At 41.6% G+C, this 129,213-nt stretch overlaps 3 protein-coding genes across 4 annotated transcripts; 1 reads left to right on the top strand and 2 right to left on the bottom strand.

The window, feature by feature from the left end:
- Positions 1 to 7,870: 7,870 nt before the first annotated feature.
- GCM2 (glial cells missing transcription factor 2) lies at positions 7,871 to 12,646 on the bottom strand. Its single transcript, XM_030943900.1, has 5 exons — positions 12,605 to 12,646; positions 11,077 to 11,329; positions 10,575 to 10,687; positions 9,008 to 9,133; positions 7,871 to 8,752 (listed from the first exon to the last, which is right to left on the bottom strand). Exons 1-5 carry the CDS (start codon positions 12,644 to 12,646, stop codon positions 7,871 to 7,873), a joined length of 1,416 nt encoding a protein of 471 aa, XP_030799760.1.
- A 32,393-nt stretch (positions 12,647 to 45,039) lies between these two features.
- Positions 45,040 to 96,182, bottom strand: ELOVL2 (ELOVL fatty acid elongase 2). Of its 2 annotated transcripts, none has more exons than XM_030943484.1 (8): positions 88,251 to 89,554; positions 71,901 to 71,964; positions 66,128 to 66,315; positions 53,952 to 54,029; positions 53,222 to 53,393; positions 51,071 to 51,195; positions 48,750 to 48,884; positions 45,040 to 48,106 (listed from the first exon to the last, which is right to left on the bottom strand). In XM_030943484.1, the coding sequence occupies exons 2-8, from the start codon at positions 71,914 to 71,916 to the stop codon at positions 47,978 to 47,980; spliced, it is 843 nt and encodes a 280-aa protein (XP_030799344.1). In that variant the 5' UTR covers positions 71,917 to 71,964; positions 88,251 to 89,554; the 3' UTR covers positions 45,040 to 47,977. The 2 variants fall into 2 exon arrangements, with proteins under 2 accessions (XP_030799344.1, XP_030799343.1); XM_030943483.1 differs by lacking the exon at positions 88,251 to 89,554 and adding an exon at positions 96,071 to 96,182 and having other exon boundaries at positions 45,043 to 48,106.
- An 8,520-nt stretch (positions 96,183 to 104,702) lies between these two features.
- SMIM13 (small integral membrane protein 13) lies at positions 104,703 to 117,387 on the top strand. Its single transcript, XM_030943648.1, has 2 exons — positions 104,703 to 104,884; positions 113,982 to 117,387. Exons 1-2 carry the CDS (start codon positions 104,809 to 104,811, stop codon positions 114,173 to 114,175), a joined length of 270 nt encoding a protein of 89 aa, XP_030799508.1. The 5' UTR covers positions 104,703 to 104,808; the 3' UTR covers positions 114,176 to 117,387.
- Positions 117,388 to 129,213: the final 11,826 nt, after the last annotated feature.

Here is a 129,213-nt window from a genome sequence, read left to right as displayed (position 1 = left end):
CTGGAGCGAGTGCAGAGGTGGATGCTCAGTGATGCTCAGGGGGCTGGAGCACCTCTCCTGTGAACCCAGGCTGAGAGAGCTGGGACTGTCAGCCTGGAGAAGAGAAGGCTCCAGGCTGACCTTAGAGCAGCCTTCTACTACCTAAAGGGAGTGTGACGGTGTTCACAGGGGTCTTAGGATGAGGGAAGAGATGTAGATCTGACTCCATGTTACAGAAGGCTTGATTTATTATCTTATGTGATATATTACATTAAAACTATACTAAAAGAATAGAAGAAAAGGTTTCATCAGAAGGCTAGCTAAGCTAAGAATAGAATCAGAAAGAATGATAACAAAGGTTTGTGTCTCGGACAGAGAGTCTGAGCCAGCTGACTGTGATTGGCCATTAATTACAAACAAACCAACGCGAGCCAATCACGGATCCGCCTGTTGCATTCCACAGCAGCAGATAACCATTGTTTACATTTTGTTCCTGAGGCCTCTCAGCTTCTCAGGAGGAAAAATCCTAAGGAAAGGATTTTTCATGAAAAGATGTCTGCAACAAGGGAGCTTTCAGGAGAGATGGATAGAGTCTATTTACAAGAGCATGGACAAAGGGAAACGGCTTCAAATGGAAAGATATTAGATAATAGAGGAAAAAATCTTTTCTGTGATGCTGGTTAGGCACTGGATATGTTGCCCAAGGAAGTTGTAGATGCCCCATCCCTGGAGGTGTTCAAAGCCAGGCTGAATGGGACTCTGAGCATCCTGGTCTAGTGGAAGGTGTCCCTGCCCATGACAAGGGAGTTGGAACTAGATGATCTTCAAGGTGCCCTCCCAATCCACACCATTCTAGAATCTTATGAAATAAAGCTACAAGCTAAGCCACAGTGTACTTAGGATTTGTACAGAAATTCCCACCTGTATTACTCACAGCTGTAGTGAAACCTGAGGCGTTTCTTTCCCCCTAGCATTTTTAAAAAGTATTTATTGTAAGCAATTTATTAAAATGCAAGTTGCTAATACTAATGCAAGGGAGAAACTTTGAGTGCTCTATACATTCTAAAACATATGTATTTATATTACAAAAATAATAATGAACTTTCTCCTTGGTCCTTTGTATTCTTACATTTCTCCAGAGTGTACAGAAGGCACAATTAATAAAAATGGCATATTTAGTGTCTGATGCAGAGGTACTTTTGGCAGGGAAGTCTCATTTTAGGCTTCAATTCTCAACATTCGCTTGAGCTTCCTGTATTTTAATGTTTTTGAGAGTGATGGGCAAGAAAAAGAGGAGATAATTTCAACACAATAACTACTAGAAGCACTATGGATGGAAAGGCAGAAAATTGTTTTAGAAATTCAGATTCCTATCTGCTTCACCATGCTGGCAGCTCAGGCTTGCTGAGCAAAAATGGGGATCTGTCTTCTTTTTACCTTTTTTTTCTCTCCCCTCCCTCTTCCTCATTAATTGGCATCGTAACTTTGTGATGATTTAAGAACTGTTGACAGATTAATTGATTCTACCTCAAGTCAACTGGGTGGAACGTGGGGCTATGGGAATTGGTTTTCTGGAATTCAAAGGATTTGGCCACTTGCACATAGCTTGCTGAAATGAAAGTACAAGAAAACAACATTATATTTTCTGAAACAAAATATGCCTGTTTCCTTTACTGAAATAAAACATCAGAGGTGACTGCCAGGTAAAATAAAGTTCAAAGGTGAGACTTGTACATGAGAAGGAAGAAAGTACCATAACCCACACAGCAGAATTCAGGCAGAGATTCAGCAGGACCTGACTGTACCTAGCAAAGAATTTAACCATGCATTAACCTCTAAGAATATGTTTGATCACTACTACATGGATACGTCCCTACCTTAAATATGTGAAAACACCTCTCCACTGTCAGTGGAAATGATGCAGCCATTAACCTGTGATTTCCCCTCCCTGCCCTTGTGTCCTTTCCTCTCTTGACAGCTTAGCCATGTTCCATGACTGTGCTTTCCCAGGGATGGGCTCCGTCCTCTTCCTCTGGTGCTGCCACTCAGTTTCGTAAGAATGGTTTGGGCTGGAATGAACCTTAAAAATCATCTAGTTCCAACCTCCCTGCCATGGTCAGGGACACCTTCCACTAGACCAGAAGTCTCAGAGCCTGATCCAAACCTGGCCTTGAACACTTCCAGGGCATCCATAGCTTTTCTAGGCAACTTGTTCCAGTGTCTCACCACCCTCACAGTAAAGAATTTCTGCCTAATATCTAATCTAAACCCACGCTGTCTCAGTGTACAGCCATTCCCCCTTGTCCTATCCCTACATGCCCATGTAAAAAATCCTTCTCCAGCTCTCTTGCAGGCCCCCCTTAGGTACTGGAAGGATGCTACAAGGTCAGCCCAGAACCCTTTTTTCTCCAGGCTGAACAACCCCAGCTCCCTCAGCCTGTCTTCATGGGAAGGGTGCTCCAGCCCTCTGAGCATTTTTGTGGCTGCCTCTGGGCCTGCTACAACAGTTCCTTGACCATCTTATATTGGGGGGCCCAGAGCTGGATGCAGCACTGCAGGTGGGTTGTCACCAGAGCAGGGCAGAGGGGCAGAGTCACCTCTCCCAGCCTGCTGCTTTGGATGCAACCCGGGATATATTTGTCTTTCTGGGCTGCAGGCATGCACTGCTGGGTCATGCTGAGCAACCAACAAGTCCTTCTCCTCAGGGTTGCTCTCAGTCCACTTATTCCCCCAGCCTGTATTTGTCCTTCCAACCCACATGCAAGACCTTGCAGTTGGCCTTGTTGAACTCCATGGGGTTTGCACAGTCCCACCTCTCCAGCCTGTCCAGGTCCCTCTGGATGCCATCCCTTCCCTCCAGTGTGCTGACTGCATCCCAAAGCTTGGTGTCAGCAGCAGCCATGCTGAGAGTATATTCAATCCCACTGTCCACATTGCTGAACAAGGTGAAAATGCTCTTGAAAATGCCTGTGGGGCATTTCCAGTCTAATTACAGCCACTTGTAAGAGATCTGGCATAAGCAAGGGGTTGATGTTTAAATAATTTCTGTATTAGTTTTGCACAAGAGAAACATTAAAGTCCAAATTCTGTTACCAGGGCCTCCTGTCTGTCAGTTGTCGGTACTTTTTGTAATGGTCCCCAACATTTCACACATATGAAGGCAGAAAAGCTGTAGACAGGACTTGCCAGTGTTTGAGCCAGGCTGCAACATGGTGTGGAGTTGCAGTACAAGCACTGCAAGCCAGTCACTTAACACTTCACTTTGTCATAAAGACAGGAGAGAGATGCTGTCCTGTGCTCTTGCTATGAACCAGGAAGCTGAAGGAAAGGCAACAGGATGGAACAAAGAGACCCAGGATGTTTATGAACCCTGCTAAAGGACCTCTGAGAACATCCTTATGCACCTGCTTCTCTGCTTATTTTACAAAACAACACATGCAGACCCACTGAGTAATTTTCTGTTGAAAGGACCTCCTTTGGTTGTGGTCCTTGAAGGTGTTGATGCTATGCTCAGGTGCCAGCCAAAATACCTGGAACTGCCTTCTCCCAAACACCATCACAAGTACCAGCACGCATGTTGAAGCTTATAGGGATTGTGTAAATTTCATTTTTCTGCTTGTTTGAATAAGGTTGAGCCAAACTAGCAATGTTTCCCTGTGATACTTACTTGCACCTGTGTCATCCCACTGATCTTTGTGTTTCATGTGGACTTTTGCAAGCCTGGAGAGATGCTGTGCTGAAATGCACTCTCCATTTTGCACAATCTCAGGTGTATCACTACATAAACACTATGTGGTTCACCTTCCCTTTGCTCATGAGTGACAACCAGGCACCTAACTTTAGGCAGGTAGAGCACTATGGGCAGTAATCCAGGCATGGATAACCATTATACAGCACTCTCATTATTTCTCAGGCAGAGGGATTTTAACCAGCATGGATTTTTTCACTCTGTGTTTTTGGAGGAACCATTCCAGCACTAAATGCTTCAGTTCTCCCCTTTTTGTCTGCATGCGGCTTCTACTGATAAGAGTGGGAATGACATGAACTTTCCTAAATGCATCTCTAGAGCTGCACTGTGCATCCTGCTAAATGATGACTCTCAGGAAACACGCTCTACTTTCGTGAAAGCTGTCTCAGTTGTTTTAGACAGCTTTCCCACAAAAAGATACTAAGAAAAACCCCTCAATCTAGAAGAAATCCCAGAAAATCCCCAGGAAGGAAGAAGTCTCAAATCATATTCAACTCTGTTACACTGCTGGTTTCCACTGATGCAACTCAAAAAAAGCTTGTCTCTGCCCTTAAGGTGATAGTTTGTACCTCCAAATGAAGAGATCAACTACTTCAGGCTCAATAAGCCCAAAACAGCCAAGTTCCTGCATGCCTTGTTTGCAGCATTTAGCACATTTGGAAAGCCCAGAGATAACCTGGTTCCAGGAGAGGAGCAAGCGGATTGCTCAGACTCTCACAGGAGTTCTTTAGCAGGACTGGGTGGATACAGGTGGTCATGGAGCAGGACAGTATGCCAGGCTCTGTCTGCCCTCCATCAGGTGTGACCATGAAGTGATGCCCACAGGTATTTGCATCTGTCAGGTGTGTGACACATGCTTGCATTTTGTGGGTACATGAGTGAAAAATATTGTCACAGGACCTCTTCTCTCTGGGTGGTATTCATTAAACGCTTGGGCTTTTACATTTGCCATTCTGGGGCTGCTGTTTTGGTACAAAGGGCATCCTCAGCACAGGGACAGGTGGTGCTTTACTTCAGTAGGGCCCTTGTAACCCATTTGAAGCCAGAGCCACAGGAGGCTGAGATTTGAAAGCACCTTCTCCTCCTCTCCCTCTGTGGCTGTGCCATAACAACTGGAGTTCGTCAGACAAAGATGCCTGTCAGAGTAGAGGGTACAGGCTGGTAAAGGGCTTCTCTCAGGTGCTCAATGCAGGACCAGAAACCACACTTGAAAGGGACAATTAATGGAAGAGAAGGTGCTCACTCAGGGACCATCTTTCTTCAGGATGCTGCTTTGCCTGAGGAACATGCTTTTAAAGTCAATGCTGCAGCTGTATAAACCTACAATGAGGCTTTCAATTTCAGCTTTTTCATTTCTTTCTTTTGTTACAGAAGCTCCCCTTGCCTTTACATTTATATATTTTGAAGAGAAAAACTGTCTACAGCTCTAGACTTTTTCCATCTGATTTTTCAATCTGTAAAAGGTAACATACAGCTTATCTCATCCCAGACACTTGTACATGAGAGGAGTCAAGGTGAAGAAAGACTGCAATAACCTTTAGAGCAGTTTTATTTGTTGTACTGCTCAGATGATGCAGCAAGGTAATCACCACCATAGCTTTCCACTGTGCTTAAACAGCTGTCATGTTTATTATAAATAAATCCACACACTAAAAGTAGCATCTAAACACAACTGGCTGCATTTTCTTTACTGGTGTACAAAGTTCTGCTTTAAAAGCTATGTTTAATTGCATAGCATAACAATTTAAGCATACAACTACAATGACAAGTTTAATACCAGTAATGTAAGCAGCATGCAACCCCCAAGCTTGTCTGTTTTAATAGCTAGTAGTATTTTAATAACTTGTGCTTGAGTTGTGGTTGGCTAACTCCTCTAAAATCACTATAAAATAGACCAATTTACAGCTTTAATATTTTCCGTGATTTTCCCATCTGCAGTGAATCTTTCCAGCTATTTTGTTTTGCCTTATTCCCCTCTTATACTTTTTCCCCCCTTTAAACTTACAGGGCTATAAGCCTTGATTATTATTCTACATGTCAAATGCCTCAATATGATTTGGCATACAGCTGAGAAATCCCAGTTCTGTAAACAGGCATAGTGTTATATACTCATAAACTCTAAAATTTTGCATCAGTCTTTCTGGGTAATAACTCACAAACCACCTTTTTTTTAAAAAAGTATGTGGGCTAATTATCAAATTGATGTTGTTCACCTGAATCTCTTCTTACCAGTAATTTAAAATACTGGGAAAGAATTACCCTAAGAGTTTAACAAAAGCTAAGGGAGATACACAGAAAGCACACTAGAGCTAAAAGACAAAGTAAGCTTGCTGCAGGTGAATTAATTTAGTCTTTTTGTGAATTCCATCTTTGTCTGGCTTGAGTTTTTAAAATGCTGAACAATCCACTGCTGAAACAGGATGCTATTAACTAAATTCCTGTGGGGCTCAGTTTCACATCTCAGACTGAATATGCTTATAAAAACATGGTTTTCATAAAAACATAAAAAGAAAGAAAATATACTCCATCAGAAATAACTATTTTTAAATAACTGTTTAACTGTTCTTTGAAAATACAATTTGTTTACCAGTTTAATGATAGCTTCAGTGCATGGAACCTTATAATTCTAACTAGCCGGCTGCTCACATTACTTTACATGGTGCCTTGCTTTTAACTGTGATTTCACATTTATTGAAAGACTACAGCAGTATCCTGCTTCTCAAAACACATTTAAATGCAAAAATATACATAAGACAGAGGTAAAAAAAAGTGTTCAAAAAGTTAAAGATACTTGGTAACTCAATAACAATAGTACCAAAAGGATTTTTTTCACCCTGATCAATCCTGTGTCTACTTAGCTCCCTTGCTTGGCACACACTTTTTGGGTGAGGGTTCTATTCCCCAGTACTAGGCAGCTTTCAAAATATCTTTAGTTTTAAACCAGCACTGCTCTGGTTTTTCTTCTTTCCAGATTAAAGAAGAATTAGTTGTTTTAGGCATGAATTTGGGAATGCATTTCTTTACAATTTCATTGATTAGCTCAGTTTGGAGATTTTGTTTTGTAACCTCTCTCTTGGCTGATTGTTTAATTTCCAAAGTAGTGCTGTCATGGGGAGCTATGTTTACAGAGAGAAAAGTCCCTTGGGAGAGGGAAAAAGACCTGATGGAGATGGAGTGCAGAGAGGCAGCCAGGAAAGGTTTATTCAACACTGACCTGTACTAAGCAGCTGGGATGTTGCATTCCTAGACAGGACCAGTTGTATCCATGGGTAAAGAGAATTCTGCACCAATAACCAATTGGCCTGACCAGCTTTCCAGGCCCCTTTAAACAAAAACCATTTTCAATGTAAATGGTTTTCAGGACAACATAAGTTAACTCTGGCAACCATGTGATGTTAAGCAGGCTTGGTGGGGGTTGCCTGAGCCTTCCTGCTTCCAGGCTGAGTGTTACAGGACATCAGTTCCTGGTATGGCTGCGCTGGGTTGTCCTTCTTACATAGAAAGGCTGGGTAGTCTCTACTCTTGATACAGGGGATCAAAAATCAACACAAATTTAGCAAGTTTCATTTCCCAGGTTTCAGGTTTTTCATTTCTCATATCAGAGAAACTTAGCTGATCTTTCCATTCATCAAAAGGATCATGGCAGGTGAATGAACCGTTCAGGTGAATTATTCTGCAAATTGTCTTGCTTTCATATTTCTGTTATTTCTTTCTTTCCCTGCCATTTCCTTCAGTTGACTATAATCTATAGCCACCTTCCTTCAATTTTTTTCCATTACCTCATTAGTCTTTTCTTTCTTACAGATGGAGCATTTTCTCTCAAAGCTTGAGGCAGGAGTTGTAGCTGTAAGTGGATTGGACTTGCTGTCAGAGGAGGCTGTTGACTTCCAGAGGAGCTGTGCCTCCATATTGCCTTCTCCCAGGTATCTTTTGGGCTCCTTGTGTCATTTTAGAGATTGTGTGGGGTTTCTTTGAAATTAGATGCAAAATATAATTCACTCAGCACACAGCTCCAGAAAGGTGCTTTTGGGAAAAACCTGTCTTGATGTTTTGCTTCCTTATATCTTCTCAAATCCCAAACCACTTGGCTTAGCACTCACATGGTCAGCACAATAACTTATTCTCCCATCTGCAGGTATTTAGTCAATATTCAGCACTCTCAAATCTTAGGGCCTGGCCTTCATGCTCAGCAAAGCTGTTCCCGAGAGGGAGCCCATACCGATAGCTCTCCATGCCCTCGGCTGGTTTGGATTTTGTGGGGATGGAGTCATGCTGGTAGAGCAATGCTGACTTTATCATCCCAAAGTCCTCCTGAATCTTCATCCCTGAATAGACAGCACCTGAGATGTTTTCTGCCACGTGGGTGTAGCTCTGGATGTTTTTCACGTCGCAGAGGTTGTCGCTGTACTTCAGCGCGGGTGGCTTGTAGGCCTGGTAGGACACCTTGGTGGTGGTGGTGATGACCGTCTGCAGTGGCGGGGCCATGGGAGCGGGGCTGGGACTGTACCTGCAGGGATAGTCCCCACTGCAGTAAGGGTGGGGAGCCCCTGTTGCCATCTGCCCGTAGTCACTCCGGTCTCCACTGCCAGTTTTCCCCCACGCTGGTTTCAGTCCATAATGTCTGCCAGGGTTATCAAAGCTCTTATCATGGGTGGTCACAGTGTTGTAGTGAGACCCATTCAGACTGAGGGGGTCTGCATCAATGGCAGGACTGGGCAGATCTTTGTAAAATGTTGGGTAAGGACTTGAGCTTATAAAGGTAGGAACTCCAAACTCGTAACTGCATGGCATGGGCATGTAGATCCTCGGATTTGGGCATTTAGGGTATGGTGATAGCTGGTCCTCTTGGAAGCTGGTTGAGTCGTAAGGTGCCTTGTAGAGGTCTGCGTTCTGCAGCGAAGGGTAAGACTGAGCTGGAAATGAAAAATTGGTGTCTGTGAAGATACCAGCTCTTTCTGGGCCATCCATGCAGTGAAAATTCTGTAGGTTATTGGTGCAACCACTGCTGTCAGGGTACCTTCCTGCCTGACAAGGAGAAGTAGATCTTTAAGATACAGGAATCAATACTACCCACACACATATGTCTCAATACTTGTGCTGTTGCTAGTTTCAGCCCCAAATTAACAGATGTTACTTTGTTATTAGCACATGTTAATAGGATGATGTAAAGCTTTGTTTTGCCCTGGGATCCCTAGTATGTGCTTATCACATCTTTTTAATTCACAAAAATAAAGTCTTCATTTATGTCACCTTTTTATTTCACTAATGACTTTGACTTACCTCTGAATTTAGAGATCTCTTTTTCTGGGAGTGGTGATAAGAGGACATTTGCTTCTTAATTGCACTTCTTCTTGCCTCTGCCTCCAGTTTGCTCTCTGGCCGGGGGTGGTCATGGACTCCTTTAGCCTAAATTAGGATTAACTGAGAATTAGATGTGAACCTGGGAGGGGGTAAGATTAGAGAAAATGGTCTAAGTATCAGGAGGGGTAGTCACAGCATGGTCTGTGGTTTGGCACAAGAAAAAAGGAAGAAACTAAACAAGGACAAATTCATTGTGAAAATAAACAAATACAATAAATAATGATTTGGATGTAGGTAGAAGGAAAAAGGGAGGGAGAAGTCAGGAAGGACTGCAGAGTGGATAAAGGAGCAGAAGTGACAGTTTGTGACATTCAGGAGTAGATAATTAGAACCAAGGGGGAAAAAAATTAGTTTGGTTGGTTTTCTGCAGTCCAGTATCTCAGTTCTGCCTTATAAGCACATCTATAAATAGTATAAATAGGCATTAAAGAGGTTTCATGCCACAAGATGAAAAATATTCTCTTAAGCAATACCCTTCTTGACCAGGACTGAAAATTATATCCTGGAAAACCGTCTGAAGATGCTCTGCTATTGAAACATATGTGGGTATGCAGATCTACATAACCAATGTTACATTGGCATATGATGATGTAATGGACACTACATTTCCTCACTCATTTGTCTGAACAGAGCTACCTACATACAGTCCCTAAAACTAAGTAGGAAGCTAAAAATTCCTTTTAAAACACCATCATTTCTCAAGCAGAAATTAACTTCTAAACAAGGATTTATCAAGTTTTTGATAGTAAAGTCTTCCAGTTCTGCATGTCTGTAAGAGAAAATTTGAATAAGAACAATATAGGAAAGAATCTGGGAATATGGCCAGTTTTCTTCCATTTACTGACTAGAGAACAGAATTCACTGCCATGTGAGTCAGGGGAAAAAATTATCCAGGAGAAAATGTAATCTCATGGAACAGAAACTTTTTGTTTCAACTTTGTTCCAATGTTGCTAGAAAAGAAAAATCAAGATGAAATTTCAAATTTCGGCTAAGATTCTTCTTTTTTTTCTGTCAAGATTTTAAATTCTTCAAAATTCAAAGCCTAGTTTCGCAGAAGTAGAATTTTTATGTTTCAACTCATGTAAATTAAGTAGGACTTTTTTTCCTATTTATTTTAGTAGCAAATAAATATTTGGAAATAACACTGGAGAGATCTAGTTGTCATATGCATCAGGGTGCAAGACTACCTTTTTGTTCATATTTGTGTTCTGTAAAGAGGAGAATTTTACCCATCAGTGACATTGTAGTTAAAATTGAATATTACCAACCTTTTAAGTACTGCTTTCAAAGAGAGAGCCAAGAGTTATTGTTTTATTTGTTCTTATCATGTTCATTCTAAAGAGAAATTCAGTCATGGACTAAACCTCTGTCATGCTCATCATGGTCTGTGTTACATAAAAAGAGGGGGGGGGAGGAGGAAGAAATCTCTCTCTTTACAGGTATTTTTTTATATAGTGTGCATAAATACATACAGCTGCTTTCTACCTGGAAAAATATTGCTTTTCCATCAAGCCTCCAGAAGTTTGTGACCGGATAGCCACTGTGTCCTCGGCAAGGGATCAGCTCCAGTGCAGAGTTGCAGTTGGGGCAGGCTTTCTCTGTGAACAGACACAAACTACTGAAGAGATTGCTTAAGGACAAGAATGCTGCTTGAGAATAAACAGAGCTAATGAGCAGTATGATCAGACTTTTCCAAAATTCAGATTAACATGCATTGTTCAAGGAAATGCAACATAGACTACCAAGCATTGCTAAGTGGGATGAACTAGAGCTGCCCACTAGATGTACACGATAATAATTTAAAGGATTTAAATCCATATCCCCTTAAATATTTGCAGACAGACATTGATGAAATTTGGAACTAATCAGTCATTGCAATTGTGCCTTAGTCTGCACGCAAGTAAGAGTGACTCCAGCTTGGAAATCAAGCCCGGATGAAAGAAACGGGGTCCCTCGGGCATCGCGGCTCCCTCTGGGTGCCTCTCACTTTGCTGCTTCTGCCGAGCCTTGTCGCATATGGCGGGGCGGAGCTGCAGCCTGGCCCCGCCGGGCAGGGCGCAGCTCCGGGCGCACACCACCACGCCCAGGCAGGACTTCTTGAGGATCTGGCAGTTGTGGTTGTTGGTGTTGCGCATGGCCCAGCCGCTGAGGTGCCGCTGCGCGTTCTTCTCCTCGCTCGAGTAGATGAGCCGCACGTAACCATCGGGCCACTCCTGGAAAGCGTCGAAGTGCTTGGGCTCCTGCAGCAGGGCAGGTGGGGTGGCAGGGCAAAGCAGCAAAGACGAGAGCAAGAGAATGTTATTAGTATATTACAACCTGATATTTTGCCTTGTTGTAAGACACATTACAGAGGAAAAAAAGCTTTTTCTATCACCAGCCGAGCAGCAGAAAAAGATATATTGAAATAATAGCTTGTTCAGAGGTGCTCTCTAAAAGGGCTAGGGCAGTATGAGATTCCATGTCTGAAAAGAAAGTCAGGATCCTTTCCTCTTTTGCATCATGACCCGTTGTAGCATGGTCTGCTGACACATATGCCTTTTACAGGGATGGTACCAGCCATAAGACATCAGCCGTACTCCCAGAATTTACTGACCAGTGTACTATCAGTGTGCCCAGATAGGACACAAGCCACCCTGATCATGACTGCTATTAAGTTCTCCTTGTCGTGGGACAATGCAGCTGCAGGCAGGAAACAAGAAGTTTTAGCTATGGAATGGCTTTCTAAAGTGCATCTAATATGATTTGAATAAGGCTTTTCCCAAAAAATAGAGATAAAATGATTTGTCATTGCAAATGTACTTCCAATGTATGTATAGAGGCACAAACAAAGAAGATTTCAGTTTGGGATTTCACAGCCTTCTAGAGTTCATTATGAAAATATAATTACCAGAGCTATGAATAAAGATTTTCAACTGCAATTATTTACAATGCAATACATATTTAACACATGTATGTACTACATGTGGGAGCAATCCCAGCAAACAGAAGGAAACTACCAGCATATACAGCATTAAGACATTCATTAAGACATAACAGCATGGGCTCTTAAATAAACTCTAAGTAAACTTAAATAAACTCTAAGATGAAAATAGTTGCAAATAAAAAAATGCATTTGAAACTCACAACTGGACAAAAATGGAGTGCTCATTGGCATTAAAGTGTTCCATCAATAAACCAAAGAAATAATTAGATAACTTGGGTAATAGTAGTAAACAGTCAGTTCAAGGTCCAATTCAATGTTTCTTGAACGAGGAGGAGGAGGCAGAACGAAACTGTCCAAATGGAGCCGCAGGTTGTTCTAGGAGCTCATACCCAGCTAGGTAAAGCTGTGCATCAAATCTATACTTTTATTATAAGTGACTTTATAAAGACTACAAAACAACACAAAGTGAAAAGAGAAGTAAAACAGACGTAAAACAAAGCTTTGCTTAGAGCGAAGTTCGTTCTGCTGTTCCCCAGCTCCGGGTTAGATCTGGATGGAAACTTTCCCTGGTACCTCCCCACCCACCCGGTACCTGCGGCAGCTTGGGGTCGTTGATGTCCCAGGTGAGCTTCATGGCAGACAGTGGCCGTGCGTGGCGGCTCCCGGTTTTTTATGCCATCGGGGCGTCGCCGAGGTGTGGGCGGAACAGCAGCACCATCACCGAACCCCACCGCGGCCCTGGGTGGGGTAGGAGCTGCGCTCCCTCTCCACGCCACAGGCGGGTTTCGCTACCCTCATCTGGAGGTGTGTGACGGGGCATAGATGCAGGGGTTGTGCACGAATCCACCCCCCAGCACTGGGGGCCGTGACCTCGGCAAATTTGAGCTGAGTTTGGAAGTCTGACCTGGCAGCCGCGGGGCTCTGCCGCTCTCTCCCGCGGGTGGCCGGGGTGATGGGGAGGGGGGACCCGTCGCTGCCCCACCGGGATGGTCCTGATCTTGGATTTTGAGCGTGGCTTGGAGCTGCCCGCCGCTTGTAAAGCCACCGGAGGGAGGCAAAGATGCTGGATAATCTGCTGTTTGGACATAAACGAAATCAGCGTTACTTGGCAGGTTCCCCCTTCGCCCTGTGCTCTATAGCACCTGGTTTAAAAAGCAAAGTTGGTGTTGGCGGCATTGTATTGATAGGCTCATTTTAACTTATTGAACATTTACAGTTTTTTGTTACCTTTTTATTTTCGAAAGAAACGGCTGATGGGGTCTGAAGTTTGGAGGTTTTTGTTTGGTTGGTTTGGTTTTCGTGAGCTTGTTTTTCTTTTTATTGGTTTTGTGGTTTGATTTTTTTTTTTTTGGTTGATTTTTTGGGGGTTTGGGGCGGGGGGGAAATTACGGGAAGGAAGGAGGGAGATTGATTTTTGGTGTGAAAAACAGAAAGAAAAAAACAATCCACAACAGCATAGAGCCCGAGCCGTTGAACCCCGAGCGCTGCAATCACCCTTTAAATGATCCCACCTGCTCGCAATTATTTTTCTCAGTCGCTTCTATCCTCTCTGGTCCAAAATTTACTGATCCTAACCCTCAGCTGAGCACGATAAAGCCCACTCGGCAGCAGCACACGCCGGCTGCGTCATCCTTCGGTCGATAGCAGCCCCCAGAGAGGCTCTGAGCTCCCCCTTTGCACCGCTGGGTTCGGCCGGGGCTCTGTCCGTGCTCCGGCGCCGGTGTGCGAGGGGACGGTCCCGGGTGCCGCGCAGCTGCGGCTTTTTTGGGCGGCTGCGAACCGGGCTGCTTGTCCTCCTTTTTTCCCCCCACTGCTGGGGCATAGAGTGGGGGCTTGCTGAGGAAAGGAGAGTGCTCGGAGCTGTGGGAAAGGCTGGCGAGGGTCACCCTCCACCCTGAGCGCGGGTGCGCCCAGCAGCAGCAGCGGGTCCCGGCCGTGGGGCGTGAAGCAGTCCCCGCGCCATGGCCCAGGTGAGCGGAGAGGGGACACGAAGAGGGGACACCCCGCGCTCCCTCCGGGGGACACCCGCGGCACTGCCCGAGGCCGCCAGAAACCTCGGGTTGGGAGGTGTGGGGGGATTTTGCAGCTTAGGTAATAATGAAGGAAAACCAGCGTTTTGGAAGCGAGGGGTTGAGTGAGTGCTCTTCAGCTTTGGGGTGGAAAAGTTGTTTGGGTTTGTTTTGGTTGGTTGGGTTTTCTTTTTTGGGGGGGACAGAGAAAGGGGATTTTTTTCCTGTATTTTTATCTTCCTTTTATTTTTATAGGAAGAAAGAAGTGAAGAACGAAATAGAGATGTGAGTGGCAATATGGCAGACAGAGCAGAAGACTACGTAAGGATCTTTTAAATGCATCTTTATCTTCCAAATTGTTATTTATATATTTAAAGGTGCATTTCTTAAATGGATATAAGATACTTTTAGTAATTTTAGTAAAATGGGAAGTGCAGTAGTTCTCCTAATCTTTTCTTTAGTGAGGGAAGAAATTATTGTAATAGTTGGGGGGCTTACAAACTGGCTATACTAAATTGCCTCTTTCCTTACTTGGTATCTTTTATGATTATTCAGTTTCAAGGGCTTTGTCTCTTTTGGACATTAAGACTGATGTTTCACTTCAGATGTAGTAGTAAAATGAAAGTAGAGAAACAAACAATGTAAAACAAATAAACAGAAACTTGCAACTTTTAAAATAGCATTGCAAGCATTTAATCATAATTAGTGCTGCTCCAATTTCAATGCCTGCTTATTTTACTCAGTAATTGTTTTCTTCCCTTCCCTCTACAGCTCGAATCATTGCTCATTGATGCCTTTAAAGGGAAGGGGTTTCAAAAAATAGACGAACTGCTTCAAGAGAAGGAAGTAGAACTTCCCCAGAAGTACAGTGAATCTCTCTTTAACCAGCTGGACAAAGCACTGAGAAAGGCAAGTACCATAAATAATCTCAACTCTTCTAACAGCCAACTCAGAGGGTAGCAGGCTAGTGATGCATGGCATTCTGTGTTTCTGTAGGAGCTGGACAAGAATGAATTCAAGAATGTTTCATTGCTGCTGAAATGTATTCAGCTCTACCTTAAAAATGATCTTCAAGAAGGGAAGAGCTTGTTTATTGAGCAAGGACTGGTAGCAAAGATGAGTATAATCCTGCATGCAATTTACTAATGTGATTTAAGGTTGTTTGCATCAGTAAAAGAACTCCGAGGAAGTGAAAACTAGAGGATGGCTTGTTGGCCACACAGAAACAAAATATTTTTAAATAGATTTTAAAATATATTTAATATATTTTTAAAGTATATATAACAAACTGAGTGGGGAAAAAACTATTTACTGTCTTATTGCTTTTGATGTAGCAGCCAATTTTATGGCTCCACGTATTACGTGATTTAAAGGGTTGGGTTGTTTGGGGTTTTTTAAGGTGATAGAAGGAGAGCATTAATTTCTATAAGTCCCATTAGTGAAATTATATAGACTTTCTAAATGAATTTTAAATGCTCCAGCAAAATACATTTTACTAAAATACAATTTTAGTAATAGAATTGATGAGTACTTTGTGCTTTTATGTTTTTAAAAACTGAGATATTCTTTATGAAGGTCCCTCTCTAGTTATGTAGCAAACCTGATGCATTTAATCTGGAATTGTGTTTTATCTTCTGGCACTATATTGATTTCAGCTGGTAATAGTTATAGTAGCAGAAAGGCAATAGTGCTGAAGATGAGTAACACCTGGATCTAACACAGGTGCTAGGAAACAGCTAACACGTGCTCTCTGTTAGCAAAGAGCTAACTGAGGAGTCCTCAGTCCAAAGTGTTGTATTCCTGCCTTGCAGTTATGTTTTTCAGGGATAGAGTTGCTCAAAATTCCTGTATGGAGATAAATTAATATTTTTTTCCAGTCTGATCTCTGTACTTTCAGTGGAATGTAGATTTCTAGTTCACCATTTGCGTGTGATGTTATGCAATATTTAAAACCATAAAGTATTAAAATACTTACATTGAAAAAATTTTACACTATTTTGCTGTGAGTATTTACAGTATTTTGATGTCCTCTACAAATGCCTATAGTAGTTTTGGTGCCACTAGCAGCATATATTGTGTCTGAGCACCACAAGTGGGTGCCGAGGACAAAAGGAGGGTGAGGGAGGGAAGGGGGAAATGGCACTTTTTGGGTCCTCCTAGCAAAATTTGAACTCTTTAAAGCCATGTAACTTTTGACACAGTACATGACTCTGAAGTTTAAAGAGTAACAAACTCTGTAAGTTTTCCTGCAGACATATATAATTTAGGATGATTAATTCCTCTTCTCAGCTTTTAACTCTTTTTTTTTTTTAACTTTTACCTGGTATCTTGGTTTGAAAGGGTCAGAGCGTTTGTGACTGTCATCGACCAAAATGAGAATAAATTTTTGATGTTACTTCTTGAAGACTTCTTTGATTCTGCAATGGTATGTTTGTGCATTTAAGGGGACAGAAGGGTTGCCTTTATTGGATAAGATAGCTATTGTTCACAGACAATTTCCTGTTAGAAAAGAAATAATTGCATGGACACGGTGCCCTGGTGCTGAGCCTGGGAAGCAGCCTAGGTGGAGTGGGTGGGCAGTGCCTAGGAGTGTGCTCCAGGCTGGGGTCTGGCTGAGATTTGACACACTTGAGAGAAGTACTTTCTCATTTTCTAACTTGAAGTATTTGTTTTTGTAGAAAAATTTACAAGAAATACTGATGCATTTTGTAAATAAAGGCTTGTGAGCCAAAGCTCTCTTTAAAACCCACAAGTTATGATACTGAGCTGCACTTCATGTGCAAACACGTTTGCTAAGGTGGTCCTGGCAATTTGTTCCTACTCTGTTTGAAACAGGTTATTTAATTCTAAAGAATGATCTAACTAGCTTACAACTCTCATTTAGGTTTCAACTTTAAATATTCATGACTTTAAGGGTGTTAGATCCTAGTGATGTAACTCTTGTAATAGGAAGAATGCTTTTTAATTTTTTTCCCCAAGCTGTTTTCTCTCAGTCTTGTTGTCTGTAGCTTAGTGGAACTGTGCCACTTTGTGTATCAGAATTCATATCAATACCTATGGCTCTCTTCAGGAGCTCTGCTAAAAGATATTTGCGCAAAATCAAGCTTCCTTCTTTCTGTACTAACCACTTTGAAATTGTAAAATACCAATTTATTTTCCCAAAAATTGAATTTATTTTCAATTATGTCTTCCTGCTACGTTTCTTCCACACGCTTTCACTGTGGAGGATGAAGTGTTTTGTGTTATGGCATTGTTTTTAATTTTCCTCAAGGGACTTTAACACCCTTCAGATACACATTGTGATATCTAGCACTGTAGTGTATAATCATAAAATGTGCGTTCACATAGGCCCACATAAAAATAAGAGAAGGATGTCATGATGTGGGTTTTCCAGGGAACCTGTAGGCACTGCACTCTCAAGTGCTGCTGAAATCCCTGGGGGAAGTGGTTGCTTGGCTACCTTTACCCTCCCTGCATGTTGTACGATCAGGGTGACCATATGTGACATACCTGGATCAGGTGGCTTTTTCTGATGTGGGTACACCGGTGTTTTATGTTATTCTGATGTGGGTATGTACTGGTTTATGTTATTTAGCATCTGAAAGTTGGGGGGTAATGAAGGCATGCATTAACAGCTTGACACTTTATGTACTGCTGTTCTTGGGTGGTGGTGTGCTAATGAGGGTTTCTTTTACTCTTTCCATCAGGTGATTAACAAATGCAGTAATGAAGGTCAGTATTTTTTTTCCTTCCATTCCTCAGTATTGTGAATCTTGGGAGCATATTTCTTAATTCTGCTTGAACTCTATCCCCTTTCTTTTCTCTTCAGCTTCCTACTTCTTCCTCTCTGCAATATATTTTTTAAAAATTCTCTAGCTGATTTCTCTTCAGTTTATTTTCATTAACATTTATATTGGAGCCCAAAGCCTTTCTGTGTTTCTCTTTGTTTTCTTGCTATGTACATGCTGAAAAAAATCTATTTCTGTTATCTTGTGTAAATGGTCAACATCAAGCATTTCACTTGATCAGAGTAAGTGGCTTCTGAAAGGAGTTCAGTCTAGACAGTCTGTTCTTGCACATCTTTGTTCTGGCTTCAGATGTCATTCCCTTGCTGAAGGCAATCATCTCCACAGAATAATGTGGTAACTCCTTCAGCCTTCTGAACTCAGTAGAGGGATGTCTGTCTGTCTCTCATTCATTTCAGCAGCAAAATTTTCTGCTGTGGCTGGTTTTATGAGGGTGGGGGGAAGCAGGTGCTTTCAGAAAATATCTGTGACCAGACATCCAGACTCACAATCCATGTAAAAATGAAGCATTGCACTGTAGGTCAGGTAATGTGTGCTTATTTGTCCTTGTACCCTATTCTAGTGGGAGCAGAGTGGCACAAGCATCTTCTGGTTAATACTTTATTGGTTTGCTCTGTTGACTTTGACAAAACCTGTATATTCAGGTTTTCTATGGTGGCTAGTAATTAGCTTCCCCTTTCTGGGCCTCTTTAAATAGTTACTCAGAGCAGAAGTTGGTGTATCTGGAGCAATTTTTTTTTAGATAGAAGTTACCAGTTCCCCTTTCTATCTAGGATTAGATGGTTGGAAGCTTTGTCTTAAAATGAATTTACAGCTGGGATGTTTTTATTCCTTCAACACAACAAACTGTTGTTGCTTCAACTATTTTTGTATGGACACCGCCCATTTCTAGCTGTACCTTTCAAATTATTTTTCTAGGGAAGAAAGAGCTAGTGAATTTATTTTTGCCTGAACTAGGGCGCCTAGCGACAGAAGCAAATCTTTGCTGCGCTCTGCACCTGGAGGTAAGATTCTTACTAGGAGGAGAAAATTGGATATATTTGTGCAAAAGTTTGTGTAGTTAGATAAAAATATGTGAAATTATATTATTGATTTATTTCCCTTCATTTTCTACCCCTTCTCTTGTGGGGGGGGTGAAAGGCCTTGAGAACCCTCAACTCTATACTTGACAGTCTCCCACGGGAGGAGAGAAAGAAGTTCCCTCTCTCTGAGGAGATATGCGCACTCACGTAAGTGATTTTCCCCTCCAGTTTCTGTACCTCAATACCCTCTTCTCTGCATTAGAAGTTAGTTATTTCCATTTTAACTTGTGGCATTATGCTGTTTCAGGAAAGACCTTGCAAAAACTATACTGGAGGTTGGTGGTAAGTTCTCCAGCTTTACCTCATCCACTTGCTTATTATGGATGAATTTAGGTTTTTGTCAAAAGTTGATTTTTAGGGAAGCAAGTCAAATGTGCTTTAACAAAATATAAATTAAAAAATGTTAAATACAGCAATGCATTAGCTCTTTCTGGTTGATATTAGTAATGCATATTGACTAATCAGGCAGGCTAAACTGATTTATGTAGAAAAGTAATTAGATCAGCTTTATGTATGTGTTTACAGAATATGCTGGCTGTTAGTCTTAAAAAAATTAAATTTGAATGGCTTTGCCACGATGTGGACAAAACTTAGTTAACAAGGTTAGTGGCCTCTTGAGTGAAGCCTTTTTTTGTTTTCTCCTAAGAAAAGCACCTTCTAGAGTATTGCCACGGTATATGGAATGTGGCCTAATCCTGGTGCATTAGTGATGAGTCTCTGCTCACATCCGCTTCCTGAGCCCCAAGCACATCTCCTGCTCGTGTGCTGTGGTTTGCAGTGCTCCATATCTCTGTCTCACTGAGCTGGAGGAGCTGAGGCTGCCTGAGCCAACACTTGGCTGTTAGCCTCCCTTGTTCTCCTAGGGGAAACTGAGGCTGGAGGATGGGTGTGACTGTGCAGTATAAAATGGCAGGAGTAGCAATGCTATAACCCTCTGATGTGCCAGAGGGGTGATATTTATCCTGTGCTTATGATTACCTGGCAGATTATGACCTTCAGGTTGGCCTTTCAGAAGCACTTTGTAGGTTAATCATAAAAAAATGGAGGGATGACCTTGTTCACCACTGGTTTGAAGATAAATATCTTGCTGAAGCTTTCAAAGAGATCAAGGATCGAGAATTTGAGACGGTGAGGGTCCTTATTTTGAAAACAACATACTTGACAAGTGTGTATAGGGGCTAGTTTTGGTTGAGTTAAGCCAGAGTGTCCTTGCACGAAGTTCCTACAAAACTGATTTTATAAATGCACTGATTTATAAAAGTTATTTGTGGATGGCATGTTTTACCTTTTTTTTTTCTTATTAATATGGCAAATATTAAATGAGACATTGTTAAAATAGCTCCCACTTTTAAGTTATTTTACCTATAAAAAAGTAAAATAAAAAAATATAAATAGTGCATCAATAAGTTAATTTACAGGCTTTATATTTGAGTTTTTACTGGTCTTAAGTTGAGTCTAACCTTTTGTAGTAAATTGAAGGTTTCTTCCCAGTGGTCTTTGGTGTTCCACAGCTTACAGCTTTTAACTGGGCAGTAGGGGTTACGCAGCAAATATTATTCCAAACAATAGAATAACTTTGAAAAGGAGAAATAGCCTGATTTAAAAAAAAATAATGTGTCATTTGTCTTGAAGGACTGCAGAAAATTTCTTAATCTCCTAAATGAAAGGCTTGGAGAGAAAAGAAGGTAAGCTGGGAACCAACAGAATAAATTGGTGCCATCATTACTGCAGAGGGAATAAATGGAATTGTGAAAAGGGTTGGCTTAAACATAAAAAAATATTTTACATCACATGTAAAATTAAGCTGTTTTTTTCAGAAGGAAATTTTCTGGATTTTTATGGTGATTCTTTTGAAAACAAAATCAATTAAGATAACACACCACTACTAAAATACTGTATTCTCTAGCTTATCCAAGCTTAATTTACCTCTACAAAATTTGAAATTATTCTTTAAACAATGAGATTGGTTACTAATCTTATTAAAAATAAAATAATTGAAGTCAGACTCTAATGTTGAATGCATCATGTGAAGTCTGCTTCTCTTCCAGGGTCTACTCATTTCCTTGCATATCTGCTTTTGCTGACCTGAATGAGGTAATAGCTCTTAAAGCTCTGGCACCTTCCCTACAGTGTTTTATGACTGCTGAAATGTTGCTTTCTGTGGTAAATTTTTGAGGGTTTTTTTTCCCCTGACTCTTTTTCATTGAAGAGCTCAATTCTTGGAGAGTAGGGTGTAACCTTCTGCTCCAGCTGGAAAGTTTGCTTGTTTGTCACTTAGTTCCCAACTTCTGCTGCTGACTTTGCTGTTGTATCAGCCAAGTGATAGAGGCAATGCTTCTCTTCGTGGTGATGATAGAAGAGAGTTCTAAAAAGAAACAGGAGGACAGGACAACACTGAGTCCTCTGGCAGAGCTGTTTCCAGACTGCCAGAAAACAAGATTAGCCTGATGCCTCTGGAGAAGAGTTGCAGATCCTGCAATTTGCTTTGCTGGTCTTCAGTTGAATAAACTGTGGCACCATTCCTGACAGTCATATTGAATCGAACCCATGTAGATGGAAGCTGATTCCACAGTTTCTGGTTATTTCAAGTGCTCAGAAACAGAGCTTCCACAGCTTCTTTCCTGGCACAATCATGGGAGCATTTGTGCATTTCTGCTCCCGTGGCTGAAGCAGAGCTACACCTGACATGGGTGTGGTTGGGTGAGCAGTGGGCTGGCACCCCACAGTGTGATCTGAACTCATGTTTCTGCAAGGTGTATGGATGTTTATGTAGGGTAATGCCTTCCAGTTTTCTCTCACTGAAGAAAACTGTGACTGATACAGCAGTTGTGGGGCTTTGAGGCGAAACAGCAGTGCTGCTCTTCCTCCCCAGGCGAAGAAGCCATCGGATGAGAAACTGGAGGAGTTTTGGATTGACTTCAACACTGGCAGCCAGAGTGTGACTTTCTATGTGGATTGTGATGAGGTAACAGCAAAGCCCAGGTGGCCTTGTGTTCGCCTAAGACAGTGGGCACTCCCTCAGCCCTTCTGACACGATGGCTTTGGTTTTCAAAGGGAGCTCTTTGGGACTCTGTGAGGCTGTCAAAAGAAAATGTCAACACTTACAGTGTGAAGGGTAAGATTTTTCCCAACAACATTATCCTGTTTGGCTGGGGGTCCATGAGACACACGGAGGACACCTGAAACCCCACCATCACCAAGGTGTTCCTGCCTATTCTCCTCCCTCTCTGCCTTGTCCTTTGGTCATCCTGCACTAGCTCTGCTTGTTGGACAGTGTGGACCCATTCTGCACAATAACCCCCCCTCCCTACCCAAACAGGACACCTTGAGGTGTCAGTTTGTTGGTGTCCTGGGGAATAGCATAACCAAGACTCAAAGGGAAAGAAACGAGCTAACAGAGTAACTGGAAATACACAGCCAAGATGTAAAAGGCTGTTTTTAAAATCCCAAACAATTACTCAGACATCTTGGGATTAACAGAAAAATGTCTTGATCTAAAACAAATGTAATTGATTGTTTGTTTTGGTTTTTTTTACACAGAGAAGGATAGAAAAAAGATTGTTAAAATTTTTGTGAAGATACCCACTGCTATTAACAAAACAGAAGCAGTAAAATTCAAACTGGTTTTCAGTGATAAGTTTGAAATATTAGATGTACTTAGAAAAGTCCTGGGAGATGAAAGACTAATGGTAAGCTCTAATATGGTTTTTTTTCTTTATTATGTTTTACACTGGACAAAACCATTCAGGTTTGTGGGATTTGTGTTTTGTGATTTCTTTATTTTCTCTGTGTCTCTTTACTATATATTTGCCTTCCCACTGTGGATTTATGACACTCTACATAGGTGTTCTAAGCTTTGGCCTGGAAGAGAAATTAAGTGTTTTAGGAAAGAAGTTTCAAGATACTCAAACTTATGGTTTAAAGGCTGGAAGGTGAAAATTATTTGTTAATTAATTCCTTGTGTTATAACTTTTCCTGAATTTCTGAAGTAGAAAATAAAACCTATGTCATTTAATTACATAACTTTAAATATAGACGTGCTCTTATATATGGCTCCAAGTGTTACATTGTACAGGATGAGCAAATTGTTACACAGAAACCTGGAGGTGTGCTGAAAAAACTCTTAGACTGACTTTGTAGACAGGAGTTCAAGACAAAGAATAGAGTACTTTTAAACCTCAAGGTTTTTTATTAGCGAATGTAAAAACATAAATTATGTATGATTTTTTCTTTTTTCCCCCAAGTGTTAATATAGTTAATTTTTGATTTGTAATTCATTCACAGTCTGTGGTGTTTGCAGAAAAGCTTACATGACAGTAAATAAGCATAATATAGTGGCTGTCATTTGCCCTTAAAGGAGCTAAGATATTTCTAAATGATCAACTCATTAGTATCCACTAATTTGCTGGCAATTAGCAACTGTTAGTTTTGTGTTAAGTAGCTGACTTTACTAGATAAAGACTACTCTTTGTAAGACCACTTTCACATGAGATTAATTCATACCAACAGATATTTGAGTCTGAAGATGAGATTGTCCATTCTGGGAAGGAAGCCATGCAGAATGAAGCAGGTTAATTTTTTGGGGGGTGTTTTTTCTTTAAATTTAAATATCTGTTTTCATATTTTCATTTTCACTTGTAGTCCACAGCTTACAGTTAACTTCACTAAAAAAAAAAAAAAAAAAAAAAAAAACCAAGCCATGCCCAAGCTCAGTCTTCTACTGCTCCTGCCTTGTTAGCTTGGTAGCTCTGCTTGTGGCAGATGCTGAGTCCCTCTAGCCCAGGGAGTGAGGGCTGGGCACCATGGCCATGTGCTGTTGGGGTTGCACGAGCAGGGGAATGCTCATGGAGGCAGGATCTGTGTGCTGGCAGGTGGCCTGCCAAGGCACATTTCAGCTGCTGGCTGACCCCTGATGTGCAGAAATATTTCTCCATCTGCAGGTGTGGTGGGATGCACCCTCCTGTCCTCCCCTCTGGCTTGCCTGATGCCTGGTTTCTGGTTTGGCCATGGCATGGGGTGGCCTCTGGCCTCCTGAAAGCACAGGTTCTCTGATGGGCCAGTGCTTGCACCTTGGCACTTAACAAGCTCTCCTCTGCGCAGTGGGGTGCACATGGTGGGACAGCCTCCACTAAAGCTTCCTGTAGGGAGGCAACTTCTGTTTTTTCTGAACAAGGTGATGTTCAGTGAATGATGTGCTCCAGTTCCCTGTCCCCAAGTGCAGTGGATGATGCCTTGGAGATGCCTGGAGCTGTCATGGAAGAACATCTGGGGGAGCAGAAGTGCTCACCTGCTGCAATCCCTATTTGTGGGTAAAGATGAGCAGCAGCCAAGCTCCTCTGCAGGAGGTGGCCTGCTGCTGTAAATACCTTGTGCCCCAGGGCTATATCTGTGTGTGCCCCAGCTACAAAAGTAGCTGCCTTAAGGCAGAACAGACCCTTAGCTGCACCTGGAATAGCATTTATTTACATATTCTCACCACCCTGCAGCCAATGCTTTGTGTTTCTTTGGACTGGGCACATTAAGTTTTCCATCATCAAATGATGGTGTTCCTGTGCTGCTGCCAGTGAACATCTTCTGCAAGGCATCTTCTTCCGGGATCATTTGAAAGAGTTTTATTATGTTCTAAATTCAGGAGTTGTTGAGGTAACTTGGAGTCTGAAGTAGATTTCTGTGTCTGACCCAAAGGAAGGTCTAAGCCCAGCACGTCTCAAGAAAAAGAGAGAGTAACTCCTTTCTTTCCTTCTCATGAAATTCTTCTGTAAGTCCCTACAAACTGGAGGTCACAGCCTTAAGGAAAAGCTGCTTATAGCAAAAAAAGCAGGAGGTGTGTGTGTGACCAAAATTGGTCTTAAATAGGAAAAGCATCCTCAGCTCAACTTTGGTATCAAATTTTTTGGAAGGTGGGTTTTTTTTGGGGTTTGTTTTTTTTTTTTTTTTATGGTGATCTTTTAACTTTGAAGGCTGGAATTTGCTCTTGCTCCAAAACTGGCTATGTTTCAGGTTTTAGGATCCACACAAAATGTAATCACTCTTTCTTGGTGTAACTTACTTGACAGATATTTCCAAGTCTTCTAAGGGTCTGAAATCACAGCTCTTCCTACTGCTATCACCCACTGTCTTGAAAAGAAGTGAAGTTTGAAGAGGTCTTAGGATAGCTGTCACATTCTTTCTGAGAAAATTAAAAAGAAATTTTTAATTTCTTCTAAGTTCCTGTACATTTCAGATTTCTCCATACTTGAAAGAGCCACTTCCACCTCTAAATACCTAGGGCAGTAACTTCTTCAGTAGTTCTTTCCCATTTTCCTCCAGTTACAGCCTAAAATAAGCTAGAATGGGAGTCCTCCAGCTTGTGGAGATGCAGATGAGCTAGGAGTTCTTTTATCAGTGCCCACCATGGAGCACAGAGAGGTGCAATCTGGGTGCTGCTACTTGAAGCAGGCAAGGTGGGCGCTGCTACTTGAAGCAGAAGGTAGTTAATCTGCAGTGAAACAAATTTTGCAGTATCTGATAGAGATTCAGTGGAGGAAAACATAGATGGTGGAAGATCCCCCTACTTTAGTCAGACACAAAGGCTTGTTCCATGTCCTCCAGAGCTTAGGAGTCAATGTAACAATGTAAGTAGTAAGATGATAAACTTGCATATATTCATCCAGTATTGATGAGCCTGTATGTTGTTTATTTAGCATTGCAATTCTTCCCTGGGTACTTTGAAGACACTTGGGTTTGTTCTGTTAAATGTGAGCTTAAGATGTGCCTAGAAGGTTGTACTGCTGCAATTTATGCATGCCTGTGTGGGAATGGAAAGAAGGAGTAGTGAGTGTGTTCAATTGCTGCAATGGCGTTCTCCCCCGGTTGCTGTTCTGCAGAAACACCTGTGTCCTCTAAGGCACAGAGGAGGAAAGATCCTTCAAACTCTGAAAATGTGGAGACTCAAAAAGACAACTCAGCCTCTCAGCACAGACAGCAGCTAACAGGGACTGCAGCAGTAAGTGTTTGGTGTATGATGGAACAGTCCTTGTGCCCCTTTTCCCTTCTTCCAGTCTGCTTTTTTTACAGGTGTGACTAAAACCTTCTTTCAAAAACTGGTTTGTGTCTATTCAAGTCAAATACTTATCTCCAGAGCTGCGATTTTGGCAAATTATTAAAAAAAAAAAAGAAAAAAAAAGCTTCCTCTTGTAAGAGGACAGTGGGATGCTTTTAGTGAGAAACCCATAATATCACCTACATGCAGCTTAAAAGGTTTTGTGTGTGGGCAGTGGCAGACCTGCCATGCAGCACTTGCCACAGGCTACAGCTAAAAAAATCTCTTTGTAGAAACCCCCACTTCTTTATTGATCATATGCATGTTTTGTTCATGGTTTCATGTCTCCAAGCAGAATATGGTCAACTCTGGTGTTGCCATGGTTACAGAGAGCCAGCAGACTGACCTGGAAGATGCTAACCAAGGTCAGGCATGGCTCCCTTCAGTACCTTAAGTCTGACCCAATTAAATGTCACCCAGGTGACATGCTGAAGGCTATGATTTTGTGGGTCTTACAGCAAAAAATAGATTAAGTTTCATAGTAGCTTCAGAGGGTAAAACTACAGTTTCCTTGCTTTCTTCAGAAAAAAACTCCAAAACTCCATCTTCAGGGATGAAAGCTAAGCCTAGGTGAGTGTTTCACTGATAGAAAGTTCCAAAGTGAGTTTTTTGTGGCTCTTTTGTGTGTGTGTGGTTGGTTTTTCCCCCCTGCGGTTTTAATGCACATAACTTTGAGGTTATTCCATCAGTTATTAAACTGAAGATTCTGTTTTGCCACCTGGACATCAAGGCTGTTTGCCTGGAGTTACAATGCCTTTGAGCTGCTGAACAGTTTGGTTACAAGATGGGCAGCTGCTTTGGTGTGACTTTTTTCTTGTCATGGATTTAGTCCAAATGCAAGGTGAGCCCACAGCTGATTTACAGACAGTTAAACCTCAGCTGTGAAACCTGGGCTTGCCCAGTGTGGGATTGTTCCTCATGAGCACCATGACTTAGTGAAAAAATGATGTGAATTTGAATTCACCCTGGCTTGAATTCACCTTTTATCCCAGACCTTTGCAGGACAGAATTTCTTGTAGTTAAGGAGCTGCACTTCTGTAGAGTATTGATTACCTTTCTTCCCTATACATTAAACTGTTGCTTTGGTGCTAATTGGTCCAACTCTGGGGTTTTTTCCCCCCCACTTAGTACTTCACAAACATTTTGGTCTTTAGATGAGCAGCTCCTTTACATGTCCTCTTGTCCCCAGTGAGAAGCCCCTAGAAGAACAACCCATGGATGAGCAGGTACCAAAGGTATGTGTGCCTTGGGGGTCCCCCTAAGAGTCTCTTCCCTACCCTGTATCTCTTCTTTCTGGTGGAGCTGCAGAAGAAAACTGGGATGGGTTGACCCACCCATGCCTTTGAGCATGTCCTTAGCCCCCAGTGTGTCACACCTGATGTGCTGTGCCATTTAGCACCAGGAGTGAGCTGCAGAGGCACAGCTACCAGCCTCATCCTAGAGGGGCCCAGCCAAGTGATTCAAGCTCGCTGGAGTTTATTCAGCACATCCACAGCCCCAAAGCAATGTGCAGTGCCTGTGTCCAGGAGTGCAGGGGTGTGTGGGACATACTTGTGTGTCACAAGTTTTGCACACCCTCCTCAAGAGGGAATTTTTGCTTCCCAAATGGAGGCAAGCCTTGGAAGTCTACAGATGTGTTTATTCAGTTTTGTATCTGGGCTCTAATGACTCTCCTATGTAGGAGCTTGCAACTTGGGTAAATTACCAAGTAACTGAGAGTCATTTGTAGTTGCACTTTGAAAGTTCTATTGGTGTGTCCATGTACTAAAACAAATAAGTAAATGCACTATGTGAGAAAAATTAAATTCCCAAAGCAATATTTTTGAGTTTGGGTACTTATATAAGAAATCACATTTTAGACTTGTTCTTGAGTTTACATTTCCAGGTGCTAGTTCCAATTTTTTTTAATAATTTTTACTGTCAGTTCAGTTTTGCAGCACTTGCCCACTCTACAGTGAATTCGAAGGTTTTGAGCTACTTTCTCTCCCTCACCCTCTTGAACCCCTAGTTTCAGCTCTGTGAATCTCATACTTTGTGGTAGGAAAGTACCACAGGCAACAGTTGCACCTGGAAAATTGTTGTAGAGAGAGGAGGGAAGTTTCCTAGGACACCTTTTCTCGCTTTTTCTCGCAGGCTCTAGAACCAGAACATGACTTTGGGTATTGTTGTTCTAGATCCTGCAACTCTCTCCTTTTCCAAGGGACGTTACCAGCAAAAAGAGAAACAGGAAATCGAGTTTGACCAAGAAGAGGGCTGAAGGCAGGTATGACACACAAGCCCTGTGCCCGTGCAGGGACTGGTGGACCAAATCATTTAAGACCTTTTCTAGCACTCGGGGAGGAAGAGTGTCCCCATGGGGGTGGCCTGACTGTACCTAGAGCAGGCAAAAAAAAGAAAAAAAGAGGCTATGAAGGGTCAAAACTTGTCTCTGTAGGACCCTTTGGGTGCCCAAAGTGATAAAGATCTCAGATGCTAACCCTAGCCTGCCAAAAATGCCCTCTACCCCTGTGATACTATGTTGTGGCATGTTGGCTTTTTACTTGCCCGACCATAATCCTCCAGTGAGCTGAGTTCTGAACACCACCTTCTTTCACAAATATTTAAGTAATATTGTGCCAGTTCCTTGGCATCATGTTTCCTAGGGTTTCAGGATGGCTTCTCTCTCAATTTGTCCCTTTCCCTTGCACCTCCACGTCTATCTGTTTGCATTTGAGGCTGGGGGCACTGCAGGAAGAAGCACTTGGGGCTTTGGGGGCTCTATGCAACCTGTAGCACTAAAAGTCTGCCTTGTTGACCCCTCCTCCTACACTCTGCCAAGTGTTGTGTTCAAGTTAACGCCTGCTGCTGAGCCAGAGGGCAAATGAGCTGTGTAGGAGGATCTCTGCTCCTGTTCTGGGGCTTCCATGGGAGTCCTGCTTCAGCCAGCAGCCTCTCAGCTCAAAAAAACTCCCAAAACCCCAAGTGCTTAGATGATTTTTGACTGACTGTAGATCAGAATAGGAAAACTTGAAGCAGGGCTTCATAAGTTTTTTGTTTTGTGTATTTTAAGACAATTTGATGCAGCAAATACCGGTTTTAAAACAGGAGTAGCAGTCTAGAAGTTAGGGATGAAGAACTTAGGTTGGTCATTCTGCTCCCTCTAGTGTTTCATCTGGAAAGGAGTGTTTCCTTCCTTCGGGAGGCTTTGGTGAGGATCTCAGCTCTTTAGCCCTCCCATTCTTTTACCAGTAAAAAGGAGATGTACTGTATATCGAGCAGCTGTTACAGTATTTTTTTGAAATAGTTATGATTTAGAGAGAGCTATAGAACTACAGTTAAGTTTAAATATTGGAGGGTGTGAAAACAAGATCTAGGTGTACACAGAGAAGAGATTAGAGAACAAATATTAAATACTAGAATTTTCAAAAGATAATTAAAAGGAATTTTTTTAAATGCTTCTGATGTTATATTTCCACTCATTACTTCTTCCTACCATGTACTACTATGGGTGATGTGAGAACAAAATATCCTCTAAGAAAACAGGGATAGGTTAATTTCTAAGTTTTGAATATTTCTTAAAACAATTACTATTTTAAAAAGTGAGAATCAAGACAGACAGCAAAAAGACTAAGTAGAAAAGGAGCAAGTATTTTTAGAAGCTTAGAAAACAGTATTTTTAGGCATATCAGGTATCTGAGGAGAGGGGCTCAGAAAGAAACCGTGTTATTACCTCCCTATTCTTAATGGAATTCTACAGGGTGATTCTTCACTATTGTACATCACTGCCATATTTATGATGTCTTGCAGGAAGGAAGTCTATGACTTTGAAAACTCAGACTCCTCAAGTCGTGAAAAGGTAAACTTGAGACAGAAACTCAGCACCTAATGGTTTAGTAACTTGAAGCAGGGGACATAATTTCTTGCAGAAATTCTGTAAGGATGGACATGCTGTTATAGCAAGACAGACAACTGGGAACCTGAGATTTTTGTTTTCTTTGTGTGGTGAAATGGATTTTTTTTGAGTGGCAGGAATACTCATCACTACATGAGTTTTGTGGTGGATAATGCAAGATAACACCAACAGACATTTGAGCTGCTGCTTCAGTGAGGCTGTGGGATGTCTCTGTGGTTGAAGGCCAACCTCTGTGCTTTACTGAATATCAAGATCAGATTGCTGAGCATTCACTTTGTCCTCCTAGGCTAAATAGAAGAGACTGAAATCCTCTTCAAGCTGTGCTTTGCAAGCTGGGAATCCCTGGTTAAAACTCAGTCCTCGCAAAATTTTGTTGAGAATTCTGCTTGACTTACATTTGCAGGCTCTCAAAAAAAAAAAAAAAAAAAAAAAAAAGAATAAAAATGAATGAATCACTTTGACTGCTTTGAAACTTTGCCCAGTGCAGGCTTTCCCAGGAAGCTGTGAACTTGCTCCTGACAGATTCCATCAATCTGTCAGGAGCAGCTGTGCTGGACGAACCTTTTGGCTTTCAGCCTCTTCCCTGATGTGGGAGCTGTTGCTGGTGCTGCTAACTGTGAGGCAATGGGTGCTCAATGGAACAACCCAAATTTCTCTATTATAAACTGGACATGGTCCGATCCTAGCTACTGCCACTGGGTGTCAGCATAAATCCCTGCTCCATGGCACCCAGCCCCGGCCCCAGCAGCTGTCCCAGGGCTGTCCAGGGGCCCTACACCATGCTTACAGTGCTGCCGTCAGCACTGCTATTGATTTAAATGACATGTTTTGTGATGTTGGTGCTTAAAATGAGCATTATTCATAAACCAAGGAAAAGAGAAAGGAACTCTGTTAAAGGCTCAGCTGTTTGTCTATTATAATTTATGACACTGTTTCATTCAACAAATCCCATTCCGTTAAAAAGTGACATTTCTGAGCAGGAATGGTAATCCATTTCCCTTCTGAATTCTGATCTATTTTCAATATATAGAGTATTTTTTGGGGTAACTGGCTCTGAGACAACTCTCTGCTTTCAGGTTGCTGAAGCCAAAGGAAAGATTCTTGCCCAGAAATCTTCTTCACAAATTCAGAGGTACAGTATTATACATTCAGTGTTTATGAAACTTTTGCTATGTGAATAAGGGATCATAGCTTTGTTTAAGATCTTTTAAGTTAGGATCCAAAAGGCTGTGTGATTTTTTTCTAATACAGTAGCTCCTTGCTTAGCTACCACACTATCTGTGGATGTTATTGATACCAATATTTTAATTAGTACCTGAGAATATAAAGGTTACTGGAGAGACTAGTGACTGCTGTCAACTTTGACAATAATAGGATTTTAACTCTTAAACATTATCCTTTTTTGACCATATGCAAAAATGACTGATTTAATTTTTGAAAAATGCTTAAACTCCCTGCCTTGCTTTGGCTACCTTCCAGCCATAGCAGGCTTCCAGGAACTTGCCACCTCTATGTATGCAGATTAATTTTTATTTTAAAATATGCTGATTTCTAGATATCCCTGAATTGCTACTTTCAAAATCCAGGCAAAGAAAAATTTGGCTACTGTATGCTCTTTAACAGTTTGGTTCTTCTGTTGAGCTCTTAAGGGACCTCCTGCCCCCTATTTGTCTGTACCCATTCCACAGTGCTGTGGTGTGTTATTGCTGTGTTTGCTACTCTAATCTGGGTCTTTGTGTTACTTGGCAGGACTTATGAAACCAGAAGCAAGAGCAAGGAACCAAACACTCTTGAGAGAAGGCAGGTAGGTTGTCTATGCTTTTGCATCCCCAGAGCCTTTGATTGTTGCCTATTTGAATGCTGTGTATTTCTACCTGTACGAATCTGTTCCACCCATAAAGAAGCTGAAGTTTAAGGTCTACCCAGTGCAGAGTTGGAGAAATGTGATTCTGACAGCCTCTAAATACTCTGTCTGTCATTTTGAAAGCAGTGATCAGGATGCACCATCACTGCCAGACCAGCTAGTGAATTGTCTGTGTTACCTGTTCCACCCTGATGTGCCACTGGATGCAGCTCAGACACACTGAGCCTTTTCTCCTTACAAGAGTGCTCTTATTTTAGGCACAGGAGAGAGGGAGAGACAAGGAAGGAGGATACTGTAAAAACCCCATGCTGGCAAAAGACAAGCATCTACCTCTTGGTGCTTTAATACAGCTGTTTCAACAGCTGGCTGCGGCTGTTTTGGCAGATTTCACAGCTTTTCACGTTGTACTGTGGGGAGGAAGACATGGGATAACTTAGTAGCTGCTGAAATGGAATGGCTGAGGGGCTTCTGAGTGAGAAGGACTTAATTGTGTCTTTAGTCCAGCTACAGGAAACACCTTTTCTCTGAAAGTAACAATGAAAATACAAGCCCTGATAAGAGTGAGAAAAGCTGGATTCTTGACTCTCAGATACAGCCAGTGTCAAAATCTGTCGACTATACCCGAAAAAGACCCAGGGTGAGAAGTAAATTAAAAGGTAAGCTTAGTGCCCTACTGACGCTTAGCTATGCATGATGTACTGTGCTGCAGAAAAGTAAATGCTGGTGATGGTTTGAAAAAGGAGAGTTTGGCCAAACCCTGGCTTTCCTGAGTGGGAGAGAGCAGGCTTAAGGCCAGCAGCATGGGGTACCCTATGGAGGAGAGCCATTGCCAACCTTTGTGCTTGAACTGGGCTCCTGTCTCCTTCCCAAATTGGGGTTCAAATGTCCAGGTGGCACCTAAACAAACTGTGTGGGTGCAGCCCTCTCTGTGATGATGCTGAAGAGCCCATGGGCCCCCAGCTGATGGCTGTGTTGGTGCTCTTGACTGCACTGGGAGGAAGATCTCTCTGAAGCCACCACACCTCCTCCCTGCAGCTTTCCCCTCCTCACCTCCCCAGAAACATCACTGACTTGGCAAGTAAACCTTGAAAACCCTCACAATTTGCAGACCAGGGCATTCTGCTCCCCTGTTTATGCAGTAATTAGCCAATCATCCTTTGAATGTCAGATGTGATTCTCTCTGAGAGTATTCTCTACTTGGGCCTGACCAGCAGCAGACCTCCCCCGCAGCCATGCTCCAGGGCTGTGTGCTGCTGTGACCACCAAAGAGAAATCAAATTGTCCTGAATGAGATGGAATGTTTCTCTCCCACTCCAGGAGAAATAATGCTTGCTCAGGTAGCTGTTGGATTCTCCAGGGATTAAAAAGCAAAAGAAAGTTGAGCTTCAATTCATTCTTTATACTGGGTTTCCAGGGCAGTTGTTGTCACTGCAGTATCAGCCCACATGTCTTGCCTAGGACTTGGGGACTGTCGGACAAGATGCTGAGCCTGTCTTTTGTTTTTTACTTTTTTGGCTGCTCTGGATGCAGTGAGTTGTGTATGTTTGCATCATTGCATCTGTCTTTGTTAGAGAAAGGTGTTTTATTGAAATTTAATGGAAGTGTTGTGAAGTTTTTTCTTGTAAATGGCTAGAAAACCAAAACTGAAAAGGTTGGCATTGTGACTTAGCTAACTGGATAAAGTACACCCTTTACATTGCCATTAACCAGGGAAGCTTTTCTTCTTGCAGTGCTTCCAGTATCTTCTGCAAGTAGTGGCAGCGACTACGAGTCAAAGAAGGTGAGAAGGTGTCATGCTTTAGTGCCTCAGATTTAAAAACATTATGGATGTAAAATGTGCACCAGTGAGTGAGAATTAAATAAACTGGTATTATTTTAATTAGCAAATGTTCTGATGGACAGATTTGTCTGCTAAGTGCTGTAGAGACTCTACTGGTCTAATGGAGGAGATCTTAGGAAAACATGGTAAAACTCATAGAAACAACTGTTAAATGCTGCATATCAAATATATATATGTGTGTGTGTATGAATATTTGTATATACATATTTGAAATACAGGCAGTCTAGGAAAAAATCCCCAGAACTAGTAGTCACACTAAAAGCTTTTATTTTCCCCTGGAAAAACTTTTCTTTCTTGACTACAATGCTTCTATTCTGCTTACGAAAAACATCATCAAATGTACATCTCCAATGCCTAAAGGGAGAATTCTTGCATCCATTGAACTTCAGGGCACAGGTCTCCTTTGTTGCTGGATAGAGCCACCAGTATGTTAGGCATATTTAATGTATATATCCACTCTTAGTGTATTTAAAAAACAAACCATTCATCCAAAACTCTCCTTCCAAAACAACACTCCAACCCCTAGTTCTGTAGTAACATTTAAATAATGCTTAGACTTTGTTTTGTTTTAGGAGGGAGAATCAAGGCAAAGAGCTCAAAAGGAGACACTAAGCAAAAAAAGCACATTGAGCTCCAAGGGAGATGATTTGCCCACAGTGAATCTTGCTGGTATTTTTATTTTAATATTCTTCAGTGCATTAGAAGAGTTTTGATTTGCGTGGGTCTGTACTTTTTGGATGAGTTCTTTTGGTGGTGGGTTTTTCTTTTTGATTTTACCATATTACCACTTTTCCTTCACATTTTTTCCCATAAATATTTGCCTTGTGATATTTCTTTGTGATGGCTATGTCTGTGTAGATAGTCTCTTGTACAAGGAGAAGATAAGCTGGTGCTATTGAGAGATGAAGGAATGAACTGACAGCCACTAAGAAAACAGCCTTTGGACTGAGTCTGAGCCACCACCTCTTCCCTGTGTGACAAGATAAACGAGAGGGTGGAGGGCTTGGGTTTTATTTTCTGTCGTTAAATTGTGGTTTCCAGCCAATACAGGATTCAAACTTTGTTGTCTGTGTTGTTTATTACTGTCTCACACAGATGAAATGCTCTCAGATGAAGTTGGAGGGAGTCCACTGCTACTTGATGTGCCTGCCAGCAGCCCTTCCAGTGATGTGGAGAAAGCCACACAGGTGCAGAATGCCGTGCTTAGCTTCCTCCCAGCCTGCTCTCAGGCTACCTCTGCCTGAAACCAGTGATTGTGTCCCTTTGCTTCCCATAACAACACTAGACCCTGGCAGCTTGTCTGCAGGGTGGGTACCTTCTTACTTTGTTTCCTTTCTCTTCTCAGAAGTTTCATAGTACACCTGCCAAATTATCAAGAGAGGAAGAAAGAAGCAAGCGGAAGGACTCGGGTTTGTTACTCTTGATAACACGGAAGAGTTGGGTAAAAGCAGAAAGAGGTGGTGCCAAAACTGTTATTTTCTTTCAAAGACACAATAACCCTGACTTTTTTGAGATTGCATTTTTTTTGTTCGTTTGTTTTTTGTTTTGTTTTTTTTTCCCCTAAATTCTGTTTCTCTGTTTTGAATGTCGCAACAGACTGTGGTAAGATGCTTTTACATACATTCTTGAATTCACTGCGAACTCTTAAAACCTGTCCTTGATTATAGGGGAACTTGTAGTGTAGATTTACAAGCTAATGACCCAAGAGACATACAAAAGATAATTTGCAGTGTTTCAGAAGTGAACTGCAACTTCAGTTTAAACAAAACAAGCATCTCCAGGGAGATGATTTGTCAGACAATTTACTGAGTTCAGGAAAAGTGCGCAGTGAGACAAAAGGATGGGGGGGGTCTAGTCTGTTTCTTTGGGTTTTAGCAGATTTTAGCCTCCTAAAGTGGAGGCTGTAAATCCTGCAGCTTTGATTTGGATTGTTTGGATTGATTCAATTTTATTTTCAAAAATTTTCTTCATAAGCAGTTTGAGAACTTGGGTTGGAAAAGGGAATGGGAAGAAGTTGGACACCAGAGGGTTTTGATGATTAGAATAGCACTAGGCCAAGAAAGGAAATTTCTTAATCTTTAGGATGGAGATATGGAAACTTTCTAAATACCTGTATAACACTAGGCAGGCTAGTTCCCTGTTTTTGCTAGGGAAGATGCTTGCAGATGAAGTCTTATCCTGTCTTGTGTGATGCCAGACCATAAAATGAGGCTGCCTCCTTTTCTGAAGCATTGGTTATTCCAGTGACGGTTTCTCCTTGAGCGGGCACTGTCAAGTACCTCATGCAAAAGGACAGGTCTCTTCTGAAGCCTCTCTTATTCTTTTTCTAGATATACTGAGTGGCACTATCATAAAAAAGCCTAAATTTTCTAGTTTGGAGAAAAATCACCTGCTCTTGGAGATTAACCATACACCAAAGAAAATTTCTGATTCAGTAGAAGAGGAAGTGGAGATCCAGAAAGGTAAAATCCAGTTGTAATTAAGGTGAAGTGCTTAAATGCTTTCAGCTTTTCTTTTTTTTTTTTTTCTTGTGGTAGAAATCATAGTCACATGGAAGCTTGAAGAGGTGTATTTGTAGAGAGGCCAACTTTTCCAAAATCCAAAAGTGAAAATTAGCAGGAGATATTGCAGCACTGCCAATGGCAGTGGATACTGTGTATGTAGAGGTATGAATAACGAAATTTGGGTTTCGCTTGGTCAGCTGCTCCATGACATCCACACTTCCTACTCTGAGTATGATTTTCCAGAGTTATTAAAAAACCATTAAACATAGGAGCTTTGAAAAAAGCACGCAGGTAATGGATGAAGTAACTGCAAAATACTGCTAACTCTGAGCACAAAGGGATCAGGCTTTCCCTGAAATGTATAAGTAGAAGACAGAAGCAGTGGTGGCCTGACTGTTTTCTGCCTTTATTCTGTGCATTTGCCTCAATCTCTGTAGATATGTCTTTGTGTTGCTCTATTGTGCCTATCCTTCCCTGCTGCTCTCTAACAAGCATTTGTCTGGGGATTTTTTGAGCCAGTTTTCCTCCTGCTTGTGAGCTCTAGAAGAACAAGCCCCAAATTCCAGCTCTGTAACAGAAGCTGTTGCTCACATGAATGACAATCTCTTCAGCAGCAGGAAGATTTATATTCCAGGAAATCTTCCAGCATAATGCTAACTGGGCATGTGCTTCCTCCCAGGTCAGGAAATGGATGATAGCCTAGATGATGTGGTTTTTTCCAAGATGCTCCGTGAAGACTTGAGTGATTCAGGAGTGATTTTTGCCTTTGAAAGCTTTATTGACCAACTGAAGAAATTGTTCTGGGTAATGTGAGCTCTTTCAACATGTGTGGCAATTGATCATATTGTGTGAAATTACCTTTTTATCTCAGGGAGAGTTGGTGCAAATATCCCATCTTTAGTTTGTGTTCAGGAGTAGGGCTTTGGTGGCAGTGTCTGTTAGTCTGGAGCTCTTTAGAAGTATTCTACAGAACTTGTGTATTCTGAGAAGAGTTACAGGGAAGACATAAAGAAAATTTTAATTAGGTTTTTCCTAACACAACACTGCCCTGAAGTCACATTGAGGCTTGTTGGTGTAACTACTGTGACTAAATTAAATTGGAGCATATCTGCAGCACTGATGTCTGTCATCTTACTGCAGATTAAATTTGATTTAAGATGGTTTTTGCAAAGATGAATGGCAAGTTCCTGCAGAGGAATGTGTTTTCCAGGGAAAGGTTTTGCAAGCTAGACTTCTAGGTTTTGACTCGGGCCATTGTCTATCCCTAACTGTGCATCCCATGGCTAGTCCCGGTACAAAAGGATTGAGATCAACACACAGGATGCCCTGAGATCTTCAGAGGAGAACTTGTCTGCCCTGCTGAACCAGATACATAAGTGCAGGTAAGTTTCTGGTGCTGGCTGAAAACAGCTTGAATTTTGTGTCAATTTTGGTTGATAGGGAAAGCCAACCTGAGAGCTGGATATTGCACTTATGGTTTGTATGGCTTATGGTTTGTGTGGGGTTTTTTTTTGTTTTGGTTTGGTTTTTTTAATGCAAGAAGAGTTTCAGAAGTATAACTCCTAGGATTGATCCTAATTTTCCTGTAGGAGGAGAGGATGGGCTAATTCATGCAAAGCAAGCTTGAGTTACAAGCAGTTGATGGAGCAGCCCTTGGACTGTCTTCTGGTTGTCAACTTAGTAACTTCTAAATCTTTTAAGAAAGAAGCCAGGCTGTGACATGCTTAATGAAGTGGAGGAGAAGAAAAGGAATTTCTCAGATCCTGAATTTCTTAGATAGGAGCTAGATAAAAAAATCAATTCTAATATTTATTAATTTGGTATAAGTGAGATACTTACATCCTATACTGTACTTTTAAGTCTATCAGGCCTCTGTATCTATTGCACACTCACTTTTTAGGATTTAGATCAAATGTAGTATGAAATGATAACCTTTAAAGTCAAAAATCCCTAGCATCAATGGGACCTCTATGAGCAGAATTTGCTGTCATTAAGGTACATGGAGAAGTTGGAGTTCCAAAAGAAAAAAAAATGGGATGTTTTGTGGTGGAAGATAAGAATAGATGGCAGTGAGATACTTCAATGCTTGGTTGCCAAGTAAGTAACTTGGATCTAACCAGGATCACAGAATAGTGGATGCAGGGCTGTGCCAAAGTTTTCCTACCTCAATGCAGCTGGGAATGGTGGCAAACCGAAGTCAATAAGGGTGTTGCAACCACAAGCCTTCTTAAGGTTTAGAAATAGCTGGCATCCTTGTACATATGAAAGCTAAGGCAGGAAAATCCATAGAGGCTGTTTGTGTCAAGATAGAATCATAGAATGGCTTGGGTTTAAAGGGACCTTAAAGAGGTCTTCAGCGCAGGAAATCTCTGCTGAACTCCCTAGAGGCTGGGAGAGCATGCAGTGCAAGTATTGCACTGGGAATTCATGTGTATGCTCTGTACAGTCCTCTGCTCCTGGTTGCTGTTTGGGACAGGCTATTTATCTGCAGTGTGCCTTTGGTGCAGTTATTCACATGCTCTGTGACATATCTGAGAACAAATCTGCCCCATGCAGCTCAGCAGTGAAATTTTCCTCTGCCACGAGGTAGCTCTGGTGTTGAAGGTGTTGTTGTCCACCTTGTGTGACTTCATGTTAAAGTGGCAAAATTGTTTCTGCTTTCCATCACTAGGTTGGATAAATTTGAGACCTTCCGGAAGATTGTTGTTGAAGAGCTTGCCAGCCTTGAGAAGGATACTCAAATTCTGGCAGACATGGAGAAGGAAGCACTGGTGTGTATAGCTTCTTGTGTGCAAGCCCAAAAAGGTGTCTCTTCTCAGGTAACAGGGGGTTCCTTTGGGGTCTTTTTAGGATTTCTGGAATGCACAGCTGCTCAAACTGAATAAGTTCTACAACCAGCAAAAGGAAAGGTACATCTCTGCCAGCTGTCCTGCATGCTCACAAGTTCTCTGATGGTCATAGAGGGCACTGGTGGTACCCTTGTTGATAGATGGGAAAGGATTCCAAACCTAGTATGGCATCTTCACTTGGTGAACACCACTACACTTGGTGTCCACTGAGGGAGCTTTTGCAGCCTTATGAGGGTTTTCAATTGGGATTAGAGTGTAATGAGGGAACCCTGTATGGGAAGTTGTGTGGGAGAGGAACCTTGCTCAGGAGAGCTGTACCAAGATCTGGAATAATGTGCAATGCACAGTCTCAATGTGACTCTGTCTAGGGTTCAGAGGAGGTGGAAGGAGGTGATAATTTTCTGTATAAAAGATGCTGTTAGCATAAATGCCTGAGCAAAAACCTGCCGTTCTCAGGTTTATTTTTGGTGGTAAATGTATCTGTTCCAACTCTACCAGTAAGTGCTCCATGAAAAACCAGCTAAAATAATTTTTCTTTCAGAATTGAATCAGTTGACTCAGCCCTGGGTGAAACAGCAAAGAGTTTTGCCGACGCTGTCCAGAATACAACGGTATGTGTGATACAAAAGCAGCTCCCTATGGATAGGGGACTGAGCTCTGGCCTGGCTGATTGGTGTCAAAAGTGACAAAATGAAGCTGAAATCCTGGGAGGGGGAAGCCTTTGGTTGGCTAATTTGTGGGGCTTGTTCTTTATGTGACCTCTGACCCTGATGCATGGAAACCATTGAGAAAGAAATGTTTGACAAGGGGAAAGAGGTCACACAGTACTTTCCTGGGGGAGAAGATAAAGACGAGGGCCAGCAGGTAGTGATGTTTCTCCTGGATTCACACTCTGGGGCAGTTTCTGTGTAGTTTGTGACCCTCAATGCATTTGCCCTCGAAGTTATACATCCATGACAACCTGTGGCTAAGGGCTCTGCGGTCTAACACCTTGCATGTGTTCTCTTATCTGCTCTTTAGGTCTGGTAGCTTCTAGCCTTGATGTATTCAAGTCTGTTTTTTTAAAAACAATTTTTTTTAATTTAACTTACATCCTGGTTAAATATTCTGTTGAAGTTCTTAAGCTCTCCAGAGTCTAATCACTATTTTATGCCCTTATTTTAGTTGTTAAATTAAGACAAATACTTTGCAAACTTTGATACAATGCTTAGTTTCCATCTGATTCACCTCATCACATGGGTGTGTATCTTTGCTACTGCTGCTGTTCCAGGTCTATGTGCAGATCTGATGGCTTTGGGAGTTTAGCTTTTCTGCAGTAAGATTGGCGGATTACTGCCATGTGTGGGTTGCCACGTGCCTGCTCTTCATAGGGCTGAGAAAGCTCCTTGTGTTGAAGGAACAACTGTGCCTATGGTCACCACAGCGGACTGAGCTTGGGATTTTAGAAAAGATGCCGAAAACCAAGGGCTTGTATATTTTAGCAGTTAAAGTTGGAATCCTGGGCCTTTCCAAAGGGAAAATTTTCCATTATGAGTGTTGAGTTGCTGACGGACACAGGTGTTCCTGAATAAGGACACTGAAAGAGCAGCAGGGCTGAGAAAAGAGCACTTGTGTCATGGGAGCTGCTCATTCTGCAGCACTTGTTCCAGGATAGGTGCTTGAGAATTAAGAGCCAAGTCTAAATGTGCTTCCAGGATCTTTGCAATTTCTTATCTTGAGCAGTTTCTATGTTTGTATAAATTTGTGATGTTTTCTCTTACCTTTTTTTTTTGTTCTTCCCTGCAGTATGAACTCTCAGTGAAGAAGGAAGAAGAAAACGTGTTCATTGTTCCTTCTGACTAGCAAACCCCTGAACTCATTATTGCTCATGGCATTTGAGCACTTTGTCTGCAGTATAGAGAGGATGGTTCTGCGAAGGACGCTAGTCTATTTTAAATGAAAAGAAAAAAGAGGAGGAAAAAGCATTATGTTGAGCCTTTTTTTGGCCTAAAAAGAATATATAGTGCTAAGTGGCCCAGTTGTGACCCCTGTGTTGATAACAAGTTTTTCTGAAAATTGCAATGTTGTGTCCTTTATATATCAAAGAAATTTAAAAAATGAACTAAAGATAATGATATAGCCATCAAATTGATGGATATATTGGCTTACTTTGGTTGTTCTGCTAACACCTCTATCAAGTATAAAAGCGCTTAACAATTGATTCAAAGTAAAAAGTTGCTTGCATAGAATAACAGTCTCACTCTTTCCTTCAAATTGATGCACTCTGAATGTCTGGAAAGGTACTCTAGCATTCTGTGTACCTTGCGTAGGATGTGGTAGGTATAGCCTCTCCTGTGTGCACATAAGTGTGGGAGCTGCTGCCTTGATACAATTGCCACTCAATTCTGGATTGCAGAGCTGAAAGCAGAGAGGGATCTATTGTCCAGATGCCTGTGGGCAAACTGGAGCCTGCAGGGGGCAAGAAATTCAGAGAACTGGACAGAAAATGGGAAGTGAAGCAGGAGAAATTTTTTTTTGCCACCAGTGACTTTTGGCTCCAAGGAGTTCAGAATACAGTGAACAGTGCTGGGGTTAGATGAAATAGCATCAGAGGTCTCTGGAAACTAAGCAGCAGATAACCCATGCTTATTAATATTGTCCTCTGCTGTGACAGAATGTGACAGAGTTCCCCAGAATATAATTATTCTTCACAAGAGAATGTGTTCTTGCAAAAACACCATTAGTGCTAGTGCACCTTAAGGAATTTGTGGGAATGTGGCAGATTTCCAGGCTTTGGGTTTCTATCTTCTTAGAGAACCAATCTCAGATTGCTGTATGGGTTAGAGTTGAGGGAATCCTCCCCTGCACAAAATGTACCTTTGTTACAAAAGCCCAAACCCTGACAGGGTTTTTTTCATAATTGAAGTAGGGCTGATGCTGTTCCTACTTGAGAAGGTCACACAGGGTAGCACCAGCATGGAGAATAGCAAGAAGCTGCTGTTGCCATTGTGTTACCATTTTATGCTTATTTCATTATCTTAAGTAGTCCTAACTAGGGTTGGCATGAGCTGAAGTTTTTTCATCCACGTCAAGATACACTTGGTGCTTTCTTCCTGGGATGGTTAAAAAAAAGAGACTTCTCCAACACTGCCCTTTCCAAAGGTTCAGATCTACTGGGCTACCCCTGCTATTCCTAATATGAAGGGCTTAAATGCTGGTTTTACAACCACTGGCTTCTGCTTGTTTCTTTGAGGGCTGGCCCTAGTGGCCTGGCTACACTGCATCCTCCTGGTACTCTTCGGTGTCCTTGCAGCTGCTGTTTGATTCTAGGCTCTGAAAGCACTCAGCTGGAGCAGCCATGACTTTTGGGAGATGAAGCTGTAACCTCTGTGAGCAACTGTGCTTGGGTCTGGTAGAACTAGTTTTGCATCTTGGCAACAGAGTTTTCAGCAGGCTCTGGTCCCACTAGCATGGTGGTATACTCTGAGGGCCCCAGCAGTGTCATTAACCAAAACAGGCTTTAAGATATCAGCCTGAATAATCTGATCCCATCACTATCTTACTGCCTGAATGAGCCAGGTCCTGAATTTGGGGCTTTCACTACCTCAGTAGTAACCCAAGGTTCTGGCTGTAGGAGTGTGATAAGGCTTGAACTGCCCTGATGCTCCTTATTGTGATCCAGAGCTCACACTTGTGAATGTAAAGGGATCCCTTGTGCTGCATGGCTCTCACTCCTCAGTTCCAAGGTGAGCCTTCCAGTAATTCCCACATAAATGCCTATATTCCTTGTTTTTATTCCTCGCTACCCGGCCCAGCATGACGATGCAACCTGGGCTATCAAGGTGCTTGATGGGAAGCAGACCTAAGAATCGAGATGAGCTGCCTGCACTGCGGTTGTTCCTGCGCACTGAATTCAGCAAAGCCACAGAAACAGCGCTGAGAACTCACACCCTTGAGGCACGTCACCTCCTTTGGCATGGGTGTTGGCCTATGTGGGCTCCTTCATCTGCATCTCCAAGCAGTTTGCTGCCCAGAGGGAAGGTTTGAAATAGGAAGAGGATGAGATGGGATGTCTCTCTCTGATTTAAGGTGTGTGTTTTTTCCCAAACTATGACAGTAATGCTTGATTCTTTTTTTTCTATTTTTTTAAATCAGGTGTTTTGGATGGATTCATCGCTCTGTTAAGTTCAAGCTGCTAAGCGTTCAAGCTTTGTCAGCACTGTGAAGTAGATGTGTAGAAACACTTGTTGTGTTACATTTCCTCACCCTTCATGTGTATTGGCAGAAGGCTCTCTTGGTGTCTCTTCTAACTGTAGAAACTTAGGAATACTTTTCATCTAAGTATCTTTGCTAGATAACTTAGAGCGCATTTCTGTATCTCTTATTGTTGCATCTCCACATAAAGCTTGGAAGGTGAGTGTTGAGGACTTCAGAGGGCATGGATAAAGGAAAAATCAGGGTTCCTTACTTAGTAAAAATTGCCATAATGTATTTGTATGCACTTAGATTTGGTTTTAACTCTTATTGGAAAAATCTGAACCCAAAAAGGGTGTTTTAATAATGGGTATGGGAGAGCAGAAAGGATGCCACACTGCTTAAATACCTTCTACCCCTGCACTCATCTATCCCTTCATATGAAACACTTTAGCATTTGAGAGGCTCAATGTGTTCCATCTTGATAACCTGTGAACTGCCTAAAGTGAAAACTCTGGACTTTACTAATGGTCTTTCCATCTGTAGGCAGTAGAAGTGTTTGGAGACCACATCGGCAGAAATGACATGTTCTGACGTTGGACAGCCCATCTCATACCTCTTCCTGCACTGCTGGGTTAATTAAACATGTTTGACCTTAAACCTCCTGATGGTCTGAAGTCCATTTGGTTTCTGCAACAGATGTGTAATTGGGTTATCCTAAAATTACCTTTTGGAAGGTAGGTAGCTGACCTTGGCAGGTTTTCTTTGCCCTTCCCACTTCATGCTTTTTAAAGTGCTATTAATCCAGGTATTTCTTTTATTTTCTTCCTTTCAGTGCAGATATATATAGCTCAAATTTCAACGTGTTCAGTTGCTTTGATGTGGTGGTGTTCGCAGGGGTCCAAGGATGAGGGAAGAGATGAGAATCTTGACTCCATGTTTCAGAGGGCTGATTTATTATTTTATGATATATATTATATTGAAAGAAAATTAAATACTAAAACAATAGAAGAAAGGATTTCATCAGAAGGCTAGCCAGGAAAGGAAAATAATGAAATTATAAAGGCTGGCTGCTGAAATTCCGCATTGTGCAGGATGCCTCTCAGACCCAAGCTGGCACCAGTGCCAACTCGGGCTGGTTTGAGAGTGCCAAGAGGTTCCTGCAATCTGCCATCAGGAACCTGAAGGGGTGAGTTTTGTTTGCCAGGGAAAATGCTGTGCTAAGTGCTTGTTTACCTGCACATTCTGTGCCAGTGCAGTGGCCCATCCAAAGGCTGCAGCTAATTCATGTCAAGGCTGCGTAAAGCCAGAAAAAAGGATGTCCTCTGTGGCTAGAAATGGGCAGAGGAGTTGTGTGTGTTTACCCTGGCCCAGGAACAGCCCACCCTGCTATTGATAAGGCATGCTGAGGTTAGCTGGAGCACACAGGGACAGGTCCTGCTTCTTCAGGCAGTAGAACTGTATCTAAGAGGGTAATGGACTGGAAAATAGACATGTTTCTAGGAACAGCTGTGAGCTATTGTGTACTTTCAACCTGAAAGAAATTTTATTTTTGAGATCCTGAGGTTTATTTTTGAGATTTTGATTTCTCTGCTGTCTCTCCCCTGTTTTCAACCATCACATTCCAAGTGAAAACAACCTGATAATCAAATGAGGACTTGATGGGCAAGTACAATCTTTGAACAAACGAGTTCTCTACTTCAATTTTACCTTTGTTCAAAAGCCCACATTTTTATAGGTAGAGGGCCAAAAAAACTGTATGGAAGCTTTACACTAATACTAGTGAAGGTGTTGTATCAAGTTATGGAGATTGTTTTTGAATCTGATGTGAACGCCCTAAAATGCTTCTGAAAAAGCTGGAGAACAAAAGCAGTCTCAAGTAACCAGTTATCAGCCCAATTTGATGCCTTAAGGAGAAGTGGAGACAGTCTGATAGTAAAATTTGTTTATTTACAGTGTTATGTATTACAGGAAAATCAGTTTAAAAAGTCAATGCTTCTCTTTCTTCAAAGTTGCGGCATTTTGAAGATGTTAAGACGTATCTGAAGAATTTTAAACATACCTGATTCCAGCCATCCTGGCTGATCTGGATCTGCAAGGTCTGAGACCATCTGGTTTTTACCTTTTTTTTTTTTTTTTTTTTTTTTTTTTTTTTTCCCCAGCCCTTTGAATTTTCAAGTAAGGCATTTATTTCCTTTTCTTTTGAATGAGGTTTCAACAGAACAAAAGACAATATCTGTGGGTTTGATTGCCATAGCAAACTTTAACATTTAGCACAGCTGACGCTTTCCACCTTGATAGTCAAATGCATGCTTTGCCATCAAAAGATTATGGACTCCACTCGGCCTAAAATCCATGCTGGGCCACACAACCCTTGTGTTGCCTGCCTTAGATGAAGGGTCCAGCTCATTGCCTTGTTCGCTGTCTTGTCAGCTCCTTCAAATTCCTCTGCCTTTACCCTGGCTTCCAGTATTAAACTGATTTATACAGAGCTCTGAAGCTCTCCCTTTACTCAGGGCTGTGTAAAACACTCTCAGTCAAACCTACTAATTTCTTACGTCTTGGGATTTTTACAGTATCAATCAGAAATGCCTGTAAAGTTTCTGGAAGGGCCAGAGAGAAACAGCATATGCATACAGTGTCCAGGCTTTGTGAATGCAGGGTTCTTGGCTTTTTTTGTTTGGGTTTTGTCTTTTGTGTGGCTGCTTTTCCCCTTATTGAGTGTTAAATAAAACAAAACACTGACTTTCAGTAAGTGAGGTTTCATGACCATCTTCATGAAGAGGGGAGCAAATGTGAATATGCACCAGTTAGATCTAGGCTGGTGTGGTGGTGTAAAAGAGTTTGAATATTGCAGTTATTGTGGTCACCCAGTTCATGATGATGAAGTTCGGCAGTCAGGCTGCTATGAGGTGCTGTTTCTGCTGTAGCACTTGGAGAATTTCTGTTTTCTGCTGGAGCAGAAAAGTTTTGTCCACAGTGCAATGGAGCTGGAACTGGCTGGAGACAGACGGCATTCAATGGGACTTTCAAGCACACAGCCAAGTAGAATTCTGACACAAGACACCCTTCTTCATGCCATTTTCTCCTCTTGCTTTTACTGGACAACCCCATCTGTTCTTCTTCCCCTACTGTACCACTTCCTCAGCCTCTTTCCTTCCTATCCATGAGCCCTCAGGGCTGTGGTCTCTCCTGATGAGGCTGGCTGCCCTGTGTCCATACTGCTCCATGGGCTAAACCTTCCTCCTGCCTTTATGCCTGCAGTCTCCAAGACCTCCTGACAGCAGATCATCTAAATGGGGATATCTGGAGGGGATAACTGGCCCTCTAGAAGTGCAGAAAAATTGGACAGCAGGATGTGGGACAGCCTCTTCTACATGTGGGCCTTCTGTGGCTGCTTGGGCCCTCTGTGTTGGCTAGGTATGTGTTTTGTCCTCCTCCTGCTGTGGGACTCTGCAAGGTGACAGGAATGAGAGGACATATTTCCTTTACAGAACTGCTTCAGTTCAAGGGACTTGCTGGGCTGGAGTGACTCCAAAAGTTGTTTTTGTCAAGAGAATTTTATACACAAGAATGGAAGAGATCGGAACTACTTCACTGTGAGGGAAGAATAGTCTGTGTCTATTTTTAGTAGAGGAAATTAAGTGGGCTAAATGAGAAACGGGTGAGGGCAGACTCATGAAGTTAACCCTGGGTATTCTTAATTTCTAAGCATTTAAGTGGGGGTAAATGCAGTGAACTGAAGCAACAGAGATGGTGATGGACTATTGGGAGGCACCTTTATAGCTGCAGACAGCAGATATCTCCTTACTTCCCCTCCAGCAGCTTGTGCCTCAGTCCCATCTGTTTCTCCAGCCAGAGACCAGTCTGAGTAAGGTCCACCCACCACAGAAGCTCCTGTATAACCTGTTTGGCTCATTGCTGAACTCACAAATTTTCTGCATCTTCTAGTCTATTAATATGTAGCATGAGGGTTTGCTTTGAATTAGCAGTGTTTGTATAGGATTAACTTTACACACATTTACACTCAAGGGATTTATCTGCCTTAAGTTTGCATGACCCTATTTCTTTCAAAATCCATTTACCTAGAACTTCTGTTAAGTTAGCACATCCAAAGTCACTTGTTTTGCTCTATGTTCAGAATTCCATTCTGGGCAGCGCCAGGGGCTACCAGTCCAGCCTCCTGAAACAGAAAGCTCCTGCCAGCCTTCCTGGCATTTGAATCAGGTTGCACTTGTATAAAGAAAGTGAATGTGGAGCCACAACTGCCTGCAAACTATGGGATGGTGTGCCTGGGCTCTGCCCTCTGTCATGTCCTTCCCCAGGGCTCCCACAGGATCAAAAGCTACCTTGCTAGTGTGCTTTGGGGAATTGCTGAGAAGAAAAGAGGGGTATGGTGACGAAAGAGGTACAATGCTCACCTTTCCTGCCACTCCTCCTTTATTTTCCTGGCCTTGGCTGCAGTTCAGCTGGATGTACTGGGTGCACTGTGAAGCCTTGCCTCAAGACCTCTCACATGCACAGAAAGTGCTCACCATGTTAGTCTGAACAGAGTCCTAACCTTTTGAAGGCATTGATGGATTTATCCATCAAGTGTTTCATAAGGCGTTTTTGTGTCAGCATTAGAGATCAGAAAGGTTTTCTTTTTCATATGAGAAAGGTCTTGGCTTTCTTTGTTCTGATGTTGATCTTGGACAAGACAAGTAATTCTACTCATTTTGTTAAAACCTAAATAGCAGTACATTAATAAGTGTCTGGTACAAAGAACTGATAAATGTAATCAAATAGGTTTTAAGCTAAAGCTTGTAATTCAGTCTTTTTTCTTCTTTTTCTCTTTAGAAAAAAATTCATAGGAAACACTATACTTATTGTGCCTTCTTATTATTCTGCAATCCATTGGCAGCAGCAAAGTAGTCCTTATGGAAACCATTCTTGATTTCTGTTGTGGCAGGGGTTTCCTTTACAGCTGTTCTTGAAGGTGCTTTCCGGTATGTCTGTAAAAGAAAAATCCAAAATAAATATTTGGATTCATTTAGAGCCTGCCAAAACACTGCTTATGGTTAACTGTAAATGGAGCTTGTCTGCTGTTTGTTGATGCAGATGTATATATTTGCTTCAGACTGCATTAGGAGTACAGTAGCCTTTTTGTGACTGTGGGTGATGTTACGTTACTAGCCTTACTGTAATGCTTCTCCATGTCAAAAGAGATTTCAAGTACACTAGAAGCTTTACACTAAAAGCTTTATATATGTAGGCAGGCTAGAGCACTCCCTGCTAAAAGATGTTGAAGTAAACAAGGCAAAGACAGAGCTCTATTTTTTTTTTTTCCTAAGGAGGAGAAAGACTCAAAAATTTGCCCACCAAAGCAAATTCAGACTTCCTATGTACTAAATGCAGTACCTGACCTGCTATACAAGTGCAGAAGAGTTGAGCTGCAATGAGGAGGTCATCACTACTGAGAAACTCTCTCTCTCTCTCAGACATGACTGTATCTGTTATTCTTAAATGATGTATATATTTTAAGACTAACATATTTTAAGCACTGATGGTCATTCTACATCTGAGTGCACCCAGACTGCTATCCAAAAAGTTCTGTTTTCCCCATCTTTGTCAGAGAGCTCTCAGAAGACTGCTTACCTTAATGTAGAAGTTGATGAACAGGATGACCAGTGTGGCCATGTAGGAGGACTGGAACATGAGGCAGCCAAATGGGAATCCACATGGCTTCACAGCTGCACTGAGTGTGTGCACAATAGTGAGCAGAAACTGGATCTGCGGAGAGAAGATAATGCAGGTGTATTTGCTGAGAAAGGGTCGGTGCTAGCTAAATCAGACACAGCAGTGGTCCCTAGTCCTGCTCTGTGAAAGTTTGAGTACTCTTGAAAAGTATCCCTTTATAACCTCTGAATGCATTGTGAAGGTTAAGTTAAAATGGTGCTCTTGTGAAATTAAATAAAATCCTAAGGGGTCAGAGATTTCTAAAAGTAAGTTTATAGGCCTAGTTGACAAAAGGGAAGCTTTTTTTTTCCTCTCAGATTTAGTAGATTTTGCTCTATCTTCCAGTCCTTGCGACAGGTACAGTTGTTGTCTCTGTTGCTGGGCAGAAACCGGAGGAAACTGAAGACTCCTGGTAATAGCTTTAGAAGTCTGAACAGAAAATGCAAAACTCAGGTCCAAGGAGTTCAGATAGGTTATCACTTGCATTAATGGAGTTAAGGAGGGGACAAAGGAAGCAAAAATGAGACAGGGAAGAAATTGCAGAGACTTGTCTGTATTTAGAACTCTCAGCCACAGCCCACACCGGTGGACCTGATTTTTCCTCAGTCAGATAAGTGTGCCCTCAAACCAGTGTACTGAGGTGCATTTCCAGCACTGCAGTGTGTTTCACCTGCAGGGATGGTCTCAGAGAAGCAGCTCTGGCTAAGCAAATTTCTACACAGGCATTTTAAACTCACTGCAAACATCTCAACTTCCAAATAATATGAACAGGCTCTAAGAGATAAAAAGTAAAAGGAACTTTATTTCATATCAAGCTTTATATCTTGTTGATAGAAACTTTTGATGTGGCTCAGCTTCTCAGGTACAGCAACAGGTGGAACAGACTTTTAGAAATAAATTTCTGTATTGCCTAAACTTTGTTTACACCATTTTGTATTTTGCAGTTATACCACTGTGTCATGGGTTAATCTGGCTTGGCTGCCAGCTGCCCACCCAGCAGCTCTCTCCCTTCTTCTCCTCAGTAGAGTAGGGGGAGAAAATGAGATGAAAAGAACTTGTGGATTGAGATAAAGTTAGGGAGAGTGATTGATAAAACTTACCTATTACTGTTATAAACAAATTAGACTTGAGGAAGATTAGTTTCGAGTACTGCCAATTAATAACACAGAAGGATAGCAAGAAATAAAATTAAAACCACCTTCCTCTAAACCCCTGTTTCTTCTCAGGTTTAACTTCACTTCTGAACTTCACTCTTCTACTTCCTTCCATGTAGTGCAGCAGAATGGGGTTTGTAGTCAGCCCCTATTGCTTTGGCTTTGCTGCTCCTTTCTCCTCACACTCTTTCCATGCTTGAGTGTGGGGTCCCTCCCACGGGAGAGTTCCAATGTGGGTATTTCCCATGAGCTGCAGTTCTTCACAAATTGCCCCAGCATGGGTCCCTTCCACAAGGTCCAGTCCTTCAGAAACAGGCTTTTCCTATGTAGGTCCCCAAGGAATTACCGATTCCACCAGCAAATCTGCTCCAGGGTGGGCTTCTCTCTCTGTGGGTCCATGGGAGCCTATTTCCCCACTGGCTGTATCTTCCTTCAGGGCAAACATGTCCATTGCTGCAGCGTGAGGTCCTCTGTGGGCCGCAGGTGGATCTCTGCTCCCCTGACCTCCGTGGGCTGCAGGGGGAACAGCTTCACCAGCATCTTCACCACAGGCTGCAGGGGAGCTTTTGGTGCTAATTCCCTCCTTCTGTTTTGACCTGGGTAATTGCAGGGCTTCTCACATTTCCTGTCTTCTCTCTCAGCTGCTGTGCTATGTTTTTCACCCATGAATAAATACGATATCACGGAGGTGCTCCCGCCTTTGCTGATGGGCTCAGCTTTGGCCAGCAGGGGCGGTCTGTCTTGGACCTGGCTCTGTCAGACATTTTTTGTGACTTTTAAATCAGTTTTTTTCCCCACAATTAAAGAGCAGTTATTTCCTATGCAATTGTTCAAAACTAACAGAATTTTGTGGACTAAAGAGTCTCTACTGTTTGTTTTCTACAGAAAACACTTCTGAACACAATTTCCTTCATTAATTTTTTTCAAGCTGCACTAGTGACTTATGCTGTATGATAGTTTAGTTATGCTTCAATTCTAACTGGCTTAATTGTGTAAAGCACAATGTTTACCTATAGTTCATTTCGTCCTCTCTCACATTTTGAAGGATTTCTAGTAGTTAAAAATGAAAGTAAAACAGATACATACCAGTTGTGCCTGAGTGAGGTATTTCTTCCACCAGAGATATTTGCGCATGGAAGGGATGACTGACAGTCCATAGTAAGAATACATAAGCACGTGGATAAAGCTATTCAAAGTGGGTCCAAAGAAGCCTATAAAAATCCATTAGGGAAAAAATAATTAAGTACCAACTGCTAAAAAGTGAGAGAGGATATTATTGCTTGTTGTATTGCTTCTATATTGAATCTCTTGCAAATGTAAGTGTTCCTATAGGGGGATAGAATATAAGAAAATAGTGTAGAAGGTAATCTTACCCCTAAGGATTTGCAGCTGGGCCAATTATCAAAGATTAGGAACAGGCCTGACTTAAACAGGCCACAGCTGTAACCAGTGAGAAGAAGAGTGCTATAAAAGAGTGGGGGGGGCTGGTTGAGGAGGGACCTGGAGTCAGTTGGCTGCTTTGTGAAGAAAAAGAGTCACTTCTCTGAGTAGCTGCCCAGAAGAAATACCGAGAAGGTGTGAAACTCTTGTGATAAGGAGACGACAGTATGGAATCCCTGCAATAAGATGACAACGTATTCCTTCCGTGCTTATTTCTTGCTAAAGACATTCCTGATGTGTAGAGGTGGTTTCCTAGGGACAACTGAAAAACCAAATGGTACTTCCTAGAGGGTTGTTCTTATGCTGAATTTTGTATTTTTATCTGGTATTTTTCTTCTCCTCCACTTTTTCCTATTCTGTAGTTTACATGCTATTTTTCCCCTCTCCTAAAGCTCTTCTTGCTGAGTCTTTCCATTATTCCTGTAAGCTTTAAACAATGCTGCTGATGACTTTGCTGCTTAGGACTCTGGGGGGCTTCTGTACTCCTGCTCTCTGATGCAGTAGCAAGGGCTTTACTCTGAATTAAACCAGCCTTTTGTGCCTGTGTTTGATCACCACTCTTGTTTTCTTCATTGACTCTTCTGCTAGATGCACATTTATAGAATTTCATCCCCAATAATACCTTGCTGCTCTTATTAGTTACATTTAGTGAATGCTAGTTCTAGAGGAAATTAATTATCCTACTTTGCAGACTGTGGAGAAGGAGCAGCACTACTCTCTACGGTGTGCTTGTGAGTTTGATGGCAGTGCTACAACCACAAGAGGGACTCACCAGTTGTTCTGATTTGCCACTGATTAATTACTTAGCTGCTGGTTTAATTACAGTAGTGCAGCACTAGTGTGAAGTGTGGGGACCACACATTACAAAGCACAAACTCCCAGTGATTTGTTTAAGCCTCTAGAATAGCTCCTAATCGCTATGAAATCTCTGATCCCTGCTTCTACCTCTAACACTGATTTACTTTGATTTTGTGTTGTCCACAGTAAGTGCCAGCAAATGTGAATTCTGCTTTTAGCTCTGAAAAAGACCTGCAACAAGTTTCTTAACAAATGTTGCAAAGGGGTTAGGGTAACTCACTCTAATAGGTTGCAAGAAAACTGTGTTTTTTCTCAACTTTAGAAGCGGCTCCACAGGAAGCCTCTAGCTGTGTCAAGCCCTGGAAAAGTGTGCCTGTTGTGAGACAGATGAAGCTCTGCTGTTTGGACTTCTTATACAAACACCAAGTGACCAGCCTGTGGCACTATAGATCCCTTCCTAACAGGGAAGATGATGACAGCTACCATAACTTTCTGAGGATGTATTTTCATAAAAAACCAGAACAAACTCAAACTGGTATTTTAATTAGTGACTAAGTAAAGTATCTTGCTAAAACAGAGATTATGCAAGACTTGAGCCTGTAAAAAAGCCATTGATTTTATTTGTTGTGATTGATAAAGGCTTTACCAGGGTCCTGACTTCTTCCTGCATCTGCTTTTGGAGTAGGTCTTGTATGTGCTAGCTCCTCTGTGGTACTCAGTACTGTGATGCTTAAAAGTGGTTTGAAGAGAAGTAAATACATGAGTTTGTGGCAGCTAAGTGAAAAGTCTAAGGCCTAACACTCAGGTATTTTTGGCCTGAACTTTTAACCATGCTTTTAACTTTCCTGTGTTCTGCAGGTGGTCAGCAGTTCTGAAAGGCTCTGAACCCTAAAGGTGCCCTCACATTGCACAGTGACACAATCCCTTTGCATGGTGATGTGATTCCTCCCCAGCTGCAGCTGACTTAGACCCGGGGTGATGAAGGAAATAAAGACTTACTCTGCCCACAAGGTATCCAGTTCAGAACACACCACCAAATGTTAAACATAGTGGCATGGTGATACACGTGAAGGAAGGTGATCTGGCTGGTTTTCTTTCTCAGCACAAAGAAGATAGTGTCCATGAATTCAATTACTTTGGAAAAATAATACCACCACAGCACCTTGGCTACCTGTACATGCAAGAACAAAGGAGCAGGAGATCAATATCTGTCCATACAATTGCTTAAATATGACTGTAATTCTTCACTCCCTAGGCATGCAAATTCCCAGAAGGCATTAATATGCTTTAAAGGAGAAGCACAAGCTCTGTCTTCAATTTTATTTTGCTTTTCAATGAAGCAGTTTTGTAAAAAAACACGTATCTTTTAAGAAATTGTATAAATATATAATTATCAAAATATAATTTAAGAAATATAAACTTCTAGTAAGGGTTTTCTAATTGGTTTTTTGTTTTTTTTTTTTTCCAAAGGTGCAGTTTTGTGAGTGGGTTTTTGCTTCATTTTGGAGTTTGTTCAGTTTTTTTAAGGGCGCTACCATTTCCTTGACACTGAACGGATTTTGCTGCCAGATTCTTCTTTTGAAAAAATCTAAATTTGATACTAAGTACAATGAAATCTATCCTCCTCTAGAGTAGAGACATTTTATCAGAGCTCAGGGTATGTCCTAGGACAGTTAAAGACAGTTAAAACAGACAGGATGCTGGGGGCTGAGCTGCTTTTGTCTCTCACCCGGATATCAGCCTCCCCTGCGCTGTGGAGGTTCTGGCACTGCAGGTTGTAGCCGCCTTCCCACGTGGCAAGGATGAGCTGAAACAGAAAACAGAGGGATTACATCCATGAACAGATGGAATGGTTTTTCCCTCTGCAGTTGTTCTGTCCTCAATGGTGAGTACCAACTCCTTCCATGAACTGATGCTGTTGAAGCAGACAACTTGCTAATATCTTGTATTGTGAAAGGGGAAAGGCATCAGTTAAGCTGGAGAGATGAAATAATGCATTTTTTCTCTTTCTCTGGCTTTAGAGCCTTCAAGGTATCCATTAAAATCTCATTATTTAATGCACCTCCAAATCCTTGCTCCAAAGAAAATGCTGGAATAGTGTATCTTTGTCCTGAAGCAGTATGAACAGAGCTTAACACAGCTACTTGTGCAAAGCTGTCCTTGAGAAAAATTCCCTGTTTGCCAAGCAAATGGAAGGCAAATGCAAAGTAGTGCAATGGGAGAAATATTTCCTAATGCCATACATGTCTCTATCCTCCACTGTTAAAGGCTGGAGGAAGTGAAGGAGAGCAGGCAGGGCGCTGAGTGGAGGCGTGGATAGCACACAAGCAATATCTTAGATTCTGCACATGTCACATGGGGAAGCAGAGCAACGAAATATCAGAGTGCAGCGCTGGGATGGAGCAGGTTTCTAGAAAACCATATGGTAGTCTCAAATATGGAATATTTTTATAGCAACAGCTACCTAAAGTACTCAGCAGCCCTTATGGAAGAGGGAGCATCATCTCTTGCTTATAAATGCCATGTAGAATCCATTGATTTTTAAAAGGTCTTGCTAATTCTCAAATAAGTGCAAAGTGGGTTTGAGGACAAACTGAGCAACTCATGTTCTGGGGTCTTTCTCACCCTCTGCAGACACTGCAGAGAGCGAAGGTGGGAGAAATGCATCCAAGTGTTATGCTGTAAGCAGAACTGCAAGATGCTGAGAGAAGTGGGTCGCTTTCAGCTCTGGAGCTACATTCACAGGAATGATGTGTGTCAGCACAGAACTTTTCCCTTTAGTTCGCAATGAAAAGAACTGTTCTGTGTTGAATCTGAGACAGTCTATAAAAAAGTGAAGCAGAGACATTCTCAGTGATCAAAATAAATTAATTCCTAGAGTAAATACATTAAAAAATTATTATTTATAATATCCGGAGGATTAGAAAGTAGCCTAGAATGCTTATTATAAATTCACATTAAAATGCACTGAAACATGGAGAACCAGAGTCTTCTACTATTATTCTTCTGAATTCACACTCTGTCACTGTCCCTGTAAATATGAACTTGGCTGTTTTAGGTGGCCAAAACAGCCCATAGAAATTGCAGGGAGAGATGACAGTATACAGCTAATGAGTGTTTTATAGGTAAATGATATGTAACAATTGAAACAAACTTATTCCTTTAAATTTTTCTGCTTTGCTGAAGAAACTTGGCTTCAAAATTTCCTGCTGCAGTAGGGAAAATGTTGGTTCACAGAATTTGCTGGAAAATGTGCAATTTTCAATATTTTGATCAGTCTATTTTACAACTGTTCCAATTTGTGAATTATTACAGTGGATTGATTTTTGAAAAATCTTTTGCATGTTGCCTCCTTGTGTATTAAACGTCAGGAGTGAGGGCCAGTCAATTGCCCAGCAGGTCCTGGGTAAAGCCCTGAGGAAGGAAGGTGGTGTCTCACCACATGTCAGGAGCTGCAGTGCTCCATGGAGATACTTTGGGGATATTTTTGGTCTGGATTAATTGATACTGGTTTTTTGTTTGGATTTTTTAACTATCTGGGAAGTGGTAGAGTGAGCCTTGCCAAAGAACTCTGTTGTGCTTTCACTTCTATATTAAACCTGGTTTTGATTATACCTTTGCCAGTGATTTGTTAAATGACCTTAAAACATACATTCACCAAAAATTGATGTAGTCAGCAGGTTTGCAAGTAGTATCACTGACTACTTACAAAAGCATGGAAGAAGTCCAAGTCCTAAGTTCTCAGAAAAATGGGCTCAGGATAACTGGTGTGATTGGAAAGCTGTGGAGGAACATCTCTAAGTTGCTAGGGGCTGTATAAAGGCTAGGAAAAAGAAAGTGATCATTTGCAAAGTGTTAGATACCTTTCCAGGTGCTGCCTGCCACTACAGAAAAGATAATAGTAAAGACAGACAAGGACTGAAAACTGAGATGGAAAGCAACTGAGTTACTACTGTCCTTCAAAACAAAACAGCTCCAGAGACAGCTACAGGAGGAACAGAAAGAAAAACAAAAGTTGAAGGAAAAAGTAGACTTAATGCTTATCCTCCTGACACTGTGCAGATTAGTAAACTAAATTGCATTTCCACAAGACTGGGAGGGTAACAGATGGAATCGTCCCTGGGATGAAAAAACAGAGCTATGCACCTGGGGCAGAACAACCCTGGATGTACAGACAGACTGGGGAATGAGAGGCTGGAAAGCAGCCCCATGGAAAGGGACCTGGGGGTCCTGGTCAGTGGCAAGCTAAACATGAGCCAGCAGTGCCCTGGCAGCCAGGAGGGCCAACCCTGTCCTGGGGGGCATCAGGCACAGCATGGCCAGGCAGGCAAGGGAGGGGATTGTCCTGCTCTGCTCTCAGCTGGGGCAGCCTCACCTCCAGTGCTGGGGGCAGTTTTGGGAGGCAAAATATGAAGAAGATATCAAGCTGATAGCATCCAAAGGAGGGTAACAAAGATGGTGAAGGGCCTTGAGGGCAAGCCTTACAGGGAGAAACTGAGGTCACTTGGTCTGTTCAGACTGGAAAGGAGGAGATTGAGGGGAGACTTCACTGCACTTACAACTTCGTCATGAGGGGAAGAGGAGGGGCAGGCACTGATCTCTTCCCTGTGCTGACCAGTGATAGGACCAAGGGAGCAGCATGAAGGTGTGTCAATGGACGTTTAGGTTGAATATCACTAATAATGTTCTCACCCAGAGGGTGGTTGGGCACTGGAAGAGGCCCCTGGGGAAGTAGTCACAGCACCAGGCCCCCATCAGAGCTCAGGAAGTGTTTGGACAATGCTCTCAGGCACATGGTGTGACTGCTGGGGTGTCGTGTGCAGGGCCAGGAGTTGAAGTCAATCATCCTGATGGGTGTCTTCCAAATTGACACATTTTATGAAGCTTTCCTGCTAGTTCTGAACAGGTGAGCTCAGTAGTATCTTAAGGTTTTTGGTTTATTTTTTTCAAGTATTTCATTCAAAGGTTCCATGTTTGAAAATGAGATGAAAAAACCTTAGAGGCTCATAAAGAAAATATTTATTTTCAACATCAATATTTCTTTTCACGGTCACAGTTTTTTAATTTGGTAATTAAGTAATCAGCAACTCCTTACAAATGGTCAGCACGCAAATGGGGAGTAAGCTTTGGGATCAGAATACCACTCTGTCAGATTGCATGGTTTTATTTCATTTCTTTTGTTCATTCTTCCATGATTTTAAAAATGCCAGATTTTTCAGATCATTCTGTTTGCTTATTAAAGTCATTTTACTTGGCAGAAGAGTTTCCTCTGGTTTGTGTCTGCATTTCAAAAGGCAGTAGTTTAGACTGGAGAGGTTTTCTTCTTATTTTAATCTCAGTCTTTCACATCAGCTTTTCTGTAGCTCAACATTTCTATTCTCTGATGTAGGCACCTAACATACTGCTGTGTCTCCTTTAAGGAAAAGAATTCACTTTGAGTTTTGACTCCTCTGCTTTGCAAGATAATTTTCAAGATTTCTCACTAATTTCCTAATTAAGAAAAAAAAAAAGGAAAGCGTGGAAGTTTGGAAAGCAGTGAGTAATTTTTATGGGTTTCCTGTGGGATCCTGGTGATCATAGGCCATGACTTTCCTGTTGGCTGTGGAAGGTGAGCAGCGCACTCAGTGGTGCCAAATAAGCCAGATGCTTATCTGGAACAGAAGCCAGCACCTTGACACAAGACATTTTGGTACGAGGTCTCTTTTTTTCTGATACCAAACATAGATTACTTGTACTGTTTCAGTCACATTCCCTTTTGTATACTGAGCAGTCACAACTCTGCAGAGCTGATGGTGCAAGTGCAGGATCTATCAAAGAGATGAGAAATCCCCTCTATCTTTTGAAACACACATTCTCTCCCTGTAACAAACAATTCTTTGGATTTTTGCATTCTTGGTAGCCGATTCTGAAAATAGTATTAAAACAAGTATTGTTTGAAGCTATTTGGAAAAACAGATCACATGAAGAGCAAAGTGCTGACTTGTGATAAATTTCTGCTAAGTAGCAACATTCTATTAATTAGTAGAGTTTTCATCTTTTGCTGTTTGCCCTGATCTTGTTCTTAACAGATTCCTGTTTTCACACTAATTACTTCTATTCATCTAGTCAAGTATAAACAGCACAAGAATTCACATGAATTGTTTTGGCACTATAGTCCAACTCCTGCCTTATTTTTGTAAATGGGGAATCAAAGTGTTCAAAATTGAAAGTTGGTTTCTTTGTCAGAGGTTTCAGGGGTGGGCAGCAGGTACCAAAAGATGATATAATCCTCTCATCTCACTGAGTAGCAGACTAAGCCCTAACAGCCTGACCCAGGGGCCTGTGCCCTGCTCATTTCAAGCTTTCAAATTCAAAAATCTCACAGCTGTAGCTTCCTTTTCATCTGTTCCCCATAGACAGACTAGAAAGGAAAGTGATGTGATTTTCTAAATGGATATTGCCATTTCTACCAACTGCCTGTTCTCCATGTTCTTTTGAGCTATAGAAAAATCCCTGTGCATGGTTGGACTTTCTCAGAGAGGAAATGCCTGGAAGCAATAAGATATTCCCCCTTGTCCCAGGGCAGGAGGAAGGCAGAGGGTGAGGCATCAGCATTGGGCTACATCTGGCTGGTGAGCAGTCACCAGTGGTGCTCCTCAGAATCAGTTCTAGGGCCAGTGCTGTGCAAATACCTCTCAGTGGTCTGGAGGCAGGAGTTGAATGCCCCCTTAGCAGGTTTGCTGATGGTATGAAACAGGGAGGTGCTGCTGACTCTCTTGAGGGACAGGAGTCCTTGCAGAGGGGTCGAGTGGAGCATTGGGCAGTCACCAGAGGGATAAAATTTAACAAATCCAAATGCTGGATCTGGCTCCTGAGATGTTCTTACTTTCTACTTCTTATGTAACTTTTCTGCTGACAAATCCGATGGCTACTGCTTAGCTCTAATTGCAGTTCTGCTCTCTCTGACATCTGCCTTTTGCAGCTTTCCCAAAACTCCGATTTTAAGGATTCCCACAATTCCCCTTCTCAGTTCAACTAAAAAGAAACTTTTGTTAATAGTGTTGTTTATTAACTACTTTGTGTTTTATAGAGCTTTACTATAATATATCTGTTTATTACTTGTTTAAAGCATCTTTTTTGTTTGTATTAAGCATTACTATATTACAACACAGCAATTTTAATGCTGTGAAAGTTTAGTTAGTTTAAAGGATATAAGTTATATTTGATAGTAATTATGATTCATTGTTTGAAAAGGTCTCGCTTGTTTTAAGGTCTTAATTCACAACTTTCCTCTATGTCTATACTTTTATGTACTATCTCTGTAAGATTTTGAGAACTTTCTGTGAATTTGTTTCTAATTTCTCTCTCTTGTAGGATAAAAACTGTTTTGATAGTTTTGTCTATTATTTGTTGCACACACTGAAGTATGTAAGGTATTACTATTAGTATCACCACTAAAAAACTTAATACATATAGATCTATTTTACAAAGTTCCCTTAGCTAAGGTGTAAAGCTCCATTCTTTGAATAAATCATTTAACTATGACTTACTGTCTTCTTTAATTTGAGTTGCTAAATCTTTTAGTTTTTGTATGTTTTTGTGGATGGATGCAGAATGGTTGGATAGGTTCATATAACACAATCCTTTAAATTCTAAGTATGAACTGGGGGAGGAATGGCTGGAGAGCAGCCCTGTGGAAGGGGATCTAAGAGTGCCACTTGGTTAGTGTCATGGCTTCCCCAAATGTAAAAACTTAGAGGTGGTGTTGTGCCAAACAAACCCAGGTGTGGAATAGCAAACACCCCACAAGATTTGTCACAGGGGAAATATTTTGTTGTTCCTCTTTATGATGCATTCAAGATATTTTTCATGGGGACAGAACTGTGAAAAGTGTGCTTTGGGCTGCTGCTTGGTGAGGCTCTCCAGCTCTCCATGGATCTGGTTAGAGGTCAAAATATTGTGTGCATGGTGTCTCCCGCAAAAAGATCTGCTAATTCTGTAATACACCAACTGGATTTTGCTATCCTGACCTGCAGAATGTACTGCTGGACCCTAAGTTGGATGTCTCCTCCAACTGGACCATTGTAGCTAAAAGGATACTGGTTATTCCAGATGGAGGAAATATGTGGTCCTATGCTTTCTTCCTGTTTTTAGGTCAGAGAGTTCCTAACATGGCGACAAAAAGAGCCCCTTCCCAAGTGAAGTTTAGATAATTGTTTGGTTCTTTTTATCAACAAAAATTCTTTCAAATGTAAAGCCATATTGTTGAGAAACTACCAGCCAGTTCCATTTGATACTCCTTAAGTAAATGGGAGCCTGATAGAAAGATTAGTGAACTAATGACTTCAAAATTACTTACGAATAGTAATTACTTTGAGTATTGCTGTCGTCTGGGATAGCAGGATAGGCTAAAAGAAATCCTGTCTAGGCTTATTTTCCATGAGTCTTTGATTACATCCGCTCTGAATAGCAGCCCTATCATATTTTGTGGTACCAGGGGTGGTATTAGAAGCTGTGCACATATGGAAAACCTCATCATATGGAGTTTTATTCCTGATTTCCCATAAGGTTCTACTGAATTCTGTTTGAATGTGCACGAGAGATCCAGAGCTCTGCATTTTTCGATGACCAGGTTAAATGTTCTACTGAAATGCAGAGCTCAGAAAGGTCAGTATGAAAGACAAGAACAACACAGGGGATGAAAACTGAGATGTGAAGACAACATGCCCAGCTGGAATAACTGCAGACAAGGACAGCAGAGTCAGCTCCTCAGCTCTCCAAACAAATTATTTGATTAAGATAGAAGAGCACCTGGTAATTTAACTCCATTCACACAAAGCTCTTACTCGATCAAAAGATTAGTTTGCTCTTGTCCTTACATTTCACTGCTTTACAATGTACTCTTGGTGACCTTTTGCTCTCTAGGTTTTTCTTTATCCCTCTTCTCCTTTTCTTCAAATGATAGAAAAGTGCACCTGATCTCTTTTGGTTTCTCACTTTGTTCTTTTTCTCTTTCTGCCCTAAGGTACAAATAGTTTTCCGTCCTAAATAATTGCATCAAAGGAAGCCTTCACCTCAAGCACCAATACTGATGGATCTAGAATCTTTCCGTATTTCTGTACTTAATTTACATTTGTTAACTTCTGGACACTTAATGAAGGAGTAAACAATAATTTATCACAATCCTACAAACATGAGCAAAACAAAAAAAAAAACCCCAAAACAAAATCAAAACAAAACAAATACCAAAAGCAAGATTATGTTGAAGTTGGATTTCTACAGTAAAATTCCAGGACAGTTCAAATTGATTAAGATATTTTTCCCCTTTCCTCATCATCTGCACTGTTAAAGGTTTACTTAGAACTTATGTTACACAAGCTCCATCTTTTCTACACTTGCACAGATAGGAACCAAATCCTTCTGATGCAAGCCATTATAATGATGGAATAAAACAGAGTTTTAGTGCTCCTTCTATTTTTGATTTGTTCCTTTTGTTTTGCCCCATTATGTCTAATTCAGGCATTATACTTTTTGGTAATATGTGAGATATATGCTCAATTGTAGTGTGCAGGGCTAAAAGTGGTGGCTGATGGCCCTGATCATTCTGGCGCTCCTGGGAATCCTCTCATCACATTGGTATCTATGAATATGCAAGCTATGGCTAGAATTCAGAAACTGGGCTTAATGTGGGATGAATTTTCAGCTCCTAGAAACAGCTAAAGTGCATTTGGTTTACTGCTTTTTGTTTTATTTAATTCTGCAAGGTAGAAGACTTTTTTCCGGCTCCCCTAGAAAGTTTAATGCACTAGGCTGGCAATACTTGTGAGTTCTGCTCTTCTCCTTTGCTCTGAAACGAGGGGCCCTCACATGCAAATCCTGCTTCCCCACAGGGGTGTGGCTGCTTGCTTACAAATCCCATGGATTTGTAATAAGTCTGAGAAGCTACCTGGGGATACAGGCAGCTTGAGACATCGCGCCACCCCTCTGCTAATGACACATATCTCTAGGTCTCCTTTTTAATCTGACCCAAATGGTGCCAGTGTCCTGGTTTTCTCAGTGCCTGATCAACACAAGGACTTGGGTGAGACCTTGATGACCAGCTGAGATTTGATTTAAATAGGGCAGAGGTGATACTGCTGGGGAAAGCAGCCTAGGACTGTGGCAGAGATTATGTCCATTCCTATTAGCGAGAGAGAGTATCCTCACCTGAGTAATTTCAGAATTCAGAGATCAGCACTGGTCTCCTGTGTTTCCAGTTTCAATTTATCACTGAACTTGTGACAATTTGGCCTCTGGTGCCTCAGGTTGCATCCCTGAAATGTGGTTTGTAAGCAGGTGAAACAATTTTAAAATATGCACAGATGTGAAGTTTTTTCACGGTAAGCTGATTTTCTGCTCATAGTTGGTAATTTTAACATCTTAAGTAAAGATTTGTGCACAGAAAAGGCATATATTTCTTAAGGGAAATTGTTAAATGTTTTGATTTTTGTTGAAGTAAAAAGGTGCTGGCTGTTTTTCCTCATACAGGATTTGACAATGTTCTAGAAATTGTTGGATCAGTAGAGTTTATCTGGGTCTATGAGCACTTACAGAAAAGTACACAACAATAACAAACTTCTGATGTGGCTTTCTTGGTAGCAGCAAGGATGGAAGGAATTGTCTTTTGCCTCCTCAGCAGCCCACCTGCAGCCTGCCCAGTTTAAGCACAGGACCTCTGTCTAAGCTTCAGGTACTTGAAAAAAAATGAGCTCCAAATTCAAGTGCCAACTTCACCATATTCAGCTGGGGAAGGCAAGCACCTTTGACAGCTTCAGGAAAATCTATCTGCCTAACTCACAAGTCCAAAGGTCCAACAAGCTGCCCTTCTGGGAGGCCTTCAGAGGCACCTAACTCTTTGTTGACTCAAAAATTTTGAGATATCTCGTTAGGATGAGGGCAGAGCCATTTAACTTTAGACCTTGTCCTTGGGGGATCCTAGGGGTATCTGGCCTTTTGCTAATGACACATCTTAGAGCTGCCCTGGAGCTGTTCCTCCGAGTGCTTTGCGGATTTGTTGACCTCAAAGCTCAGAGATAAAATCGGCTCCCACATAGTTCATGCCCACGGTGCAGCGCATGGAGCTCCGGCTCAAAAGAGGAATCTGCCCTTGGAGATTTAAAAACAGTCCTTTTGTTATGACTCTTTGCTGTAATCTTCGCCTCCTTGCCTTGAGGTTGCACAAATCAACTGTCTTGAAGTGCCAGCTACAACTAGTCAGGAGATGAGGGTGAGGGGATGAAGAATTGAAGCACAGGTACCCCCATCAGCAGGTTTACCATGTTTCTCATTAAATCCACCATGTGGGACAGCCTGTATTTGGAGATACACCTTTTTTTTGTGAATGAAATTTTTTTTTCTTTTGAATGCCTAAGAAGTAACCCCTACATTCTGGAGCTATTGCAAGAAATGCTGTGTGGCACCTTATAAACAAAACAACGAAATATGGTTGGTTATGGGGGTTTCTTTTGGTGAGGTGTGGGTGAGTGGGGGGGAATGTGTTTTATCTCTATTATAGAGCTTCTTCTTATTTTATGATTGTTCCCCAGTACAGAGACCAGAGGGATTTAGATGCAGTGAGAGGGTGGAGAAATAAAACAATCGTTGTGGATGTGTCTAACCAGGAATTGATCCCGGATCACAGGCACTGGAAGGATCAACTGTGTTTACATAAGGAACCACAGGGCAGAATGTGCTAAATATAGGTAACTCTTGCCTTAAAGAGCTTACTGTCCACAAAAGACTGAGAGAATAAGGGGCATAGAGAGAAGCTTTGGAAATTAGACATTTTGAAATATTAAATCACCATGACTTTATTTGGTAATGAAGATGATTTCTGCTCTCCCATTTGCCTGTTTTTCTTCAGCAGGGATGTGCAGGCTACCTCAGGCAGGACTGCAAGTATTAACTTCCATTCTGCTCCTTCACAGGAGAAGCTGTGATGGGAGCCAGGAAAGTAGACAAAGAGAAAATACAGAGGCAGTATAATGGAAGCATGTTTTGTATGGTGTAAAACCAGCCTAGCTGACAGTCCAGAGCTGAGAGAGAAATCTGCAGTAGAACAGCTGGCAGTGCAGATCAGCCATCATGTTCCCTGGGTTCCCAAATTTGCAGAATGTGGAGCTGTGAGCTGGCACTGCCAGCCATGCCCAGCTGCCATCTGGGAGGTGTAAATCAGCAGCCTCCAGCCTCAGAATCAAGGTTTCAAGAGATTCATCTGAGGACTAACACAACTCAGCAACTGTCTGCAGCAAAGTTAGCCTCAGGAAGGATGGAGCAGGAAGGCAGCTGAACAGGAGGTGGCTAAATACAGTTCCTTCCAGGATGTGAAGGTGGCTAAAATGTAATTTGCTTAATCCATGCAAATGAGACCTGCTAAAATTGTCTTTGTTCTTCCATTTATTTACTTGTGGCAGGCCAAATCAGACTGGAAGATAAAGGGGGAAGGAGTATTGTTTTCTATTCAGTTAATCCTTTTTGCTGAGTCCTGCTACTGCAGCCAGTTATCTGCATACCTTCCAGCAAAATGGGGATTTAAACATCAAAGTACTAATTTATATTCTGGAGGACAATCACTGTGGAATCATCAAACCTTCCAGCAATTGTGCTGGTTTCTCCTTTGCTCTAAACCTTATCCTGCCCTCCCAGACACCCACAGCAGCCTCTGAAGCCAGCTGGAGCATTGACCACGATAAAGCTCTGCGTAACACAGCCAGTACTTTGCACAAAGGCACAAACCTGAACTGCTCCTCAGCCATTTGACCCGGCCAGTCACTTGCTGTTTAGCTCAAATTAATTTAAAACTTGAAGTCTTTGGGTGTCCTGTTTGGCTTCTGAAAAGTTTCTTGTCCGACCAACAGAATAAGGTGGAAACTGTGGCTGAGAGCCTTGGGAGAGAGAAATGCTGTGAAGCTGTGCAGGTAACAGATCAGTGTCAGGCACATGCTGACACTGAAATCAAGCACATGAAATCAAGCACACTCTTCAGCCAGGGCTTCTCGTGCCTAGGGTCACTTATTTGGAAAAAAAAAAAAAGTTTTTGTGGGTTTTGTCTTCTAGTTTTTGTTTTTAAGGGCTTCAAGTAATATATGTTAACACCTTAATATTAAAAGTATCACAGAAGGCTGAGAATGGACAGCTCCCAAATAATATCCAAATAGTGACTTTTGGCTTCTGTTTCTCTCTGCAGAAGTAAAACCACATGTATGCTGAGGGGCACTGTTTGAATCCTCTGCTGTTGCAAAATTATCAGATGCAATTCAAACCTCTCTTCGGATTCCAAATGGATCCTGAACTATATGAGCATGTTCCTTTCTGATAAGTACTTGGGAAATAATCTATGTGACCGTATTCAGCCTCCAAGCACCACAGCCCTTGCTTTTGGATGAAGTGCTAAGTTTTTAACATCTGTCTTTTACTGTCTGACTGGATGAGGAAAGCTTCTTAGCCACATGAGCAGAAAAATAACACCGAATTGCCAATGCCATAAAGAAATCAGTACTTGCTCTCATCTATAAATCTACTCATGTTTTAAGTATGGGCCTGGAAAAATCATTCCACAGTCGGTCATACAAATAAAACCCAATCTATGGCATTTTCACGGGTGCTGAAGGACAAGGTATAGGCACATTTGAGCAGAGTGACTGCTGCAGATTCAAATTTAGGCTTGTGGACATGGTCCTGGCCACAAAGAGCTGTCCCCAGGTGTGGTCTGTAGCTCAGGAAGGATGACCAAAACATGCCAAGATCTGAGATGAGAAGGAACTTTTAAATGTTATTTTGCTGTTGATGTAAACTTTCCTAGCAGAACCACCTGTCACTGAGCTATTTCTGCTAAAAAACTGTACCTTGGTCTCCTCTCCCAGCCGTGCTGCATGGCAGAGCACTCACCTCTATCAGCATGTAGAAGGAGAGCAGCGTGATGCCCAGGTTATACACAATGAGGTGAGGTCTGAGAGATAAAGGAGGCCTGTTCTTCATGAACTTGTTGCCCAGCCATATGCAGAGTAGATATGCTCCAGTAAGGAAAAATGTGGGAAGGTAAGAGTCCAAAAGGAGCCATCCTCTAACCCTGGTATCTAAAAAAAAGAAACACACCGAGCAGGGAATTAAGAAAGCTATGGTAAAGTATTGCTAAAATAAGGCAGAACACATAATGGAAAGAATCTGCTAAGAGTGGGAGAGGGAATCAGCCATTCTTTCCTCACAAGAGCTATCCATTGCTTTTAACTTATCAAAACTGCATGCTAAGTCTCAGAGAATGTGGGCTGAAAACTGCATGGAATTCCCAAATTATTTAAGGTCACCTAAATCACCTCATTTTAATAGTAAAGAGAAAATGAAGGGGAAAATCCCATTCTTATGTGCTTTTAAAAAAATTATTTAATGTTTTCACTTAATATTTATTTAAATCCTATCTTAATCTGCCCAACAGACAATTTGCAGACACAATTAAATCCAAAGTGTGCATGTAATGTTGCCAGCTCACATGTTATTTTAATTCTGCACTTGCCATACAGGAAGGTATACAGCATTGACTAGAAAATATTCATACGAGGGGAAGACGTTTCCAAAATATTAAATATGAAAAGCAAGTGGCAAATGTTTACTTTGATGGTTGTTGAAGATTTTTGACTGAGCAAGGGCTCACTTTCTCACAGTTTCTGTCCCACTTGCCTGGTCCTGAAATGAAATATTAAGGTCAAATCCTGCTTGCCTTATTCACACAAGTAATCCCATTGGCAGTAATCAGATAGTTCAGTGTATATGAGCAAAGCCTAATCCCAGATGCCAAACTGGAGGCACCACTTTGTTGTCATATGAACAACTGGACGTCATGAGTGAAAGGGGTGTGCTTTCTTTTCTTTTTCCAAGACAGAGAAAAATCTAGAGTCAATTTTCCATAGCAACATTCTTCGGCCATTTACCTATGGAAAGAACAAGGGGGCATCATGGCTGGTTTTTAGAATGACTTATGGAGTAAGTCATTCTAAAATCACTTACTTATGAAGAAATTCTCATGAAGACAGAAGTCAGTGAGGAGTCATGCAGGTCTCACAGAAAGATGTTTTTGCTCTTGGAAAATGTTTTAAAATACTTAGATTATTTTTTTAACAAAGGCCAAGATTGTGTTAAAAATTATAAAACAAAAGCTATTCACAGTGCATGAAAAAAATTCTATTGTTTTTATGCCTGCGTTGAAATTGTAAAAGACTGGGCAATGGATGATGCACCAAGTAAATGTGCCCAAACAATCAGTAATTGATTGGAATTTTGCTGTATTCTTTCCAACAATTCCTTCCTCAGAAATACTTGCGTACTAACCACATGTAAAGTGAAATTTTACATATGTTGGAGTAACCTGCATATGAGCCAGGCTTTGAACACCAGCTTTCTTTCTCATTTTCCCTCTGCCTCCCCCCTCGCTTCCATCACAGTGGCTGTAACATTCATCTGTTGAATCTGGATTCCATGAGGCTTGTTAGACCTTTTGCAGGAAAGACTTTCAACCAGGCTACCACTGCCATGGAAATCCAATACTCTCCTGCTTTTGACTCTCCCTTTTGGACTCCCAAAAACCTCTAGGAGCAGAGGTGTAGGATTAAAGCAGTCACAACAGCACAATCCTTCCTTTTATGGCAGCCTTGTTTTGTTGTGCATTACCAAGGTAGAACGCCTGTTGTCTGTCTTCAGACCTCAGTACTTCTTAGGATCACCTCAGAGTGAGAAGGAAACACTTCCAACAATCTCCTAAAGCTCACAAGCCACGTGTGAAGCACTGGAATGAATATTTTGGAAGTGATTCTTCTCCCCTATGAGCTCTCAACATGACACAGGCGTCACAGGACAGGTAAAGGTTAAATGTTTAAGGGCTGATGTCTTAGGAGTGTGTGTTTTAGGAGCATAGGGACTTAATTTATTTAATTGCTATCCTAAATGATGATGTAGAAAGCAGTCATGTCAGCAAGACTGCTATCTAAGGAAAGGTCTCCCATTTGAGGATTGCCACACTTGGTGCATAAAGGTTGCATGCACAAAGGTAAATTGGCATCAGTAGATAGCAAAGCTGCAAGTGTGCTCAAAAAGGAAAAATATTCAGAAGCGTTCAGAATACAAATTAAACTACACAGAATAAATTCTGTCCCAGTATGCCCTCAGAAAGTTTTCATTCTGCTGTGAGTGGCCACAAGCATGTGGGCTGATCCACACAAAAGCAGAACTCATGTGCTTGTTCAGGTCAGCATGCCAAGTATTTTTAAGTTCTATAGTATTCCAGTTTCAAGAGAGATTGTTTAGGTATGTACCCTTCCTGAATATTTCCCACCACGACCTCAATACCTTGAAGAGTAAGACAGTTTCTGGCAGAAAGTGGTTTATAAAGGGCAGCCAAGGAACGTGACTGTTTTGTTTTCACTTCCACTTATCCCTGAATGACAAGCAGAGGGAGGCTTTTATGTGTCAAGAAGGGGGAGGAAAGGGAATGTATTTCAAAAGAAGTTATCAGAAGATTGAGAGATGAAAAGTATTTCTGTTGACCAACAGTTAAATCTCCATGTTCAAGTAGTATAAAGTTACACTGTCAGTAGGAGAAAGGATTATTTTTACAGTATTGAACTTGCACAGCATCTGAAATTGAGACCAAAGCAGCAAATAAAGTCACAGTGGGAAAGCACTGGACTACAGCAGGGGAAGGAGCAGGCGCCCGCAAGCTGCGATCACTCCGTGAATAAGCGCATTCATGGTCACTGGCCATGATGTGCCAAACCCTTGGGGTGAAATCCTGGCTCCCTTTAAATGAGTGGCAGGCCTCCCAGGCTCTTTAAACATATCATGCCTTTATCAACGAGGTTTGGAAACACTTTGATTCGAGTTTCTGTATAGCTTTGGCTGCTCAGTGTCTGAGTAGATTCACTCCTTTTTAAGGTGCAGAGGGTAGATGGGTTTGCCCCAGTGCCTTGCTACTGATCAGTCTATTAAGGAAAAATGCTTTTTACTTTATCATAACTTTAACAAAACACATCTCTCTTGACCACCTCCATTTCTTTCACAGATAAAACAAACAACTAGTTAACTAGATTTAGCTCCTGCAATTCAATATTACTTAATTTTGCATAATACCAAACAATACTCTGCAGATGAAGGGTTGTGCTGGTGTTCACAGGAGTCCCAAGACGAAAGAATAGACAAGAATCTTGACTCCATGTTTCAGAAGGCTGATTTATTATTTTGTGATATATATTAAATTAAAAGAAAATGATATATTAAAATTACACTAAAAAAATAGAAGAAAATATTTCATCAGAAAGCTAGCAAAGAATGGAATGATAAAATCTTGTGACTAACTAGAGAGTCTGAGACAGCTGGATTGTGATTGGCCATTAATTAAAAACAACTACATGAGACCAATCAAAGTTGCACCTGTTACATTCCACAGCAGCAGATAATTTTTGTTTACATTTTGTTTTTGAGGCCTCTCAGCTTCTCAAGAAAAAAGACCCTAGCAAAAAGATTTTTCATAAAATATGTCTGTGACAAAGGGTTACCCTGGAAAAATTATCTCTTACAGAAGGAAATTGCTATTTCACTCATTCACAATTTGCCTTCAGCATAAGAACAAGAGGGACCAACGCCAAATTGTAAGACCACCCCTTACTTAGAGATGAAACCAATGGACAGGTATAGTGCTGTTGTTCCCTGAGGACTTGTTCAAAAGCAAACACGGAGGTTATGTTATCTACAAAGCCCAGCTGAGAGTAGTGAATGAAGGTACAAAATAAGCCAATATTTATAAATCAAATTCAGATCTCTGACAGTCTGTGCCTCATTGCAGTAGGGCAGTACTGCAGCTTGTGTTAACCTGGTGCTCCCAATGTAACAGAGATAGCCACGCTCTAGTTCCCAGAGGCATTCTGTCCCTTCTGGTGCCCTCAGACACATCTGTTAATGATGACAAAGTGACACAAGTATCTCAGGAGTTACTACCTAAATTACAAACAATAAATAGGGGATTGGTTTTTAAAACAATAGAATGCTGTTATCTATCCTTTTAATCCATCTTGCTGCTGAACGAAGCGTGTTCTGTGGATGAAAATCAGCCGAGAGAAAGAAGAGGAATGGTTTGTGGGTTTAGATGCTTGGGGAAGCTCTCAAATTCATTAGATATTCATCTCTGGGATCATTTGATTTAAAACTGATTGCAGTCTATTATGAATTATTTATGTGAATTATTTATGTGGATAAACACACTGGAGGGAGATATGCTATTCAGGAAATGTATGATACTGTGTCATTATACCACCAGTTAAATTAAAGATCACAGTGCAGAGGCACGGACAAACAAAGCTATCTTCAGCACTGATATCTGGAGAAGGATGGTGATGCACTTGGCAGGCAATACAAATAATACTTGTTTAATTGAAGGGCTTTCTAAAATCCCAAAGGGATCTCTGTGCTATGGATCAGCTATGGCTTACTCCTTCAGACAATTTGTCTGGACCAACAAGGAAAGAGGAATAAAAGAGAACATCATGTTTATTTGGAAAAAAGCAAAACCAAAATAAAACACCAAAACATAGTGCTTTTGTTCTTCTGATCACATTTCTTTATTAATATTAAAATGTACTATTGTAGAAGCCATTAATGAAACCTATTCTGCTTTAACCACTTCTGCTGCAGTTCCCAAGCTATTCAGTGTTTCTTCACTGGAAATCTTTCTTTCAAACTTCACATATACTGTAGACATTATGGAAAAGATCTTGTAGCCAGCCAGCCAACTAAGAAAAATTCTAATTTCTTGTGTTTAAGAACACATCTTTCCCTTTTACTTCCAATTAAGCAAGAACTGTTTCCGTGACATGGAGAACATTACTGCAACAAATTGGGAATCCATAATCATGCATCCATCCCACAGCAGCAGTTCTGGATTTTATCATGGGTAGAAGTTTTGCAAGGCAATTCCTGAAATTAAATCCAGCCCTATCAACAGCAAGGTGGCCTTGCAGGGGCCTACTCTGAAGACTGTGTCCTTTCTAAGCTCCTGTCTCATCCCTTTCTTGTATTTGCTTGGCTCTCTTAGCCCCGACTTTTATGCTTTATCCTTGCCTGCAGTCCTATTTTAGGTTTGGTTTCTTTTTTCTTACTTGTTTGAATCCTAACAGAGCATGAGACACGTCTAACCTACAATTATTTAAGTTACTCTTGTCCAAACTGTTCCAGAAAAGCAATAATAAGGAAGTCAAAAGATGACTCTCACCCAATCGATTGGTTTATTGAAATTTTGGATGTGATCCTGCAGGTTGCTTTTGCTCCAAACATCCATCTGAATTAGGCAATTTAATGAGTAGCTGGACCAAACAAACTGGATTATGAATGACAATCAGTCCCAAAGCAGACCTTACACTTTCAGGAAGATCCAGGCTTTCAGGATCTTTATTCCACGTTAGGATGAAAAATTTAATTTCTCTGACATTCTAAGAAGCAAAGGAATCACAAATCATTGCATTGATAGATTTGCTACAATAATGGTGTCTTCCTGATAATACTGCGATTCTGCCTAGTTTACATTTTTCAATAAGAAGTTACCCAGCAAATATTTTAGAAGTTTTTTGGGTGGTAATTCCTAGAAGTATAATTTCCTTAAAGGGCTGTAAATGGAGCAGCTTACCTCGGGGTCCAAACATATAGTCCACAAATGCATTTACTTCCCGGTCAAAAGCTTTCAGGGTCTCCTAAAAAACATGGAAAAGGCCATGTGAAAAAGACATTACCTCAGGGTCACAGAGAGAATATGATTTAAATAAAACTCCTATAAATTTGTAAAAAGTTTGTCATGCACAAGTATTTCCAAAGTACGCAACATCATGTATACTGAAAAACCCCAAACCTCTTTAAAAATTAATTTAGGGCAGATTGTGGTCTGGATACCAACACTGGTCTCATTCCTGGAAACTGCCCAAACCAGAACTCTTTAGGAAGGGAAATTAAGGCTTATGAAAATCAGGAAGTATCACAGTAAACCCATCTGTGATGGGTGTAGTTTTCACTCTGATAAAGATGCTTCTTTGTTTGTATTATGTTTCCTCAACTGAGTATCTCAATGCTTTACACATAAAGAAGGAAATCTTTAAGTGATTGAAGTGATGGTGAGCCAACTGAGATTTCTCTAAACCAGGCCCCAAGTTCCCAAGCAAGCCTACAGAAGAACCTAGAGGTCCAGTAATGAAGGCCATGTAGGGTGGCAGGAAGACACGGGTAACTTTATACAGACATTGTGTTTTGAGGTCTTACTCAATGAAGCTGCTAAGCTGGCAGGTTTAGCAAATTTGTGTCTGTTTTTGACTGAGTTGGGAGCTAAGCCATGACCTACACAGTCCTTCCCCCAACTGGATGTGGTGATCTCTTCCCAGACTGCAGCTCTGGGGAGTGGCTTCCTGCGTGCCTGTGCCTGAACAATTCCTTGCCACAGCCTGAGATCAGCCAGGTTCTGCCTCTCTTCTTCCCAACAGCATCCTACTGGGCTTGATGGACTAATTTCAGCAGTGAGAAAATGCTGCCAGGCTGAGGAGAGCGACACAGAGTTGATGCTGAGCCTCGCTGCAGGGCAGGAGCTGCCGTGGGTTCTGGGTGCCTTTGAATGCCAGATATCTCCACACCAGCCTGGACTGCTGACACCATTAACAGATTTGCCTTATAAAGAACCATATTTGCACTCTGGAAGTTCCAGCCCTGACCTCTCCATGCCTGTACTAGGACTGGGTTTTGATCTGGGCAGGGACAAGCTCCTGGCACTCCCAAGCCCCTTCCTTGTGTTTCTTCTGCCCTTGATTTTGGTCTTCAGACTGTTCCAAGTGGACAGATTTTGTGTGAACAACTGGTAATGAGAGGTTCTTTCAGCACCTTGAGCTATAAACCTCTGTCTCTGTAAGATGCTGCTGCATTGATGTTTTCTTGGAGAAAAACCCAACAAAAACCCCAAAATGAAAAGTATATATATTTCTAAACAAAAAAACCAAACCAACCAAACAAAAAACCCTAAACAAACAACCAACCAAACAAAAACCCAACCAAACAAAAACATTTCCTGAAAAGAAACTGATGATTCACGATACAAAAAGGTTTCTCATACTTCACAGCACGGAGGAAATTAAACTAGCTATTAGGAAGGTGTCCTGGCTACAGCCCATAAAGAAAGGCATTTTCTGAATTTCAGACAATTACCTTAGCAGCCTAATGATAGCTTCTGTCACAGGAGGTGACTCGATTTCTAGGTGTGGGACCTGTGCAAAAATCTGCTTCCATTTTTATCCCCTTGAGCTATAGAGTAGTTCTGTTATTATTTCATGGCAATGATACTCCCTTTTGGGAAATGCCACAGTGCTGCTTGTCTGTGATGTGCCCACCTGCTGCATTAATTTGAAACAAACCTACTCCTGTGCTTCATGGTTTTGTGGTTAGACTTAACAGATTGCTTTGGAAAAATTACTGTAATGGATTTGAGTGACTTGTAGGAATGAGCATGCAAAGCTATTTGCTTTCATGCTTACATTACATAAAAAATCTTACATGTCCAGAACAAAGTTAAAACACCATGTATATTTCTTTTATATTAAAATACTGTAGACAAACCCATTCTCAGCTGCATTGAAATGGAAATTAGGTACTGAATGCTTCTAACGGTTAGATGGAGGAAAAGGAATTGTAGGATATTAAGAAGAAAGAGCAGAATGAAAGAAAAGAATCATAGAATAGTTTAGGTTGGAAAAGACTTTTAGGGCATCAAGTCCAATTGTAAACCCAGCCCTGCCAACTCCACCACTAGATCATGTCCCTGAGTGCCACATCTGCGGTCTTTTAAATGCCTCCAGGGATAGTGATAAAATCTGTGACTTCTCTGGTGAGATTGTTCCAGAGCTAAACAACCCCTTCAGTGAAGACATTTTTCTAACACCTCATCTAAACCTCCCTGGCACAACTTGAGGCCACTTTGTCCTGTCTTTTCACTTGTGACCTGGGAGAAGAGGCCAACCCCCACCTGGCTACAGCCTCCTTGCACGCAGTCGTCGAGGGTGATAAGGTCTCCTCTGAGCCTCCTTTTCTCCAGGTTAAATACCCCCAGCTCCCTCAGCTACTCCTTATAGGACTTGTGCTCCAGACCCCTCCCCAGTTTTGTTGCCCTTCTCTGGACCTGTTCCAGCACCTCAATGTCTTTCTTGTATTGAGGGGCCCAAAACTGAACACAGGATTCCAGGTGTGGCCTCACCAGTGCTGAGCACTGGGGGATGATCACAGCTCTGCTCCTGCTGGCCACACTATTGCTGATACAGGCCAGGATGTCCGTGGCCTTCTTTTCCACCTGGGCACACTGCTACCTCACATTCCACTGACTGTCAACTGGTCAAGGTCCTTTTCCACAGAGCATCTTTCCAACCACTGTGTCCCAAGCCTGTAACGCTGCATAGGCCTTGCGGGACCTCACATCCTCAGCCTCAACCCATCAATTCTGCCTGTCCAGATCCTTCTGCAGAGCCTTCCCACCCTCCAGCAGATCAACACTCCCACCCAACATGGGTCACTGTCTTCACTGATCCAACTTGCAACCTCTTACACCTGGTTAAGATGAGCAGACAGCATGCTGAGTAGATGAGCCAGTCTGAAATGAAATCTATCTCCTCATGAGTGTGCTTAAATGACACAGTGAGGACTTGTACCAGCTGACAAACTTGTTCCCATCTATCTTAATTAGCACTACAAAAATTCAGTGCCTGGTTTGCCTTCCTTGGTAATTTGAGAGTAGAACTTTTTCTAGGAGGTGCAGCAGAGAAACAAATATTCTTCTTAAGAATATTTCAGCCTCTGCCTCTCTTTCAGCATTGTACAGTGTATTTTAGTTTACAGGAAGAAAAATAGAAATTGTTATAGATTGTTATAGAAATTATATTTGTTTATATACCTAATTATAGATTATAGATTGTTATAGAAATTATACTTGTTTATATACCTAGTAGTAATAGTTTGGGAAAAGAAATTCTTAAAAAAGGCAGGTAATTTAATGTGACTAATCTTGACACCTTCCTGTCAACACTGCTACAAGAGACTATACTGTATTTCTGGGTTTTAGAACATGTCCTTAATAGTACCTCTGGGCAGACTAGATGCAAATGTCTTGCTCAGCATGATCTGTCACGTTTCCAAAGAAAAGCAAATAAAACCAAAAATCCATGTGCTCAGACAACACACTTCTCTCTGGCAAATCACAGTAACAGCCTTTATCAACAAAGGTATTTGGGTTACAAAGCTAAAGATCAACATGTCTTTCATGTTGTTTCTTTTTTTGTACAGGACATTGCCCTGGGTATTAGCAATGTATATTCCCTGGCAGGATTTTTGACAGATTTGTGAAAGATCTATTTACCTAAACCTATTAAAAAGACAGTAGGTTATCTGAGCAAATGAAATCACCCAAATGGAAAGATCTGGAGGCAGTATAAAGTCAATGATGATAGAGCAACAGAGATCTCTCTAATGAGATGTTTCAGTATTGTTGCACAGAAATGTAGGTAAGTGAATAGGTAGCATGGTGCACATAAGTAAATTAGTTTTCATGCCATTGCACCTAAAACACAATTTCAAAATCACTGGGTTTGTAAAAAATATATCACTTCTTGTTATATATTTATATATCTTTGTAAGATATATTGAGAGACCAATGTCTACTGGTTTTCTAGTGGTTTTAGCAAAAGTAGTATAAGCTATGCAAAAATTAGGTAAATGCTATCTAAACAGTGCAGGTATCAAAATAACTTTTATTTGTCAAAAATACCTTTGATTTCTCAAAATACCAATGATTTGCCATTAGGCATTATTTATTAATCAGTGAAAACACTGCCTCAAGTCATTTAGGCTGGCTCTTTCTATAGTTTTATAACCAAACTACTTGGATCCAATAGAAATACGAAAAAACTCTCTGAAATAAACTTCTTACAGATGAACAAACTACATTCAATCTTACCTATGCTATCTGGAAACCTTTTGTATTACTGTTGGTTTGGGTGTTTTTTAATTCAAAGCCTTGAATGTCATTCACTGCCTCAAAAATCTGAGATAATTATTTGCTTCTTCTTACACAGCTACATAGAAATTAGAATACTCTGTACAAAACAAGATCTCATTTCAGACTTCAAAGAAAAAGTGGAAATGGGCGCCAGTCTCTGCTCTCTGACACAGCTCCTGGAAGTAACGGTGATATTTTAAAGTACCCTGATTGAAAATACATACATGATTAATTTTATTATTTAAATGGCAATTTTTCTTTGATTCCCTGAAGAGTTCTGCTCTGTACATAGTCAGTATCTGTAAAGTACTGGAATGAATCCAAATTTAGCAACATGTTTAAAGAAACTGATCTTAGATGCTACCGTGCATATATTTAAATATACAAATATTAAAGAAGATTTTGTAAATGGTAGTGCTTGCTCTAGAATGGCTGAAATAGAAGATGAAATTAAGCAAAGTTGAGTCCAACTCAGAACTGCTTATAGATTAAATTGTTTAGCTTTTTATTGCTTGAAGCATTTAAAATTACTCTTGAACAAAGATGTACAATGATGGACAATTCTCCATCACTTCAGACAACCTTCTAGGGTTTTGTCATCTTCACCTTCTATGATTTGTGTGTTATATCTGTAGGGGAAACAGATACATATAATATTTAATTAAAAAAATCCCAAAAGAAAGCACTTATTTAGGGATTTATATGTGAACTGCAGAGAAAGTTGAAGCTGAAGGCAGAAAGGTGAGGCAGATGTTTCTATGAATTGTGTCTTATAAGAAGGGAGATATTTAATGAAATTGGGAGGCAGGACATCCAGGACCTGGCAATAAACTGCTGCTTTGTGTAATTCATGCTTAATATATTGATCTCACTGCTAGATAATCTCACTGAGAGTAGGAACAAGCTGGAGCAAGCTCGTGAGAGAAACACAACTAGATGGAGCATGAGGCTGCTGCTGTGTCCCATGGATACTGGGAGGGAGGGAAAAAATAGCTAGAAGAGACATTATCTTAGATCTTATTTATTGGCATTTTAGACTAATTATTTGAAGAGACAGAAACTGGATTCCTTGCTTGACATGATGATTTCTGTGTCCCACATTCTGGGACATTCTCTCCCCTCGGGTGGCTGACCAGGACTAGGGGCTGAGCCATAAAAGCCTTATCCGCAGAGTGGCGTTGCCAGAACTCCTAGGAGTTGCACAGCCCTCTGTGCTAACCTGGGCTGACTAAAGGGCTCTTTTGCCAACATAAGATGGATCCATGGGAAATGTTCTTGCTGTTGTAGCAATCTCACTGCCTGAATCCTTCCACCTCTCCTTCAAAGGCATGTAATTTAGTGTGACAGAAGTGACTGAGGCCAAGGGAAGAGAGGGAAGTCCTGCTGGTGGTCTGGGTCTGGAAATATGCCCATATAATATGTGGACAACATTTGGTAATGCTCCTACTTTGCAGAAAATAGCCAAGAATGGCTAAGAAAAGAACTATGTGTGTACTACTCCATCTAAATATATAGTCATTTTTTTAGAATTCCAAGAAAAGAGAGAGCTGTATATTTGTTTTGGAAATGTAGGCTGTGTTATACATTTTAATATAATGCAAAAATCTCTGAAAAATATGTTATGGTGGAAAAAAAATAAAGGAATGCTATTCCAGCTTTAGCACAGAAAATAAAAAATGAATAGTCTTTGTATGTTTCTCTTCCTCTTTCTTCTAAAGTCTTTCACATTAAACTGTAAGCACTCCAAGAAAGAAAGATGATGTTACTGTGGTCAGTAAATTATTTTTTAAAACTTCAAGAGCATCTTTGAAGGTAGCATAGAATAGCACTGTCTGAGAAAAAGACAGTATTTCTAAAAGATCTTGGTGAGAGCCGTGTCTAGTCTGAAAAATTGTATTTGATTTTCAACCAGATCACATTTTACTCCTATTAATTTTTCATACTATGCAATATATAATTCATTCCACTGATAAACCTTGCATGCATATGTGCAAATGTCTGGATGTTTTCCCAGCCGATATTACCAAATTCAGCACTTTTTGTGACAGGTTTTTTTTTGCAGTTGAGGGTTATTTTTTGCATGTATTTGGAAATGACTGACTGCAGGTTGGCAGCCTAGGCGAGGCTGGGGGCTTGCAGGCCTGCCTGTTATCTGACAAAGCAAATTGGTGGGGGAACTGATTCATCAGATAGGTGGGTTTTCTCTGGAAGGAATTGAGAACAGCTGTTGGAACAGGGATTACAGCCAGAAGTGCTGAACACCTTCTCTTGTGCTGATTTAGTCGCTGAAGAGAGAGCTGAGTTGATGATGGTGTTACTGAGTATGCAAAGATAAGGGGAAGGTAGCTGTAAAGGGAAGGCAGGCTTGCAGGTTTTCCCTGAGTAGCTGCTCAGGTCAACACTGCCTGCAAGAAAATGCAATTTTCGGTGGGTTCCTCAACAAGAAGACTGGCTAGCTATTTCTGATATAAAAAATGAAAGGATGTGAAGTTTGGTAACCATGGAAAGACACATTGCCAGAGGTTTTATCTGGCATTTAAGCTGTCTAGGCGTCTTGACTTCAGATTCTCTTAATTTATTGCTGCCCAGAGAAATTTTACCACAGAGCTTAGCAGTGCCTGAAGGGAAGCAGGAGGCTGCCAGTAGTATTTGAATCAAACCTGAAGCAGAATATTTGACTGCCTAAATTACCAGGAGCATGCTGAAAGATGCTCCTTACACTGGCAAACTGAATTTAATTTAATCTTCAATTTTAGTTCTGTGTTCTCTCTACTCAAACAGATCTTTCACCTACACAAGTATTTCCCCTTGCAAACACAGCCAAGATAAGAAAGCAGTACCTGGATACAGGCAGCAGCCAGCATGCCAGGTGTGCCTATGATACAACTGTTCACACCTGCTCTCTGTTTAATCTGTCAGTAGACCTTCAGGTTGCATTCTAAATCTGCCCTGAGCCTCAGACTAGCAGTTAACTCTGAAATTTATTTTTTTGCAACTACAGCTCTTGTCTCCCTATGGAAAACTTAAGTATGTGTTGCAGCAGGGACTCCAATCCAGATGCTGAGATTAATTGTTTCAGTTTCACTTTTCCCATTTTCTTTGATGGTGGTAATAGCTGACTACCCTCAAAAATCAGGGTGTCAGCCCAAGCAGTTAAGAAAGTCATAAAAAGATATCAGACATGAGTCCAAGTTAGGTAGAAGTGTAGTTTGACCTTAAAAATCATTTAGTTCCAACACTCCTAGCATGGGTAGGGACCTTCCACCAGACCAGGCTGCTCAAAGAGGAAACCTTTCTCTTGGTAATGTGCCTCTGCACTTTGGGGACTTACAAATTGATCTTTTGGCAAACATGCACCTAAACCAAGTTTTCGTGCAGATTCCATGTCTCTGGTGAATAATGTCACCTTTATGGAGTTCCATTTGTGCCAATGGTACTTTTTGTGGCTGTTTCTACACCCAAACCAGACCAGAACATTAGGAATAACAACAGTGGAGCCAGCAAACATCCCCTGTCAATGCCCACAGTGGAGAATCAGCAGAGTCAAACCAACAGCTCCCACAGGGAGACAGAAACTACCACAGGAAAGAGCAAGGCCAGAAGGGACTTGGCACAGACCTCCCCTGACTTAATTACCATTTTCTGCTAAAGCAGCTGGTGGCAGAAAGCCAACCCCATCCTTCAGTATCTGCTCCTGTGTTATCTTTTTCTTCTGATGAAAGGTAAGCAGATGACTTTGCAGCTGGAAGGTTGAGAAATTGCCACACTTTGTGGAGTGTGAGTTTGGGCGGCCTCCACGTGAGTCAGAGCACAGGGCTCCCTTAACCACCTATCCTTAGGCATTTTATGGCTCTCTGAGTATGATTCTCAGAGAGCTTTAAGAGAAACAGTGGCCCACTAAAGGCAGAGCCTTTGCCTTGCTGCCCACATGGCACCTGTGAGTACAAGTTGTGGGTACAAGTGTTCCTCCCCCTGAGGCAGCAGATCCCTTTGAGCTTGCTCCTTGCCCCCAAAACAGCAAGCACGCTCTGCTTCAGGTCTCTGAGCTCCAGGCCAGGCTTTGGCTGGTCGCCTCAGAAGGGCAGAGTGACCCAAGGAGACCTGCTATGCTTGGTCTTTCCCAAGACACGCCTGCACCCCATCTTGCTCGTGGCTGTAACCACAGCGCCCCACACCAGCTGTAATCCCTTTCATCTACAGCTACAATATCCACCTTCACTGCTGAATCTTTTCTCATTTTTTTACAGGTGTGAATCTATAGACACCCCTTCCTGCTGCTGCTTGTCTGAAACAGCAGCTTAGGGATTGGTAAAATTATCTCACACATAAGGGAAAACACAATGGATAATAACCCAATGCAATGAAAGGAAAAAAACCTAAATTTACTTTTGGATCTTCTAACATTCACCTTTCTATAAAATTGTGATACAAAATGAAGATCAAACTGTAAAAGTTTTGCATTTGTGTTTGCATTCTCTCTTCCTAGCTAACAAAAATACCCTGCTTTCTATTTTTTCCTTGTTCCTCTGAAAGACTGGGTTTCAACTCGTTATACTGAGGTATCAGAAAGAGAGCTCCTATGGCTACCTGAAAATGCCAGATTTTAGCTGTAGTGAAGAAGAAGGGCAAGTTCTAACTCGTACTGACAAATTTATAATAATTCATGATGAAAGCCCAAAGCCCAGCATGTATTACTTTATTGCAGTTACATTTGAGAAGTGAGTTGTGCAACACTTTACTTGGTGTAAAACTCCTGAAACCTGATTGCCTGGCTTTGGGGACTGCTGCCAAAAGCAGGAACCTTGCAAGCACCTCAGCTCTGTGTGACAGGCCTTTACAACCAGGAGATGCTGGAGGAACAGTTTTCTCTCAAGCCTGATCGGTTGTGGGTTGATGGCTGGTGACTCACATTGGAAATGAGAGTTTGAGCTGTTTTCAGCTGGGGAGACAACATACTCCAGACTTTTCACTTCTGATAAAAGGGTACTAATATTTAGCTCCCTTCTGCTTTGGGATTTTAAATTTTGTTTAATAAGAGGTCTATTTTCACTTGGTTTTGTAGTCCTGCTCAGCACTGCACCTGCTCATCCCACACATGGGAATAAGGATGGAGGAATAGTTGCTTTATGGTTTCCATCAGGATTCAAATCAGCTTAAAACACCATCAACACCATACGTGAGAAAGCACTTAAGAGGCAGAAGCATTTTAGTGAAAACACTGTAAGTATGTGAGCTATTTCAGACATCAGTCTTGTTTCTGGACTATGCAGCCTGCTCGGAGTCATAGAAAATATTAACTGCTTACATAAAATGAGGCAAGACTTGTTTGTTTTACCAGTCACACTACTGTCAAATCAGTTATTGTGAGATAAATTGCTTTTGCAAATTTAATCAGCTGTTCAAGGTTTGTTTGGGTTTTTTTTAAGTACAAGGAAAAAGCATTTGGAAGGTTTCTGCACAATTGTACGGGTTAAAAGAAAAGTGATTTAAGAACCGATTAATATTTACTTGACTTTACAAAACCCTTTCAAAGTTGAAGTGCTTGAGAGCATTCCACCCTTTACACATTTTTAATTTCTCAATCTTATCAAAGGCTGAGCGTCACAATGTTTCCAAGTGAAAAATCCCCTTTCTTGAATGACTGTTTGCATGATTTCCCTTCTACAATTCCCAAACATTTTTTTGCTCTGTTCTTTGTGAACATGCTAAGTAATCACTAAAATAATGCAAGCCAATTTCAGCTCTTAAAATAGATCTCATATGGCCTTAAAAGAAGAGTAAAAAGGAAGACTTGCTGCTGTGGCCCAATTTGCAGCATCTGTCAGTCATGTACACTCCCAAGAACTGTATCTTTATAATCCATCCTCTTGCTTGTTATCAGAATTTCAAAATGAAACTGTCACCAAAGCAGATCAGTGCAATCCTTTTAAAAGTAATCCTGCTCAGTTCTACCTGCTACACAGGGGAACATCAGCTTAACTTGTAATTAAAGAAGATTTCTCTAGGGAGACCTCAGATGCAGCCTGGCAGTTCCCAAGAAAATGGTAGCAATTATTGACCTCATTTTCCTTTGCTCTAACAATGAGATTTAAAATGACAGAATGACCTGAGTTGGAGCATAATTCCTGACAGTGATGATGTGACAAGAATGTATGATGGTGAGGGAATAAACAAAAAGGAAATGAGTTAAAAATGAAACAGTAGATAAAAATTGTGCCTCCTTCTAACAGCCTGCGTGAATACATCACTTTCTCAAGCAAAGCAACAATCCTTGGGAATGGGTTCTGTCTTGAATAACAGGAAGTTTCCTTTGGAGCAGGCAGGTCTTAAAGTTACAAGCAAAGAACCCTGATGAGTTTTTTTAAAAATAAGTTAATTCTGTTTTGGTTGTTTCCTTAATTGTCTGTGTAGCTCTTGTTGACTTTACGAGGTGCTGGGAAGACAGATCAGTGTCAGAATGAATTTTACATCAGCAATACGAAAGCCTGCACAGCTTAACTTACCTGCTTCCAAACAACTAGGCTTGATAAAGGATGCCCAACCAAACTGCATCTGAAGAACCAGTATACAATTTTGCCTTATATAAGAGCAAGACAGCCAGCTGCACTTTGAGAAGCACGGGAAAATAATTCTACCAAAACAAAGGAGGCAATCACCCTTTTAAGGCTTTGGATTTACCAGATTATTTAGCTTTGGAACAGAATATTCCCCAAATATATACTGGGTGTAGAGTGTTTTCCCAAAATTTGCCACATGTGCTACTACAGTTTTTGCAACAAAGATTTTGCATCCTACATTTAGACCCTTACAATAAATAAACCAAAAGGGCACAGAGAGCAAATGAAATGGCAGAGGAGAATTACAACAACAAGTTTATATGGCAGCTCAGTTTTCTCAGTATGCCATATAGTGATAAATATGTTTTCCACACTATCTGCAGACAGATTTTGTTGCTGCTGAGAAGCTGATTCCATAAGTTAGTATAATGCATGCAGGACTTTATTTTGTGCTTTGCATACACAATTGATCATTTTTCTGGAGAAAGAAAGTGGGACAAGCTGACAACATATCCTTTTTAGTACTGTGTAAATCTCTTCATTTTCTACGGCAACAAACTTCACGATCTAAGATGAATAGATGCTCAGCCTCTGCACATGCTCTCATGGCTTGTTGGACAAAGAACTTTAAAAAAACCCCAAACTAAAACAGAACTCCTCCAAAAAAATCCAAAAGCAAGAACTCTGATTTTCCCACAATCCTGGCAGTGCAGGAGGACAAAAGGCACTCTATGCCAAAGTAGGTTTCTTGGTTGCTGTCCCAGATGTCTGCAACTGTGTCCCCACAGCAGGGATTAATGTGCAAGGGACTGCCTGCCCCTCCTGATAGAGGCAAGGGGATCAAAAAGGATTTTATAAAATGTGTTCCCTGGCTGGGGCTTTCCCCCAGTGAGCAGTTTTGCCTGAGTTTCTTAATCAGCTCATGCCAGTGCTGGGGGGTCCTCGGCTGCTGGCAGTGGAGACAAGACAGGAGTATTTGAAAATCTGTGTGGGTAGCATTTCTACTTCCTCTGGGCACACTTAAAAGTGGGGCTGTGTGTTTTTCTCTTTAAAAGATAAGAAATTAAATTGAAGTACTAAAATGTAAACATTTAAAATTATTAAATAAAGTGTTGGGGTGCTTTAAACATCTTGTAATCTTTGACAAGCAATTGTCAGCAGCTGTTCAGAAAACTAAGTCAAGAACTCAACTTGTAAAATATTAACTAAATAATTGCTTAATTCAGACTTTTTCCTGCAGTCTTAATTCCCTTTACAGACACACTTTTGCCAAGGACAAGAGTGGTAGAAGATTGAATACAGCCTGTGAAGCATGTAAATAAAAAAGGAAAACTGTAAGAGATGCTGGAAAAATTGACAGCTCCCCACATAATTAACACTTGTTTCAAACCAGTTACAAAGTGTCATTGTCAGGGTATGAATTAGAAGGCACTTCTAACATATAAAAGGCTACAAGTACTGTGTGTAAGAAAATTAATGAAATGCAGCATTTTGTTTGCATCACTTAACCATGTACAGTACATGTAGGCAACATCTTATGAATTTGTGAAATTCATTAGTATTAATTTTATACTCCTGAAGTACTTTAAAGTTGCAGTAGCTAGAGACTGTGCACAGAAGCCTGTTTTAAATATTAAAAGTTCCATGTATAAACAGAAAATTGTAACGTAGGACACCTTATTTTTTCAGTAACAAATAATGGTCCTGAAAATACTTTCATCCTCGTGAGTGAAAGAGTCTCAAGTTGATGCAATTATTTAACTGCCCTGAACTTCTTATAAACATACAGAAAAACTAAATCAGAGCTAAACATCTGTGGCATTTTAAGAACCATGAAAGCCACTGTGCTGGCTGGAGAGTTGGACTGCCATGCACAGGCTTCTCAGCTGTGCTTCCCCTGGGCTGGGAATGGCACTGCAGGGCTATTGGCAGTGCTGGTTCTACAGCTGTTACCTATTTCAGATAAAGGGATTGGTTAATTGAAACTATCCAGACTGGAGCTCTTGAAATGCGCTGTACCAAGTTCAGGTGAGCTGTGCAGGACAGTGACCTGCAGCAAAGGAATGGTGCTGTGTACCTGGGAGCTGGCACAGCTGGAACAGGAGCAGAGAGTGTTCAGATCTTTGGCTAGCTTTTGCAGTGACTCCTTTAGCATAGATTCCCCAAATCAAACCCCTTCTACCCTGCATTTTCACTGAGCTAAGCCACCAAGTTCTTGTTTCCATAAATCCAGAAGTTAGTCATACTTTCAAGCTTTTCACTGTAACAGTAAAACCAGAATTATATTAAAAACTAATACCTCTAAATGAAGATTTTTACTGACCTCTGTAAATTCAGAAAGCTGACAAAGGAACAAAGTGGGATTAAAACCCACAAAAGCACATCTATAATAATGCTTATTATTAGAAGTTTGCTTTTTTCCCCCCAAACCCTCTACTGAGTGTCTTATTTATACATTAAATCTACTGAGATGAATTCTGCCCAGCTGTTTTTCCTTTGTGGAAAATTGCACCTATGAACACTTAGTCAAACTGGGCTAAGTACCTGCCCAAAGGCAAAACTTACCCTGATACATACTCTGTCTAACCTGCTCAAGTTGTTGAATTATACAAGGACATTAAACCAGGACAAATTCCCATCCCCTTGCCCCTGGAAGAAGCAGGAGATTTATGATGGGGCATGTCCATAGCACAATTATAACCCAACATATTATGGGTAAATGCCATGCTGGCTGCTGGAGGCACCAGCAGAGATCCACATGGATGTAACAGTCTCCTTGGCCAGACTCACTGGACCCACTGCCAGCTGTGGAGTGCTTGTATCTTAATTTGTATCTTAATTGTATCTTAATTCCTCTTCAAAAACAGAGAATGCAGGACTCTGGCAAGGTAACTAAGTCTGAGGTACGTGTGTGCATGTTTTCTTTCTGTCCCGTGCAGGGACTGGTAACACAGGTCAGGTTGTATCCTGCTTTAGCCACATCCCCAAAAGTAACAGCACTCAGCTCCTCTTGTTCTTACAGCCTGGGTGTGTTCTTTTGTCCACTGGAGAAATGGTTTTCCTTGGTTTGCAGTCATCCGCTGTGCCATTTCTTTGGGTAGTTTCTGCCCAAATGGATAGAACCTTTCCTGAGCTATTTATAGGGATGTAAGTTGGAAAAGGTGAAAGAAAAGAATTTGAAGGAGGGGGAGGTGTTTGTAGCATGCAGCTGAGGATTAGAGAGTTCACATCCCAGCTTCTAAGGTTTCAGCCTTAATCTTCCAACACATGCAAAGCCTTTCAATTTCACTTCGAGGTCATTACCCATGTACAAAACTGTCTAACTGCTGTGTGACAAATGTGGGCACAAAACTCAGTACAGGAAGCTTTTCAATTGGGAGTGTAAATTGTTCTGGGAAAGAAGCATGAAGTTTTTGGTAAAAATAACTACTTCTAATATTTGTTCCTTAGATTTTAAATCAAGCAGATTTCAAGCTTGTGAGTTGTAATAGACATTTATCTCCTAATTTATCGTTTGATGGTAGATATCATTTACAGTAACTGCTGACTGAAAGAAGAAAAGTAAAACCCAAAAAATTCTGAAGGGTAAGCATGTCACGATATCTAATAATATGTAAAGCAAACTTGACTAGAAAACACGCAGTACTTCAGTGGGTATTGCTGGTCTTGCAATACATCTTGTGCCTTTGTAATTATGTCCAGTATTAGAAGATCAGCTTTCTTGGTGGAGGCTTTTCACACAGCTAGCTTTCTTCAGCATTCAGGAGGATCATCTGATAGGATCAGCCTAAGCTGACCTGGAAAGTCAAGCACCATTGAAGTTGGGAATTTCCATGTGCCATAACAGCTCCATGAGAGCCCTGCACCTCTGTGGCTGTCACACCCATCCAGACTGAATGAATTGCTTCTCAGAAGAAATAGCCATTATAAAGATAGACATCATTTGGAAAAATTTTCGGTTCCCTTGATAGTTAAGTATCAATGAGGTTCAATGCTGCTCTGTAGTGGACAGGTAGCAGGGGGGAGGAAAAACTAGAGTTGCTGGCAAGGTCAGCTTGAAGTATCTGAGACCTGATATACATCACATGCACTGATCAAGTACCTCTTTCCAGAAAATTAATATCCTCACCAGCTTAGGTTTCCAAGAAGGATAAGCATCACTTCTTACCTTGCATCATATGTGTGCTGTTAGGAATAACTCTTTGAAGAGATGACAATTTCTTGCAAGTAAATGCAATAAATATGTTTGTTTTACAGGAGAAGTTAGAAACAGCACTGATGGCGCTTGTAGCTGATTTAAGTTTCAGTACAGATAACCTTAAAAGAGATAAAATGAGAACATTCTGTACTCAAAAAAAATCCCTAGGGGAGAAAAACCAACTAGCAGACACAGAATAATTGTTTGCTGGCGAAATGCATTGTCTGAAAGAGTGGCAAAGGTAATAATGGTCAATCTAGTTATTTAATATCATAGAGTACTAAGATGTTTCAGGCAAAAAAAGAGTTCTAAGAAGCTTTCCCCTGGAAAACCAACTATACCAAGAAATCTATACCTGTTTAAGTCAGTGCAATCTATAAATGTGGTGAGGGAGTAAATGTGTGACAATTGTGAGAGTTAGGTAAGCAGGTAAAATAAAAGAATTCCAAGTATCACTGATTTTAAAGAAAATCCATCTATTTAGAATGATTTCTTTTATGAAGGCTATAAGAAAGAAAGCAGGAGGTGATGTCTGAAGATGTCCTCTGGTACTTTCCCTAGTTAGGTATAAACACTGTTATTTGAGGGTTCTAACTGAATTTGAAAGCTTCCTTCATTCTGACTGTGCATCTGTCTCTCTCCTAATTTAAATTCAGTTGCCTGCAGTATTAACCTGAGGAGCTGATCAGCTGTATATTGGTCAAAATATATCCTAAACTGGCTTATGGAGCCAAATGCATGATCATTTCAGGTAACAAGTTCTCAAACCCCATCTAATGCCAGATGGATGGATGGATGAATGAAGTGTCACAGGTATTTAATCATCTACTTTGTTATTGAGTGCAGTGTTCTTAATTTACACTGACTCATTATTTGAATAATATTGCATCCTCTTAGCTTAAACAACCACCTTATTGCATCCAATGAAAGCCTCTGAGAATTACACTTACACCAGTGTCTTATCAGTGCTGTTCATAGTTGGAGGTAGAACAGTGGGGAGACGCCTTTGTAAAAGAAGCAAGAACATATGAAACCCCAAATTTCCTGAAGACCAGGGGACTAGCATGGGTTTCTTGTTTTCAGCTGATCAGGATGTTCCTTATCCTATTGAGCGCTCAGGACCTGTTAGGTTTACTAAGTGCTTGCAATATGCCTGTCAAGCTTCAGCAAGACCTGAGGTTTAACAAGCCAGAATATTGAAATACTCACACTCCTTTAAACTCAGGAAAACACGTCTGGTGGAAAAATGGGACAGTGCTGTCTTGTTTCCCTTCTTCACCTGTCTTAATGACAGTGCTCTCTATCTTGGCTTTCAACTTTGTACCTTTCCGTCAAAACGCTTTCTGATTTGAATTCTGACATCGCCCAGAGGTGTCTGGCAAACAGAAGAAAATTACTTCCTGATTGATGAAAAAGAAATTATTTTGTGAAAAAAAAATTCTACTAAATGTAGTCCTGGAGGGACATTTTAGTTATACCAGATTTGAAATAAAATTACGCTGCTAATTTAGTAAATGTAAAATGGTGGGAAAAAAGGGTTTTTTTCTCCAGGTAGGTTATGAGAGATATTTTTTAGTTTTTCTTTAAGTTATTGTAATCAAAAGAACTCTTATCTAGCCTTTTATCTTTGAAGGGTTTTTGCAGATACTATTAAAATACAGGCTTACAAAGTCTACAGCAGTAAGGAAGAAATAACTGCATTGAACCTAAAAGGTTTTCATTTCAGTTTTCACTGAAATGGAGAGGGATTTCTATTTTGCTGAACAATAAAGCTAAATGCTACCTCTTCTGTTGCCTTGCACAAATTGCCAGTTTTAAAGATGAGTTTCAAATGTGTTTCAGCACCAAGAAATCACAAGCTGTATCTCAGCTTTCAAAGGAGAACTTGAAGATCCTGTGATGCTTTTGCCACATATAAAATAAAAATCTTAGAGAGAATATGTAAGTAAAATTCTGCCTGAAAAAAGAGCCCTGGAAATTGAAAAGAACGCTCTAAAACCAGAGATGTGATCTATTTCATTTTCCAGTTCTGGGGAAGGACTGATTGAACAGTCCTTTCTCATGGTTCTTAATCATTAAGCTGCCAGATAAAGCAAATAGCTCCAGTATTTCAACAGGAAAAATTTCCAATGTTGCTTTTAAGGGTAAATCCAGATTCTTCTAACACATTTTTCAGTGGATGTACCTAATTTTTGGGAGAAGATTTGGATTTCTTAGATAACTCACATAAATAAGCTGTCTACTACTTGGAGAGTGATGATCACTGCTGGCTGGAAGACATCTCTCATTTCTGCTTTCAGTAGCAGCAGGAAATGGGAAGAAGAAAGGAACCTATAAAGACTTTGCTAATCTGAACTGGTTTCTGATACACTTGTTTTCTAAGCCTTTGATTTTTGTTTTTCCCCCATTAACTTGAAAATATGGAGTTTTTGTCTGGCTTCATGCATGCTTTTCTGTCAGTATTAAAATATATGCCTTGGAAAGAGGTCAAGTCAAGGTAAGTGGGTACTCCTAGGTAAGAAGGGCAGATTTTAAGATTTAAATCCACAGTAGAGTCTGGTGTAACAGCAAAGCAACACTGAAATGCTACCCTAGGAAGACACATAATACTAACAGCTGAGAGGACAGATTCAGCTGGTTCTAAAAAATATCCCATTGCATGGGATATTTTTCATATCACACAAGCATCTGAATTTTTGGAGGAGGATAATTTTGAGTAGCCAGTCACAATGCAAATTGTGTAAATTACTTAATATATAAATGTATTTAAATAATAAATTGACAAGTATATAAATATAAAAACATATAAAGACTTGATGAATTTTACCCCTGGAATTGCATGGACTACTGACAAACTCTGAAAAAAATTACACCATGTGCACAGTAAAACATGGTTCTGGCACAAATACCAACTCCTATCTGATCAGAACTTGCATAGCCTCACAGTTAATCTTTTAAACTCCAGCAGAAGTAACTTGGCTGGCTGCAGGCAGCAATGGGAGAGAAAGCAGGTGTGGACAGTAATATTCAGAACTGCCTTACCAAGAGATGTGCCAATTCCCTGACAAGGAAATTGCTCTCAAAAAGTTTGCCAATCATTTATTCCTTGCCAATTTGAAGGCACTTTGCTTTTTGGAACAGTTTTATCCATGCTTACAGAAAAATGCAAGAAACCGTCTTGTTTTACTTCTAGTTGGATGTGAAAATGCAAGTGTAATATAAGGAAATAAGGAAACAGAAGCTGATGCCTGCTTTCCAAAGTGTCACTTGAGAACACAAAACAACAATTAAAGAAGGAAATATCTTCTACAAACTGGTCCTTAACTTTTTTTTTCTTCCTTGCATTTCTCCCTTAAATCCTAGAGGGCAAAACCTTGTATTTCAAATGCTAATTCATGTTTTGGACTTCAGTCATGTTTAAAGAAGACAGCACAAGGAGAGGAAAGGAAATGACAGTTGATTTTCAAGCTTAATAAGGAAAACAGAGGGTATGGAAGTCCTCTTATGTGTCCACCTCCAAAACAATTCTAAGTTTACCTCTTTTAAAAACCTAAATGAACCCTAATAAACTCCAAGGACACCTCTTCTTAAAATTGTATGAAACCCAAATAACAGAGCACTGTCTGCTGGCACAGGATAAGAGGGTGCCCAAGCTAATTGGCTCCCTTTCTCCATCAGCCCCAACAGTGGGTATCCTAGAGTTTAATCCACACATAACTGGAATTTTAAAGCCCAGATTCTTAAACCCATTACACCATGGAAACACCCAGACCGACACTTTCCTCAGAATAAAAATGCTAATGACTGCGCTGCATGGTAATGCCCTAATGATACAAAATGTCTGTAAACTGCCCCAGTTATTTTCTCTAGGTAATAGAGAAAATAGAGTTATTTTCTCTATTACCTAGAGAAAATAACAACAGCTGCAGACTTTTTATCATGTGTGTAAGTCAGTCTCCTGTTAGGCTGCTGTACCACATTTTCTTCGCGGGCTAAAAAGTGTCATGAATGGTGACTACTGACTAGCATCCTGTAGGAAGTTCTTCAACAACTTGGGGAAGAATGGTTTGGTTGTGGCTGCTAATGCTTGAGCTTAGGACATTTATCTGAAACTTGGTCACCCTACTTCTAATTTCTATTTCTTGCTGTGTTTGGTTTTCAAATGATGACACAGAATATGAGCTATTTCTTGCCTCATTTCCATATCTGTCCTCCTTAGGGTGAAAAAAATCAAAATCTCTCCAAACAATGATGAAATCTTGATGATCTTAATTTTTTATTCTCTAATTACATATCTTTGTATACAAATTTCTACCAGAGAGGGTTTGATTTCCTTCACTATGGGGAGCTGACCTTTACCACTTTATCACAGTCAGTTTGACAGAAAAAAGGAAGTTCAGGGCAGTTTAAAAGTCATTACCTAGGTGAACTCAATATTTTAAATTATCACTCTGTTCTTGTTAGACTTGTTAGACTGTCAAGTCAGAATACTTCCAGTATTAATTACAATATAATGTAGTCATTTCTTGAAGATGTAAAGAATTCCAATTACACTTCTAAATCTGAATTTAACTATTCCTCAAAAACTTAAAGTGGCTTTTGCTGTTAGTTAGGTAGATAAGATGCCCCACAGAAGTCATAAATATTCACTTCATTTCATATTGTTCTCTACTTGTCAGCTGTGCAGCAGTCCCATGGGTAAAGACGTAGTCACTCAGATAGCGTGGCCCATGTATTTAGCATATGAGAAGGCAAGCCATAGAGGGTTTATCCAGATAATGGATTTACAAGCTCCACTGTTGCCAGGCACTCACAAATTGGCTGATAAATTTGGTGTGCTCAAAGTCTGAAGTGTGGCATTTACGATGTGACAGAGCTGCATGTCTCAGGGTGTTTCTTCTCTGTTTCAGCTGGGCAATCCTCCTCGTACCTTTCCACCACTGCCTCACCAGGCAGGCTCATTGCAGCAGCTCTCTGGCTGGAACAAGCAGTTGTACAGTTAATTCCATCCCCATAATTTCCCTCCCTTCTCCATTACCTTTTTAATTACAAATCAGACTGCACTTGTGACATATTATTTTATCATTGAATATAGACTTCAGACTCTGTATGATGCTTAATAATGCCTCAGCTTTTAAATCCGTTTTACAGGCAGTGTTTAACAAAACTCCATATAGCATGGCATGAAAGCATCAGGAAGAATTATGATGTTATTCTATTTATTTACACTTGAATTTTGCTTAGATCAGGGAATAAAACAGGCCTTTATATTTGCCTTACTTTGGACTTTACTAATGCCTCAATAAAATACTATTGCAGGGTTTTTTCCCAACTTTTGATTGAGGCAGAAGTTCAAATTTAAAGTGTTTGCCTTTGATTAACCTTTTTCTTCAATAAAGTCAAGAGATGCTATAAAGTTAAATGAATGTAAAATCAAGTTCCTGTTGAACAAGAGGACTGTGCTTTTTTTTACAGATCAGACTGCTTGTAATGAAGATACAATGATCAGTCTTCAAGAATCAGAGGATCTTTCTAGAGATGAGAGGGATCAACATCAAGGGCATGCAGGTTTTGGTAAGCGGGCATCTGTAACTATGCAAATGAAATGGTGGACTCTTACTTCATTTCCTGGAAGGTTTTTTCCCTAATCAATTCCACTATGTGCAAAAGGATTCAGTGTCTCTTCTTGAATTTCTATGCATGTAGAGCCTATCTTTCCTGTTCTATATGCAGCTTCTCAGCATGTTTTCTCATAGCCTATTAATTCTGTGTCAGCTGGCAAAGCCCTGCCTTCCTGCTCTGGTTCTGGATGGCAGGGCTGCTGCAGTCCATTCCCTCTTCACTCTGCTGGAGCTGGAGAGATCTTGTGGGTGCAGTAGCACTGGATGTTGCGTCATCAGGTGTTTGTGCTGAGCTGATCTCTGTCTGCTGAAAAACATTTTCTTCCAATTTGCATAGCACTGTTCAGGGGTTAGAACATTGTCTTTGCAATCCTCTTTCTCATGCAGTATTCAGAGAAACTAACAAACACCAATGGACAATGAGACGGGTTTATTTTGGCTACAGTCAACAAAGAAGAGGCAATTTTTGCTCTCTCTAGGGCTCTTTGTGTATGTTCTGCAATCAGTGTATGCCCATACCACAGTCCATATCTTGATATGGTGGCCATGATGTTTATGAATGCTTAGAAGAGTTGGGTGTCTTTCTGTGTTGACTTCAGGTTACAGAGGTATCAAAGCCTCTGAAGGAAATGAAAAGCATTTTCCAGCATCTATCTCTCCCTCTACCACTGGATTCTTGTAGAGGTATGGATACTGGCAAAGGATCTATAACATCTAAATACAGTCCTCATGTTTATGCTTACCTTAGTGCTACCTAGTCTCTTTGTAAGCATAAGTTGCCATGACTGTGCAATGTTATACACCCTCTTACCCCATGAAAGTGGGATTTGACCCCATGGAAAATACACTGACAAATCAAAATGTGTAATCGGTTTAAAGTTCAAGGGTGCAGCCAAATCCTGAGCCAGTGTAATTTGACCTAGATTCACTGAAGCAAGGAGAGCTGCAGTGAACTACATAAACAGAAGAACCAAGCCACTGTAGTTGCCCTCATACAGTGAGGATGATGAGGAAATACTTAATGCTTTATGATGGCAGTGGTTTGCTGCTTCAGCAAAATGTAGTTTCAAAACAAACAAAAAAGTTTTCTTATTTAACTTTCTACAAATAATAGTGATTATTAAACACCCAGGATGCTGAAGAAAACTCTCCGTTGAGTTAAAAGGACACCAGCAACATAAGTCTGCTTATCTCTATTCCTATACAAGTGAAGGGAATGCTCAATCAATGTTCCCACCACCTGGGCCAAAAATCTGTTTGTCCTACATTTGCTCCTGATACCTTTGGTAGTATACTCCAATGTCCTCATGACCCCTTGCCCCCAGGCTCCAGGTCCATCTAGAAATCGATGTGCTGTAACTTTTAACCCTGCACTGGCATCATTGCAACAGCTTTCATCAATAGCTCAGGTATTTGTTTCAGTAACTATTATTCCAAGGACACTCTTTCCAACTTTCAGAGCCAAAGTAACCTTCAGCCTTTATACCACTTCAAGGACTTTCTCAGATTGGCAATTCTTTCCTCAGAATGACTTTATGTATGAGTAACAAAGCATGGGAAATGTCAGCAACTTTTGAACACTATTACTGGACATACAGAAGTGGAAAATTTGCTAATCCAAACCCACATGTAGCTCTGAATGGTGACTTCTGGTTATTCATTATTCATATTATATCCAGCCATTTTAAAAAAAAGGTAAGGTTAATTTAACAGCTCTAGGAACCAGAAAGAACAGGTTAAGGGTAGGTCTCAGCTATAATTTCCACTGGTATGAGGTTGCCAATGCCTATGTTACCAATTAATGCTTCCTTGATTTGCACTAGTATAACTGACTTCATCTCAGTCCTAGAAGGAAATAAAAAGGAAACATTTTAACTAGTTCTGGATATTTTACCTTTCTTTCCAGCTGCCTCAGTACTCCTGAGCACCTGGGTATTACCTGTACCAATTACTGATAAATAATGTATGCACCAGGTATCTTTGTAACCCTCTTCCTCTGCCACAAGGGAGACATCATCAATGGCTAGTATTAACGTAGGCTTTGTGCAGCTATGGTAATTTAGTCATAGCTTTTGGGTTTGTATTCCAAATTGATAGGAAATAGAAATTAAATTATGTCACTCTAAGGGGGCTCAGGCAGCATAAACTACTGCTCAATTTCAGGTATATTCAATAGGGTCTTTTCATATCTATCATCCCAAAGCTGTGTTGGTGGCAAATAGAATACACAGGAGAAACAGATTCACACTGACAGCAGGTGGACACATGACTTTTAGAAAAAGGACTGAAGTTAATTCATAGAATGACTATTCAGATATTATTCATGTCTGGATTTATGGGGGAAGGAAGGGTCCAAACTGATTTTTGTTCAAGGAAGGCAGAATTTACTATATATGATGCAAAGACTTCTTTGGGGAGAAAAAAGTATTTTTTATTGTTAAATCATATAAAAAAAAACTAGGCTCTGTTGTTAAGCATATCAAGCTTCTGATACAACCTTTGCCAAATTATTCATCCCAACGTGCCTCAAAATTTAAGGCTGCAAAACACTTCTTTGATAGTGTCCTACTTTGTAAGGTCGGCAGTACACTTAATGCATTGCTGTTTATAAACAGGATGAGCCCCTTTGGGAAAGTTACTATGACTGCAAAGACACAATGTGCTATGGGGAATCGGCACTGCTCGCTAAATAGGCGACTTCATTGTTCCACGTTAACTCTTCTAAATGCTGAACTAGAATCTAAAACTCCATTGTTCATTCATTACATGAGGAAAAAAAAAAAAAAAAAAAAGAGGAAGCGTTCCACTACAGATTGCATGGCTAAAGCAAGAGCTTCTGTTAAGATAACAAATTAACGGGAATAATCGGTTTATGTAACACGCTCAAACGCACCTCGGGGTAGAGCAGGATGCACCTGCTCGGAGCGGGGCAGGGCGCAGGGCAGCCGGGGAGATGGATGCCCAGGGGCTGCTCATCTCTCGCTCCCTCTCTCCATCCCTCCCTCCACCCAGGACCGCGTTCCTCCACGTGCCTGTCCCCGCACGCCTCCCGGCTCCCTGTGCCGCCCGGCTGCCCCCGAGGCTCCCTCTCCCCCATCCCTTCTCCCCTGCTCTCTAAGGGTCCCTCTGTCCCTCCCTCCTTCCCTACAATGCCCAAGCTCAGCCGCTCGACCCGACCCGCGCCGGCGGCTCGGGTGCCTGGCGTGGGGGCTGGGGCATCTGAGGCCATGCTCCCCCCTTTCCCCCCGAAAAATCACGCCCCGAACGCGGCCCGTAGGAGCGGGGGTAGCGGCGGGGGAGGGGGGCGGGCGGGCAGCGGGGGCTCTCCGCCGGCCCCGGTGGAGCGGGGGCAGGGGGCCCGGGGGATGTGCGTCTGCGGGAGGGGACGCAGGGGGTTCCCGCACTCACCATGGTGGCGGCGCGGCGCTGTCCAGGGTATCGCCGGGCTCGGCGCGGCTCTGCAGGCGCGGCCCCCGCGCCCGCCCTATAAGGCACCGCCTTCTCCCGGCTCCGGCGTGCCCGCCCCCGCCGGTGAGAGGGCGGGCACGGGGCAGCAGGGAGGGCCGGGGCTATGCCGGGGGCGGGCACAGCCAAGCGGGGCGATGGGGAGGCGCTGGGGAGCAGTATCTGGGCAGGGGAGAGGCCGTGCGGTGCTGTTCCATCACCCACCCAGCTGTCACGGCAGATGGTGGCCTTTTGTCTTTGTTGGAATCCACCCTGTCGGGAAGATTCAATTCACTGTCGGGCTGCTTTGGGAGCAGACAGGGTCACTGAATCTGTTGGATTCAACTTGGGTTTGCTCTATGGCCCAGCACTCGTTTTTACAAGCTGAACTTCTCTAATCTGAAGCCCTGAATCCTGCACACACTGTGCCAAAGTGAGATCCACCACCTGGAATGGTTACCAGTTGGTCTCAATCATCTCAGAGGTCTCTAAATGATTCCATGATTCCAACTGTGGCATCTCCAAGGAGATCTGTCTGTTAGGGAGGGACTGCTAAGAAAATGTTTAGGCTGGCTAGGAGTGAAACAAAAATCACACAGAACAGGAGCTACTGATCCCATCACAACTCAGTCTCTGACACACAACAGAAAAAGAGTCAGGGATGTGTAACAAGCACAAAATCTCACACCTTCAAAACTCCTTTTTGTTCCAGGTGGTAACAAAGTCTTACAGCTACTACAAAACATTTAAACTATCAAAGTTGGTTGAAAATTTCCTGCTTCTTTACCCCCATTCTTAATAAAGAAAACGTAATAGTATTTCTTAAAAACTATTACTATTTTTAATTTTTATTTTTATTTTCTAAAGGAAAATTTGTCAAGAAATTACATATCCATACATGCACTTCCATAGCTGCCTTCTCAAGTCTGTGTTCATAATTTGGTTGACCAGAGCTCAGAGATGTGTTTCCATGTCAGTGGGACAAACAGAGGAAATAGGACAAGGAGAGTATATGTGGTGCAGGACTGGTGTCATCTTCACAAACTAAAGCGTACTTGATTTACAGACATGCTGTGTTTGTCCAAAATGTAGCACTGCTGTTCTGGAATTTGAGATTTCCTTCCTGATCGGCTCTTTGTCCATGTACTACTTCAGCCCTTGCTTTCTCTTGGATCTAGACACAGAAGTCCACCAAAGGCAGTGAGGATGGTGATCTTCCTGGGGCTGCTGCGTGCCCAGAAATGATACTGCCAGGAGATTAATGTAAAAGCGTGTCCTTATGTAATTTCTAACCCACTTTTACAGACACAAACTTGTTTGCTCAAGCTTCCAAATTCCAGCATGTTAGTCCAAACTAACTGCCCCAATTCCTGAGGTTGACCTGCCAACCTTTCCCCTACTTCATCTTTTCCATAGGTTATTCATTTAATTCTTTGTGCGTCATTACAAACCATCTTGAAATACTGAGGAGAAATACTTTCTATCCTATTTTTTCCTCAGAGAAATTGTTCACTAAACAGAAGATTGTCCTGTTTGCCAAAAAAACTTGTCACTCTTTAGGTGCTGTAGAGAGAGGAGCAGTTTGGAAGCTGACTGACAGAGGAACATAGAAGTGACCCAGTGCATTGCAGTGCTTTGGCTTCACAATTTTTATTCCAATTTCTTCATAGTCCAGAATAATCTGGATTTGTGTGTCAAGCCAAATCTAGACCTAAGAATATGGTAATACAAGATATTTTGTCTTTATTCTTGTTATTCTTTGTCTAAAACAGAAAGGAAACCTATGTTCAGGTTTGGTAAAGATATCACATTTCTAATTTCTTCAGTTCCTTGTTCCTGACACATTATATTCATACTAATTGATAGTTTTCTTCCTTAACTAGTTTCCTTCTACGGTAGCAACTTTCTTTTTTAGAAAAACAATAGTGTATCCAGTGAAGTACAAACAGGATTCTGGTAGCATCTAAGAGAAGCTGTAATAGCATTATGGATATTTTTAACACCTCTCTAATGACCTGAATTTGGAGATTTAAGGACTGTGGCAGGATTTGGATTCATCTGTTTTGTAGGGAGAGTGATGCCATGCATTTAGTTGGATCCCAGGTGCCAAGCAGAGCAGACCTCTGCCAGCCAGCTTTCAGTGATTGTTGAGCAGCACATTGTCCTGAGATAAAAGGCAGAAAAATAAGTTGACATATGGACAAATAGACTTGCTTTGTTCCCAGCTGAAATTCCCTGAAAACCAACAGAGTAAGAAGAGGCAGTTTAAACAGCACTTCATTCTGGGGCAATGCTGTTACACAACCACCACTGTTCAAAGTGCAATACCTCAGGGAGTTAAGCTTGAGCACTGCTGGTCTAGGGGTGGTTCTAGGTTGTACTTTATCACAAACTACTTAATTTACAGAATCACAGACTGGTTGAGGTGGGAAGGGACCTCTGGAGATCATCTCGTCCAATCAGCCTGCTCAGGCAGGGTCTCCTTCAGCCAACTGCCCAAGGTGGTGTGCAGTCCGGTTTTGGATGTCTCTGCATCTTAGGAAAAGCACCTTTGAGTTGCAATGACTTCAGAGCTGACAGATCCCACTGGGCTTACAGCTCAGTAGGAATCAGGGTGGACAAGGTATCACTGATCAGTCAACTAACAGCAACGCTCAGATCCCGCTAAGTTTCAATCAGCAGGAAAAAGTTTCAGTTCAGGAAAGAAAAGTCTTTCTGTCTCCCATTAACATGTCACCTACTAGCAGTCACTGCTCCTGACCTGACCATGATCTCTTTCAAAGCTTGGGATTTAAACTCAGCACATGCCTGTTTCACAAAATTATTCTGCCAGCAGCCTCCATCTAATTCACTGGCAAAATGTCTCTTCTGTCTCTGAGCATCTAGCTCAGACGAAAGAGGATACATTTCTTCTGTTATCCATTCTTTTGCTGATTTTTTGGCACAGGACAATGGCTATGTACCTGCAGATTTCAATTTTGCTCTTGACACCATGGGGAATTATAAGGTCAATGTGACAGAACTTTATAGAATCATAGAATAGGTTGGAAGGGACCTTAGAGATCATGTAGCTCCAAGCTCTCTGTCATAAACAGGGGCACCATTCTCTAGAACAGCTTGCTCAAGGCCCCATCCAACCCGGCCCTGGCCCCTGCCAGGGGTGGAGCTTCCCTGGGCAACCTGTTTCAGTTCCTCACCACCCTCACAGTAAAGAATTTCTTCTGTGTATCTAACCTAAATATCTCCCCCTTCAGTTAACTTTTGTTAATTTTTGTTAATTTTATTAACTCAGAACTCTCAGTAATGAACCTGCATGCAATCAAATCTAAGTAATCAGGCTGAAGTGAGAATGTGGAAATTTGTTCCGTTGTTTTTCTCTGGTATGGTTAGTTCTTTCTAAATGTTATTTTCAGCTTTGAAACTACAGCTGGTGTAATATGTCCATAGAGCTAATGCCTGCATTAAATTACCAGCTGCAAGCAAGTAAAATAAAAACTAAGTCAAAATAAATTTATGCAAGCAGAAGCACTGAATTGAGCAATTGTGGAGCTCTGAAGCTTTTGTAGTAAATATTTTGTTTTAGCACCCTCTCTCGGACACAAACCACCACTGCTGGTGTTTACTCTTAAAAGGCTTGGCTTAATCTGGAAAGCGTTTGCAACAGGAAAAGTGCTTAGCTGCAGTCACAGATACAGCTTAGTTATGTATTTTTGTATTCTATAAATTAACATAAGTAGAATTTTCTCATCCCTCTTAGGCTTATCATCTTTATACAAATAGTCTATGTTGTCATTTAAGTCAGTCAATAACTGGGAAAAGCTTGAGGGCTCCAAAGCAAATACCGAAGGAGAGTTGTTACAAAAGACCATAGCTCCTTGCTGTCTGCATGTCTCCTGTGAGGAGCCTGCTGGCGTTAACTGCTGGGAATTGAGGATGAACCTGAATGTTCTGTCTTACAGCCACCTGTATTTGGTGTTAGGGTAGCTCGTGGAGGTCTCAGTTTGGGACCATGGTCTTGCTGTGTCCTACATCCAAGAGCTCACGGTGTCATGAGTAACAGTGTAACACAGAGGGAAAGGGGTGGGAGGAAGATGTTACTCTGTATTCCCATCCCGGGAAAAGAGAAGTGCATTAATGCCAAAAGAAAATCAGCTGTGGATAGGTCAATAAGTATACTGTGAATAGCAGAAGGGGCTACAATTTGCACCTTCTGCATGAACTGTAACTATCTGCCCAGCTTCTGGGGTACAACTGATAGGCAGTCAAGTTCCTATACATTATTTTGGCTCCAGTAGTTGATATGGTTGCCAGTTACCTTCAGAGACACTATATGTGCCAAGAGAAGGCTTAAAATATTAGGACACTGTAGAACAAAAACTGCCTGGATTACTTTAACTTGCTCTTCCTGCCCACATTCATTTTACTAAGCCTTATTTGCAATAATAGCCTTTGGCAGCACTCCCACTTCATCAATGCAGGGTGCGGACAATAATAAACAAACAGGAGGCCATGAATGATGCAAGGATCTGGAAAATGACAAAAACAAACAAACAAAAAAAAAACACAAACAAAAAAAAACCAAAAACAAAACAAAACAAAAGCCCCAAACTTAAGCGGCTGAAGTTCTTTTTCAGGACAAGAATAAATGCCTTATATAGAATAATTTCTATGCTATTTACATATAAGTTTTTACAGCTAGTCAATGATTTCATTCTTCCTTCTGCTGTCTCCCTCTAGGTATCCAAGTGTGGGTTTGTTGAAGTGCTGAGCACTTGCAGCAGGACCCAACATCAGCAAAAGCTGTGTTATAAATGAAGGGAGGCAGGAGATTTTCCCCACGTGCCAGCTCAAAAGCAGGCCAGAAGGGGCAATCAAAAATCAGTTGATACTTCAAATGTGTCTGTCTGCCTCAGCCCTCTCCCAGGTGAAGGAGGGACAATAAGATCCCTCCCCTTGTCCTGTTATGCAAACACACACAGTGCTTAACTGGCTGCTGTGAAACAACTGGTTGGTCTAGATGCATCAGCTCTCACACCCTGACAATAAGGTTTGTGCCCTCAGCATCTGCACCCCTCTTCCCTGAGCTAAAGAGTCTTTATCTCTCTTATTCACAGCATTGTGGAGCCTCGTTGCTTTGAGGAAACATGTCAAATGCTGCTGTAGTGAGCCAGCCCATGGCTTGGTGCACTGTTGAGCAGAGGCCCCCTGAGTGCCCCCTCACTGCAGTCTGGTGCTGCAGTCTTCGTGCTGTCTGATGGCCTGACCATCCTCTTTTCCCTGCCCCCAAAATATATCTCAGTGTGTCTGTGGTTGTACACGCTGAGAGAAGATGTGTGAAGATTGATCAGTGTTGAGCATCACAGGAAAAAGTGTTCAATGTAGAATATTGATAGTATGCAGCCAGCATGTAATGAGAGGATGGAGAGAAGGTCATAGTGTCATGAGTGAGATTTTTCCATCCTCCTCAGGGAATGGATGAGCTATATCCAATTTTCTGACTCTGCATCACACATATACACTTAAGGAACTGGATATACCAAGATTAGATTTGTATAAGTAACCTTTTATCAGAACTTCAGTGAATAAAAAACCTCATGTGTCCAACAGTAGCTCTGTTTTCTTTTGTGTGATTTTATGGAGTTTTGAAAAATAACCACGTCCACATTGCAGCTCACCTATCCCAAGTGCATCACCATCAGTATTGTACAGATTTTTGGCACACTGGCACATGAAATGATACATAGTGGGATAAATGTGTATTTATTCATGTCGTTTAACTTTCATCTGAAGAAAAGTCTTAGGTAAAATACTTGTAATATGTTTGGGTTTTTTTTTCATTGATATGGAGATCTGAATATAAATCTTAACTGACACAAAGTGGCTCAAAAGAAAGGGTTTATTTCATGTATTGGGAAAAATAGAATAACAAAGATTGTGTTGACCAAATGCTTGGAGGAGGAAAAGTTTCTTCTCATATCTCATGGCTTGGTTATAGTGTAACTCCCAGTTACCCCCCACCTATACACCTATCTCCTATTGAAGTTCCCTGGCTATTATGCCAGGAAGTCTTTTTCATGTCTGTCCTGAGGACAATTTCAGTAGTTCACCCCTACAGGCATTCAGCAGTCTCAGGCAAGATATTAGAGGGAAAGTCTAATGGAGCATGGCAGAATTATCCTCACTGGAGGAGGACCAGGTTAGGGAACACTTACAAAAAATGGAAATATCTTAAGTTCCCAGGGCCTGAGAGGTTGTGTCCTTGAGAGAGCTGTCTGATGTCACTGCAAGGCTGTTCTCAATTAGCTTTGAAATAGGCTGCTGACTGGGAGATGTTCCAGGAGAGTGGATGAGACCAAGCATCTCTTCTGTCTTCAAGGGAAGCAAGAAGGAAGGTCTGGAGAACTACAGGCCTGTGAGCTTCATCTCAGTCCCTGGAAATGTCACAGAGAAAATCCTCCTGGAATTCATGTGGTCTCTGAAAGCATGAAGATCAAGGTAATTGTGACTAGTCAAAATGGATTTAGAGGCAGAAAATAATGCCTAAGTCACCTGATGGCCCTCTACAACAAGGTGACTAGCCTGGTGAATGAACTAGAGAATGGGACAACATAAATAAGTAAAATTAAGGTTTTCCAAACTGAACATGCATTGATTAGAAGGTGTTCAACCTGTACAGAATACATGAGAACTCTAATTGCTACTTGTTTTCATTTTTTACTTTCTAGTCTATTAGAATCTCAGAATATGCTGCGTTGGAAGGGACCCATCAGGATCATTGACTCCAACTCCTGGCCCTGCACAGGACACCCCAAGAATCACTGTGTGCCTGAAATTCCATAGTGCTTCGAGCAGTACTATATGTGTTTGAATGTAAGATCTGTGTGTATGTATATATATATATATATATATATATGTGTATATATATCCATGTATATCTAACGCCTATATACATGGATCACGTATATTTATTGCTCCAAAATTACTTGATTCCAAGATTAATTGTTTCTTCAATTCTGAATGCTGTGAAGTTCTGCAATGCTTGGGGATGCAATGTGAATGAATACATTACTACTATTATTATATGAGTTTGGAACCATAGGATGACATATTTGGAATATTTTAATAGCCCTTAAGTTTGACAGCTATTTTACAGAAAAGAGAAGGTAGTAGTTCCATACCCAGAGAACTTTAACTGCAGATGATAAGCAAAAAATCAGAGAAACAGAACAGCACTGCTAGGAGGAAGCTTATTTTTCAAAAAGAATATGGTTGCAACTGTTACTACTTTGCTTGCTTGTAATACAAAAGAAACCTTACTTAAGTATATGTAACAAGTGCTGAGGCGAGAATCGTAATAACATTTAAAGATCAGGAGTCGGGTCAAAGTTAAAACTTGGAAAATAACAGAAAACATGTTTCAAATTAAATGATACTTGCAAAAGACATCCTAAGTGGTTTGATATTCCAGGCAGAGTATTAAACAGGGCTTGGAATGTTGGGAAAAGAAGGCTAGGATCAGAAAGAAAGAACTCTAGGTCGATTTGGTGAAGTCACAGCAAATTTAAGGATGTGGATGGGGGACCACACATGCAGGTTATTTTGGTTTACAGGTATGTTGGAACGAGGAGGCATGTGGCATGCTCAGAGTCCAGGAAAACAAAGAATTGTTAGCTTTGCTTAAACAGAAAGATTTTTAAATACTACATAAATAAAACAAAGAACTGGACTAGCTTTCTCTAGCTAGTGACGTGTCACTACAATGTTGGCATGCCCATGGGAAACTAAGCTTCTGTAGTACTGGATTTACACACATTTCCAGTAGTTTTAGAAACATTAACCAGCATGCTACAAAGGAAAATTTTAACTTCATTCCAGTGCTAACAGCAAAGTCCATATCACAATCAAGATATCTCACAGTTCTGGGAGATATTATTTCCTCAAATTTCTTCTAAGTGGGAAGGGCCAGCTTTGATGTGCCACCACCACGTCATCAGAGGGCAAGAGACAAGGCCAGGTGGAATTCAAACCATGCCAGGTTCGCTGGTAAAATTGCTTCCTTGACTAAGGCCTGGATATTCCTGTTGTCCCTTTAGACGATCCCACTGGGTGGAAGGGCAAGAAGGAGAAGGAGGGCAGGAATGGCAAGAGTGAGAAGGAGGATTAAGAAAGCAGTTTGCCTCATCCCTAACTCTAACTAATAGCGCAATGGAATCATAGGATACTCTGGGTTGTGAGGGACCTTAAAGACCATCCAGTTCCACCCCCGCTGCTCTTGGCAGGGGCACTTTCCACCAGATCAGGCCGCTCAGAGCCCCGCCAACCTGGCCTTGAGTCACCTTTCCGTGGGTCCTACGGGAACTCTGCCCTGCTCAGGGCTCCAGCCACCGCCCCTGGGCTTTACCCCACACGCCGCTTCCCCGCCCTCACACAGCCCTCACCGCCCCCGCCATCACCATCGTGCCGCAGGGTGCACCGGGACTTGTAGTCCTCGCTGGCGGGGATTGCCCTTCCACTGCGGCCGCTACGGAGCAAGACGAACTACAGCTCCCAGCACGTCCCGCGCACCTCCCGCGCCAGCGCGATGGTCGGCGAGCACAGCCCCGCCTGGCCGCCGGCTCCTCGGCGGCGGGAGGAGGAGCAGGAGCGGGGCCGCCGCGGCCGCCGGCCCGGCCCGGGTCCTGCCGGCTGCCCCCGGCCGCGCCATGTGGCAGAGCGTCGGGCTGACCCTGCTGGTGATCGTGGCCACGCTGGCCTGCGTGCTGCTGTTCATGCTGTGCGGTGAGTGCCGGGGCGCGGCGGGGCGGCTGCCGGCCCGGCTACGGCGGGCAGTGCTGCTGCCCCCTGCCCGCCCTCGCAGCGCCGCGCCGGGCTCTCAATCTGTGGTGGTTCCTCTCGGCTCGGATTGACTGGGGAAAGGAAAAGGACACCGTGCCCCGGCCTGTGGGGGAGCGTGTGTGCTGTGCAGCGCCCTCTTCTCTTTGTTCCCGAGTCGTTTCCAGCCTTGAGGTGCTCCCAGAGCCTTACTTCGCTGTTTAATTCGCTGTTTCTTGTGGAAATGAGGGCTTTTTTAGTGATGGGGCTCACTAAAAAAAAAGCAGTCACCCTGTGCGGCATCTACATGCATGGGTCTGAAATGCCAGTGAGTGCAGGAAGTAAACTTGGGACTGGCATCCCTCGGTTCTGACATCTGTTTGCTAGAATTAGCTGAAGACAGCTCTTAGGAGGGTTTTTCTTACGTGGATGGAGAGGGGGAGGCTCAGGGGGGACCTCCTCGCCCTCTACAACCACCTGACGTGAGGCTCTTGTGAGGTCCCTCTGCTGTGCGTGCAGTGAGAGGCCCTGGGGAAATGGCCTTAAACTGAGACAGGGGAGATTCAGATTAGATATTAGAAAATATTTTTTCACTGTTAGGGTGGTCGGGGGTTGGAACAGGTTGCCCAGGGAGGTGCTGGAGTCGCCATCCCTGGAGGTTTTCAAGAAATGTCTGAATGTGGCACTGGGAGATGCTTTAGTGATTTGGGAGTTACAGTGGCAATGCTGGGTGAATGGTTGGACTGGATGATCTTAAAGGTTTCTTCCAACCTTGATGATTCATCCAAGGCTTTATTATTTTTTATAAATGTATTTATTTCATTATTTTTAAATATGCTGAAAGAAGGATTATTTCAATTGAAGGAATGACTTGCAGGTCTTTTGGGAGTTCCTGGAAGGAATCAGCAGTGCAGTGTGTGAATGTTGTGGCCAATATACAGAACCTGCAGCTCTCAAAACAAACAAACAAAAAACAAGCCAGCAAATTCAAGCTGTGCCATAATATGTGATGAGACGCTTGTGAGACTTAGAACCACTTATAAACCTAACTGGCACCTTGGTGACAGTGTTTACAAGGGGTTTCTGAAAAACTGAGGGAGTAAAGTGAAGACTGATGTTTAATAGTTTAAAAAATGCCAATTGTTGTCAAAATGACAAAGCATTGTGGAAAGATTTTGCATTATCAAGGGACTGGATGGTGATATAGAAAGTGAAGTCCGGTATTAACACATATGAAGTAAGGCATGTAGAAACTGTGAAATGTACATGCATGTAATTTGTATGGAGAAATATAATGGAATCAAACTGAGCTGCTATTATCCCAAAGAAAGGATTAGCTGAAGTAATTGCAAGCATTTCTCCAAAATATCTCTGTAATCCTTTGTAGCTACCAAACAGGCAATCAAACTTTAGAAGCCTGAAATAGAAGAGAAAATGTCATTATGCTCCTATAGGAATCGTCCATGTGCGTGTGTCTCACACAGTGTATTTTCTTGTTAAAGTGTATTACTGCATTAAAAAAATGAAATCCTAGTTTATTTTTAAAAAGATAGGGTTTCCATAGCAATTCTTTGTTGAGAGCTGTGAAATTATTTCTGCATGAAGGAACTCTAAACAGGTTAGATCTGTCAACCCTGGAAAATAGGTGACTGGAGAAGGGGTGATGGCTATATCACTGAGTAGCAAGTCAAAAGTGAAGTGGGAAGTGTTGTGAAATGTCGTCATTGCAGAGGAGTTGGAGTACATGAAGTTAAATGGTCAAGCAACAGGCTGGAAACAAAAAATTTTCTTTTACACAATGGGGAAATAATTTGCAAGCTCATTAATAAGGAATATTTTAGATGCTGAAACTTCTCGCATTTAAATTCCTGGAAGAGAGGTCAGCGTCTTGGTCATGATCTTGGGTGAGGAAATCTGTGAAATGCTGATAACTGGAACTGCAAGGCTGTACTTCACTTGGTCTCGTGCTCTTTTCCTGCTTGTCCTGTACTGTCTGCTGTTACAGTGACCTGAGTAGATATTTATTCAAGTTTCTCTACCCTCATTAGGTGTTGACTGGCCACTTTTCAACTTTTAGAAGATGCAGCATGGTAATTGCTAGGGCATTTATATCTAAGTATGAATACAAGATCTTTGTTTACTATCTTGCTGAAAGTGTAATACAATTGTGCAACCTGCTATTCAAACTCAGAAACAAGCATCATTTTCCTCAGGCCCTTCTGCCTTTGTCTGTATATGACAAATGGAATTGGAATGCTAAGCATTAACTTTGGGTGATAACATAATCATTTGCCTAGTGATTTCTTGGTTAAAGAAAGCAGAAGCAATGAATAACTTTATTTTTAAGTGGCTTGTAAATATTTAGCTTGTTTGGAGTTACATATTGGACATTCATCTTGAATTTCATAAATACATTGTTTTGAATCCTTCATTGTATTTTACTTTAATCAGTGTCAGACTTTATAAAATGATTCCTAAAAGTCACCTAGATTTCAGATGTACTGAACACAGGAAGCTGACACATTAATTGGGTTTTTGGGGAGGGATTTGAACTATTACCATGCTAGAAGTGATTCAGTGGGATTTGATAGTGATTTATAGTATTTCTATAGTATCGTAAATATTTGATTATTTTTTCATCACTCAGCATTTATTAATTAATTAGTATTGGTTATACCACTTAACTTCTCTTGCACGGAAAATATTCAAGGAAAACAGTGTCAAGACCACTATTGGGAAAAAAAAAGAGTACTTTGAACATAATTGTTTATCTGTGCTAGTGACAGGCAGTTTCCCTGGGAAGGCTGGAAAAAGTAGCGACCTCCAGGTGAGAAAGTGCTGAGGAAACTGCCTAAGTGCTGTGTGTGACAGGATGTGAGCAAAAGCCAGCCAGCAAGACATACAAATTAATGGACAAATCTGACACAGGAAGGGCTGGATATTATCTGGAGTAAGCCTGATCTGATGATGAGAATATTTTCCAGCAGTCTGACAAGAGGTGTTGAAACAGCCTTGAGAGAAAGGGTGAAGAGTGTAAAGAGCTGGGACTTTGATTTTGAATTACTCATAAAAGAACTCATGGCGTGACTGCCTGTAGAGAGTAATAAACTTAAATATCCAGGATCACGTGGGTTTCTGCTGTCCCTCCACATATAATGTGATCAGGGCTATTAAACAATGAGTAAAACATTCACTTTACCTTTTTTTTCAACATGAAAACACAAAATTCAGAGAACAAATTATCAGAAGTTACTTTGACTGGTTCTTCAGCAATGTGAATTAGGCATTTATGGCTATAAATGTCTCGGGGTCGGCTGCTTGTTTTCTGCCTCCGAGGTGAGTTGGGTGGTCTAGGGAGCGACTCCAGGCTCTGAAGAATGAGACTGGACTCTTTGCTGTTCGGTCTTCAGGTTGTTTATTAAGTCTTATCTACAAAATTTTCTTCTTGGCAGACAGAGGTCTGACTAGCAAGGCAGCTACGATGCTCTCTGACCGCCCCCGAGGCTGCTCTGTCTCTTATACCACAAATTACGTATATCATATTTACTTTTACTTTCTAATACCTATCACTCATGTTGGACAGTGCACCCCTTCCCCAAACTAATCCCTGAGTGCTAACACCACAGCAGAAGATGGAGAACAAGAAGAAGAAGGAAGAAGGATGAGACATGCCCTGTTCCTTCCATCTTGTCTCCATTACTTTTATACAAAATTTTTTAAAACTTATATTTTCACCCTGTGTACACTTTATAAAAACACTCTTTAAACTTGTGACACCTTCCAGCCCTCATACTAAACTGGCAATTCATTTGCAGGATCGAAATCCAGCCACCAAGTGTTCCGGGCATCATGCCAAGATCTCCGAGCCCCCTGACGGGGTTTCGGCTCTCGACGTGGTCTCGGGGGACTCCTCACATCCGGAGTGATGTGCAGAGTTCCCACATAAATGTACTTTGAATAAATGGCCTGATTTCCTTTTTTTAAAAACATGTCTGAATGCTGGCAACTGCTACTTTCAGTGTTAATCTGAATTAGTTGAGAAGCATGGGAGGCTTGCAGCTAGCATTTGTAAACTGATCACATCTGACACAGAAACCACTGAGGTACTGTAAACACAGCAAATTTTCAGTTGCTCTTTTAAAAGTGGAACTAAGATAACTTTACCACTTTTTTTCATTCCCACCTTTTCTGATTTTCTTTTTCTTGTGGTCTTATTGCTGCTTTTGTGTATTCCATGTACCTCTGAGATGGGAGGAACTTGTGCATAGTCAAGGATATAGGATAAAATAAAATACCAGCCAAGGTGAACTCTAGTACTGCTTACCTCTGTGTATTTGTTCTATTTTCCCAATGGAGCAATGCATGAAGCCAATTGAAATTGCCAGAGTGCCTTCACTGGAACAGATGGAAGCATTCATCTCATTTGTCAAAAGAGGCTAATGAAATGCGGGTTGAGACATACAACCTTAAAATAAAAATCATGTAACTCTTAAGTGCTGAAATGAATGAGTGGTTCACTTCAGAAGTATGAATTCACTTGCAGATGGGAAAACATCTCAGCCCTAAATTCTGCCTGAATAACTTTTCTTTAATGCTTTGCTTAAACAGTTTTGTAACTATCTTCAATGAGTGATTCTTGGGAAATGCCTTAACAGATGAGGAAAGTCATGCTTGATTAGACCACTCGTAAAGAGAAAATATCCTTTAATCTGAAGTTGAGTTTTCAAACAGTCTTAAAGGGGAGATGAGAAGAGAGCAAGTTTCCTTTTGCTCAGTCAGCAAGCAGCAAGTGGTAGTGCTGCATTAAATGGGAACAGGTTTATGGAGCTGTGCAGAGCCAAGCACCATGTCACCTGATGTCCTCTGTTATCCCAGTGTCAGAGTAGTGCTTTCTTCAGGCTGATCCTCCCCATAGCAAAGCTATCCACTAGGGCAGTGTACTAGAGCTGTACTGTTTCAGAGATGTGGATGAAGTGACTTGTGCATGGCTGCAGGAGTTATCTAACAGAGCTTTGGGAAGAGCCCTGTTCTCCCAAATCTCAGGTTAACATCTCAAGCTCCATGCTCTTTTTTTTTTGTTGTTGTTGTTTTTTCAGTTGTAGCTGTGTAGGATTTTCTGCAATGGACACTTCAGCATTTGATATAGGCAACATTCACCATGGTGATACCCCAGTTTTAAATTCGTACGCATGTTTTGGCATGATAGGATCCTATTTTCAAATCAGTAGGGACAAAGAAGTAAAATGATCTTGCAAGACTACACAGGAATTCCACAGCAGGGTCAGAACTGGAAGCTCAGTCTTCTCTGTGCTGTTATTGCAGTTACTGCATCACCATCCTGCCTTTCTTGGTTTCATTTGTATTTCACATAAGAAAGATCAAGTTGCTTTTACCCAGAACTCCATATTAACTCTGGGGTTTTTCTTTTGTTTGCTTTTCCTGATTCAAATGGAAGAGGAAAATGTACTCCAATAAAGAAAACTCAGCTGTTGCATACAAGCCAGTGAAAGGTGAATGAAGTAGATGGGCCTGAGACTTGTTATCCCTCACTTTTGGAGTGGGAGTAACTTTGTAGTTGGATCACTGTTTCTTTCTCCTTTACAGAGAACCAGGAGCTGATGTGGGAAGTAACAGAAAAAGTAGTTTTCATGAAGTCTAGTCAAACCATAAAATCTGTTTAACATCTGAATTGCATGGATGTTCCATACATCCTCTATGAGTTAGTTAAAGGCTTTGACTCACAGCCCCACCTTCACAAGCACATTACATTATGATTTATTAGAGGGGGTTGACATACTGATGGCACGGTACCAGATGTTTCTTTGCATGGCATCTGGCTGTGGCATTTTTAAGTGAGGTGGTGGCACCCAGCTTTTAATGAGTACTAAATTCTGCAAGGCTGGGTGCTGCTGTTTTGCCTAGCTGCAAAACACTGGTAGCTTAGATTTTGTAACACTGGATTCAGGTATGTGCTACATCAAGAGCTGGATCCCCTGCTTTGCACTGTGCTGATATGTGTATGATCTGGCTTACTGCTTTGAAAGGCAACTTCTTTCACCGGTGAGTGTAGAAATATTACATGTTATAGTCTGCATGTCATCACTGCTTGTTTGCTGAAGGCAGGTTATGGGTGTGCTGTTTGGCTTCCACAGGCTCAGTCAAGCTAAGGATGATTTTAAAAGGTAAATCAAATAGCTAAAGAAAATAAAGCAAGCACTGAAAGACTGATTCTAATCAAATGTTTTGTATGTGGTGAAGCTAAGCCAGTAGGACTTCTTTGGGAGCAGCTTACCTGAACAGAGTGGAAGTGTTAGAGGTGCAAACCAATGGTGTCACTTACGTGTCCAGGAAGAGCTCTACAGCAAAAAACCCACAAAGCTGAACTGAGCCACATACAGAAAAGAATGCCTTGAGATGCCCATTTTCCTTTTCTTGTGTGTGTATTTTAAATTCATTTACAATTATTTTCTTTTTTTTAAACACAGTTATGTAACTTGCTGTTCTTCAGTATGGCACAGTGACGGGTGTTACCATTTTGCAATGTTCTTAAGAGAATGAATCAGAAGACAATCCATTTTCTATTAATTTCTCAGAGACAATGTCAGTCTGCCTCCAGGCTTTGTGTCTGTGTATGTGGTTTTGTTTAATGATGTATTTAGCTGATATTGTTGCTGGAGAGATTTTTTTCTATACCCAGAATAACTTGTTCTTTAGTAGTCCGGTTATTTCCAAGGAAATTCTTATTTATTTAGGGACAGGGAGGCTCAGCTGAAGAGGCAAGTCCAAACTTGATTTGGACAAGTGTGTTTGTTTTGGGGATTTTTTTTTTTACCTTTCCATCCAAGCTGGGACAGTAAGTGAAAGAAATCTGTCTACTTTGATTACTTTATACCTAAAGATTTCTGGTACAGGTTAGGAGACCTTGTGAGGTTTTTTATTCTGGTTTTCAAGCCTGGTTGCCCTCTCACTAATGCCTTTGGCTTAGCCTGTTGTAATTTTCTTTTCAACCTGCTGTATTGTGGTTTGTTTCACCTGCCTGTTACCCCTGGTCTGTTTATTTGGCTGCTAGAACCAGTCCCCTTGGCTGGTTATTTACACTGTCTTGTTTGTAGTCTGAAGCTAGAGAGCTCCAGAATCTGTTTATGGTACTTGGGGTTTTGGATACTTAGACCATTCTGCTCTGCTCGCTAACTCAGACCAAACACTGAAAAGAAATTAGTGCTGTTTTTCTTGAGAGTGCAAATGAACTTCGTACATTTTTAGTATTTCCCCAACACACACCCCGTAGTAATTCTGGGTGTTAAGTAGCCTGTTTGCAGTGATAGAGGAAGCATATAGTTCACTTTTTAGCTTAAGTTAAAATACCTCCTTTAATGGTATTTTACCAAATATACTCAAATCATACTTCTGTAAGGTGCCCTAAAACCCTTCTGGGAATGCCCTGAATATTTTTTCCTCATCCTCCTCCCTTTCCCCTTTCAATGGAACAAACCTTCAAAGAGCTGCTACCTCAATTTTTACTTCTAGTTCTGAAAGAAAAGAGAAGCCAAACTCAGCCATCTACCATCATTTTTTTTTCTAGGTGCAAGGGAATGTAATACACTTGTGGGACAGCAGATTTGATTTAATCACAAGTCATTTAAGGGGTTAGGTATTCATGGGAAAGGAAATATTGTGTAGGCTCTAGGAATTAATTTAGATCATAAAAGGTTGTCATATAGAAGCTTTTCTTCAATTTCCTCAGGAGTAGAGAAGTTACTGAAATTAAAAAACTGCAGGATGTAAAAAGTATTCCAGGAAGGAGGAGAATGGTGGGATCTTGTTTTTGTCATAAGGAATGGATTGCCCATATTGACTCTGATTACAGAAGAGGAAGAAATGCAGAGGTGCTGTGGTTATATAAGTGTTATTTATTTATTAGTTAGTTGGTGGTCTTTCTCCCCACTTTCTAATATGTCCTGTTATCCATTCCCAGAAGTCTGCTTCTGCTGGAGGCTGTGTAATCGGGAGGACTGTTTTCCCTAGCTCTGTAAAATTCTGAATAGGTCAGAAATATAGGCTTAAGTAGCTGGCAAGACCTTCTGAACAGAGGATGGGACTATTAAATATATAGCTCTGTGCAGGCCAGATGGATGTTGGTGTTGCAAATGATGTTTGTATAGCATTTATTTTCAAAGAGATGTTTAAATTTTGCTCCACTTAACTGTATTTCACAGAGAAGTTGTATTCCTATTTGGTGGGTTCTTTTAAAGTGAAGATTCTGGCTTAGGTTTAGATATATTTATATCTGCTTTTTCAATTTTTTTTGAGGAGGACTAGGTGGATCTTAAGTATTTTTTAAGATAGATTCTAGAAATGTGGCCATCTCAGCTCTCTATTTGCATAATTTTGGGACCTAGAGTATTTTAGTGGTGGAGCAGAACATAGATGTACCACAGAATGTTAATTTTACTTTAGTGGGATTTGGGCATGGTGAGGGATCTTATTGAATTTGAGGGATGTGGTCTTTTAGTGAACATAAGGAAGACCTTGTCCATTTCAGAATAGGATTTATTATAAAATATGATATTAATTTGAGGATCTGAGCAAGTGTGCTTAATAGTGATTATGTAATGCAACTTTTTAAATGTGATTTCCAGAATGGAGTGTTTGCTGGGTGAGGGGAAAAATTTTAGTTCCTTCACAGCACCTGTGTAATGAATCCTGGGTCCTTGTTTGAGATATAACCACAGGACTTCTTTTTTTTCTAACAATTAAGACCTTTATCTGTGTGATGGTGATGGTGATCACCCACCTACTTGCTGTGGCAGTTCAGTTTGGAATGTGTAGGGCTTTTCCCGGAGGTTAAATGTTGCTTCTGGATGAAGATGAACTTTACGAAGTTGAATTGGTTTTTGCAGGACTGTAAAAAGGAGTGGATGTGCTGTGGAGGGCTGTTGGGTTTGGCAAATAGAGGATGGGAGGTGATAAAAAATTCTTTCCCTTTTGTGATACACTTTGCTGACGAGCTGACCATCAATTTGTATGAAGTAATTAATCAGTATCTCTTTTCTTTCTCGTGCAGGATGGTATGTGGTCTGGCAATTGTTCCTGTCTAAATTCAAATTTCTGAGAGAATTGATAGGTGATACGGGGTCCCAGCAGGGAGACAACGAGCCTTCAGAAACTGAACCTGAACAGGAAACTCCGCCCTCGCCTCAGAGAGGGAGACAGAAATCGGCTCGGCAGCGAAGGGCACCTACGGAAGACACGACTTAAAGTCCTCCATTGAACTTCTGCGTAAACTGTGAATGGGTAACACCTCTGCACTGGGTCCTTCAGTGGTGTGACCTCGCTGAGAAACTGACCTGAGGTACCATTGATCCCTGTGGACCTTTACTTCTGAGCTACCAATGGATGATGCTACTACAGTAGAGGCTCGGGGAGGGCTTCAGCAGCAAGTCACAGAGTACTGGAAGAAGGGAGGGGCAGAGAGAAATCTCCATCACAAAAATGCTGAGCTCCTGTATCTCTCTCAGCACGCAGATGAAGAACAGGTCCTGGACCATAGGCTTAGCCTTTGCATTAGTCTGAACATAGTAAATATTTCAGACTTAAAATAGTTTATAAATTATTTTTTCTTTACAGCACTGTAACTACATGTAATGAAATTGAGTTTTATTTCCTTAGCTGTATATGAATATATATATTTTTTCAACCTTGAGAGAAAGCACGTGAACTAAAAAATCAGTTGAAAGAATATCCTGCTTTAGAACATATTCTAAAGTGAGATTTTAGTTAAGTTCTTGTATATATAAAAAGTATAAATGAAATATGAAAAACCCTATTAGGTGCACTTGATTTGGAGGTTTTTATTATCTCCTCTTTTTTAAAAAAGAAGGAGATGCAAAGAAAGCAATTGGATAGCAAGACTTGGTTTTTTGGTTTTGGTATATAAGAAGGATTAAAGTTTAAGCAGTCCTGCTAGGCTTCTGAATGTTTTTCCTGAACCTTTTACTCCAAGTCCAACCTGTGCTGAAGACAGGAAGCTGTCTGGGTTATGCACTGCTCACTGTTTAGTATTCTGAAGTGTCATCTTTGGTATTTGGATAATGAGCCCTTCTCTTAGCTCTCCTTGTACGCCTTTACATGAGGTATTTGGTATCTAACCTAACTTTCTTTCCTAGAAGCAGTTAAGGCTCTCTTAGCAGTTTGTCAGACATTGCTGGGACACTCTGATAGTGTTCCAGCAGGAAATTCAATACCTCATATTTGCTGGAGGACTTACAGATTTTTACCAGTAATCAGCAGTTGCTCCCTGTTTTCTCTGAGGATGAGTTCTACAGCTGTTTTGACATTGCACTTCAGAATCAAGTGCTCCACTTCTATTTACCTAGCAACTCTGAAGATTGATGCATGAGCTTTTGGAAAGATGAGCATGTATGTAACCACCTCTGTGTGTAAGAGAGGGAACTACCAACAGGTCTCATCTTGAACAGCTTCAGTTTTCTGTCAAAGTTTGGATATGTGGTAGTGTTTGGATCATTGTTCCATATATAAGAAAGCAATCAGGACTTGAAAATCGGTTTTGTATTTTTAGCTGTTAAGAAGTTTAAACCTGTGGCTTTCAGATTGTGGTTTGGTTCAGCTAAATGGCTGAAAGCAGCAGCATTTAGGTTTTTCATCAAGTTGGCCTACATCTGGGAAAAGAGCACTCTGTTAGTGCCTTTATGTTCTAATTTGTCAGTTTTGGATAGTGATCAAAATCCAATGAGGGGCATTCACTTCTTAAAATCATTTAGATGTTTCAGTATTAAAATACATAAGACAGATCAGCCCTGACTTTCCTTTGGAGTCTAAAAGACTGTTTCATTTGCTAGCATGTATATATTAAGCATAAGGTTATGTTTTGAAGCATGATTAGGCAGTGCTATGCACATATCCTGTAAACATGTTGAAATACTGATTGTTTCCTCCTCTGTCTTTCGTGCTGGCAAGGGAATGTCTAATGATGGTTGATAGTTTTTTCTTTTCTTTTTTTTCCCTTTAATTAGTAAACTTCCCATTTATTCAAACTGAGCAGAAGCAATCAGATTCTATTCCCTGCTGCTTTCAGTTTTCCTCACATAACTTAATGTCACAATTTTCTTGTGTGCTTATGTCTTATCACATGGTGAGACTTCCAGTCTAGCAGTGCTAATCAAATACTGGGACATTTTTCTTAAGAAATTAGCATCTTTGTCTTAAGCTTTGCTATTACAGGCTTACAAATAAAGTAAGCTCTGTATTGACATAGGATATTGACACTCCATTGCGCTTCACTTTACCTAGACTTTAGTGTACAGACGACAGCAAAAGGCTGATGCCTATAGTATCCCTGGCTAAGAAACAGTAACTTAGTCCCTGCTTCTAGGAGCTGTGAAGAAATGTGAAGTTATGGCAATATACATGGCTAGTTCAGGGTAGTCTGAAGGTGCAACAATCAAGACTCTGGAGCAAGATAATGAAGGAGAAATCCGTGTGGGTTTGAATGTGGACACTGATCAAATATGCAATAAGATGGACTTGGAACCTCTGGGTAGCTCATGTGCTCTAGCCAAACAATTTCCTTCTCCCCTCCATGCTGTCTGTAGGTGTACATTTCACTCCCCAAGTTATTTTCAGTCTCTTTCTTTTCTTAAACAGCTGATGCTGTTTTTTTAATGTTGTGACATAGCTGCCAATAATGCTGTCTCCCTAGTGTGTAGCTTTAATGATCTTACTAGTAGCAGGCCAAAGGTATATAATATAAAGTGGTTTGGAACAATTTTGAAATGCTAATATCTTCTGTCAATGCTTAATTTTTCTTGAAGGAAACTGTAGTGAAATCTTTGTATGGGGCACTTCATGCAAACGTGTAAGAGCGAAGCTGCGTGTGTGGGACATGTGCTTGTGATAAGACCTGGGTTGTGATTGCTGGCAGTCCAATATACTCATGTCTTCAGGTGTTCTTACCAATGTCCTTCTGAAATGTTAGTGATGGGTAAGCACTTAATTTTGAACTCACCCATCCAAGTCTGAAACCTTATGAAGGCAACAAATAGGTTGGTCTTGTTTTGTTTAGTGGGATCTATTTTTAAAACGATTGCCTTATTGTTGCAGCCGTTATCTTGAATGTATTTTGGGTTCTTATTTTAAATACAGTCATATCATCTTTGTTGCAGGGGCTGTGTAACTTTGAATAAGCAGTAATTTCCTGTGTTGTATGTGACAGTGTTGCAATTTGTGATCACATTGCTGCTTAATATCAGGTTTTACACTGAACTAGACCTGTGTATGTCCTTCTGTTTCATTTAGAAATGACCAGCTTAAAGAATGTGTTCAGTGTGGTCATTTGCTTCTTCAGTGTTACGAAACTGTACCTAAAGCTTCTGTGGTTGTCTGTTTTCATCATTACTGTTCTTTTAACTGACTGCACAGATGAAAAATAAAATAACCAGTCTTGAAATGAATATTTGACCTGAGTGATTTTCTGATTACATTTTTAAGTGGGATTTTGTCTGTAGATTTAGACTGCTTGTTTGAGTGTGAAACACTACAAAAGAGGACTTGTCAAAAGTCACATTCTATCTGGTGTAACACCTGCAGTTGACTTCATTGTAGAGGGCAGATTTGTGTATATCTTTTAGAGTGGTTGTTAGTAAAGGTGGTTTTTTCTGCCTTATACCTTGAAAGTTGGTGTTTCATTTTAACAACTAAAAAACTCAAAATAAACAACAAACCCCCAAAAATGAAGCTACCTCTCTGCCTTTTTTTTTTTTTTTTTGATCTAAGGCTGGTTGTAGACTTTAGTTTTTCTAAAATAAGTGTCTTGGTGAAGTAGGAAGTTCTTATTTTGGAGATGAAGATGTAGGAGAAGGAAGTGAGAACATGCTTCATCCCTTACTGCTTCTGATAAGTAAAATGCATTGTATCCTGGGTTATTTTATTTAATAATCAGACATTAAAAGAAGATTTTGAAGAAAAATCTGAAATATCTTGAGAGAACAAGCTGTTCTGCTGTTCTACTCTTCTCACTTTTAAAAACAGGCTACTAATGGAGTGCTGCAAAATGTCTTGGTGTTACGTGACTTGAGCACTTGTGTCTTTTCACCTTAGAAAGTTGGATTTGTATGTGGTTTGTGTTGGGGGCTAATATAAGTGAGAACAATCAGTGATGGGCAACTGGTGTCAAGTGCACGTGAAACACGTGGGTGCTTTTCTGCTTTGGTGCTGATCCCAAAGAACTCCTTTGTGGTCTGTTCCAGTGGGATGAATGAAGGTGCCATTGTACAGGTTTGCCCCAAGTCCGACCAAAAGCTGTTTTAACTTGTACTATGGGTGCTCGTGTGCTATCAGGGGTCTCCTGTGGCCTTGGGTCTATGTAATTAAAATACACAATCTTTATAAAATACAAACAGTGTTACATCTTGCTTGGGTTTTACTTACATGAACATTTTTTATCTGTGATCAGATGGAAGTTGGCAGTGTGAATATGCTGGGTTTTATGTTAAATGTTAAGGACATGAATATTGCTGTGTTCTTCATGTTGACCAGAAGCTCTTATGTTTTGATCATCTGTGGGTGTTTATAATCACAGTGTTACTTCTGAAAGTTGGATGAAAGGGAGACACTTTGGCACTGCTTCACAGCAGCTGGGAGAAGGTTCTTATCTGGTCTAGGGCTAATATTCATGTCTAGCAGTGTTGGACTCCAGGAATTATTTTCACAAAGGGGGACACTGGGATCCAGTACATCTTGGGCTTTATTTTCTGTGTTTCTATTCACAGGGCTGTTCATTTTCCATTGCAGGAAATGAATAGCACAAATGTTCCTTTAACTTTGGTAGCTGAGAGACTCTAATATGTAGGGAAAGATGGGATAGGGCCATAATGTGGCCACTCTGGTCACTGTCCAAGTATTGAACACATAACCTACTAATTGTGGTGTACCTGCCTCTGCTGGCTTGTTTTGTGTCACTGCCACCGTGACTCATCCCCAAATGCTGGTAGTGTACTTGAACTGAGAAGGGTAAGAAGATGTGGGATCTGTGGCCTGAGAGGTACTTGCCTGTGAATCTTTCTCCCTAGGTCTGGGTGTGCTGAACAATTCAGGCAGCTGACTTCTGTCCACAATCTATTAAAACATCCGGCCTCCTATGCAGGTAAGTGAAGTTTCAGAATGAGAAGTTACATGTAACCTGTGTTATCCTCAGAACACTACAAAGGAGAAAACCTTGCTCTATGTCATGCCAATTTCCTCTCCTCTGCACTAGAGTATTTTAGCATCTTTTTTGGGGAGTCTAAAGCCTTCTGGCAGCAAATTTGTTTGTACACAAGTAACACAGGCTGTGGCTCAAAGCAAGTTTTGCTACAACCATGTGCTAAGTTATACCACTGGGGATGTACCAACACTGAGTTTTTATTAAAGTCAATCTTTAACTTCTTAGCACAGTGCCCTGCTCCTTCTTACTTAAGGACTTAATCAGGAGCCTTCTGTCTTTGTGAGAACTTCTTGTTTATTTTGGGTTAATTGCAGTTCCTGTGGCAAATTAATCTTTTGATGCCAGATGATCAGCTGTTGGTCTTTAACATGTTTAAAAATGTTAGGCAACTTCCTTGCCATGGTGGAATGCATCAAATCTGTCCCTGCCCACCACTTACTTCCAACATTGGTGGTCTCAGTTTTTAGAAATATAAAGAGTTGCTCCCCTCAGGTTCTGGAAAGGCCCTGCTTTGAGAAGATCCTCAGGAGAAGCAGAAGATGCTGTCTCGTGACCTGGGTGGTTGCAAGAGGGCAGAGCTTGGTGCAGGGTGCAGGTGTCTGCAAGGTGTAGGCAGAGGATGTGCTTACCTTGGACATGCCAGGTCTGCAGCATCTCTGCAGTGATGGTAATCCCCTAAAGCCCTCTCGTGGTGGTGGCTGGGTGGCACCACTTCTGCTGTGACTTCTGATCCTGGCACAACTTGATTTTTGGTTTTCCAAGAACAGAACCAGTCTGATCAACCTCTGGTGTCAGTGGGTTGGGGGCACATTGGCAAACACGAACCACCATGAGTACTACAGCCGCGTGGGGAAATGTTCATCTTTCCTTCAGGCCAGCAGAGAGTCCATGCCACGGCAGGGAGCTGTGAATTTCATTTTGTGGCTCTGATTTGCAGGTCTTTTACTGAATTTTTTTATTAGCCTCTCTACTTTCTGAAATCATAGAATCACAGAATGGTTTGGGCTGGAGGGAACCCTAAAGATCATCTAGTTCCAACCCTCCCTGCCACGAGACGGGATTGCTCAAAGCACCATCCAACCCAATATTTTCAAAGATGGGACATTGACAGCTTCTCTGGGCAAAATCACGAGGTTCATTAAACAATTGTGGCACTGAAATACTAGCAGTGACACTTTTTGCAGCCTTATTTTTACATTTCCAAATGATTCACATACTGAGGGTAGACTTGGTTTTGCTTTTCCTTGTCCCTGCTTCCAGGATGTCCTCACGTTTCTCCTGAGCCCTCAAGTGATGTCATGGATAGTGGAAAACGCTTATCCCTGAACTGGACACTGCAGATCCAGTCTGAAATACTAAATAAAGAAATAGATAGTAAAATCCTGGAGGCTTTTGTACCCAATTTGGGTGGGAAGAGCACTTGTGACCACTAGATGGCACGGGCCGCCAGGCTTTGGGGATGGGCCGCCTGGCAGGACCGATGCTGCTGAGCTCCTTTGCTAGTGCTGTTGCTTTTTTTTTTTAATTACTATTACTATTACTAATTACTATTGCTATTACTATTATTTTAACTCATAGTAATTCTGCCCTTATTTAGTGGGTTTGGGAAGTGCAAGGGCAGCTGCTCGTAGGTATTGAGCCTGGTTCTTGTTTGGCTGTATAGTGCATACCTGTGGGAATGCATGGAGCCTTGAGTCTAAGGGCATTGGTGCATTGCTTTGCTTTGTAAAGGAAAGTGACCTGAAAACTGTCTGCTTCAGGAAGAGAGGTCTCAAAAATGCCAAGAAAAGTCTGTTTTTCTTAACTCTCACTGTGCTTGAGGAGGAAAAAAAAGCCTACAAAACACACCACTTCTTAGGGTTACAAACATACTGCAGCTTAGGACAAGTATTGGTTTTGTGGGGTTTTTCCCCAATCTGATGGCAAGGGCAAGCTGCCTGCTGTCCAGATCTCTTCAAAACCAGTTCTTGATGTTGCATCCTCATGCTTCTCACAATTGAGATGTGATGTGACATTCCATCCCATCGAAGCTGGTCTAAATCCTGCTAGTTACTGCTCAGGTAAAACAAGGGCTTATGATCAGCTTACTTTAAAACCTTCTCCCAAAGTCTGATATTAGTATTAGTCCAATAGTAGCCTACCATTAATATAAAATATAATATTAATAGCACAATATGAATATTAAACTCAGGGACAAAGAGCCTGTGTAACATTTTCCTTGCATTAAAGACCAAAATTCTTAAGAAAAGCTAGGGGATAGAGATATGGTGGGAGCCTTGTTGAGTTATGCTGCTGCTGACTCTGTATTCAGGCTAAGGGAGAAGGAAGCACTTTGTTGCACAAAGAGAAGGATTTTGGAGAAAGTCAAAGGGCTTTGGAGAAACCTATTTTCCCCTTATTGAGTCCCTCATTTATTACTCAAGACTTACAGTGAGTCCCTGTTAGCAAATCTAGCATTTACACTTAGAGGGTTGCTGACATTAAAAGCAAACAATTTTTTTTGTTTGTTTTTGGGTTTTTTTGGGGTTTTGTTTTGTTTTGTTTTGTTTTTTTTAGTCTCTGTGGCTTGCCAGGGAAATTCAGGATTATTCCAGCTGTGCAGGTGTCTGAGTTTTCATCTGCTGTTTGGGTCTGAAGGGCTGCTGCTCTTGTGTTAGTGATCTCTAGTGGTTGTGAGACTCTCCAAGTCAAAACTGAGATGAAATGCTGGGATTAAAAATTGGGCTGTCTGTAACACCAAAGCAGGGCTGAGGGTGGCACTTGCTCTTACGCCACTCCTCTGCCTGGCAGCTGGCAGCTGCGTGGGGACCACAAATGCCACTGGAAAGTAGGTGCTTGCCAGTGCTCTGGACCACTGCAGCTGTGGCCACCCACCCATCCTGCGGGAGCATGGGCAGGAGGAAGAAGCCTCTGCCCTCTGGCCAGCAGGAGGAAGAGCTGAAGCCAACCTTTTGTATGTGTGGTGTTTAAGGCTAAAAAAGACTGAGCTTCTCTTTTTCTCTTGGCCAGACTCCAGCCTAAGGCTGACTAACCAGGATCTGTCTACAAAACCAGTAAATACTTCAGTCACACTGTATTTTCTCCATTCTCCAAGACCCCTGCTCTCAGTTCATGTTAGATGAGATGTGCTTGTCATCAACACTTTAACCAGGACTGGTGGGTGCTTCAGAAGTAGTTGTGATGGAGAGAGAGAGAGCCTGTCCTAGGGAAAGGAAGAAAGTGTGCTCTAGGATGAGGGGAGTGTGAAGGGACTGGTGGGTTCAGTGCAGTGGGTTCCTTCCCACTCAGGAAACAGCACAACAGACTAAGGACGCTGTTTCAAGGTACAGGTACGTGACAGGAGCAGTATCTTTTCTAGGATCACCAAGCCCTTCAGTGGTGGCTGCAGCACCAGGTTTCTTGGGATGTCCCACATGTGGATAAACACTTCACACAGTAGGTAATGAAAACCTACAGTCTGCTGCCACAGGATGTCACAAAGATAAGGTTGTGAACCTGCAGATACCAACTAATAGATACTTCCATGGGCAAATCCCAAGTTTATAGGGTAATGAGAGGTGTAGTCAGTGCTGTGTTTCCTAACATCCAATATCCAATGATTGTGAACACTTGGGAGAGTCGGCCTGCAAATGTGCCCTAAGCAGACCCACCTGCCCCTTCAGAAAGAGAATATGGGGCTGTGTGCTCCATGGTCTGACCCACCTGGTAAGTTCTTACTTAAATGTTGTCAGGCTGATAGCTAGAAACAAAACCAATGGAATACACGGACATTCCCTCAACTAAAAAAGTCTTCCAAGTTGAGAATGAAGAAAACCCTTCCTTGTTTCACAAGTAGCTGTCGTATTTACTGCTGCAAACAGTCAGTAAGAAGCCAGCACTCAGTGCAGCACATGGGAGGAGATGACAGCCTTTCCTGCCTGGGATGCCCTGCATACTGAGCAGGACCAGCAGAGATCAGAGCTGGGCTCTGCCTTTGGGCTTTGAGCTGCAGCCAGCAGACGTGAAACTGTCCCACCCTCCTGTAGCAGATTTCACCTGTGTAGGGGGGACTTTGAAGAGCTAATTGTGCAAAAAGTATTATTTGTTCTTTACCTAAAGTGCAAGGGCTAGAGAAAAATCAGGCTTGGAGGACTTGCTTCTCTGTACATGGAGAGAGCTTTAAAAACAGATATCAGCTGGTGATGGAGCCACAACTGTGGCTTTTGTGTGTGTAAGGCTTGTGTCTTCATTGCTGAGACGTGGAAAAGCAGCACTGCCGAGGAGCAGAGCCTGCTTAAATGGCCTCCTAGCTGCTTGTCACACATGTCCTCCTGGGAAGCCATGGATGCATTCATGTGGAAAAGACTGAATTGCACTTTTCTCCTTGATTGATTTATTCATAGGATGAGAAACTGAGCAATGATCACAGGGCACAGAGATTTTATGCTCTGTTGCCTTGCCTGGAAATAGAGGTTGGCATTTTCTGCTGAAGTTATTACTTGTGAATAACTTATATGGATCAGATGGGTTGCTCCAAAGATTTTGGTTTGCTGTAGAAGAGATGCCACAGGCTCCTGTTTCTGCCTATTATGGGAATTTTAGCATAAAAACTTGACTGTAGCAGAGCCCCTCTGATAAGTAGCTGACGAGCTGTAATGGCTCCATATGAAATATATGAATTATGGGATTTCCCCCATGCTAGAACAGCCTGAGGCAGAATCACTTGCTGGAAAACCAGTCAACTGCAGGGCTCTGGATCATATGGCAATACAGGTATCCTGTGCTGGCCTCCAAGTGGGTGCTTTTGTTTTATCCAATAATGTGTTGTTTGTTTGTGGGACAGAAGTAGCTTAGGAGTATCTTGATACTTCTCTATCTGGTTAACAGCTAATGAGAACAGTGCCTAAATACATGACTCTTTATTCCTGTGCTGCCAGCTGCCACTGCAGGTCGCTGCATAGGCAGTGCCTGGCTGATGCAGCATCAAAAATAAGATCTTTAGAAGGTTTTGGTTTTTTTCTCAAGAGGAAAATAAAAATGTGAAATCTCTGTCAGTTAGATCTACATACTCACCATGTAAAGTACTTACTATTTGCAGTTGTGTCATCCTCATTCCCATAAGAGGAGAAAAACAGACAAAAATGGGATGAGGCATATGTGCTGGTAGTGGAGAAGCATTCAGAGTAAATGAAAAAAGACTTCCACAAAACATTTCTAACTAGAAGAAGAGAGCAAATTCACTTTATCAGAAAATAATTTTGAAACCAACATTTCAAAACTAAGAGTTGTTCTGTTGTTTGACTCTCCTTTAGCCTCTCCTGGTGATTCAGCCCCTCCTGTGCCAAAGCCGTTTAACCTGGCATCTGGTGCATGAGTGTCTGAAACAGCAAGTTACGCTTTTCAGCAGGGCAGAGATATATGCCAATTACTTATGGAGGGGAGCTAACCTCACCTATCAACCACCCCTGTGACCTTAAGGAAATCTGCCTTATTTTCCTCTTCTCCTGTGTTTCTCTGCTCTGGTACAAGGAAGAACAACCTAACCCAGGAATCCTTCAGGCTGGGAGTTCCTAAGGAAGGAGCTCTGTAACCACCTGGATTTTGCACTGCTACAAGTACAGAGCTGGTAAGAAAGCTGCTGGGAGAGTGGAGGCACAGAGCTGTCAGTTACTTGCATGTCCAAATTTTCCCCTATGTGGCACAGAGCATGTTTTAGTTGATGAGCCTGTAGAGCCAGGGCTGATTGCAAAGCCTGAAAGCTGTCTGAGGGCAGGAGGAGGTGGCAGGATTGGGGGTACTCAGTTTGGATGGGGGTTGTGACATTTGCTGGCTCAGGCTCCAGGAGTGCCCTGACTTGCTGAACCCTCAGGAGCAGTGCTTTGATGGTACCAATACCAGCTTTGGGCTTGGTGGGCCGGGGGGAGTCCATGAGTTTCTATGGTGTTTTAGTGTTCAGATTATGACTTGAGCTGTGGCCCCACCAAGTTTCAGGAGGCAGGTCTCCAGGTAGTATTCATCATCCTCAACATTTAGGAATGTATGATGTGGTCATTTGCACCTGAGCTGCTTGTCTTGGCTGTCCTTGAAGATCTAAGAAGATGCAATCAATCATTGGAGCATGTCAAGGATTTGTCTCATCCTAAAGTAGATTAAATCATATAGGTTGGACCCTGATCAGCTTAAAGGAGACTCTGATGATATTTCTCACAAGCAAATGTCTTTAGATAGGCAGGATGAATTGCATCTGAGGTATCTCACACTGAGAGTAGATACAGGCTAATCCAAATTGAGGCATTTCTGAACATCACCACCCATGGAGAGAAAAGGAGGGAGTAAAGAACCAGCTTTCTTATTTGTGTATATTGGTGTCTTCAGCAGCTCTACTTCTTAGATGGAACTGCTGCTTCTGTGTAATGCCTGTATTTGAGGGACCTGTGGATTTCCACCTTCTCAGGAGCAAAGGCAGCTCCACCTGCTGCTGTTTCAGGGTGGAATGAGGTGTCCTGTGCAGCGCAGCCCTACTCTACAATGTCCATTTGGTCATCGTAGCAATTCCCATGAAAGTGATACAGGTTTCCAGCAGGGCTGTCATGCTTATTCCTTTAGTACATCTGTGAGTGGACAAGTGAAAGCTGTGTCTAGAGCAGCGAGGCCTGAAAAGTAACTGCAGGTCAAGCACTGCAGAATGCACATGCTCATTCATCAAAAATTAATTTCTCTTTGAAATGCCTCATGAAGAAAAGCCAGGTAAATTAACTTCTCTCCTTCTGGAATGCAAGCTAATTACAGGTACCTGTTCCAGCTCAAGTCACCTCCTGAGACAAAAGGCTTTTGGGTGGGCTGGTCCCAACATCCTTCATGAAAACAAAGCATAGGGTGAAAAAACAGCAAAAGTCTATTTTTTCTTTTTCATGTTCATGGTCACTCACCCTTGGGTCTTTTTCTCTTTGCACTTGACTGGGAATAAAGGAGAACTTGGATCACTGTGCAGCAAAATGCTCTGGGGTCCTCTAACTGCACAAAAAGTTGTAAGATTTACTTTGATTCCTTTCTGTAAGAAAATTTAAAGCCAGAGCAGGCTTTTTTCTTTGTCTTTTCTTATTCTCTGCTCTCCTCCAGATTCTTCTTCTTGTCCTTGACTGTAACCTTCATTTAACCACGGTTAAGTCTGCCTTCATATAAATAGCAGATTTATATGGGACATTGTTATTGTGCTTTCCTGGTTGGCAATGGTTTGGGCAGCCCTGGCTGCAGTGTTGAGCAAGATAAAGCTGGCTAAGTAGGAAGCTGTGAAGGGCCTCTTGAATTTGGTTTCCTGCAGCTTTACGTCAAGGAAAGGGCCCTAATCACTCTTTCTGTAATTAAGGGAAATTATGTGGAAGGAGAAAAAAAGTCCTCGTGATTGCAGAGGACAACTCCCCCCACCCAGCAGCAGGATTTTTACATCCCTCCCTTGGCTGACAGGAGCCGACACTCCGTGGGCACGAGCCTGCACGGAAGCAGGGAATTGTGATTTCTGCCTGGCCTTATGGAATGTGTAACCCTCTGGGAGCCTGCTGTGGGCAGGGGCGGCAGCTGCTGCTGTTCCTGCTGCAAAGGCAGCAGGGAGCAGATGAGCTGAACTTCATGGATCTCCTGGACACATGAGACTTCCTGCTCCATGCTCCTGGTTTTTACTACAATCAGCCTGGCATGTCGAATTGCTGTGTGTACAGAAGACATCCTATCCCTTGGTGTTCAGCAGAGAAAAAAGAACCTCTGTGAGGGCAGTGCTGTGGATGCTGAGCCCATTGCAGCTGCAGCAGCCCCTTACAGCAGCACCGGTTTCCCAGGCACTGGGCTTCGCTCTCAGCAGGAACTGGGAGGACTCCTGGAGATGGAGAGGCCAATAGCAACAAGGTGAATTCCTGTGAGGAGCATTGACTTGGTGGACTTTGCTTGTGGGGGCTAGGGCCAGAAGTTAAACCCAGAGAGGTGCAGAAAGAAGAAAGCAAACTGCAGCTCGACTGTGGGTTGAGCCAAGCCTGATGCTGTCTGCTGAAAAGACAGAACTGAAGCACAAACTGCTGTGAGGAGGTTACTATTGCAAATTAAACCCCAGGAGAGATGGGAAAGTGATCTTCTGCTCAGCACTGCCTCTTCCTCTGAGCATTCCAGCTTCTCCTGTTCAGCAGTCCACACATCTGAGAGCAAAGGCTGTTTCTGCAGGGACAAGGGTTTATCAGGAAGCACAAAGAGCTTTTGCCCATGGGATGGGCAGCTACTGATTTTCTGCTGCTTTGAGAGCTGAAGAGGAGGCCTCTACAGCAGCTGGCAGTGTGCATGCCCAGACTGTGCCCTGAAATTTTGACCCAAAATTATCCTTGTTGGTCCTTTGCTCTGGGAAGCCACCCCTAAGTGGTCCTAGCCACTGACCTGGAAGTTGGGGGGATGAAGATCACGCTGATGTGAACCCAGCAGCTTCCCAGGAGCTCAAATCAATGCCCTGGGGAGGTGTTTCTTCCAAGGTCAGGCAGCTGACTGGCTGTTTCATACTCTGCATAACTCCCTGGCACTGAAGGCTAAATATTTGGGTTTTGAATAGAGAATGATGTACTTGGGTTTCCGAAATGAATCCAACAGCCGGCAATATGTCCAGCATGGTCAGGCCTTGCTCATGATGTGAACTCCACTCCAAATTTAGCTCTAATTTAATCAAAGTAAAATTGTCTCTGGGCAGCACATCAGAGGGAAAATGAAGTAGTACAAGTTATTGAGAGTCTGTGCTACCCCTCATGCAACCTCCCAGGAATTGAATCATCATTCCTGCTCTCTGTGAAGTCAACTGGTTTATAACAGGGCTGGATTAGATATTTTTCCTGCTGCTGTTCACTTTTTGCAGGTACTCTCAAGCCTTGGCTTCAGTGCCCTCTTCAAGTCAGAAGAATTTCTGGGAGGGACTTTGCAGCACTAGATACCACTGTAGCTTTGCTGTGATGTTGAAAAGCCACACAGCTATATCCAGGCTCTTAGACAGAGAAAGCTGCTGTCATAGGTGGAATTTGGGTGCAAGTAGCAAAAATAAATTATTTTATAAAAGGCCTCAAATCTGCATTATCTGGACAGTCCATCACTGAGATGGGAAAACCTTCTAGCAGTAAAAGGGCTCAGCTGACTTAAGAAAGATACTCATACGCAGCTTTTGAAACTGCCAGTGTAACAGGCTAAGATGAAATGAACAGGCATATTTTAGAGCAGGGTGAAATGCTTTGTGTTGTCTTCTGGGACTGGCATGACCCTGGCTTTGCCCTGGAAATGTCTCTTTCTAAATGTTGACTAAAACTGTGGACATTGTGAGAGGAGAAATGGCAAGGGAAGGTTAAGAATTACCTTTGGAGAAAATCCCATGAGCTTCTAAAGCCTTTAGGTTGAGATTGAGGCATGTTAAGGTAGAGCAGGCAGCCTGGAAGTTGCATAAGGAAAAGCTGAATTTGGATCTGAAAAGCTACAGATGCTTGGCTTGTAGGCAGAGGGAAGGTGTCACTGGTGTGACAACACTCTGAAGAGCTGGTGACAAGTGTGCGAGGGACACTTCTGAAATGCAGCCCAGATGTTCATGTCAGAGAGTGCCAAAAGCTCCAGGGCCTATGGGGGATGTGAAGATGCTGGGGTGCACTCTGGCATCAGGTGATGGTGTGGGAAGTGAGTGTCCTTCACCCACACTGCCTGTGCTGGAGCAGCAGGCAGTGGCTCTGCTGAGGCTGCAGCAGCTTGCAAGAAATGGCAGAGGTAGCAGCAGGGGGTTGTGCAGTATGAATTATGGCCTGTGTCATATCATTATGAATTGGCAACTTCTCTAAAACATGCCCATGTGGCCACAGCTCTCTTCACAGAGAGCAGAAAGCACAACTTTCCCAGGAAAAATCCTGGGGAAGGCAGTGAGAAAGCTTAGAGAAAGAAGAAAAAAACAATTCTTATCTCTTTGTGCTGCTCCTGTTGTTTGGCACATGTGGAATGTGTTATGAAGCTTGTTTACCAAAGAGGGATTTCTTATTTGGACTCTGGTGATGGTTGTTTGGATTGATTGACCAATTAGGTCAAAGCTGTCGTGACTGAC

This window comes from Camarhynchus parvulus, chromosome 2 (genome assembly GCF_901933205.1).
Source record: "Camarhynchus parvulus chromosome 2, STF_HiC, whole genome shotgun sequence".
NCBI classification, from domain to species: domain Eukaryota; kingdom Metazoa; phylum Chordata; class Aves; order Passeriformes; family Thraupidae; genus Camarhynchus; species Camarhynchus parvulus.
Note: the sequence above shows the minus strand (reverse complement) of the source record. Positions and strands in the feature narration are given on the sequence as shown.

Excerpts from the sequence above, each read along its gene's own strand:
- GCM2 (XM_030943900.1), bottom strand. The coding sequence starts at position 12,646 with ATGAAGCTCACCTGGGACATCAACGACCCCAAGCTGCCGCAG. Across the intron at positions 9,134-10,574 it reads GAAAAGCAATATTTTTCCAG|GCTAAAGGAGTCCATGACCA; the intron begins GTAGAAAGCAGC and ends ATCCTAATTTAG. Across the intron at positions 8,753-9,007 it reads AGAGATCTCTAAATTCAGAG|GCAGGAAGGTACCCTGACAG; the intron begins GTAAGTCAAAGT and ends TCTCCTTGTCAG.
- ELOVL2 (XM_030943483.1), bottom strand. Across the intron at positions 51,196-53,221 it reads CTGGATACCTTGTGGGCAGA|GCTTCTTTGGACCCACTTTG; the intron begins GTAAGTCTTTAT and ends GGATTTTTATAG. Across the intron at positions 48,107-48,749 it reads TCATCAACTTCTACATTAAG|ACATACCGGAAAGCACCTTC; the intron begins GTAAGCAGTCTT and ends TTTCTTTTACAG.
- SMIM13 (XM_030943648.1), top strand. The coding sequence starts at position 104,809 with ATGTGGCAGAGCGTCGGGCTGACCCTGCTGGTGATCGTGGCCACGCTG. Across the intron at positions 104,885-113,981 it reads GCTGCTGTTCATGCTGTGCG|GATGGTATGTGGTCTGGCAA; the intron begins GTGAGTGCCGGG and ends TTTCTCGTGCAG.